At 38.4% G+C, this 121896-nt stretch overlaps 5 protein-coding genes across 6 annotated transcripts; 2 read left to right on the top strand and 3 right to left on the bottom strand.

Moving 5' to 3' along the window:
* Positions 1-24163: 24163 nt before the first annotated feature.
* On the top strand, positions 24164-30557 carry pitx2 (paired-like homeodomain 2). Of its 2 annotated transcripts, none has more exons than XM_053323862.1 (3): positions 24164-24209; positions 28895-29094; positions 30000-30557. In XM_053323862.1, exons 1-3 carry the CDS (start codon positions 24164-24166, stop codon positions 30555-30557), a joined length of 804 nt encoding a protein of 267 aa, XP_053179837.1. The 2 variants fall into 2 exon arrangements, with proteins under 2 accessions (XP_053179837.1, XP_053179836.1); XM_053323861.1 differs by lacking the exon at positions 24164-24209 and adding an exon at positions 28170-28414.
* Positions 30558-54854: 24297 nt separating this feature from the next.
* On the top strand, positions 54855-72685 carry elovl6 (ELOVL fatty acid elongase 6). Its single transcript, XM_053324154.1, has 4 exons — positions 54855-55063; positions 69829-69960; positions 70100-70251; positions 72099-72685. The coding sequence occupies exons 1-4, from the start codon at positions 54981-54983 to the stop codon at positions 72539-72541; spliced, it is 810 nt and encodes a 269-aa protein (XP_053180129.1). The 5' UTR covers positions 54855-54980; the 3' UTR covers positions 72542-72685.
* A 9712-nt stretch (positions 72686-82397) lies between these two features.
* On the bottom strand, positions 82398-98182 carry egf (epidermal growth factor). Its single transcript, XM_053323683.1, has 22 exons — positions 97994-98182; positions 97586-97767; positions 96745-96972; positions 96453-96655; positions 96211-96324; positions 94206-94328; positions 91780-91902; positions 90612-90737; positions 90251-90387; positions 89742-89890; positions 89439-89543; positions 88744-88967; positions 88279-88446; positions 87817-87966; positions 87546-87713; positions 87329-87445; positions 86896-87018; positions 86318-86480; positions 85176-85340; positions 83287-83389; positions 82749-82845; positions 82398-82600 (listed from the first exon to the last, which is right to left on the bottom strand). Exons 1-22 carry the CDS (start codon positions 98144-98146, stop codon positions 82398-82400), a joined length of 3324 nt encoding a protein of 1107 aa, XP_053179658.1. The 5' UTR covers positions 98147-98182.
* A 6597-nt stretch (positions 98183-104779) lies between these two features.
* lrit3a (info leucine-rich repeat, immunoglobulin-like and transmembrane domains 3a) lies at positions 104780-110201 on the bottom strand. Its single transcript, XM_053324216.1, has 4 exons — positions 110086-110201; positions 108138-108601; positions 105979-106284; positions 104780-105810 (listed from the first exon to the last, which is right to left on the bottom strand). The coding sequence occupies exons 1-4, from the start codon at positions 110199-110201 to the stop codon at positions 104780-104782; spliced, it is 1917 nt and encodes a 638-aa protein (XP_053180191.1).
* A 3670-nt stretch (positions 110202-113871) lies between these two features.
* Positions 113872-119159, bottom strand: gpm6aa (glycoprotein M6Aa). The gene is given in 7 exon segments (XM_053323854.1): positions 113872-114024; positions 115191-115256; positions 115829-115905; positions 117013-117166; positions 118446-118602; positions 118989-119116; positions 119118-119159. Coding segments are annotated over 7 exon segments (777 nt in total).
* Positions 119160-121896: the final 2737 nt, after the last annotated feature.

Raw genomic sequence — 121896 nt, forward strand, 5'->3', positions numbered from 1 at the left:
ACTTGAAAACTAGGAGTCACTTGTGGGATTTATAATCGAGCATGACAAGACCCAAAAGAAAAGTTATAGAGGGGCTTTCATGCCCCATTTACATTGAAACAATCACTCACTACTGGGGTTTCAAATTCTCAAGAACCACAGACAGACATTTGAGGGGTTAACCCTCTAACTACAAATCAAACTGGTAGGAAGGCATTTTATATATTTCTTAATGAATTCCAGAGGAGGGGATGGCTCTCAGCTATCACATGTGTGTCTCAAACTCCCATGTCGCCTTTAAAACTTTACAGCCTTACGTAAGGAGAGGGCAAATACAAGACTTTTAAAAAAGATAAGAGGAATCTATTTCTATTCCAGTTTGGTTTCATAAATTCTCCACAATCTGGGTCCAAAAAGGTAGCCCATCCTGCCAAATAGATATATTGTAGAGAGCAGGAGGCTGCAGTGTGTATAAGACACATTCCTTGGTAATGAGGTTAGTTCTGGTCTGATAGGTGAATGAGGATGATATGACTGACTCTGCGGGAATCTGGTAACAGCACCATCAGCTCCAAGATGACTTTTAAAAAGGAGCCAAAACATTTGTAAACATTTAACAAAGTAAATTATGTCCTTACATAACAATTTATGGGGGAAAAAATCATTTTAAAAGGAAAGAAGGTAACATCTGTCCTTTGTTGGAAGGTCTCCAGTTAAGATTTGACAGATCACTTGACAGCTGCACTCGTCTTTAAAATAATGTGTCAGGGTGGAAAAATCATTTACTATCTATAAATCAGAATGGATCAAGAGACTAAAAACCTTAGTGATCACTTTGTAAGAGCTATGCTTCACTCGAATATACCCAAACATCTGTTATAAACAGTTAACACAAACTCAACCATGAGGGTTGGTTTAAAAGTTAGAAAACAACTATGAGATCCTCGTTTTCTGCAACCTGCAATCATTTTATCCAATGAAAACATGTCACAAATGGTCAAAGAGATGGAAAAATAGAAAACTAAATCCCCAGCTTTTCCACTTTAAAGGTGTAGTCAGCAAAACTGGTTTCACTTTGTCTGCAAACAAACATCTCCAAAATACTTTACAATTGCAGCTCGACCTGCTTCAAACTCAGCAAGCAGATGTGTTTATGGGAAATGGGATGCCTAATAAATCTTTGGCATAATGTTATTGAATTAGTAGGGACTTAGGACCAGATACCACATTAAATCCTGTCTTTTCCAGTTCACTGCTTTTGATAGCGAAATATTCGGGTCCCACATGATATACTTGCGTATCTGCCGTCGTTTTTCATCACCTCTAGCGAGGCCTTGGTGAGGGGGTGACGATGAATAATAAATGAGTTTGAATTTTCTGATGGAATTTCCATTTGTGCTGTGAACAATTTTCAGGAAAGAGGATTTACACTTAATACCTCACGGTGCCCCCTCCAACAGTTGCTGTTTGTAGCACAGATTAACGGTGAGATCTCCATCTCTTCCATGGCATGATGTGATATTTGCTGTCATTTAAAAGATACTTATTAGTCTGAGGACTCAGATCTTTGATGTTCAAACTGAATTACAGCTGCTATCCCCGGAATAAATATTGGTAAACCATCAAATACACAAGTTTAATGCACAGCAAATAAACATGTTAGACCCTAATATTATATCTTTACAAATCTAAATCTTAATGTCTTATTTTCAACACATGTGTGTCTGGCTTCAGAAGATCTGCTGTTGACTTAATTTTGCTCATATTAATACCATTGTTATTATAATATTGTAACAACTGATATTAATGACACTATTATCAATGACATGAAAAATGATGAAAATGTCATGCTTTGAGATAAAATGTTCATTTATTGCTACATTTCATTGTTTCTTGCAAATGTTAAAACCACCAGAGTACAAATGGAATTTAATGTTGGTTGTAACATTATTGCTAACTCAATTGGGAATGTTGTTTTCTTATGGGAACAACATTAAAAGTGCAATGTGTAGAATTTAGTGGCAAATAGTGGGACACACTTGGCAGAAATTGTATCTGCCATGTTCTTAGAGGAGTGCTGAATGGTAAAACCACTGTTTCTAGAGGGCCTTTCCGGTTTTTCACAAGCTTTACGGCCACCGCAGGTTCTCCAACATGCTGAGGGGGGTGAGGTTGGGGGAGAGGTTCAGTTGATTGCAATCTGCAAATCTGCAACCCCTCTGCTAGATGCCACTAAATCTTACATCCTGGACCTATAAAGAGTCTTTTTTGTTTTCTATCGTAAACTGAGTTACGATAGTAGGTTCAAGAAGCCATTTCTTAAATAAAATGAAATATTTATATGTGTGAGTGACTTTCTGTTGTGGTGATTTATATGACAGAAAACTATTACACCTCTGTTTGGTCCAACATGTTTTTGCCAACTTTTAGTTGGTAGATCTTTCTAGGGAAATTCCTCAGGAGCACAGGGCTGGGTGCCAAACCTCAACACGTTTTTGAGTCCAACTAAAATGTGTCTGTAGCAAAAGCACTGAAACTCCTGCATTAAATGTCTGATCAGATTCAGAATCTTGGTTACGTTTTCTTTGATCAGACTTTTCCAGATGTACAAGACAATCATGAGACAATTAAGGCATAGCTCTTGTGGAGCTGCTTCTGTGTAGGCATCATTTAACATTTGAAAGAAATCAGCAATTTCTGGGCATTTTTGCTTATAAATGACTAAAATTATTCATTGATTTTCAAAATAGCTGCCAATTAATTTTCAATAGATTGCTGCAGCTCTGCATAAACACATTTAAAACATACCCATCCTGAGTTCAACTATTTTAACAAGCAAGTGACTGAACATTTGAAATAAGAACTTAGACAAAGAAAAAAAGCCCCAAGATTATGTTTTCATGAGCTGGAAACCAAAAGAAAAGACTGGCACAGTGTTTGATGGATGGGCGACTAGAACATGACAGACCACAGTTATGACTGCTTATCAGCGAACATGTCAACTATTATCCCAGACTTCTTCCTGTCATAAACTTATTTCACACATCACCTCCTTTGGTGTGACTTTGACCCGTCCTCTACTTACTTACTAAGTTGCTTGTAATGTTTTCAGTGCAGGAAGTTCATCTCACTGTTCTTCTAGATGAAAGCAGAGGCTAAATACCTTACACATAAATGTAAACAGGTTCACACACCCTCACATGACACATCTTTCCTTTCTTCCCAACATGGCTCGTAATCGGATGCCTCGATGCCCCTTGCCATCCCTCATTACCCGGCATTCCTGAGGGCTACATGCCGAGGGCGCGGCGGAGAGACGGGTGTGAGGTTGGCGCGGGGCCAGGTGACAGTGATTGATCGAAGTATGATTGATGGCTACAGCTGATACACCAGCTCTGTTTTCAATTGTTGTTGGATCTGGCACTTCTCACCTTGTAAAAGTGCTTTAAGGGGAGCTTTGGGATGAATGAGGGTGTAGAGCTGGAAGAAGAGGATTGTAAGTGTCAAATGCGGTTGAGTGGTAGAACTTGAATAGACGGAGGAGACATTTCCTTACTGTAAGTGCCTTTTATAGAGCAAAGACGGTGCCAGTAGATGTTTAACATACGTATATTTTGAATGAGGACACAAACATTCAAAAACACTGCTTTTTTTTTTCTTATAACTACCACTGAAATATTAAGTCAAAAATAAATGCATCAGCTTCTCATGCGCCAGTAACTGATATTGTTCCTATGACAACACTATAAAATATTTTGTTGAATGACTATTAAAGAAAGTTAAAATTAATCTGACCTTTATAGGTTTATTTTGGCATCTAGCAGGCATTGCTAGAGCTTTTAAGAACTTGCCTTTTCCCACACATGTTTACAAAGTTGCTAAGTGCACAATAGTCTGCAACTTGATTCAATTAAAAATGCATGCATCAAGGTCAAAGCACACAGCAGGAAGTTTATCGGTAGATATAAAAGTGACATGTTAAGTTAACACAGTCTTAAAATCCAAACCCATCACCAGAGAAGAACTTTGGACAATTCTCAAAAACAATATCTGCACATGGCAACTATGGTGGGGTTGAGATTAAGGAAAGATCAAGCTCATGGTGAGAATTACAACACTTGGTTCCAGTTGAGGAAAGATTGTGGTGACTTTAGAGAAGCAAACATTAACTGCAGGTCTGTAACAAAACAAAAACTTGAGTCAGACATGTTACATCCCTATCCACAACCCCAAACTACACACTGATACTTCTGGCACTGATTGTTTGTCTAAAATGAACATAATTCAAACATTTAGCGGGTTGAATGATACAAAGTCAATTAATCATTCCTCTCTAGGCAGACATAAATATCACCTACATCTTCTTGTTATTTTTTTGACCTTGTGTAGCCAAAGGTAACCATGACCTGTTAGACTGAGTTATTCCTTACTCAGGGTTACACACATTTAATTTATATTTCATTCTCTACAGTCAAACTTTGAATCAAAAAATGTCACCCTCCATCTTCCAAAATGTCACCTAACAAACCTCAGACATTCAGGTGTCAAAACTGAATTTATAAAAAAAATTGTCACTACACTAGAGCTGCAAAACTTCGTAATTGATTAGTCACTCGACAGAAAGTGATTCTACAACTACTTTGACAATTGATTAAGTGAATCAAAATTCTCTTGGCTCCAGCTTCTTAAATATGAATATGTTCTTGTTTTACAAGTCGTCTATGATAGTAAACTGAATATCTGTAGATCTGTAGACATATCTTATTGCATCTTGGGCTACTATTTTCTGACTATTTATAGACCAAACAATGAATCACTTAATCAAGAAAATACTCAACAGATTAATCAATAGTGAAAATAATCATTAGATGCAGCCCTACACTATACTATGTGGTAATACTTGTGGTAAAAGTCTTTATTATGGTATTTTACTGGAGGTATTCTGTTTTTTGTAATATTTGTCATTTGCTCATATTTACTACCATACATGTACTGCTTTAGAGTGCAGGTTATAGACATTGTTCCTAATGGCTCATGCATGAAAAAATGTGTTTTAAAAGACATAAATCTCAACAAAATGAGTACTTTTAGTTTTAAGCTACTGTTATTGATGGAAATCCCTATTAATTCCCTCCTGTCACTGTGGCTGTTTTGTTCTGAGGACAGTAAAAACCATAATTGTTTCCAGCGTTAAACGGAAATACCCATTCTCTCCTTTCAAGTGCTCTGAGTCGGATGTTAAGCTGAAGCGAACAGGTGGCACCCTCATTCCTACACCCCACTACCCCGGTTCCACGGCTCCACTGTTCCCGCTGGGAGCTGCATAGCTGGCGCCTTCGCTTTCGGAGTTCCTGCTTTGCAGTCCAGGCAGAGTTGCTTTGTGTCCCAGCAGGGAGGCAACCTATCAGGAGATCCCGGGTGCTCCAAAGCATGCCGACAGAGCACACAAGGACACGTCTTATCCGTGACCTTCTGAGACACCAATAGTTATCTGCCCTTTACTGCTACTGGTCCTATATTGCATTAGTGCTGAGGATGAAAGTAGCTCACTGCAGAAATATTTCAACATTTTAATTGTTTCCTAACCCTAACCCTAACCCTAATCCTCCTCTTTCTGCCTTTCCAAACTCTCTGTTTCATAGTATTTCAATAATGCTTTATAATCTACAGCATATACTGTATATAGTAACTTGGTAAAAGAAGCCTGTAATTTTGGTGTTACAAAAATTAGCAGGATTCTGTTGGAAAGATACAATATAGACAGATTTAAAAGACTGGACATCACATAAAGAGCAAAGGGTCAGTGCAAGACATATGAAATATAGCAGATATGTCATAGAAGCATTTTCACAGGCTGGAGTGATGCCGATGATAGCTGCTCAAAGAGTCAGTCTCCCAACCTGACATTTTTACTGAAGCCACTGATATTGGACTTACTGGAGAAATTACTGCTTTTCTCATGTAGTGCACAAGTAGACATTATTGAACTAGAGATGAAGAGTCTGATCTGATTCCAACTCATTCTTTGATTTGGCAGCTCTGGTTCAAAAGCTGAAGGGATCTGCGGTTTGTATGCTGAGGTAATTGGACTGATAGCTAATTAGGTGTCAGGAGAGAAAGGAGCAGGTGGTCATGCTACAAATCTTCATTTGTTTAGAGGGGGAAAGGAGACATATTCTTTCTTTTTTTCACTTTTTCTTGATATCATTTGTGTTATTTCTCTTTGTTTAAAGTACAGGGAGAAACTATCCATCCAACCAAAAATTGCATCCCTTGTCCTAATCTAACGCCAGCTGTTTTTTGAAAATCTCTATTTCATCCCTGGTTCAGTATAATTTTCTTTTTCTTTAGATGACAGGCAAGGTTGAGTGCTGCAGCTGCAAAAGCTTCTTTATAGTGTTTTTCTTCTCTGTGGCCATAGACCAGTTATGGAGTCAGGAGTTGATCGATTTGTTTCCCCTAAAGATCCTCGAAGTTGAGTGGGATTGGTGACAAAGCCTTGGTTCTGTTAATATGGGCCCCCGATGACCTGACGGTATTTGAACTGCCCTTTGGGTCCAGTGATCAGAATGCTCTGTGTTATCACCATGAGCACCATAGAAGGGGTTAAGACTCAGTTGGTCTGCAAGGGGCAAGCCTTCAACATACTAGAGGATCTGCAGTTCTCTTTGCAAGGATCATGAACCTACAACCTGTCAACCTCTGTTGAATTCATGTCTCACTGGACAATGGAACATATCAATCAATCATTACCTGAAGCCCACCATTCAATGGCAGCAAATCCAGTCTGTAAACATTTTATCATCCTGGCAAAATGGACTATCCTGGGGGGAAGAAAGCTGAATTGTTTCTTGTTTTTCCATCAGCCATTTCATAAAAGTGGGCACATACATAATTTATTTTAAAGTGGCTCATTCTCTACACTCCACTTTCCAACACATGTTTACACTTAAATCTAGAAATTGCAGGAAATATTAGTTATTTTTAAAAGGTAGTTAACAACAAAAGTTCCTCATAAAGAGCACTACAAATTTTATTTCCAAGAAATGTAATAATTCAATTTGGTGAAGACAGTAAAAAGTGTTTTTTTTCCACAGCCTGCACTCTTACTACTGCTACTGGTGTCTTAAGTGTCTCTATGGAAATACTTTTTGTTCTTGGGTGCAAATGCAATTCTAATACTTTTATAAATATAATTAACACCTTCTCTATTTTGAAAGAAAGTAAACGTAAGAATGTAAAAATCTGTAAATGCTCTCGAAAATAAAATACAGAAACTGAGTTCATCAAAAACTGAAGAAGCGTTGCAAGAATTAAAATCTGGCAACGTTTGTCCTGTGAAGATAAAAAAGAAAAATGGTCCGCCTTGGAAGACTTTGTGCAGAGTGCGAATGGTGAAAGTGTAGTTTTGACAGCTGTATTGTGTCCAAGGCCATATTCTTCGTAACAGATGTGTATATGATAAACTTGTGATTAACCTGTTGCTGCTTAGACAGTCATGTTGGGACTGAGGGGAAGTAAAGATTATCATACAAGTGAGTGAATATCCAGATTGAAAAGACATGTTACTGATGAAGTATGACACAGCAATACAGTAAATATGACACTTTTAAACTCTAGTTATAAACATGTGCCCAGATTAAATTTACATGTTTGATGAAGTCCAACCTTTCAACTGCTTTATCACAATTCTGAAGTGTTGCTCAAATTTGTCCCTTGATAATATCACTTGTGTCAGTGTAATGAAAATGATAACACTCTCTGAATTATGTGTTGACATTATGCCACAGGACAAGTAGAAGAAAAACAGGTTTTGTTGCTTCACTGTAGAGAAATTTGAGGTGATTTCCATTCAGTCTGCCAACTGGAGCAGAGTTTAAAGAATGTCCTTTTAATTCATCTCTTTCCTAAAAATAGAAAATATCAAGAAGAGCCATGGTATTCAGATAAGGACAGATAATAAAAAAACAACTTCCACTTTTGTTCAGTGTAGAATCTAAGCACGTTAAGTTTCACATAATGATTTTCTACAGAAACCTCGTAGGTCTTATTTATCTGCTAGACGACCGCTCTAAATAATCACGCTTTATTTATTCTTGACTGTGAATTTCAGATAACTCTCAAGTCAAGATACGAGCAGAGTGAAAAGGGTTGTCTGCAGCTGAATCTCACAAAAAAGGAATGCGATCCAATAATACACCGATTCATTTTGATAATCACATTTTGCTTGTGCCATATTTATTAACAGCAACATATGAGAACATGCAGCGAAAGCAATGAGAGAGCCCTGAAATTGCCTGGAATGAATGTCTGTCCCACCAGACATGCAAACTGAAGTCATGTGCACCACTAGGGATGCACAGCGTTTGCATGATCCATCACATCAGGCATTATCAGTCATATAATAAAGGCTTTGGTTCCACTCCCATGCTTTCTTTTCTCTCACACTCCTCAGACATTTTTTTTCTTACAAATAATAAACTATCTCATCCCTTTTTCATTACACAAGTATTCCAACACTGGAGTAGCCTGAAGGTTAGAGAAGCTTTCTTGTGACCGGAAGGTCACTACAGTCTGAATCTGCCAGATTTGCTTTGAAAACGTGGGTGGGGGAGCTGAATGAGCACATCACAACCTCCATCAAAGTGCCCTTGAGCAACACACGGAGCTTTTCGCTGCAGCTGCTCAGGACAGTTTGTAACCCTTTATGACCTGTAGCTACCTCCAAACATCATCTACAATTCATAAATTAACAATTACACATTTGCAGGGGTTTTGCTTTCCAGCATAAATCTGTCATTAAAATAGTGGTTAATCCACATTCTGTAATATCAATGAGTAATATCTGGAACTCTGTATGGTACTTAATATAAAACCTGTAAGATATACATTTGAGAATGGGGTGGGGGGCACAGGGAGAGGGTGCTTGTGTCAAACGATCTGGAACGAGATTTAACACATCTAATTACATCTATCAACAAATGGGGCTTTCACGTCAAAGCCAATGTGTTTCCTGTTAGCTGAACACCGTTCGTGACAGCCCTGCAATTAATTGAAACATTAGAGACAGGGGGGAATGCTCCGGGGCTCATGTGGCCTTGGCTGACGCGTCGCATGCACTGCAGCCCCCAAAAGACACGGAAATCACAATCTATCCAGCGGCAGCTTAGCCTAGCCTCAGTGTCAGCAGGCTAGCTTTCCGCCCAGTCAGGGGGAACCAGATGTAACTTTGTACTCAGCATTAGCACTTGTATCGAGTAGAGGCAGCCGTGGTGGAAATGTCCCTATCGTGACGAGGTTATTGCTCCGCAGTGTATTACTTTGGAGCTGCTATTCAGAAGGTATTAGGCATGAAAGGAAATGAAGGCATCTTGTTTCTGGTGCTCATATGATTTATTGGCTTGTCATATGGAGATATATATAAAGCGGAAAGGGTGTTGTATGGAAAGTGACAACAAAGTAGGGAGAGACAGGGTGGACTTGCAATTATAGAGACCATCTTGTAGCCAAAAGATTACAAGTTTGACCTCGAGTATATGAGCACTTGAGCAAGACACTATCAAGCTCGATCAACACTCAAGTCCTACAAGTGCTAAATTAAGTAAGTTCAAACACCAAACAGTTATTGTTATCTTTCTGTCTATGTAATTATGATTCACATTTACACACTGACAAACTCAGAAATAAAACATTTTCTGTCTTTTCTGTCATATCATTATAAAATTGCTTACAACAAAAAAGTCAAACCTACTCTGGCTCATGCTTCCCTAATGTGAGGATCGACTCTCTTTCACATCCTTGTAAATTGAATATCTGTCAGGTTTAAACTGCTGTTACAAAATATGTCATTTGAAGATGTCACTTTGCGTTTTGGGAACATGTGACTGAGATTTAAATGACTTTAATGAATGTTAAGTGATTAATCAATAATGAGAAATAGTCAACAGATTAATTGATAATAATAACAAAATAATAATTATCATCTGCAGCTCTAATCAGATCCTTAAATCGGCCATAAAGTACATGTTTTTGAACATGACATTTTGGTCTGTTTTATTTTATTTTGTGGATAATTACAGTTGCTTCCTGTTTGCAATAGTCAATTTCAAAACTTGGAGTGGAGTAGATGTAGGTTTGTAGGATGTTGTCACGATCAGCTTAAGTGCTGAGTGTTGGAAACATTTGATATTCTCATATATCTAGCTGAGCACCCCTATAAATCTGTAAAAGTGTAATGGTTTTAACAATGACAAACTGCCACAGTTATGATTTATTAAGACTATTTGTGTTAAATGTTGGAAAGCTCGTTTTAGCACTGAAAGTCGTTGCTTATGTTGTGTGTGTCTGTTCCGTCTGTTCATTACAATGGAAACTGTTGTGTGACATTCACAGCATGCCAGAGGTCACCAGCGACAGCCTGAAAGCAAACTGACGTGTCAGTCAAAAGATGTACTTGGAAACAATCTTAAGCATTATTTATGAGGCTGGCAACTGACATTACAATGAACTATGACATCACATAAGCTTAGCCCATTAAGCATTTATTTGCAGCAATGTGGCACCTCACACATCAAAGCTGTCTGCCTGGTATTCCCTGCACCTCCGACTGCCTGCAGCTAATTACATGATCGGCAAAAGCCTTACACAAGGAAGGTTGTGACTAGATGGTGGCTACCGGGACAGTAAATGTGCTGACTGTCACCCCAATGACAACAGCAGCTGCTATGCCCTTGAGCAAAGTGCTAAACCAACAACCGACCCAGTAGCTGTTCATTGGTCAACGGTGTGTAAAACCAGGCTGCTCCCACATGTTGACCAAACTTTTTGAAATGGAGCATTGCCAAAGGAAAACATTATGGGTTAAAACTGAACATTAGGCATCGGGGCAGCAAATATTTAGTAATGTTAAAAAAACTGATACGATGCTGATGTTGGACTGTACATACATGAAAAAGATATGCTAAGCAAGTTCAGGCGAGCAGTTCTTTTTTTCACCTGACTCACACAAAAAAAAAAAAATTTTATTCAATCCTTAAAAGTTGTCACTATTTTTTCCCATTTTTTGCTGTTTTTCCTTTTACCTTTTCAAACCTATTGTTTCAGACTCTCCTGTTGTCTTATCAGTCTACTGATAAGGCATAAAATGTCCTTCCATATTTCACTTGCTAACCAGAACCACCATGTAAAAGAGCCTTTGATAACCAGGCAGAACATATAGAGAGCTGACATTTTTTACCTTCATTCCACCTCGCTGTTCTGTCTAAAAGGTACAGATACAGATTTGGGGGGGCAGAGACGCTCTGCCAATAAGCCAACCACAGAAGTAGTCACAGACCCGGATCAGTGTCTGTGTAAAAGGGACAGCCGGAATGACAGGACAGGGTGCTGACAGGAAGCTGACACTGTTGTGTTAAACATCTGAAACGTACACACGTGGGCGGGATTATGATGACTTTGTTTGGTTCAGTGTCAAGAAAGAAAAAAAAAAAGCAAAGGCATCTTAAAGACGGATCTTCATTACGACTATAATGCAGATTATATTATTAAATATGAGAGATTCATCATCTCTGATGTTGCTAAAATATGTTTACATCAGTGTTGTTAGTGAGCACAGGACTGATTTTCATCTAAAAGTCAAAGTTTCTGATCAGAATGTGATAATATCTAGAAATGTACACACAAACTTTGCATGGGTTGGCAGTGTTATTAGTTTCTTCAAAGCATTACATAGTTGTGAGAGCAAACTGATTAACTCTTTTAATATCCAATAAAAAACTTTCCGAAGGACAAATTTTGCTCCACAAGCCCTTTATCAGATTCTTCCCCAGTCAGCTAAATAATGACTACAAACACAAATTCACTGCAATCATTTCCCTTTAAGAGCATCAAAAGACTATCAAACACCACACTTTTACTCAATAATCAAATTTGCCCTTTGGGATCAATACAGTTCATCTTTTCTGATTATACTGTCAGTTTGATCTTCAAAATATAAGTGGGCAAAAGCTTTGATAAGTTGTCTTGTTTTGAAATCCCCCGCAAGGTGATCTGACTTTCATGTGGCAGAGGAAGCGTTCCTGGAGCAATGAAACCTTTTTTTTTTTTTTTTTAGGCTGACAAGAACAAACAAGATTTCTATTTAACTGAAACAGGAAGTTCATGAACAGGTGGCTCACAGAAACGTCTCAGGTTATTAATCCTGCCACTGTAGCATTTGAGAAGTCTGGGCTGCTTTTCCATCACTGAAAGCTGCAGTTTTGTGTTTTTGATGATATGAATTACATGATTTACACCAAAGATAATTCCTTGTGCTTTTTAACAACTCACTGAATATTGCACATGGTCTACTGTATCCTAGAGTAATACAGACACAGCATTCACAAAAACTGTTTGATGTGCTACAATGCTCTCAATTTAAATTACATACAGTCTACACATTCATATGATGCCATCACAGGAAAATATTTGATGTCATATAAGTTACACAAAAGCCCCACTGGGAAATATCGCTACCTTGTGAAATTGAATAATTTGAGCAATTTTTCACTTGAAATAAAAGCATAAAAAGGATCAGGGGCTTTTCTAAGGGTTTCAACTGGACATTAGAGGGTAATGAAATCTTTATTGATATCTTGTGACACCTAATCTTTCCCATATTTCAAGATGCTTGTTTGATTTTATTCACATTTTCTCTTCATTAAAGGGAACTCCAACAATTCTGCTCTTTAAAGTCTGTTTCCAGGTCTTAGGGAGTACTACTACATATGTGAGAAAAAGTTGTGAAAGCCTTTTGTGGCTCCAGAGGGACCCACGCAAAACTTGATAAATTGCCTCAAGTGATTTCACTTCTCCAACTTCAGTTGGGACAGAAGACAAGAAAAAATGAAAAAATTCAGGGGGTGTGTGGAGTTAGAAAGAAGTGAGGTTACCAGACCTCTGTAGCCTGCTCGTCTTCTCTTCTTCACCTGACACCTGAATTTCCAATCAAACTGTCTGTGTTCAGTTTGCATTGTGGGTAATGTAGGCAATACGGTTTGACAAGGAAGAACACATCCAATGCATCGATTATGAAGCTTTTTTTATACAGTTATACGCAAGCATATACAAAACTTTAAATTTAGCTATTCAGAATCTAATTTGGACACTCCAGGCATTTCACTGATTCTGAGTGATTTTAGTAAGCTGCAGTTGTTCAGGCTCCAAACCATTTTAAAGGAACACATCTGTATGACAATCAAACTTATTTCTTTTTCATCAAATACCTGAACTATCAACTCATTCAATGCCCCCTAATCAAGGTGGTTGCCATCTTATTTATGTATGTACAATCTGGTATCCAAAACATGACATGACATGACAAAACAAAATGCAATTGGTGGAGGACTGTAAGTTCTTTTTTGTGCTATTCCCATGTTGTTCAAATGCTTGTACATTAAAACAAATAATTTTAGAGAAGAATAAGACCCAACCAACGCAATTACTAGACTATCAGTGAAGCTTTCAGTGGCCATCTGCCTGGGAAACAATACCAGCAAAGATCAAAGCCTCAATCTTTCCTCTTATCATTCTTCCCTTTTATCTTTCTTTGACTTGAATAATTCCGCTATAAACTGGTAGTGCTGAACTCAAAAGGATTACAGTCCTCTTTCTCTGACATCCAGCAGTCAAATGGCAAATTGTCTCTGAGTTATTATTAGCAAAAAGAATTGTTGATTTTATTTATGGTTTTCTGAACGGTATTTGGCATCGTCTGCCAATTAAGTAGTTTAGATATTCCCACTGATAAATGTTGACATGTTTTACCGCTTCCACCGCTATCTTTTAAAACATGAAAAGCTAAGCTAAGCTAAGCAAAATAACTTCTCCCATGTATCCCAAAATATTTTTAAAAAATGACTTACTGTGTTATTTTCTGTGCTTGGGGAATTTCTCCATTTAAAATGATATCACAAACTATACTAACTGTGAAATCCTTATTGAAACTGAAAGAAATGACATCACATTGTGTCGCATCAACTGAGGGATGAAGCATCTGATCTGTATCTGCTTTCCATTCATTACATTGAATTTGTTTTTTACTTAATAGGCAACAATTCTTCTGTATCTGAGACTAGCCAATTAAATAATTAAAAAAACTTTAATTCCATAAATAAAATATATAATTATCCCATATGCGAGGTTATCTACAGTACCATCATTTACGCATCCTCCCTCTTTTTTTGACAATCTGAATCAAATTGGACTCAAACCTGAATCTCAGTCCACATTCACATCATTGGTCTTTAAATTGGGCAGGTACCTCCATTGTGTTGACAGAAATCAAAGCTAGCAGCAGAGACAGAAATAGTGAATATGTATACCTTTAATCCCTCTTATCCTGCTGTTGGGCTAGGGTGTGTCCCCCGGTTTTCCATAATAGTCTGCAATGAGAAGCTTGAGTAAACACAATCAATGGAAGACACTAGCATATGCACCGCCGAGACTTCCGAAGTCTCTCCCCCCTTTTATTCACCCCTCCACATATTCGATTAACCACCCCTACCTTTGTGGATTCTCAGCAAATTACAACCAGAGACAATGGTATTGATGCAATATTACATGTGGGTAGCAATAATTGCCAATGTTATCACCATCACAAGATTGTCTTGAGGGAAGAAAAAAAAACTAATTCTACCAGAGGGTTGCCCTTTCTCCCTGTCTCTCCTTCTCTGTGTACGGTGCTCTTGCATGCTCTCTTACTCCTGGATTACAATCTCTTCATCCATTATTAATGAAGTTAAACTACTAGTGGCATGCTGAATGTGCTGCATGGGAGATTTGTAGCTAATCCAGCGCAAAACAGCCCCAGTCACATAATGAAGGGAAAAAAAGCACAAATGTCAACAGTTTCACACTGGGACTGGATTAGACACCCCCACCTCACCCTCCTCATTCACACATGGCCCTCGCTCTCTCTTTCTTCCTCTCTTCCATGACACTTGCACAGAAACCCCTACATATACACATATACACACACACACACACACACACACACACAGACACAGACTGAGTCACACAGCAAATCTTGCATCCAGCGTGAACATTATGAATACACACACACACACACGCACGCACATCCACCTCCCTCCCTCACCTCTTCTGTGATGTTTCCCCGCTAACGGATTAGTGAATCTGAAGTACAGAATTGAAGGAAAAGGCCAAAAGGCTGTTGAGGTCTATATGTGAAAAAAAGATTAATAGCTGTAATGCTGTTCCTTAACATCAACCTCCGTTCCACTCTATGCTGCTTTTATACGGGATGTGACACAGAGATGTACAACACATGCTTACAGATGGGCGCAGTGTGAGTGGATGTTGACCCCTGCGTCATCTTTACGGTTCTGGCGTGTCACTCGTAGTCTAGTGACTGCATGGGGTTGGTCGTTCTGTTGTGGTGAAGCACTGCACACTCGTGTACAGTGCAGCCAGGCGCTGTGGCTCCATGAAAAGCAGAGACGAGCGGCGTGAAACACTGGAACTAATCAGAACACATGACATGGGACTAGCATCCTGATTTCAGATTAGCTATGTTATATCCGCCCCTCCCTCCCCTTCTCTCTCTCTCTCTCTCTCTCTCTCTCTCTCTTTCTCACTCTCTCTGTCTTCATGTTTTATCTTTGTCTACCTTTTGAAGGTGATGTTTGCTCTATTTTAAATCTGTATTTGGATCAGCTTCCTCCATTTTCTCATATCCATATATATATATTTTTTTTACATCTGTTGCTTTTACTCTCACCCATTTCAAATTCTGTTTATGTATCAAAACTACTCTTTTAACATTAGTCCTTCCACATTGTTTTTTTTTTTTTTTTTTTTTTAAGTTTGCAGTCCATACTGAAACTTAAGGAAAACTCTTGTGGGTTTCTGGAAAATGTCATTTTGTTTCCACTTCATTGTGTTGTCAGTGTTAGTTGTTTAATGTTTGGAAGAAGGCCTATTTAGTTAGCTCAAACCAATCAGTATCTGTCTAGTCTATAATAATCTTAACACTCGCGTCAATTTCATCCACGCTCGTCACCATTTTTATTAGAATTTCTCCATCACTATTTTATTGACATCTTCATTCTTGCTCAGCTGTTCCCCCAACCAGTAAACAGGTGTTATTAAGCCTCACACTGGATGTAGGCTGAGCCAAAAATCACTCACTATTTACTATATAGTGCATTACATTTAATCTCCCATTTTATTTGAATGCCTAGTGTGTATGTTCACTATATAGTGCCCTCAAAAATGCCACAGTAAAACAGAACGTAGTGTGCTTGGCATGTGCTAACAATCCCACAATGCTCCAAATTTTATAGATGTGGAAATGACCATTGCACGACTCCACAGTTGACGGTGATGACGCAAAACGATGATGATGTGCAGTGAACATCCAAAATCTCAGTTTGCTACTCACTATTGAGCAAACGCTTAAGTGTCTACTAGTGATTTTGGCAAAAACCCGACTTTATTTGATATTAGCAAGGATTCAGAGGTCTGGACCCAGGCTGTAGCTTTACACCAATGTGTTGACCTTCTTCTTAAGTAGCCTCCCATCATTTTCAGTATATTGTTTGAGATCACATTTACCAACATTTTTAAAGAACTCAGTGACTTTTTCCATTTTCCAAGTGTAATTATTTTGGAGATTTTTTTTTTTAATTCAAAAAGAAAACACTAAACTCAAAAACTACTTATGCTACAACAGTCTGGGGCTTAATTGGCAGATGGAATTTGCTCAAGTTGTCATGCTCATATATGTGGAGGGGATTAGCTAAGTCATCCCCGTGACAAGATGTGAGATGTGGTTGAAAGCCAACCAGAAAGAGCAAGTATTGTTGTTAATTGAACTGCTGGTGAGTGTTGATTGTGTCAAAATTGAAAAACAGGACAAGCAAAACCTTCTGAATTAATTATTTCCCTCCCTATAAATATTCTTCCAAAATATGACTTTGTTTATTATTTTATGTTTTACACATTTTTAAAAAGGGTTCTATTTTACACCTTTCCATGCTGTCTGAATCTGCTTCCATACCTCTTCAGCTCCCTCCCCTCTCCTCTCTTCATGCCCTCTCTCGCTGCCACAGTAGACCAATTAGGACTAAGCTGATTCCAGTTGTGACCTTTGGGTCCACCTCAGGTCTGCTGACAGGAGAGTTAGCATGTAGCTGAACTGTTTTACATGTTATCGACGGGGTGGGAGGCATCATAGTCATTTTATCACACCAATTTCATTCTTGGCCGATTTCCCCTTAGGCAGGTTAGTGGCAGCTTCCCATTGATTTTTCATGCAATTGATCAGAGACCTGCTTTAGCAATTTATTGGCCCGCTCACACCTGTGATTAAGGCCGAGGCCGCATGCGTTTATGCATGCACCCACTATTACTTTCCCCGAGATCATCCGAGCTGCTGTGTTGTCTGTCTGTGGCTGTCAGCGTAATGAATGCCGTCCTAGTCTCAGGGACACTTTTAATCATGCTTGACCAGAGTCATGTCATGTCCAAAGTCAAGAGGAATGGAGACTGGCTCGTCTGACTGACCAGCAATGACAGGAGTTAATGTGTTCACATAAAAACATGGACCAGAGTTTAATTCAAAGTAATCCTTATTCATTCTGAAGCCGCTTCATGCATGGGATTAATATTAGAGCAGTCGGGGGGCCAAAACCACAATGACATCAGCTAAGCATTTTCTTTGGAAGCCGAGGATCGGATAATTACAGAAGAAGACAAAGACGAAGAGCTGAGTACTTTTTAAATATACACCATGTTAGCTGGGCATGTCGGGAGAAGTGAGGGTAGCCTATCATGTAAGTCATTTACTGGCCTTGCGTATTACGTTCTAAACCACAAGCCATGTTGCTGAGTTGGAGTGCTTAGCGTTAGTGTAGCTCGTCTCCCTTTGGTACTGTGACAGAGCTGGAATAGTAAAGGATCAGGCATAAAGCCGCTCAACAAGCTCAAGAGCTATCAAAGAGCCACCCTTTTAATTTGGTTAATTTACAGGCAGCTTTTTCGCTAATAACGTTCTTGGAGTGATACTTGACAAACGGAAATACACACAGGATATTTCTGTCTCAGAGGAGAAAGTCTCATCTCATGTTTTTGTCTCATTTCCTCTCTCCTTCTCTTCACTCTTCTTCATCAACCTCCCTCTCCTCTCTCCTTATATTCGTCCTCCACTCAATCGTAGAGAAGTCACACCCCGCAATAAAACTAAATTCCCAGGCATTACTTGATTTCTAACATATTAGCAGTACATAAACTGATTTGTTTTAAGATTTGTGGTTTTGGAAACACAGATTTGACTCCAAATTTTATTACATGGCCGCAGAGCGCTGGCCAGACAGAACACTAGGCGACAATCGCATGTGGTTTGAGGCTAAAACTGTAAGAAAAGAAGAAAAAAAAAGAAGAAGAAAATCATCAGGCTGGTTTCTCAGGCAAAGAGTACCCCTGAATAATGAAACCACTTCACATCTGCTATACTCCAGCTTCCCGGTGCATCAGCAGGATGACAGTGTTCAACACAAAGTATATTTCACTGAACAGTGTGGGTAAAAAAAAAAGAAAAGGTTTAGATTCAGTTTTAATGGCAGGTTATAAATTAATTGGAAAGTCATGGTGTGGCGTGAGAGGAGAAATCAGAGACGAGCTCCTTTAAGCAGTTTTTTCTTGTTTCTTTCTGATTTGACTGTAATTTAATTGATTCCTCATGGCATGAGCAGGATGCAAAGGCTGCAGAGACGGGCGAAAAGGCATTTGTCACACAAAACCATTTATTCTATATGTCTGAGGAAATTAAGTGGGGATTATTTTCACGATAAGACTGATAAGTTTGTACGGAGGAGCAATCTGGCACAGAATAGAGCCCATATAACAGGTATTACAATGTTTCAGCATTGCCTTTATTCATGGAAATACCGGGCCATATTCTGCAGAGTGTGCAGAAGACTATCAGGGTATAATGGTTTTATATATCTGCATCACTTCTGTCAGGCCTTATAGAAAATATGCTGTGTTATATGCATTATCTTATGTGCACAACCTGTTCTTATGTGTGAATCTTACTAGATGTAATCATTAAGTAAAAATGGTCTGCAAAAAAAATAATAATACAACCAATTCATTCAAAATATATTTTAAAAAGGAACCAAATATGACAAGTTAAGTTTTAGATTTTGTGTGTGCATGTGGTGTGGTTGAAGTGCTGGGCAGTCTATCATCTCTTCTCTTTTAAGTGGAGGCTTGGATGCGTGCTGATAGGCTCTATATGAAAGCCGGATAGAGTGTTTTAAAGTCCTCTCCAGTATGCAGGAGGAGGAAAAAGTTGAAATGTCCAACTGTACTGACTGGCGGGTTGATGTGCTCGTTAAGAATCAGGAGAGAGCATCAGCAGAGCAGGTCACCCTGTTTCTCACATCACAGCCCCATCAGAAATTCTTTCAAGTGTCCTTCTGCGTCGCCAAAGATGACAACGGCGAATCGATAAGCGCTTGAAATGAAAAGAAGCCGCCAGTTTGCCCCCGAGGCGAAAGATTTCATACCCGCCAGCCTTCTCTGAACTTCAGGCATTCCTCTGCACCTTTCTGCGTGAGAAAGAGGAGGCTCTTGACTGATTTTTTTTTTTCTTTGTATAAGAAGGTAAGAGGAGAATAGCGGAGCATCATGCCTCTCCCGGCGCGCTGCTCACCCTCTTTTTCTCTGCGTGCAGGCGGGGCGTGATTTGAGGATGTGCATGATGCGGGGTTGATGTTTTCTGCACGCGCTTTGGGGTCGTTTACTTGCAATTGAAGTGTGAATGTGTGTGAGTGTGTGTGTGCGCGCGCGTGGGGGTTTGTGTGTTTTTAGGCACGTGTGCTTTTTTCCCCACAACATCTACTATCAAAACGCACGGGTCAAATTTTAAGGAACTGTGTTGGCACATACTCTGATTTTATTTATTTTCCTATATTGGTTTGTATTTGACCCAACGAACTGCGTCTACACTACTTTACGCTTATGGAAAATTCATAAAAATCTGGCCTTTCTGGGCCTTTATAGAGGACTAAAATCTATTTATCTATGCTTTAAAAAAATATTGGATAATTAAATGTGTCGAGCTAAAATAAACCAGCCAGATCTAATCAACTGTTAAATTACATTACTCTATTTATAAAGGTTACATAAGGATGCAGTAAGCTTTTTATTATATTACATGTGTTATTGGGATAACTGATTCACCAAAATTTGGGTCTGGGTCTGGGGGTGGGGAGGGGGTTGATGATGCGCATGTTTTGCTTCAGTGTCCCCCTTTTTTTGCCCAGAAATTCCCGTGTGGATGTGCGCATTAATTACTGGTTTGATGGGAGTATGACTAAAAATGTAAAAGACGGATTAGGAGCGGGGAGTGCAGGCCCTACGTCCGGTCTGCTCGCCTCACTTAAGATGCGAATGGAAAATCAGTCCAGTCTGTATCTAACGAAACGGATCTATAAAGAACATTTGCATCCGTGCCAGCTGTTCACTTCATCTGCACATAAATCCGCAACACGATAGCGCTCTGTCTGGCCCTGAACCAGCCTAATACACCCATTTAAATATTTTTCCCTGTCTTCCACCCACCTCTGGATATTCCTGATACTGTCTTTTATAAATATGTGAAATTATGTGTACAATCACCAAACAGATAGCTTAATTACACATTAATTAGGCTCCAAGTTTGCTGGTTACAAAAAACAGACTGGAATTAGAGTATGTATCCGTCATTTGAAAAACAGTACTTCTTTCAATGAAGTGTCAGTGAGTGGATTTGGTCATGAATCTGTGGTTATGACATTTGTTTATTTAGCGCACACTTTAAATACTAAGCAGTTGAGGCTCTGGTTGTAAATTGCAGGTTGAGTTTAGGCAAATTGAGCCATTATATGTTTTGCATGCTTGCACCTCCACCAGTGCACCGTTATAGTGAACGCGCCGGGGCGGGCCAACAGGAATATCAGTGGGCTTTTTTTTTTTCCTTTTTTTTTTTTTAAATATGCGTGTGCTTTTCAAAGCTGCCATTCCGAATTTTTGATTGTTGTTGAAAGTTGAGAGGCTCCAAGTTTGCCCTCTGCTAGACTACAGAGGCACAGACGCATTGATAGGCTACACAAACACACCCCTTTAAAAAGCACACACACACACACACGCACACGCTCTCACACACACATATACACACACGCGGGGTCCCTCTCTGAGCTCAAAAGAAGGAGGAAAAATGCGCCACTCTTGGAGCGTCTTTCAAGGGGGAAAAAGTTGAGGGAGACAGAAGGGGACGAACCAAGGGGAGACTCGGATGAAAACGCCTCCTTCGCTGCTTCTCCTCGCACTGTAAACAGATGGTTATTTATGCGCATTAATGAAACAATCCTAAAGGTAGCGCTGCGTCTCTGATTTTTTTTTTTTTTTTTTGGATATCATAGCGGGGGAGCCATCCATGAACGCACGCACACATTTCCGGACAGAAACTTAAAGACCCCGGCGTCATTGGACATTAAAGTTGCCTGAATTCGCGCTATTAACACAACTACTGGTGTCTGAGTGTGTTTGGACGGTGGGATTTATCTCTTCACTGTAGAATAAAACGCCGACGGCTGGGAAGATCAAACCCCACCGGTGTCTTCAACTGGTAAGTGCAGTAGAGGAGTATAGAGGCACACTTTTTTTTTTTTTTTTTTTTTGGAAGCGGAGATGTGAGTTAATGCAAGTGAAGGAATTTGTTCCACCTCGGGGTTTTTTTAGGCTGTTCTGTGTGTTTCTGATGTGAATTTCAAAGCCGTGGTCGTAACTTAAAGGAGCATGAAGTGGTGTGAGGGCAGGGTTCGTCTTACAGGTCGGTGGATGATAATGATGTATCGTTAGCGGTGATGGAGTGTGCATCATTGGGAAATTAAATTTTTAAAAAGTGAAGGGTAAATCAAACTGTATCATCCTCTTATCTAGTGTTAATCGTAAGAAAGGCATTACAGATGATACAAGATGGCTTTAAGCATCAGGAATAGAGAGTTTTGTTCGTTTTAGTGTCAGATCCACGAGCGTATTGCTACTACACTTTGGGTTGTCTGAGGTTCAAAATCAACCCAAACTCAAATCAATTTATGAGTCAAACAAATTAACAAAAGTTATAAACTCTAAAGAAAAAATATAAACAACAGCCAATAAAAAATAAGTAGGCCTTAAGTGAGTTCAGATGTGTTTTACCCTCCTCTGCATCCGTTTGCAATATAGGGTGAAAAAAATAAATTGGGGTAAAAAAGAGGCGGCGTTCACGCTCTCAAGCCCTTAATTAATACCGGACCATATGGTGGAGGTTAGTCGATTCATCTCCCGGTAAAGGCTGCAGTCTCATGCTCCACTGTGTTAATTTCAGAAGTAAAGCCAGTGTGAGGCAATGCCAGCTTTCTGTCTGCACTGGGCCTGATGCCATGTGAGTCACTGACTCATATCAACTGTTGGTGGTGGTGAGAGCACAGAGAGTCCGCGGAGTGAGAATGAATGGAGGGAGATTAATACCTCCAATCATAATTTTAACACAGTTATATTTATAAACTGCTCCTATTGGATCTAAACTGTGGGATATTGCTAGGAACAAATAACATATCTGCACATATAGGAGGCATTCTTTTTCAATTTACACTGAACCACACTAATATGATAATTAACATTATTATTTTTATAATGATTACTGTGCCTACGAATATACTGAGACATGTATTATGCTGTGAACTACTTATATAGTTTGTCCACATTCAGGTTTTCCTATTAGCGCAATAATATGGATATTCTTTTACTGAAACGTTCATTAATCACGTAGGTTATACAATTTATTTATTTATGTTAAATACGTATTTTAGCCTTTTAAGGGAAACAAATGCTTTTAAAAAACAGATTAAACTGTAGATCAAAACATTCCCTTTAATGTTGAAATAGTTTATAGTAACATCACACACAGTAAATACATACATAACTCAAACCGGATGTGATTTCAGAGGCCGCAGATGAAATATTGGTGGGACCCCTCATTAAATCTCACTGATTAGATAACACGGAGCCGCATGCTTCAACCTTCCACCTTACAGCCTGACCCACACTATTTCATTTTGCAGTAGGGATAAAGAGGAGAGATGAGAAGAAAGGTTGTGCAGGTACACGCCGATAAAACTTAACCTCCAATATCTGCATCTTTTGAATTAAATAATCAAGAAAAAAAGAAAAGAAAAAAAAAGCCCACAGATGATGTAGAGCAGGTGAAGTGAAGAAGTGAGGAAAATGGTTAACAGCATGACTGCATGCAAATTCCCCCCGACTTGAATTATCATAAGCAAACAGTGTGAGCCTGGACTAATAAAACCCCATCTGTGTAACTTCATATCGAGGTAGTATGAGGGCTGCGATAATGAATTTTGTAATATCCCACCGACAGACATCTCAATCAGACTCTAATCCCGTGATTTTACTACGGAATCACTCCACTTCCAACTGCTGCAGGCTGCAACAAGATCCAGCTCATGCAGAACACGCTGCTTTTTAGATTTCAGAGTCAGACTGCACGAAAATAAGTCTGACGTTAGTAAAAAGAAATCTATATAAATATATATATAACACATATTGAGTGATAATGCTGCGCTTTAGAGGCTGATTTGTACAAAATTAAGAATAGTCATTTAGATATTATTCGTTTTTCTCCACATTAAATCATTTTGTTTCCATCTGTGTTCAATTAAATTGAATTTTTCTTAAAATATTATTTATATTTGGTGAAATGTGAGTAGAGTGTTACGAATTTCTTGCAGAAATTTAAAGACACATTTTTACATCCGGCGTCATTAAAGCGCGCTCAACTTTATCTTATATTAAATATATGCATTTACTTTTATTACAAAATCAACATTTAACCTGCTCTCTTATTAAGAAATTAATAATTTCTCTACAAGACCACCAACATTTTTTTCCTTCTTGCAATCTCATATTTATCATTAAAGTACACAACTGCTCTTCATGTTCCCTGCAGAGTCACTGGCTGCAGAGGTGGAGTTGTGTGACTGTGATTCATGCACGCAGGGGGTTGTTTACCAATCTTAAAGGCTAATTATGGCTTCTTTGTCTGTTTTTTTTACAGAAGCGGTTTCCACAAATTGCTATAATGGACTCCCACTGCCGCAAACTGGCCACCACCTGCGCGCAAATAGGTGAGTATCTCATCCATGGAAGTCATTGTGGCGCGTTTCTCACAGTTCACAGGGATAGTAATTAAAAAAATAAATATATATATATACTTTTGGAGATACAACATTTCAATATATATGAATACATATTTAAAATGTGCATACAATGCCCCTCTTGGAAGGCTAATTGATACAGGCTACAAACATGACATTTACTATCAGCCTGGAACCCATTCGTCATTTTCACATTAGTCTATTTCACACCGTGGACGCACAGCTGTCTACAAAAATCAGACTGCAAAAAATAAGAAAAAATAAAATCCTAGTGGACAGATTCTGGCTAAAGGGAGTTTTTTTGAATTGACTGCTTTGACAGCGTGGTATTTTCCAATTTCTTGTAATGTGAGGTTTCTTAAAAAAGGCTCATCATATTTATAAATAAACGCAAAATGGTCAGATTTAAAATAGGATAGGAAGCAGTTTCAATGGGATTCTCACCAAGTGACAAGTGGTTTCTTTAAAAACTCTTTAAGATATTTCTTTCTTTTTTTTCTTTGGTGTTAAAAAGTTGCTTCATGTGTCAATTCTGTAGCGTTATTTCAAATCAGAAATGTTGGGTAGTCACAGATCTTGAGCCTGCTTTACTTGTCAGTTAGAAGTTGGTGGTGGTGAATGCAGGTCGTTCACTGTCTTAGAGGGACACCTGGTGGTCGCATGTGGATCTGCAGCTTCAGTGAGCAACATCCAAGCATTTGGGGGTAACAGCTCTGCACAGTTCTGGCCTTTATAAATGTGATGTAGCTCAAAGATTACCATATGAGCAATTAATTATACATCTCATAGTGGCTCATAATTCTCCATATTTGCAGAGCATAGCAACTAAACCCTTTTTTTTCTCCTCATGCATCCTTTCCTCCTAATACTTCCTGTGCCATTATCTAATCTATTCACAATAAATGGCAGCATGCTTCCGAAAATCAAATCCCCGAATAACATCCAACAAGAGACTGAACACAAGCTGGAAGGCCTGGGATTTATTAATTATTTGCCAGTGTAGCGGGGAAATGACATCAGGTCTTGTTAGGGCCTTAAACGAATAACCGATAACTCTCATTTGGTCCCATTTAGCCGCCATTGATGTGACAAAGCGCAGCCTCTTCATAGCTTCATAGCTTCATAGCTGCGCATGGAGAAGTAGCATTGATTAAAAATAATCATATAAAGAGAGAACCAAAATAAACGGCGGAATTTTATGCGGATGAGTGAGAGTGATGCTTGCAAATATAGACACACACACACCAGCGGCTGTGGCCTAATATATGCAGCGCATGTTGGATTGACTCCGGGGAAAACTAAATGTATAATGAAAGCTCATTCGTGAGGAGGAATATACTAATGGAGGAATCTGATGTCTCCTTAATCCTATGTAAAAAGCCTTGTCGTCTCCCTACCCTATATTGACTGAATTGCTAATTAATGGCCCTCTATGACGGAGGCCTATTGCACGCAGTAATCCGCAGAAGAGAGATAAAGCATTCAGAAGGTAGAAATGAAGAGGAAACCGATAATCCACTTCAAATTTAGTATTACAATCCTGCTGGAGGAAAAAGGGAGCAACAGACTGTTCACTGTATAGGCGTCAGATAAGTCTTGTTTTTATTGTTACGTTCTGTAGTAAGAAAAGTGCTCTAAAATGAGTGTTATAGGCTATTTATGTATATCATGCTTTACCTCCAAAATACACATCGTCAATAATATTATTACACTTTGATATATAGATTATTTAATTGACTGTCATTCTAAATCTTAATCTAAGAGCATGATTGTATTGCTCACACCCACAATAAGACCTGAATGATAGTGAATCAATGACTGTTACATTATACATGCATGGTTATGACTTTAAAAACATGCATCATCTTAATTGAATTACTGTGAGATCATCCAAACAAGGTTTTATTGCTTTGTGTGAGAGAGGATTGGCTCTCTACTTTTTGATCAAGTGTCTTTCGCCCTCCTCTATGTGTATGTGTGTGTGTGTGTGTGTGTGTGCATAAAGTCTATGGTCTGCTGGTATTTATATATCAGGGGCTTTCACGGGATTAGCCCAGTAACTTCTTAACAGCGCCAAATCCAAATGGGCGTTAGACTGGCCACGTGGATGATGATGATGGTGATGATGAAGATGGTGATGTAATAAGAAAAAGGACACGCAGATTATCATTTCAATTGAACTGGTTTATTTTTTTCTAAGTATTTTTCACGCACACTTGAATGAATCGCACTAAATTGGCCTGAATGTTTCCTGCTCTCAACACAACCGGTCCATCACTTCCATCACCTGCTAACATTTCTTAACTCTCGATCTTCCACCTTGAAAATTAAAGGCGCATTCGTTTGATTAGACATATTTACTTTGCCTTAACGCGTCACAATCTTGGGGGAATTGGATGAAGAAGAAAAAAAAGAATTGCTGGCATATCAGCTCAAACTCATTAAAAGTCCTCCTTCAGAAATTCTTAGGCAAATGAGGGTCTTATCAGATTATATGAAGAAAAAAAAACACACTACAGGAGTGCTCACGGAGTATGACTGAGGTGTCCAAACGCAAAGTGAGGAGAGAGATCCAGTTAAGCACCCAGATAAAGTAATCCGTCGTCAACAAACGGAGTCTGCACGGTTAACAGTGGCTCCGCTGGGGTTGATTTAATGGATATTTAAAACCTTAACTCTGAAGAGGTCAAGAGGATCGCTTTGTTGTACAACTAGTACTGCCGAGGCTTTTCCTCTGGATATTGGCTATACATACAGGGAAGTGGTCACCTTTTATGGTCACGCACATTAGATCCTTACTATCCAATTTAAGTAAGTTGAATATGAGGTCAAAACACCAAAAGTGGACTCAATATATGAACTTTATTGGAACCTGTTTGCTGCTCTAATCGCTGTTTTATTCCCTGGTACTGGCTGACTCTGAATGAGGACATGATATCTCAAAATCTGCATCCCAATGTAACACGCCTGTGAGCTGCACCAGCTGCACATGTGCTGCTCCTCACATGCATGTCTGGCAGTTAGCGTCAGTTGACAAGTGCGCACAGACAGTTTTGGAGCAGGCTGGCACATCCCTCCTTTTCAAATTGCAGTTGTTTGGCTTTCTTTTTGTTTTCCAGTGGGGGGTTTTATCATGAGTTCTTTCACAGAATCATTGTACTGCAGAAGCTTCTTATGTTTGATATGCAGTGTGCATCTTTTTTTTCACGGCTTTCAATACAATCCACCCAGTGGCTTGCTTTATCCACATTGAGTCCCTGAGTAAACTGCAGTGGCAGAGTCTGCGAGCATGCAGCTCAGCTTGGGTATCAATAGAACTGCATCGTTTTACTGGGCCACTGGACCCATCTCATAAAATGAGACCAAACTGTGTTATTTTCATTTTTATTTGGTCTTGGGCTGCTGCGCAACGCCACCTCGGAGCGCCGTGGGTACACCGTGCGTCCCATCTCTCTTTACATGCTTTTATTTGGAAGAGAAAAATAAGCGCCAGCCCGCATAAACACATTGGCAGACATATCTCGTTTCTGCAAGCTCCGGTTGGTTGGGCACACCGTCGTGTCCACATGGATGTGCCTGTCAGAGAGAATATGGGCGGGCGCAACATGGTGACGTGGAGGTCTGGAGAGGGGCGCAGTTGGATAGGCAGCACACAGGCAACAGCTGAAATGAACAGAGAGCGGTGTGGCGTGTGTATGCCTCTGGATCTAATATCACCTACCTGTCCTTGTCACTCTAATAGTCAGCCGAGGTAGCCGCTGTTATCCCCGATGCTAGTATGGCTGCACTCCATGGCCTATTTTAAACCATTTTCCAGCTTATACCAAAAAAAAGAGTTTCATCTCAACCGCAAGAGGAGCCGCGCTGCTGTGTGTTTTTTGGGGAAGCTGAACACATTCCCCAGACGGACGACTTTCCACCTATCCTGCGTGTACTAAAGAGGACTTAATCTGCTTTTGACAGCCAGTTGTGCGATCTTTTACCGATGAACTCTATGAGGGATCCATTAAACATAGACCACCACCACCACCACCTAACAGGGAATAAACTTGCCTCCACACACCACACGGCTCTGGCGATGGCCTCTAGTTTACAGCCACTGCAGCGGTCTGTGGACTCGAAACATCGGTTAGAGGTGCATACGGTGTCGGACACGTCCAGTCCGGAGTCAGTCGGTAAGAACCGCGCGGACTGCAGATGCTCTCAGCGAGGCACAGCAGATGTCTCTTGATATCAAACCAAAGATGGCTCCCATTAATCAATGTTAAAGGGAGTTTTCACGCAGGCAAACAGGCGATTATAGCTGTCATTTTAAGCTGTCATATAATTACTTTTGACACCGGCGTGTGTGTGAAAAGTTTCTGTGTTATGTAAATGGAGGAGCGCTTGTCTCATGTCAACTAAAATTAGGGAAACGCTTCCTTAAATTCTTTATGTCAAGATTAAATCAAAATATTAACTAAAAATCTTACAAAATTAACAAAATTTAAAACTTGAAAAAAGTAAATGTGTCTTTTATGGATCAAAACATTTCTTCATCAGTGCATTCAGATTGTAAATACTTAATAATTAATGCCCCAGCAGTCACTGATTTTTTGTCCACATAGGCCTAACCAGCTTGACCCTGACTGAATTAACTCCTGTCCTTTCTACAGAGAAAGAGAAGATCCAAAATAAAAACGACGACTCCTCAGATGACCCCTCGAAAAAGAAGCGGCAGCGACGGCAGAGGACTCACTTCACCAGCCAGCAGCTGCAGGAATTGGAGGCCACTTTCCAGCGGAATCGCTATCCGGACATGAGCACAAGGGAGGAGATAGCCGTGTGGACCAACCTCACAGAGGCCCGGGTCAGGGTGAGTACTCCCTTGGGTGTAAACAAAAACAATTAGCCCTTATAATGTTGCGTGACTTGTTCCAATTGTCCTATCCATATCCCTTATCTTAATATTATTACGCACGGACTCCAAACTTTACGCACGGCTGAAAGTTCCTTGAAAATAATGTAATAATGTGTTATACACAGTATTTAGCTGGAAAACAAATAACCTGACTCTTGTTTAAATATACTTCTGCTTGAAACCCAATTTAATTAGACTGTATATGTTTATCTATCGGGCTAATTATAATTACAAACATCTGAACACTATGCAAAATAATTTCAACACAAATTAACGCGTACATTCATCTTTTCAGTCATTTAAAAAACAAAAAACAGGAGAAAACTACCTGTTTCTTATTTGTGATGTTTAATTACACATTTATACGATTGTGAACAGTCGAGGCTATTGACATGAGTCGGTGACAGATACCAGTCGTGTTCTCTTGCTCGTGTGAAAGAGGTGCAAAGCTTGTATTTTGCGATTGTCGCCCTGGCGTTGTGTGATTAAGGTCAGCGTGTTTGTGGACGCCTGCAGAGGAATACACATCCTCTCCACTTTAACATGCTGTGGTGACACCCCACAATGTGTATTCAGCTCAGATAAAGGCGGATTCAAAGCGGAATTGTCTGCATACAAAAGCAAAGATTTATAAACAGTGTTTGTTTGGATTTATAGGCGTTGAACTTTTTGGGAAAACATACTCAGAATTCCATTTATAATATAATTTTACTGTAAAATGCACATCATTAATTAGGTTTTTTGCTTATATTAAAAGTAAAACTCAAAACAGTCGTTGTAAAGCATATTATAGGAGCAATAAATGGTTAGATTATCCTCAAAGTCAATCTCTAACCTTTTGTCATGTTCTTTGGGTTTAGGTTTGGTTCAAGAACCGGCGAGCCAAGTGGAGGAAACGGGAAAGAAACCAACAAGCCGAGCTTTGCAAAAACGGCTTCGGCCCGCAGTTCAATGGACTCATGCAGCCCTACGACGACATGTACCCCAGCTACACATACAACAATTGGGCCGCCAAGGGCCTCACGTCGGCCTCCTTATCCACTAAAAGCTTCCCCTTCTTCAACTCCATGAATGTCAACCCCTTATCCTCGCAGACCATGTTCTCACCGCCCAACTCCATATCCTCCATGACTTCCAGCATGGTGCCATCGGCGGTCACCGGGGTGCCGGGCTCCAGTCTCAACAGCCTCAATAACTTGAACAACCTCAGTAACCCGTCTCTCAACACTGGGGTGCCCACGACGGCCTGCCCTTACGCGCCTCCGACCCCTCCTTATGTGTACAGGGACACTTGCAACTCCAGCCTGGCCAGCCTGAGACTGAAAGCCAAGCAGCACTCGAGTTTTGGATATGCCAGTGTGCAGAATCCGGCCACTAATCTGAGCGCTTGCCAATACGCCGTGGACAGACCCGTCTAATATCTACCTGCACTGCAAAAAATAACCACCTTGAGCAAGCTATAGAGGCTGGTAGTGACGCTTGAAACGTTATCTTTCTCTCAAGGGAGCAAGAAAATCTGGCGGTGAAATCATTTTACTTTTTGTAATGTGTTTCAGGAAATGTATTAATCAGCTGGCATTCTCTTGATATAGGCTAGTTGGGGTGTGATGTACATTATTCTGACTTTTTTTTTTCCTGAAGATATCGCCATTTTATCCTTGGAAACTCCAAAACATATCAAGAAACGTGTGAAACCGCACCTTGTTGGTACATTCATTTTTATTTTATTTTTTAATTTAGAAAATCACGCGATTTTTGAGAGTTATTACGAGACTAAATGGCTTGTTATGGTGGTCATTTTTTGCAGTGTGTGTGTGGGGTAATCACAAACAGCCGGCCACAGGAACAAGAGACTACTAGCCTACAACTACTTTTTTCATTTTTCAAAAAAAAAAAGAAAAAAAAAGGGCACTAGAAGACTGAACCACTGAAACAAGCTCAACTCCACACCGGAGTCCAACTGAAACGGGAGTTTTTAGGTTTCTTCCCCCTTTTAACGAGTACCGGCCTGTTTCACACTGCGGCACAGTTAAAAAGCTAAAAGGCCCGTTTCATTTTTCATAGTTCGTCATGAGAGAGAGGGGAGGGGGGTCTCTCTGGTGGAATTTTTGGACGTTAATTGTTGACTGAAAGGTTGTATATATATTTGAATTTATCATCTCCTGTTTGTCGAGGCGAATGCGCTATAACCCCTCCAAATCCTCTCCAGGTTCAATTTATCAACGCATGTGGAAAAAAATAAAAAAAACCCTAAAAAGGAATCATGTTTTGCTTGCAAACAAAAAGGGAATGTAAATACTAAAACGCACCGGTTGTGTGTTTCTAACATATTATAAATTTATTATTAATGTCTGTGTGAATATCGATTTAGAATAGCAATTCTGGATTTAAAAAAAAAAAAAAAAAAGAAGCATCAAAAATGTTCCTGCGACAAATTATTTGGTTTTTGCTCTGTGTATACTATTTGGTACGGAATTATGTTCTTTTTTTTCCAACATCCAAAAAAAAACTATTGTGTTTTATTTAATGGAAGTAAATATATTGTTCAAAAACATTCTTCTGAGAGACTTTTATTGAATCTTTGTGTTGGTAGTCTGTTAGTGGAGTGTAAAGCAATGACAGTCTGTCTATAGCCTTTCGATTATGTGAGATGCTTGTGCGGCTAATCTATAGAGGAAAACAATGGGCCGATCCAATACACATAGCAGCGAGATGCTCCGCCAGATTAACTGCTGAATACATGTCTGCCTGCTCAGCCGAGGGTCCCGGCTGGGCACTGGAGCTTGAAATAACACGGGAATCAACAAACAGCACTTGGACCACACAACAATGACAACAGTCAATTAAGGTTTGAGGGTTTTTTCTCTGTTTGAACTCAGGAGATGTTGAGGTTCACTAAAGTGGATGATTAGAAAAGGTGCAGCACAATTTAAAACCCCCCATTAGATTAGGGTTATGCTTTAATAAGAATTAGGCATAAAGCTTGTTTTTTTTTAAATCTATACTTTAGGGATTAATTTTTGAACATAATCTACTAAATGCAACAGTGTGATAAATTGATCTTGGATATTTTTTATAAAGCTGCAATTTAGTTCCAGTAACCTACATTTAGCGTGCAGCCTCACTGTCTCACACATGTATCAAGTTTGCTTTTGCATTGTAGTTTCCTATTGCAGCTCTGCACCTTTTTCTTTTCTTTTTCTTTTTTTAAGTCATGCTTGATAGTGCGCAAGTGCGGGAAAGCAAAACAAAGACACGGTCTAGGGGAAACTGATTCACAAGCTTGAGCAAACAAGCACACACAGAGCGGTATGCGAGGCCGCTGATGACTGCGGAGGCGGGGGATGACTTGCACCTTCATGGCCGCAGGCAGAGCGGAGGAACCGGGGAGGAAGCACCGCAACACTCCCCTGTAGAAAGAGTCAAATAAAATAGTCCCGAGTCGTTCAGCCTCAAAGTGTCGATCATGATGGGAGTTTATTTGTATATATTATATTTTAAAGCCTCTATATAAAAACTGTTATCGATATTAAAATTAATCAGAATGATCTGTTAAAAAGAAGGGGAAAAAAGGAAAATGTGTCACCTTGGTGAATGAGCTGATTTAGGATCTGATGTCATGCTAGAAGAGGCCTTTAGGGTCACCTCTCAAGGGGTTGGAGATTATTATGATGAGAAATAAATCACAGTTAGTTCAAATGTTTTTACAAAAAAAAAAGAGAAAAAAAAGAACTGACAAATAACAAAAACAAGAGAAGCATTCTTCTCTTTTCACAAATATGTGAATGTATCCGAGCTGCAGTGCGCATCCGTCGGCCTGAACTCTTAGCAACCTCCAGAATTAGATTTTCCTCTTAAAGCTGCGGGTCCTTTTTGTTGCACAAGTGTCACCTTTTGATGGAGTCGGTAACGCGGAGCAATAATCAGCTGACAGGGATAAGCCTCGGCTGCTGTCGGGGGGCGAATACGCAAGTCTGCAGCCACAATACACATCCAACACAATCAACATGTGATGGCAGGATGACCCGGAGAGAGGAGGCTTCAGGAGGGGAAATGTTCATTTGGCCGGGACGACGCTCAGGACTGCAGACCTCTTACCTCTCTCCTCTCTTCTCCAACCTACTCAAGGTAAGAGCTTATTAAAGTTATAATGAAAAACAAACCAGTAGCCGTTTAGCTCCTGTGGCTGCATGCTCACTCACGTTTGATTACGGATTTTTTTTTTTAGAGAAATTTCACAAAATAGGCTTCTGCTTGCACCGTACATACTTAAATTCTTCTCACGTTGAAGTTAATTATTATTCTAAATTCAGACACAGCAGAGTCATTTACTCACACAAACCAAACTCCTTTAAAATGAGAAAAAACTACATGCGTAACAGGCATTAAATACGCACAACAACAAGAAGCTACCTAAGAAATATAAACCATAAACTTAATAAATTCCTACAAAGATTGTCAATCTCTGTTTAAGGCAAATTTGTATTTCCCCCTACCTCATTTTTTTTCCGGACACCTAAAACCCACCAGCACATCTTGATGTGAGATTTGTTCCGCCAGCTGATTAAAAAAAAAATCCAATGTGAGGTAACACACCGAGCCGACAGCTTCCACCACCTCCCCTTCCTCTGGGAATTCAAATAAAAAGCGAGGAAGTGCAAATATCCAAACATGTATCGTTACACCTCCAATCTAATTAATTAACAAGCTCTCAATATTCATGCAGCGGCGGGTTGAGATGAGAGATGAGCTGACTTGGTAACAGTCTCCATGCGATATTATCAGAGAGCATGTTTTCTAATTACACGCAAATGAGGCCTGGATTTCAACTACTGCATTTTTCTGAATCACACTGGGGTTTTTGCACAAATTGCCTGGAATATATATATATATATATATATGATGTATCTGAAAAACACAGATATTGCTGCATGAATTTAACTTTAAAAAAACTAGTACAGGATTACAGTTTTAGTGATAATTTTAATGCAAGCATTGCTGTAAATTAGATGCAAGTGAAAGATTTAACAATAATTTAAGCTTCTACGTTGAATATATTTTAGAAATTATGACTAACTTCTAGTGTTGGTTATTTGTTATTTGTATGAAACATTTCAAACTTATTTTCTTTTGCACATGTGCCTTTAGACATGATGTTAATGGAGTAATGTGTTTCTCTCTCTTTTAAAACAAACACACAGTCAGTTTAATATTTAGTGAGGCTTTTGTTTTCATTTGAGACATAGCAGGAAGAGAGGAGGGAGCTGTTAGTTATGGGTTAAGGAAATGCGCTCAGATTACTGATGTTTTAGAGCATGCAGATTCTGACCAAGAGTTTATTTTCGAAGTAGGCAGTGATGCAAGAGGCCCAAATTAAATTACAGCAGGACTCTTGGCTAACACCAAGTAGCTTTCCACACTGAATGACTTTTTGAATTCAGTAAAATCCAGTTTGTCTTGATATGTCCTTTGAATGAAATGCAGGACAATGGCTGCACACATGATAGACAGGCTACCTACAAACACACAACTAGTCACAGCACTTAGCCCAGAAGTGCAGCGGTCAGGCAGTAGAGAGGACTGCTGTGTGTCTGGGGGAGGTGGTCGAGGGTTTGGGGGGTTTGGCTCTGGACCAATGGCAGCCCAGCGGCTTCAGCTAAAGGTCACATGGTGTGACCTCACACATTCTCACCCTCACCTAAAGCCAGAGGAGAAGTTCTCCATAACAAGATGCACAACCGTCCATCTCTGAAAAGCCACAAAAAGAAGCTTCGAATGCATCTGACCCGGCCGGCTTTTTCAGCAATATAATGCAATATCGTTCAAGAGATTTACTTTCACTGCAGCAACATTCACATTTGGTTGCATGTTACAAAATTAAAAAAATATTTTTGTTCTTGCCTCGAGGCTTTAATTAAAAGGTATGTGCTTCATGTGAAAATATTGGTTTTGCTGGCTTTCATTTAAGGCAACAATATGCAAACTTGTTACGTGCGTTGGGTGTGTGTGTGTGTGTGTGTGTGTGTGTATCTTATGGACGAATCTACATGTTTGTGTATGAATGTGTGTATCGTGCTTGTGCATCAACCCTTCTCACAGTGGGGGCTCGGTGCCGTTTGGGGGCAGGCGGCTGGCCAGAGCGTGTGAAAGCAGATAACCAGGGCGAATTTCATGACGCACACACTTCCTGCTCTGTGAAGTTCTATTAAAGAGGGATGAAAACAAAACACACATCTCAGATGTTTTCTCTCCAAATCAATTTCTACACATTAAGCATGCTGAAAAGATCAGTAGCACGGCTCTCATGGACCTTGAAATAGTGAGGGGAAATGATCCATCAGGAGAGAACCATGAATTTATTTGATAGGAGAGACGCCCTGTGCTGGTTAAAAATGTGTTAGAATATGTTTACCTGTGGTTGTATAATTCACTTTGTTTAAGCAGCAATTTTGTTAGGAGCCTGTACAGTGAATCTCGATATGTTCTTGAAACTGAACTGTTAAAATCAATGTCATAGGTCACACTGATTTGGAGTACCAGCTGATGAGCTAAAATGCTAAATGTAAAAGTTGGAGGTGTCTCTAAGCCGTTCTTTTTCTCTGAGGAACTAAATAAACACATTTAAAAGAAGAGAAGTAGTACAAAGGTGATCAACTCTCTTCACCTAAAGCTGCTGCTGGAGACTCATCAGAAAGTCTGTGTGTGTGTGAAACGGGCTACTGCAGAGGAAAAGCTTGCATACTCAAACTCTGGATAAAAATGCCATTCAAGTGGCATTATTTAGCATTACGGCTAACTGTAGTCGACCTACCAAGCTGCAAGAAATACCAGTAAGCCTGAATCACGCTCATTGTTAGCCACGTGAAATGTCTCCTGTATTTACTTTGTGATTTCGTACAAAATCAGTGCATTTTCTGAAATACAACTATCAAATAGACGAAATGTAAAAACTATCAAATTTAAATTAGGCAGCCAGCAGCAAGACCAGCTACCTAAAGTCTTCCTCATTCCTCTTCATGTTAACCTGACAAGTCTAAAGCTGCTAACATTTTAGCCTCATCTGAAGCATCATGTTCAGACACCTTCAGTTTGCACAGTCTGCCCCAGATGGCATCTCTCAGCACTGTTTTCTTTAGGCCTGTCATCTACTGTAACGTCTTAATTGACGTTTACCTCTGCTCGCTGCTGTCAGCCACCCGGAGTCTGTGTCTGATGAGCAGCCTGGCAGGATAGTTTCCCAGGCTCCAACTTCACACAGAAAATTACACCTGAGCGCTTTTGTTTGTTTTTCTTCTTTTTTTCATTTCATGTCATACAATTCTCCCTTCACACGTAGGATGAATTAGAAAATGCTGTGGAAATTGTCAAACTGTCTGTAGCCTCATGCGTTTATTGGTTCGTGGAGTTTAGTGACCTCATTGAAACCCCGGCTCTTATCTTATCGTTGGACTCAAAGATCAGATAACAGTCTACTTTGTCCTCACAGAAGCAAACTGTGAATAGGATTTTAAATCTCAATTACATACACAACTTCTTTTATGGCAATATTCCTAAATTGCTTTCTTTGGTAAAATCAGATATTAGTATTAGTTTTCTGATGGGCCTCTGTGTCATTTCATGCCATTCAAATCATAATGTGTAGATTTAATGTGTAGATGCTTCAAGCAAGAGTTTTTCAGACTGTGGAAATAAAAGCCCAAACACTGTCAGAGTTAATGTCACTCTCTGGCTCTCCAGCTGTACAATGATGGCATCTTTGGGCATATCATGCACACTGTTATGGAGACGACCACTTAGGTAGAGGATTTACATCATTTATTCACCCTGATGTCACATTCAGTTCAAAGATGAAAGTCAGAAAAGTGTTTCCTGAATAAAACCTCTGTGCCTTCATGTGGTCCAGTTGTGGGACAGAAAAAGGAAGAAATACGGACATCCACAAGATTTATTTTATACAAAGTAAAACAGTGTCGCCGGAGGTTAACGTTACATCCAAAATATTTGGTGACTAAATTTACCTGCTGGCAAGTTGCCACATTCAACAGTTGACCACTCTGTGTTTTCCATAAATATGAGTTTGTGAAAGGCTACACGATGAACTAAAATGTCTTTTAAGGATTATAGAAATGTTAAAATAATCTTGTTTAATGTTCAGTACAGTGTAGACTGTCACTGCAGGTACAGTAAAGGGCTACTGCACTGCACTTTTACTGAAAGGAAAAAGTGTTACTGGCCAATAAAAACTCAGCTTTAACTGCAGTTAAGTGATGACAATTTAAAAATTAAAAACTCTATTATATCCATATTCATTTCCTGTACTAGAGTTGGGCTACAACTTATGGTTTAAAATTTTTACATTATCGATTCATTTGCTGATTATTTTCTCAATTTCAGAAAATAGTGAAAAATACCGTAGAGCCAAAGGTGACAACTTAAATGCGTTTTCTCCAATCAAAAGTTTAAAATCCAAAGATATTACTAAAAGCTTCAAATCATTTGAGATCACTTCTGATGTGCTTTGGTAATATATGAATGAAATTGACTTGACACAGAGGCTGCAAGTAGAAAATCTTCAGATTTGTCCTTAAAAAAGTTCAAATGAGTTGGCATTTAACTTTCTGTTGAACCATTCATTGAGATAAGTTGACTTAGCGTTTCAGCAATATAGAGCCAGATTCTGTAGAAACTGTTACATTTGCAGTATGTTAAAAGTTATAATTTCACATATGGCTATTGTCAAACTACTTTAACGCCCTTTTTCTTAAGAGCTCGCTGGTTTCCACAAATGCTACGACTCAGCAAAGTGTATGCAAATTTAAAAGTTTCTGCTTGCATGTGAGTCTTTCTTATGTGATTCTTTTTGTCATCCTTCCCCATGTGCCTTATTGTGTTACATTTTGGGGGACAAGTGGGAGAAACAGATTTTTTTTTTTTTACTATCTTTACATGAAATCTCTATTAAACCAAAAACTACACATCATCACTGAAAGACACTGGAGCAATACAATATTTTGAGTTTTGATAAATTAAGATTACACAAATGTGTGTCACAAGGACGAAACTAATATGACTTTTCTTTCAGAGAGCACGATTAATCTCATCTGGAACATGTTCTGTTAAAGCCATTACTGACTGGAAATCCAATTTTGGCTGACAGCGATTCAAATCTGTAAATCACTGACTGAACTTTATTGGACTTTTGCATACACACAGACACACACACACACATACACACACACATTTGCTGCTGTAGACTTCAGACAAAACATGCTCAAATAATATGGTACAACATTAGTAACATTCATGTTTAAAATTAGCATCACACTGAGCTGAGTGACATCTTGCAGCGTCAAGACAAGGCTGCGTCTAGGAGAGAGAAAGCAAAAAATTCTCTACTTTTTCATTGCCTAAAAAAAAATGGCTATTTCAAAAATCCGTAAGCAAATTGTGCAATTTACTGCTTTCCTTGTTATGTTGCGAACGGCCCAAGATCAACATTTTTTCTGTCCACTGCTTCCAGGACTACAGGATCCTGCAGTTTGTCTCCATCCTGCCAGCAGCCAGCAGCAGCAGCTTGTGGTCACCATCCTATAACTCAGAGTAACCAATGTCTCCATCGACAGGCTGTCATTGAGCAAAAGATAGAAGTTCTGCCTGCTCAGTCACAGTAAGTCACTCTGGTGTTGGCTAAAGTGTAAAATGTTTACTCCTTGTAAAAATATTTCTTTGGCTTGCTCTCTTATTAAAGCCAGATGTTGCAAGTTCCATTTTTCCCTGGTGTACATTTAGTTTTGGGTTTTTTTTTAAAGTCTGGCATTCATTTTTCCATCTCAACACAAACTCAATGGTCAACAGTTCTGCACAGGTTTATTCTTGTGTTGATGAGCAGCTGTTTGAGATGAGCAACTTTTATACACAGATTAATATTAACTACACAAAAGTGAGCTGTCTGTATTCTCATTGTTTAAGGCAATGACATAAATATTGACTGATTTCTTTGTGGCCTCAAGTGTTACCAGTTGATTCATTCTCTTCTGTGTACATTTACTTTCTTCTTTTCCATTTTCTAAGTTGAAATGTGAAATCATGTTATTGTTTTTTTATGGAAATGCCACTCATGGAGTTGGAATAAAAATGTTTTAATAATTCATTGTCATGTGCGTTTTGGTCAAACTTTCTATACTTAAACTAAAGTCTCAAATGAATTCAGTCATTCAGGGAATAATTACAAAAAACTTAATTAGAGCACTTTAGAGGCTGACTTTGTTTCCTTGCCAGGCTACTGTAGCCATTTCCCCCTCTTCACCATCTATGTGCTCCTTTTTGGTCTACTGTGATTACTGTACAGATATGAGAGTGGAGTCAGGAAGCAGTTTCACAATGCATATTAATGCTCACACCATAACAACGTGTTACAGTAATTATCTGGCTTTTGGCTTCTAAGTTTATGATCAAACTGCCCTCCAGTCAGTAACTATCTACAATGAATGCTACTTATTCACACTGATCATTAAGGTTCACTTAGGAAAGTTTACAGCTTGTTTTTATTCACATTTACTCATATTTAGCTCTTTTTAAATATTTACTTTATGTCCATCTCCTATTTTGTGGCACACATTTCAGTGCTGCAAATTTGATTTGACTAAAACAATAATTTAGCAATTAATGACAGCAAAAGACAACAAGCTAATCCTAATGTTAATTACCTGTAGTTAAAACCATTAACATTAAATAGGGAACACGCATAGACAGACAGAAGCTGTGATAGATGATATATGATATGATATATAGACCTGCATATTTGATATGTTCATGTTTGATCTCACCTCATGTTTGCATATGCGTCAAATCAGATAACAAAAGGCCTCCGTAAATTAATCTAACCTAATGAAAAAATGAGCTGCAGCAAACAGTGGAGAGAAGAGCAGGCGAGTGAAACAAAGTGAACGCTCCACCTGGTGTACCTGGCGGCTCCACTCATTCACCTCTCCGAGCCTATAGCATTTTCAACCCAACAAGAACAGACGGTGTGGAAGGCGACTTATTGGATTGGATCCCACCCAGCAGTGACTTATACGCTCAACCTATATGTCACAGATGGTAGGATTTCAGTGTGGTTGATATAGGAAATCCACTAAGGAGTATTGATCTTTCTAAGATCAGCTCTCTCTGCCTGATCTCCACAGGATCTGAACGTCCGCAGAGACCCGGAGGGGAGAGGAGCCGCTGGAATATCAGTCTACCTTTAACGGTGCTGTGATTAGGTTAAACTTAATGATATATAGTGTCTCATGCATAGATGTCAGCAGGCATAGATGTCTTTCCACAACTACCAATTGCTGTATGGATGGGCAGGTTGATGAAAGTTCATACAGTATTTCTGCAGGGGAAATCCAGCAGGAGTGGAGAAAGTGGTGCATGTTAAGTTTTTCAAACTATTTGGACAAAATTCAACAGAACTGGGAAGCTTGCATGACTATCAATATGCACCATGGCTGAACTGACATGAACGGCACCTACAACAACTCCAACTGTAGCCACAGAAAATTTGCTGTCTTGTATTTTTTGGACAGCGGTCTCCGTCTGAAAATCCTTCACTTTGAGGTTTGATCTTCACAGAGCAGAACAATGTTTGTGTTTGACACTTGAAGGCTGTTCACCACATCTGGGGGAGGGGGGACGTCTCTCAGTAGCTACTCTTCTTAAATCTGAGTTTAAGGCATGCACAAAAAAGAATGATTTTGTGACATTGCAGTTAGTTTAAGTAGTAGTGAAGCCAATCATGGTCCCATGTGAATTTACATGGAAACTCAAAAACTACCAGCATGCAAATACTGAGAATGGAACTTTACAGTGAAATAGGAGGCACCTTGTGTCAAGTAAACTTTTTAAATTGACAATAATATTTACAGATTCTGGATATTTCTCACAAGAAACGCTTTCCTCATCCTGAGTGTTGGGTATCTTCTGGGGAACAAAGTTCAAAGTGGACATAAAAGGCCTCAATATCAACTATACTCAGTTTTTGTCAATCAGATTCAAATATAAACGTTATCTTCTGTACTGATGCTTGTCTATCATTATTGATTATGATTAAAAATAACTAATTTAATGTAACAAAATTATTCTTGAGCATGCAAACAGCATTTTGACTCAAGGTCAATTTACTAAGTATGTTTCACAGAGGGAGCTTGCTCCAGTTGTCACAGACTAAAACTGAAAACATTTAACCCAAACAAGCAATTCAGTTTCACCTAAGCCGTCTGTACTGACAACTGAATGACTTCAAAAGGAAGAGCACAAGGTGTAGTTGAAATCATAGTTTAAAGCTAGTAAGTTGACCTTAAACTTAATTCCTGCTTTTACCGGTGTATGCTCTGAATATCTCTAAAACCTCTCGACTGATTTCCATACAATTTGCTTAACAGACAGGACTTGAAACACCTGTTCACATTTTGGCAGTGATCCACATATTTATTGCCAGGGCTATGAAGCTGACTTGATTTCAAATCCTGAGGATACTTTTGTTTTGCTGGATCATCCACTGAAGACTATTTCACTACTTAGTTCTAGGTGCTGGTTTGTCCTCTCATTGAAACACAGTACAGAAGTGACACTGGAAAAAACAACATATTTCATCATAGTTTTCTTTGCTTTCTTGGGCTGTTAGCCAGTGATCTGCTGTTAAACTGCACGAACAGGTTCAAAAGAACAAGTGCATAAAGCCAACTAGCCTCCTCTCTCCATCTCGGTCTCTCTCAGACAGTTTTAATCTCTGGTAAGACAGTCACGTCCACATTTGTCGTCTGCCATGTAAACTCTGGTGGAAAGCGACCTGCTGCCTGCGCCTCCAGTTTCCACGCCTCTCCTTCATTACTGCGCGCTGTGGGAGAGCCAGAGCCCACGGTGTGGTAATCCCTGCTGGAAGGCGTCACCATATACTGTCATTAATAAAACGGAAGCCACACACGTGTAACCTACACACACACACACACACACACACACACACACACACACACACACACACACACACACACACACACACACACACACACACACACACACACACACACACACACACACACACACACACACACACACACACACATCCGCAACCAGGATTGACTGAGAGATGAATCGTTGCAACAACAGAGTCTTGTAGACTACAGCTAAAGGTTTATATCTCACTGCAGGAGATGTTATGATGGCTCCAGTTTATCCTCAGCAGTCAGTTAAAGACATGGACTGCTCTTATTTGTTGTTGATGTCATTATATACAGTATCTGATGTACTGCTGTGAGGTTTAATGTGGTTTTCTTTGTTCTGAGTAATGCCATCATCTGCAAAAAATAATGTTCCTACAAAATTACAAGGATTTCAGTAGTGACATTCACCTTTGCATAATATATTATTGCCTCCTACTACAATCTATGTTTGTACATTTTATTACATTACACTGTTGTATAAGAGGATAAGAGGATTATATATTAATGATGGGATCACAGACTCATGCAAGAGATCTGTATGTCATACATTACTCCCTAACAGGACTATATGAGGCAGATTAGTACACAAATGTACAGCTTCACACATGTGCATGTTATTGTTTATGATGCTACAGATGATTTGCCAGAAAATGGACTGATTTATGTGATGTCTATGTATGCTATTTTGTATAATTTAGTAATTTAAAAATATTATAGCTTGTATACTATAGCCTCATGTAAGATTGTTGTAAGATTGCTCCAAGTGCTGATGAATAAAGTATTAACTTCTATCACTTCAAGTCTTTGTTTTATGCATTTATGTTTCAAAGTCAGTGCTCCATCAACATCTCATTTATTCAGTTTATTTGGGTGATCCCATGAACCCACCAGCAGAGGGTGCCAAATGTTATTAAATCTATTAAAAACCGCATCAGGCATTCTCTCTTTAATTAATATAATTCAACCTCTGCTTTGACTTGAAGATACGCTTCATGCATTTAATTTCAGTAGACAGTATACTGTTCCTGATATCCCTGCAGTGCACCTATTTCATTTCTGGCTTTATACAAAGTATACATTCAGCTAAATTATGTCTTTTTTAAATCCTTTTCTGGGATGATTGCAGTTTATTAAATCAACCTTCTTCCCTTTGTTCTTTCACAGTGGTTTAGATCATTTATGTTTTAAATAACTCACTCTGGTTACCGTAAGTTTCATTTTGGTCATTTATTGTGATTTATGCATTTTTGTATGACTTTATAATTTGATTATTTCTTCAGTGATCTTGCGTATCAGTATAATTATTTAACTTGATTTATTGATACATTTTCAATATATTCCTTTGCATTGTTGGGTTATTACATATGTTTTATTACATCTGGCTTGAAGATGTAATCTAACTGCTGGTGTGGAGCAAGTATTTATTCAATGAAACACACACCTTATTTATAATTTTTGGGGGGCTTAACAAGATGTGGGTGTGTTTTGTCTGCCTTGTTTAATCCTCCATAATTAAATATTTAATGACAACTTGATCTTAATGTTTTCTCATTTCATATAATTACACTATTTGAATTCATTCAATCGTCAGTTAGTAAATAATAACATTTTGGAGACATCTTACAGGCCAACATGGTCACGAAACACACTCAATAAGGATAAAGTCGTCCATACAGTCTGACTTTCACATCAAAATGAGAAAGAAAGAAATGGAGAGAAAAAAACTGCAGGTCTCTACTTGCTTCTGACATGACACCAGCACTGTATTCTCCTCAATTTATAAGGTATCATAAAAGGTAATGAAGCGGAAAGGTCAGGGGGAATGTGTTTTTATCCGCTCTAAACCAATAGGTCATATTTCCACTTTCCACGCCACAACTCTAAGACTGCAGCTGGTGCCCTTTTGGTTAAAACAATACATTCACCTTGGCCACTCATACGTCATATCACCAATTCTCCATCTTATTGGCAATGTCACACAGAGGGTCGCAAGATATTACAGAATAGATTTACTTCAGGCGTTTGTCTACAGCCCCAGATATGATATAAACAGTGTGTAATGTAAGCCATACATTATGAATCCAATTTGTTTGGGAGAGATCAGGTATTTTGAGTGCAAAATGGATCTATGGGGGGTGAAAGGCCTGCTGAGGCCACTAGATGGCAGTATGCTAGTAAATATGGAGCTGATTAGGCCACAGAGATGAGATCCAATGTATTTTTGCCAGACAGAAATACCAGATTTATATTAAAAGTACAATGAGTAACTATGACAACTCAAACATCAAATTAATAGTGGTTTAAACCACAAATGAAGGGTTATTCTTCTGTACAGCAACCTTTATTCTTAAAAGATCACAGCAAACATATCACCAGAATAACATAACAGTACTACGAGACTATGGCACTTGTGTACAGAATTATGCTTTTACCAGGGTGCAACATCAGGGTGAAATACCCCTAGACATTACACAACTGCAAGTGAATCCATTATAGTGTGAGCAGTACAGCGCATCCAGATGGCTCATGAAATATGTTAAGCAAACTTTTGTTTCAGGACGGATGTGTTTTTGCCTCAAGGACGTGGTGTATTTAGAGCACACGAAGCCAAACAGTGGGAACAAGGTGTTATGTAGTTAGGAACTGCTGAATCTTCAAAAAGCACAGGTTGGGGATATGAGGCAGGAGCATGTGTCATATTGATGTATGATACTACATGGGTGGTGGTCATGGGAAAACAGTCCTCTCCCCTTAAAGACAGAAAAAAACACATTAGACTAGATAACACAACGGTAAAAAAAAATCCATGCCTCCAACCACATATCAACAGATAAAAATCAGCAATTTGCAGCACAATACACCACAAACCACATTCAAGAGGTCATTTCATGGTCATGAGATTACTGCGACTGATAGCGCAGCTCTTCTGTTATGATCTTAAGTGTCAGCTACCAACAAAGGCTTTCATTTTGTGATTCTGTGGCACTGAGGAACAAATAGGAACACTTAACTGCTGAAATATACCGTGGTTTCAAATACTATTGCACTCATTAAGTCCTTGGTAGATAGAACAAAACACTGTGATAAACAAAGTAAATGGTCTCCTCACGAAATAAGTAAAATAACAGTTGTGGGCTTTGGGTCAGTTAGAGGACACTTGTATATAAAAGCTCACTCAGTTTCTCAAGTTTGTTAAGTTGAAGGGTGTTTGTAGTTCAATGCTTTGGACCACCATCATGCTTTTGGTGTCTTATTTTATTTTCATACTATTATGATGTTTTGTTATATTAAAGATGGTCAAACTTCTAAAATGCTCCTTGAAATGCTCAAAAGACTCTCAACGCCTTGTTTGCAAATGTTACCTCAAATTCCTCTTTTTATTGAGATCAGAGATTGTTCACACATGTCCACAAATGGCCGCCCATTCTGTAGCCTTTGATGGTAAGGTTGCACCGTGGGTTGTTCATGCTGTGTACTCGCATATTTTGGATCAGATACAGGCTACAAATGTACAAATCTACATGTACATGTATTTGACACGCACAAATGTGCACAAAAGTGAAGTCCAACTACAACTGTTTGCCTGAAACTGATAACTAAACAGAACGGAACAAGCTCATCGAGAGGGTTTTACTTTGGGCTTAAACATTGGGCCAATGTAATGTTTTTAAAATAGTTTCTTCTTTAAGTTAATGTTTTTTGGGGTATTTTTGTTAAAGGGACAAATATACATATTTTACATGTTGTTTGTGAGAACCGATATTTAAACTAGTATTCATTCTGTAAAAGCAAACTTCTTATATCGTCTGAAACACACTGATTATTTTATAGTGACATGAATTTTTAAAAAAACGAGACAAGAGAAAATAAACAAATGCTCACATTGGAGAAACTTGAGGCAGAGAAGAACGCTGCAGTTTTTACTTGATAAATGATTCAAAATAGATAATAAATTATTAAAACTCAAGACATTCTTGTCAGTTGACTAATTGACTTCAGCACTACAAAATATTATAAATTTTGTTATTTAAGACATGAACCAAAATACATAATTCAATACAGAAATTTATTATCTAATCATTCAGTCATTTTAATAAATGTAAGTCATTTACATACAATCCACTTCGTACTTTCTCTTCTTGAAATCAAAAAGTACCAGTTCTGATGATAACCTCAGATGTCCCCATGAATATACACACACTGTCTGTCTGTCTCTCTCTCTCTCACACACACACACACTCACATTCCTCTTCTCCCATATTCACATGAGTGACTTCCCCGACAACAAAAGGACACAACTCATCACTACATGAACTCTCTGTTGTCCAGCTCCACTGAGCTATGCTCCAGATGCCTGAGATGCTTGCCAAACTTCTCCCCCGAGGTCAGACTCACTACACAGGTGCACACACACACACACACACACACACACACACACACACACACACACACACACACACAAACACACACACATGCAGCACAATAGACATGCAGGTAAGCGCATACACAGACACAAATACAAGCGCACAGCCCTAATGCACTTCCCCAACAACAGTTGAGATTTATTTGATGTGTAGAGAATGAACTGGGATGATGAAATCCCAGCTGATGGTGTAGTACACCTGGCCTCAGCGGCAGATGCTCCACTGGGAGACTTTAAGATGATATGTTTAGACAGACAGGTGAGAGGTCACACCTTCCAGTCCTACAGCAGAATTACACCCAGGGGACTCGTGGGAAACTAATGGTGCAATGACGAAATCTAAAAGCTGGATATTTCGGGAAGCGTAATTAGGTAACAAGGGAGAAAAAGAGCAAGAGTGAAAAGGTGCAGGAACATTAGCAAAGTTCAGTGAGGCAACTCAACTGGAGCAGATTTATTTATGGAAATACAGAGTTGATATTTGCTATCCGGGATTTAACCTCAGCACTCCCCCACAAGTATATATTCATGCAGCTCTGCACAGAAGAAACCGGGAAGTACAAAAATAAACTACTGCTGCAGCTAACAATTATGTTTGCTCTAGATTTACTTGACAATTATTTTCTCAATTCATTGATTAATATTTTGGTCATAAAATGTAAAAAGTGGACAAATGCCATCCCAATTTCCCCAAACCTGAGTTAACACATTCAAATGTGTAATTTACTAAAACAAACATCCAAAACCCAAAATAATATGTTCATATATGACAAACAAAAGCATCAAATGGACAGACTTGATTACTATTATATTATTATCGATTATCAAAATAGTTACTAATTACTTTTCTGATGATCAATTAATTTACAGATCAAATAATTGTTTCAGCCCTGTAATAAATTTCCCTCCCCAAACCACACCATACAGAATCTGGTGCCAGTCATTATGTTGAATGATTATGTATAAGCCATTGTCACCTTTTGCGATGTGGCCTTTCACAATAAAACGTCTCCAACCATCACAGGGAATGTATTATCATTGAAAACAGAGATAAATAGATCAAAACGCAGCAATCCACATAAAATACAGCCGCAGGTCAAGGCATGGCAGCCATGCAGCGGATAATTATTCACTTATACATATTAAAATCACAGACATTCATGATTGTAATGTTGCATTGATAATCTGCAGAGCACCATCAGTACATGGATAAGCTGAAAGCTGGCAGCAGTAATACAAAACAAGAGCTGAACAGTGGACCTTTGTCATGAAAGACCTGTGTGTGTGTCACAAATCAGCATAGCAGTTAATGCACTTAATGATAGCTGGTTGTGGTTTCAGGGTCCTATTATTGTGCATACTGGCTCACTGTTATTGTGGTTGACTGCTGCACTTACCACGCTATCATTAATGATCGTAACACCTGTGCAGTGTCCTGCTATGGCAAGCCACAATGCCCTCTGTTTATTATGAGCATCCATGATAATAATAATAATGAGAGCAGTAAAATAAGCTGAAACCTTAGCCTAAGACGTGTGTGAAAAACCTTTTGTGTACTACATGTGCATATCATCTTCTACAGCGGCCCAAGTTTGCAGTAGCCAAGTGTAACCCCCCCAAAAAAACTAACAAACAAACCAGCAACAATAAATCAGCATTAAACATCAAACAAACAACAAATAAAATAAAAAATTGGCTCAGTCAATGCCCTTAAAAATAATTATGTATTCTGGTATCAGTAAATTGCTGAAAGGTGCAGGAACATTAGCAAAGTTCAGTGAGACAACTCAACTGGAGCAGATTTATTCATGGAAATACAGAGTTGATATTTGCTATCTGGGCTTTAACCTCAGCACTCCCCCACAAGTATACATCAGTAAATTGCTTGTTTGAGATGTTCTTTTTGTTCTCTCTCTGAAGTGAATAATCTGTCCATCAGTTATCGGTAGCACAATTTCATCATGTTTGAATCAAGTGACTTTTGGACACGATCGCATGTGAGATCAGGGAGTCCAAGTCAAGCTATGATATCATCAGCTCACCTGCCAAATCTGCCAAAGGGCACAGTCTGCATATCAGTGAGCTGATACGCAGGCGACAATTAAATCTGTAGGAAGTGTCATTGTATTGTGTGTGTGTGTGTGTGTGTGTGTGTGTGTGTGTGTGTGTGTGTGTGTGTGTGTGTGTGTGTGTACATGAGTGCGTGTGTCTGCATTTGCCTGCTCTTGTATTCAATATCTAGGTAAAAGTTCAATTAGGCGGTGCCACAAGTGCTCTCTCCATCTGTTTACCCTTTTCTCAGATGAAAAAAAACATGAATATTCATTTTGACCAATATGTAAATCAGCAACAAAAAAACAGCATTATGCATCCACCAAACAACAAATGAAGTAGGCTACAGATTTGGCTCATTGGTACAACAAGAAAGCAGTTGACCATTAATGCCAATACTAAATCTAAAAAGATGCACTTAGGAAGACAGAGGAAAGTAACATCTACACAAGAGAACACTGACCACAACCAGAAACACGCACTTGCAACAGCAACTGCTAGCTTAACAATATAAGCTGACGAACACCTGCTAACAACAACACACAGAGTATGACATGATTTCATAAACAGCGACAACTTACTTGATGAAGTGAAGTATCTCAGGAAAGAGTTGCACAGGCCAAACGTCACCCACAGGCGTCAGGAAATCCGGAAGCAATGCCTAATAAATGTGTTTCCTCTGACAAGTCTTTGTAACATTTTTTGTTAACAGGCGAACTTCTTCGTAAAATACTCCATGAGTTGCAACAAATGTTGGCTGCAATGTTTCAACTGCAGACTTAAAAAACGACAGTGGGCCATTTAAACCGCCATTTTTTGCCGCCATAAGATATGGTGTCATGGTGGACAGGCAACGTCATGTGAGAAGCAGCACTGATCCTCCTCAAGTAAACTTCGCTACTATTAAAGGGCAATTCAGCATAACAACTGTATACATTGTCAACAAAACGCAACATTATCTAGCGGTAGAGCAGGCCTACAGTATAGCACTGAAGGAAGATGATTTGACACAGCAATGTAAAAATACTCCATTATGCCTCACTAAGGACATTTTTTATTTTCTTATTCGTTTGGGGTTGGGGCTGTGTTCATGCTTATGGCATCAACCCCCCCCCCCCCCCCAAAAAAAAAAAAAAAAAAAAAAACTTGTTTTACTTGTTTTTGTTTTTCACCAGAAAACATCACTTAACTCTATTTTGCTCATGGGAGAAAACAATACAGTGTTCCTCAGTCCTGCTCATCCTGTATTATGAAACACGGCAGACCAGTGAACAATGTAGTTGCGTCCACACACACACACACACACACACACACACACACAACCACTCTCTCTCTCTCTCTCTCTCTCTCTCTCTCTCTCTCTCTCTCTCTCTCTCTCTCTCTCTCACACACACACACACACACACACACACACACACACACACACACACCTGGGTGTGTTGGTGTCAGAGTGTAGTGTGTATGTGTGTATTGAAAAAATAATGTGTGTGTGAGAGAGAGAGAGAGTGTGTGTGTGTGTGTGTGTGTGTGTGTGTGTGTGTGTGTGTGTGTGTGTGTGTACATAAATGTGTGTATGTGCAGATACATATAGATTATAGATAATTTGTATAGTCTTACAGGTCTTCATTTATAGCATTAAGACTAAATCTCTCTCTCTCTCACACACACACACACACACACACACACAAACACACACACACACACACACATACACACACACAACCACTTTCTCTCTCTCTCTCTCTCTCTCTCTCACACACACACACACACACACACACACACACGAAAGAGAGAGAGAAATTTAGACAACATGCTACAAATGGATACCTGCAAGTCAATATAAAGTCTCAATTTGTATCTGCACATACACACATTTACGTACACACACTCAGGAAAGTTCTGCTTCACAAATCTCACATTTCAGTTTTGGGATTTTTTCTCTAATCTTTAATTTTGATACTATTTGGTGGAGCTGTTCACATCATAGACATTTCAAATGTGACTCACACTGCTCTTTGTAAGATTTCAAAAGCCAGAAAGGTTGGAAACCACTGGTTTCATCTTTAGCAATGTGTTGTATTTTAAAGATATGTTATATTGTGTACAATTGTCATCTAAGTACCAAGTATCTGAAGTTAAAATAAATAAATATTCCTAGGTTGTCTTCAAAATGTTCAGATTACTAAAATTCATGTCTCTGTGTTCTCCAAAACATTCAAGAGCAAAATTGCAGCTCTGTAAAATATTCTTCCACACACAGAAAACTCATAAGTTGTTATGTAGAGGTGTCAGAAAACTGCTTATTAATGATTTTTCTTCCCCAGATGGACATGTAGGGAAACATCTCTGAGGACAAAAATTACACAATAAAACTCTATCTGTCACTTTTCTGTCTAACACTATTTGTTCATGTTTGAATAAAGTGATTTTTGGCAACGTTTGCGTACAAGATCAGGGAGTCCAACTCAAGCTGCAATATCATCAGCCCACCTGTCAAAGCTGCCAGAGGGCACAGCCTGCATATCAGTGAGCTGATATGCACGTAACAACCAATTCTAAAGAAAGTGTCATTGTGTAGTGAGTAGTGTGCGCAGTAATGTACATGTCTGTGTTCTAGGTGAAAGTTCAATCATTCAATCAGGCTGTGCCAAAAGTGCTCCCTCCACCCAGATCCAGAAGTATTGAAGTGATTGTGCAACAAATAAGTAGCACATAATGCCCTATGTTATTGATTGATTTAATTATCCATACCTTACACCACTATTCAGTTTGATGTATTTTATTGCTATTTCAGATACCATGCACTCACTCACATCTTTACATACACTAGAATATAATCTATTGGAGTAGTCATGTCCTTGACCATCTGTGGTGACGATTAAAGATATTGAACTTTATCTTGAGAATGTCCATCTATTTGAGATATCATGTACTCACTCACATCCATGCATAAACTTGATACAACATATTGGAGTAATCATGTCCTTGACCCTCTTTGCTGGTGATTAAAGAGACTGAACATTATCTTGAGAGTGTCCATCTATATCAGATACCATGTACTTGCTCATATTCATACATAAACATGGATATATCAATGTATCAGAGTATTCATGTCCTTGACCATCTGTGATGTTAAATGGACTGAATTTTATCTTGAAAGTGTCTGTCTATTCCTTCTGACAGTGGGGGATTCATTTGATGTACCCATAACTGGCATCAAAAGCACACATTACTCAACCATTATGCTCCAAACTAGTAATACTAGAATGACTGGGTAATATATACATCTCCCCTTTAGTAGGCAGGGCAAGCAAAGACAAGTTTATTGATTTAGGCAATTCAAGGTCCTTTACATTCCTAGACATTACAACCATGGAGACAAAGTTAAAAAAGAAATATACATTAGAACATTTAAATACAGTTAAAACATTAATCAAAACGCTGAAAGTAGACAACAAAATTAAGCTAAAATAGAATTAGACAAGTAAAAATAAGGTATACAAAGATAAACGTTACGGTGCAGTGTGAGAAATGTATGATCATTTGATCCATTAAAAGGCAGCAGTAAACATTTTCAGCTGTGAGTTGCAACATACCTTGTTTGTTAAAGATATGTGGTGCATAGCAACTGAACACTGCTTCTCCATGTTTAGTTTTGACAGTAGGAACAGAAAGTGGGCCTGTCCTAGATGATCTGAGAGATCTGGATGGTTTACAACATAGCAGCAGACCAGAAATGTATTTTGGACCGAAACCATTCAGTGCTTCATAAAACCAGTTGTTTGACTGACAGGAAGCCAGTTTAAAGACTTCAAAACTAAAGTGATATGATCCACTTTCTTGATCTAAGTGAGGACTCAAGCAGCAGTGTTCTGAATCAACTGCAGCTGGATGATCAGTTTCTTAGGGGAACCAGTAAAGACACCATAGCATTAATCAAGTCTAATGAAGATAAATGCATGGTCAAGTTCTCCAAAATCCTGCTGTTATATTTGTAAGGTGATAGTAGGCTGACTTTGTAATTGTCTTAATGTGGCTTTTGAAATGAATGTCTGCGTTCATGACTACACAGATATTTCTGGCTTAGTTTGTGGTTTTTAACATTATTGATTGAATCTGGGTGCTGATTTTGAATCATTCTTCCTTGGCTCCAAAAACAATTACTTCACTTGTATCTTTGTTTAATTGAAGAAGATTCTGGCACATCCAATCCTTGAGTTGTTCAGTGCACTTACTCAGTGTTTGTATTGGACCCCCTGATGAAATGTAAACTTGTGTGTCATCTGCATTATCATGGTAACATATTTAGTTGTTTTCCATAATCTGAGCCAGTGTGAGCATGTAGATGTTGAACACAAGAGGGCCCAGAATAGAGCCTTGGGGGACTCTGCATTTCATTTTTGTCTGCTCAGATATGTAGACACAAAGTAGGCCAACAACCAAACCAGTTTAGTACTATGCCAGGAGGTCCCACCACATTTTGCAGTCAGCCTAGAGGTGGAATGTGTACAATGCAGCACTGAGATCCAGTAATACTAAGACTGCAATTTTGCCATTGTCTTCGTTTAAGTGGCTGTCATTGAAAGCCTTAACAAGAACAGTGTCAGTGCTGTGGTGTGGTGTGGTCAAAAATCCTGACTGGAAGTGGAAGACTTCAAAACAGTTGTTTGACCATTATGTTGTCTAGCTGATAAAAAAACAGCTTTTTTCAATGATTTCACTGAAAACAGGAGGTTTGACATGATGTATAATTGTTTATTTGTGAAGTATCTAGATTGTTCTTTTCAAATCCTATCCAAAACCTTCTGCTAGAACAGTTTCAGACTGGCAGCAGACAGCTCAGCATTGTGAAACAAGGACCATTAATCAAGTATTTGTAATAAGGCTAGGAAGAGGAAGGGCTAGACATCAGTATCATCTGCTTTCCCTCTTATAATAAACAGTACACAAGTACACAAAACCTTTGTGGTTGTTACTCCCAGCTGCCTACTCAACCTGGATTAGAGTAACACATACTGGAAAGTCCCACTCAGATATTCACAACCAGCAGAAAGTATTACACCATGAACTCTTGTGATAGTTTAAGAGTAGAGCATTATTCTGGACTTGGCATTGCTGATGACTTATGATCTGCCAACCCAAAATCATCAATAACCATTCTGGAAATAACACTAGCAGTTTCTGTATGCAAAAAAGGCAAGTAAGGGGAAAACATCCTGAACTTCACATATTGCTGTTGTCAACCCTTTCCTGTTATTTCAGGAGCGTTAGCATCACGCTGCAACTGGGACCTGAGAATCAAAGTGCCAAGTCTGGGTGCTGTCGGTACACTTCAGAGCAAGAGTAGCTTGATGACAGCAGTTTTCAGAGCCTCAGTAGTTGGTTGAAAATTGCATTTGATTTTATGTATTGTGTTTGTGTTTTAATAGAAGCTTTTCAAATCCTATCCAAAACCTTCTGCTAGAACAGTTTCAGACTAACATATTTTTTTTCGCAAATAATAAATCACAATAGCCACTAAAAGAAAGCTACGATACAGGCATTAGCTACTTAGCTGTCAAAGGTAAGGCTTTCATATTTTTATACTCTGTATACTGATTGTTCACTGTGTAGCTTTTTTTTTTAAACAGGGAAGTGTGAATGTTAGATTAGGATTTGGTTCATGCAAATGTTAATTAATTCATTAAGTTTAGGAGGACCCCAACCATTTAAATAACTGATATACTTCAGCACTTTGTTTCAGAACATTCATAAAAATCAACTGATTCAAAGTTCAATGTTCTGGATTGATGTGAAGTGTTTATAATGCAGAGTGAAATTAACTTATCATTTATATGAGAAAAACTGCACACCCAACTGATCTGACATGGACAAAGCAAGTAATCCTTTCCTTGTTTTGAATTGTTATTAATATAATAATGATGGCTCACGTTGCACAGTCACCATTAGGGAGAGGACTCAAATGTAATCCCATTATATGTATATGTTTATATTATACTTCCTTTATATGAATTAATATATTTTTTTAACATTTTCCTTGTCTAATGTGAAGCTTGGGCTGGTTTGCATTTTTCTTAGCCTCCACAGGCCACTGAGACATATTGCTCCACACAAAATAACATACACCCTTATTACAGACAAGAGCCAATCCGACGGCGTTAGGACCCGGGGCGCACCCTCCTGAGGAAGAGGGCGTAGGCTCGCTTAGAGGAGGAAGGTGCCGACTGCCAAGCTGCTCGCGCACAACCGCGAGGTCCTGACAGCAGCACGAGCGATGCGAGTCGAGGGCTGCGAGGAAACAGACTAAAAAAAAACACAAACACCTCGGCCGAGTCTCGTTTTGTTTTCAGCGGAGTGAAAAGCAACACAGCGCAGCGAGCATGTCGGTGCTAGCTCTGCAAGAGTACGAATTCGAGAGACAGTTCAATGAGGACGAAGCCATACGATGGATGCAGGAGAACTGGTAAGGACGGCTACGGCTGCCATGTAATGTCAGCGCCCCGTTTTTCTAACAAATTCAACACTAAACCATTTTCAGTACAGATTCAACGCCGTGTGTGTGTGTGTGTGTGTTTGTTTGTATATATATGTGTGTGTGTGTGTAACGTTACGCGCTCAATTGGAGGCTGTAACTTAACGGCGCACATGCATCAGCCTCGTTCATCGGGATTAAAACCTCGCCGTGTCCTGTTATATCAGCCTCTCTGTCATCATCCGCCAATTGCTGCTTGTGCTTCATAAAATGAACACATTTCACGCAAGGCCTTGATTGAGCCGCGTGCGTATGCTATGCCCCCCTTGTCACACTTCAGCCTGTCTGAACTAATTGAACACTAACCGCACTCTCACTGCTGCATTATCCGTCTTTGACTCTGATAGGATTTGTCCTCGATTTCCCTGCGATTTATTCACTCGGCATCAGTTACCGCGATACTGTGTTATAAAGGTCATCCATGGCTCCAGCTGCCTCATCCATGTAGACAGCCACTGGCCCAATAGCTTATTGAACCGAGCCTGGCCTCAGACTGACACACTATACCCCCCCCCTCCCACCCACCAGCCATCTCATAGCCTATCTCACAGCTAATTCAGTAAGAGTAAACCACTGTAATTGGCATCTGGAGCACTTTAGTATGCATTATATTGAAAAATGTACTTAATATTTTGCCTCCCCATTAACATACGCCCACTACAACCTCAATAATAGACATGAAGTACAAGTATCACCTTTCTATGTCAACAAAAACAACTTATATGCTTAGAAAAGTAGAATTTATGGCAGAGCTTTTATGTTGTGTGTTGTGTCACATCAAATAGAATACACATTCCTGATTAAGCTCTGTGTGTGTATAGTACCATAAAATCCTAAGAATGTTGCAGTATTCATGCTGTATTAGTTACCACGAGGTTGTAGTATTTTGTACCATTCGTGTGTCTCTTCATAGGAAGTGAGAAGAGAAGGAAGTGAATCTGTTGATGATTTAATAACCTGTGATTACCTCTGACGTTTTAGGTTGAACTGCATTTCATAAAGCATACTTGAAATGACTGTCACCCATGATTTAAGACATTCACCTGTCATTGTTTGCCCAGGGCTGTGTCTCACAAGCGGCAACAGTAACCAAGACTGACTCACAGACTCAGTGTTGTTACTAAGGTTAAAAAAAACATTGTTTCATGTATGTGTGCATTCATCCATTTCATATGTAGGTCATGTGTAGTGCCATCCCACTATCTGTTTTTTTTTTTTTTTTTTTTGCTTGCATGAACTCCCTGAAGAGTCATTTTATGGCCAGGTTCCTGCCAGCAAGAAATGGTTCCGAGCAAAACCAAATGAGTCATGTGTAAGTTTAGCATGGGCTTCATTAAGCATTCAGTGGTGCTGGGTTTGTAAAAAAAAAAACACTACACAGTGAGCAAGAGGCATTCATCTGGTTTCATCTGTTTGAACTGCCTTGTATAAACGCATTTAGAAACATATTTTTAACACAATTTTGGGTTGCAGAGAACACACACAGCAGAGGCAGTCTCTAAATAGTTTGGTTCTCATTCATTGAAATGAAACTGTGTGTGTGTGTGTGTGAGGGGGAGAGAGAGAGAGAAAGAGAGAGTGTGCATGGGAGCAATGTGTAGGAGCTGTCCATACCCTGGTACTGACAACCGACCAATAACGTTCATCATCTGATGTCTGCTGACAGAGTATTGGCCAATCCCGTTGCAGCTGATCTGTGCTGACTTCTCTTCGCTGCTCCTGTAGTGGAACATGTCAGACTGGGCCAGTGCACATGGCTGATAAGGGCAACAACTGCAGAAAATAGGATTGGATAGGTTGTTTATTGCAGATATGTTGTACAGTGAGCATTTGACTGAGTGTGATGTGTTTTTATGACTTGAGGGTGAGATGGAGAAAGAAAATACACAAGCAAACTGGTTTGAATGTATATGTTATGTAAGATAGACAGTATACAATATAATATACAAAATAAATCTGTTGTTTATTTGTCAGTTCAGTAGGACACTTAAAAATCATCGGCAATATTTATTTATTTTTACCATGCAGTGGCTTTATTCACAGACTTGTACAGCACAGTTTTATTCATTTATGCCATCTGGGGTAAGGCATGTAGTAAATCTACTAGATGTTGAAATCAACTTAGCCAAGTGTAAATGTGCGTTAAAGTAGTTTTTCGATAACAAAGGGTAGCGTAGGACTGGCGTTAGGTGTTAAGATATAATATGTTGTTATTCTGTTTATACATTTCAGTGTTAGTTCAGTTTATGGCATTATTTTAATAAGAAAGGAAACCGAATATTTCTAAAGCAACATACAACTTAATTTACTACCAACTTATGCTGCCACAAACTTATCTTATCATTCTTGGCACTGTGTTGTGTGGATCATTTGTTTGAATGGTGAAGAACAATCTAGTTGAATTTATTTTTCCCTGAGCTGTATGTACTGATATTTGCTGATTCGATGAGATGAAATACTGTGTCATGTTAAATTGGAGTTGCTTTTGCACAGTGATTGTGTTTTACTATATTGCCACTGTCTTTATTAAATATAGACATACTTCTTAAAGCGAGTAGTCTATCGTGTTGTAAACAACACATGCTTCGATGTAGGCCATGTCCGACCTTTGCTTTCAGGAACATCGCTCAGCAGGTTTAAACATTTTAAGCATGATGCTGAAACCACCCCACTTGGTCATGTCACTGCAGGTGTTTTACCTCACTGATGAGAAATGTGTGGTAAGAATGGCATGCTCGACAGTCCCAGCCATTGTCAGGTGTTTTTTCACCTGAACACACCCATGGGTGACAAAATAATTTCCAAGTTGACGCAACAATGCAGTTTGCAGCAGGTTTTACTGGTAATTTAACCACCAGAGAGTAAGATTCCTGACAGAAACTGTCAATCACGAATTTTCAAGCTGAAACTATGCGGTTGGCAGCAGGTTTTACCTGTAATTTAATGACCAGGGATTAAGATTCCTGTTGTTAGCAACGGCCCATCAGGAAATCTGTTCAAGCCCTAAATGTAAGATGCATTTCTAGTATATTTAAATGAAGACATTTCCATCTTATTTGTACGAAGTCTAACTTGTGAGTCCATTTGGTCATGGAAGGTCTTAAAGTGGGAGGTATCTGTTGATTTGAATTCAGAAATTGCATTGTGAAATCTCATCTTTCAGTTTCTAGGTGAATAATGTGACTGTAGATTTGTAATTTTTAGCAAGGGTCAAATGATTTTATTGGGTCATTGCTGAAATCTGTTTAATCTTGTCAAAGTCTTTTCAAATGGAGGAGAAAAACTTCATATTTCAGGGAGCAAGATTAGTTAGGTATTGGTATTTTGGAAATATGTTTTTGACCAGTTTTGAATCATAGCCAAAGCAGTCCATGCTTTTCTAAATGGATACTGTGACAATGTACACTGTGACTACATGTCATTGTTTTGCAGAGATGAATGGAGACTGGTACACAGATCTGATCCCTTGAGACTGGCAGCAGACAGCTCAGCATTGTGAAACAAGGACCATTAATCAAGTATTTGTAATAAGGCTAGGAAGAGGAAGGGCTAGACATCAGTATCATCTGCTTTCCCTCTTATAATAAACAGTACACAGGCACCAAAACATTTGTTGTTGTTACTCCCAGCTGCCTACTCAACCTGGATTAGAGTAACACATACTGGAAAGTCCCACTCAGATATTCACAACCAGCAGAAAGTATTACACCATGAACTCTTGTGATAGTTTAAGAGTAGAGTATTATTCTGGACTTGGCATTGCTGATGACTTATGATCTGCCAACCCAAAATCATCAATAACCATTCTGGAAATAACACTAGCAGTTTCTGTATGCAAAAAAGGCAAGTAAGGGGAAAACATCCTGAACTTCACATATTGCTGTTGTCAACCCTTTCCTGTTATTTCAGGAGCGTTAGCATCACGCTGAAACTGGGACCTGAGAATCAAAGTGCCAAGTCTGGGTGCTGTCGGTACATTTCAGAGCAAAAGTGGCACGTCAGCTTGGGGATATTAATACCAATGACTCTTTTCTGTCACACTCTCTAAAACCCTCAGCACTCTTGTCCAAGTTGATCTGTTCAACATGTCCCTGAACTGTAGCACTGATCAAAGAAAGACTGGCAGATCAGATAGAGTAGGGAATAGGACTAAAATAGCTTGCTTGGATATTTAGCATCACAGTTTTAGTATGACAGTGAACAACTTAAGGATGTGCACTGATGTTTTGGTTCGATTCTTGTGCTTGTGTATCACTATACACCATAGTGCGTTTTAATTAGTAAGATATTGATTTCTGAACTGATGAGTTTGTTTAACATATGTGTCCTAACCACTTTTCTAAATAAATATTTTATTTTATATTAGATCAAATGCCATGTGTGAATTTCAGTGTGTGCACATTGAATCTAGACTGTATTTTATTTCAAATCAACGCAAACGCAACGAGAAATCACAACAGAACTCATAGCATATAATTGAACAGACAGATTGCTCCATCTGATGTGATGCAAAGTAATCAAATGAAAATAATCTAATACCAGGTCATTGTGTAATATACAGTTGAGGATTATGTATGTCATTCAGAGTCAGTATTGACATTGTGTAGGTGTGTTTGTTTATTTCCTCCATAGTAATGAATTTGATTTGATTCTGTGCTATTTTAAGATTGCTGTGTTTTGCAGCGTGGTCTTACTATCCAAAAGAAAGCTGTCACCCTCTTTCATACACACATTTTCAATGTGCTGACTCACTCTGTACTCCCACAGACGTCATCATTCCTCATTACCATGCAGGTTGCTTGGAATCTGTGTTTTCTGTTTTTGAAAAGCCTCTGGGGTAGATCGCATCCCCGCAGGTCTTTGTACTTTTGATGGATCTCTGGTGGTTTTGCCCCGGACTGATAACAAGGACGGTTAGAGCCCTTGAACACCGGAGTGAGACTGAACAATGTGTTCTTTGTTGTGGCCTGTTTTGTTTTTGTTAATTCCTACTAATTATATAAATCGCATGCTCTTCTCTTTTTACCATTGGAAATATGATTATAGGGTAAAATAATGCTATAAGTAATTTATTGTCTTTGTAGATTTTATGAGAGGTTCAATAATGTTGCTTTGTTCTAAATATAGTGTTGTTGTTGCTTTCAACACACAAAGCTAATGATTAGCTTTTTGATCTAGAAGTTGGGCTCATTTACTATTCTTCAAGGTCAGGTTCCTGTGTGATTTGATCAGTTTGGAGATCAGTCTCTTCCTTCCAAGACTCATGTTACTAATTCAGTCCACGAGCACTCCAGCCAGTTGTCTCGCTATTAGGTGGATAAGAACCTAAAGAGACACCTGTCTTCAATTTAGTACACTTGGTATCATGGTCATTAGATTTTTCTCACTTAAGGAATCAAGCTGTTGTGAAAGTGAAACAAAGCCACAATGCAGAAGGTACAGGAAAGGTTATAGATTCAGAGCAGGCATTTTAAAATGTTTATTGAAGAATTGAGTTTGCAATTCTCAAACTGGGGTACTTAGGATACAGCTATATTTTAAAACCATGGTAGCTACCCTCTGTTTGTATTTTATAGTATTTCATGTGACCTGAACTTAATACACGGCCTACCATACCAGTTACTGAAAAGATATTTAGTTGTGGGCTAAATCAAATGTGACAAGAAAGCCAACCCATTTACTAGTTAATTTGAAGAAAATAAATGATTTCCTGGTTTAATTCAATCCAGAAAATGTGTTTCCTCTTGATGGTCATACAGTTAAATCTACAAAGTCGTGGTTGTGAATGCTACTGCCAGCAAATGGTGATACTAATCAGTCCTGACTATGTTAACCTAGAGTCCACCCCAGGCTTAATGTTTTGTTAGGCTGTTCTGCTCATGACTGGTCAGGGCAGAGATGAAGATGTGGGCTGGCTCTTTAGGAATTAAGGTCTGCCTGGGGTATTGCTGCACTTTGGTGTCACTTTCAGATCTCATCAATCTGTGAGGAAAGAACACAGATGCGGGCAATGTAAAGAGCAGTTCATTGTGCAGTTATTTCTTTTGAATTAAGTTATGGTGCATGTCAGTGAAAAGACATGCATACAGTAAATCTGTTGTCCCTTTCAACAGTTTGGTAACAACCTTTTTCATACAGGAGACATACATTTGACAGCATGGATCCTGATAAAATCTAGACATGGATTTGACCCACCCTGTGTTAGTCTTCATGGATTATCCTTGACCACGCCTAGCCACTAAATCATTTGAATGACTTTGATATTAACATTATACTGGCCGGCAAACTGTCTGTGTACCTGCAGGCTTTAACAGTATATCCACTAGTGGCAGATAGGGGTTAAATTGTCCATGGCCGATACTGGAATACCTTGAAACTAACTTTGTTTACACTCGTCAGCAGTCTTTTTCTTCTCCTGTTTAATGGCAGCTTTTCTTAGCACATTATTTCAATCCACATCTAGTCATATACAGCCAGTACAGTGCCAAAATGTGTTCTTCCACAATGTCAAAATCAGACAAATGATGTCACATTGCATTTGAGTTTCATGGTTCCCATTCAACAAAAGATGTACATCCTTCCAAATTTCCTCAGCATCACACTGATGTTGTGTTGGTTGGACAGAAAGAAGGCAACAGTTTGATCCAAAGCCTTTAGGTATGGACACACATTTTCTGTGACAGGATTGTCTGAAAGGAAGCCTGTCGTTACTGCCTTTCTGTAAGCTGTAGTGAAAATAGGTTTTTAGTAAAATGAATATGTAGTCTACTAGAGCATGATACAGGTGTAAGAATTTGGTAAAATGTGTGTGCCATTGTGCTTATAGTGGCTTATAGTGATTTGGTTCTATGCAATACAAGCTTCCTCCAAGCCATTTGTCTTGCTGCTTAAAATAAGCATGACTCAATATGTTCTTAAGTACTTAACAGGCTGAAATGATTACCACTCAGCAAAAGTCCTCTTCTATTTCATTAATCAATAAATAGTTCTTTCTTGTGGGTCATCAGATGGAGAACAACATACACCAGCGAGTAACAGTGTCTTACAGGCCTGGTCATTTTAAATATCCTTTTGTAACTAGGACTGGTGGGTCCGTTACTAACTGGATTATATCTGAGATCTTCCTGGATGACAGATTATTTTTCAATAGCCAGGTCTTTGGCAGTATCTCTTGGTCTTAATGGTTTGTTGCTCATCCTACGTGTTGGTGCACTCATTGCCTCTCGACTGTCTCAGATACAGATAAACAGTGCTAGGGTTACATACCCTGAACAAAACGATGTGTGTGTGTGTGTACTTAAACATACACATATATTAGTTATGTATAGTTGTATTTGGTCAGACAGTTAGACACCAGCTCTCTGACACAGGCGTGCAGACTCATCCTCAGACTGCAAACTCAGGATTACGTAACGGTTGAAATCTCCTGGACCAGCTAATACAGATCCAAGTTCCACAGCAGGTTATCCAGCAGCTTTGTACAACACTGTCAGTGGGGTGGGGGAAAGGGGAGGGGCTATGGGATCAGGATCCTTATTATATTTTGTACTGTACTGTACTATATAGGGTACATGCAAGCACGTGGACCACTTAATACCTCAAGCATAAAGTGCACACCTCTGTAGTGATTTACAGTCCTTAAAGCTAAAGTCTATACCTGTTTCAGTCTGCTGAACAAATGTCTATAGGTTTTGTGCCTTTTCTCAGCTGGCCTGTTTAAAGTTAGAATAAGCAGACCTTTTTCTAGCTTAACAACATGTGAAGGGCAATCCTCATATTGATATATTGGGCTATAATAATGATACAGAACACCACCAGAGTTTTGGTTGGTTGACTTTTTAATTTAACATTCTTCACTTTTTTTTTGGATATCTCAGATGTTCAGTATAATTTGGCAATGCTTAAACTGGGCCACCACCCAGCGTCTCACCCAGTGATAACAAGCCCACATGTGAGAGCGAGATGCCAGAGATACCATACCTGCCTCACTGAGCAGCTCTTGTGGTACATGGATTTTATTTGCAAATCATCTCAATAATGGTCTTTTGAGTTCATAGTTTCATTTTGAACAAATCTTTTACTTGACACCTTTTCAACATAGGCCTGCTTGATTTATGTAGTGTTCCTGAATTCTCTGTGCAGATATAAAATTGTACTTTTATTTCAGTTGGCCAAACAAATTCAGGTGCATAACACATGTACTTTTAAGTGAGGCAGTGAATTAAGCTACTGCTGCTTGTTGTTACTTGGAGGAACATCCCAGCTGGATAAAAGCAGCTAGTTTCAAACGATGTAGCAAGCAAGAAATCTGTGCTGGTTTTGTTAGTGCTCCATCCTGATCCTCCCCAAAGGAGCTCTGACGTTGTAGATTTTTCATTTGTGCTGTCTTGGCCCGCACTGGCAAACGGCAGAGTCGAGCCTCCACACTGCTTTACCACACCCTTCTAATATATTATCCTGCCAATGTGTGTTTTCCCTGTTTCTAGTTTAGTTTTTTCATTTGTATTGAAATATTTTTTTTGTTTGAAGATTTAACTGACTTATTCTTTCTGTTCTGTTTGTTCTGTCTCTTAACATTTCAACAGATCAATTCACTGTTTGATCTCTTGCCTCTAGATTTTTGTTATTATTTGTTAAATAACTCTTAAATAGCCACTGTAAACCATAACTACAGCCATAGGTAATGGCCCTTTCAGTTCATCTTTCTCTATACTTATATAAAATGATGTTACTCATATGAGTCTGAGAGACAGGGTTAGGGTTCAAAGCATTTAAAGTGACATTTAATAATCTTTGTCTTTCCTCAACTTCTATAACTCCACAGATGAGAATGTAATACCAATTATAGAAGTGATCTTCTACTTAATCTCCAGTACACTAACAATCCTATCTTATGTGACTTTCTTATATGGTTGTCTAGTTTGGGAAATGGTTTGGCATTGTCTTGAAATTCCAGTAGGTGGAGAGTTTATAAATTCTAATCCAAAGATAGAAAGTTAGTTTTAAAGGGCAGAATATAAAGCATATTTTTTAAATTATGCCACTTACATATTAGCTATTATTCTGTCAGACATATAACTTTTAATAAACTACATATCTTCTATATAATTTTTGGAGTGAATGTGTGTACTCAGGTTGAGTAGCAGAGCTGTAGAGGCACCAGGGACATGAGGGGATGATGTGAATTCACACTGATGTCTCAAATAGATTCTTGTGACTGAAGACATAGCTTGGCTGCAGCTGGCACTTCACAGCCTTTGCAAAGACAACAGCGGTCGCACCTCCCCCACCACCTCAACCAAGTTGTCAGCTTTGACCATGCCCTTGGGTTTCTTTATCCTTTTTTCAGTGTAATCTATCTTCTAAATATACGGCACTAGGCCATGCGCATCTTAACCTTTTGGCTTAGTGTACTTGCGCATGATAACGATAAAACAGTGACGGACATTCTTCCATTACTTTGTGCTAGAACTGAAGCATCGTACATTGCAAAAGTCATTGGGGTAGTTGTTTATTTCAACTAGTTGAGATTGTTCTTTTAAATCGCACAGACATTTCTAAACCAAAACAGTGTTACTTGATTAGTGTGTGTTTTGATAAAAACTTCGAGTTCATATCAGTTGAGTGTTCATACTCCCTGTACAAGTGGTCATTGTTCATAAAGACATCTGCATGACCTAGACAGTCAAGAAGTACATAGATAGGCTTGACGAGTAACAGATTTCTGGAACATCAGTACGTAATTAGGATATAAAAAAAGGTAAGTGTATCCCTGGAAAAAATGTAATCAGAATAACAATACATTTAGTAAAAAATGGGGATTATCAGCAGGTTTAAAACATATTTTAAAATAAAGGATGATAACCTACAAAAAAAGTGAAGTGAAGTAATAATCCACATAGTCAGGGAATATTATCATATATGTGGCCAATCTGGGAATAAATTCCTTACCAAACAATTTCTTCACTAATGTGTTTGTAAAGGTGTCTAGTAAGCTACTCTGATGATAGTACATTCCAGCAATATATTATTATAATAATAATGATGATAATAATAATAATAATAATAATAATAATAATAACAACGATACCAACCAAAAAAAAAAAGGTTTGCGATGACCGGGAAAAGTGGGTGTGGCCGTTTTCCACTAAGGGGTGGTTAGTGCAAAACAAATGATTGCAATCAATTCAGGATCCTGAAAACCCCCTAGTTTGACCCCTAACAAGCTACTTAAGGCAGAGATAAACCCAACTTTCAGGAGCTGTCATGGATTTTGCCACAGGAGTTGAATTTAAATCTTTTAATATGTGTTACTAGACACCACAAACACATTGGTGAAGAAATTGTTTGGTAAATTTATTTCCAGAATTTCATAATATTCCATGTCTAATGCTACCCACAAAGCAGAAGACTTTGAAAAGATTTAGAAAAGACTCTAAAAGACTATCAGCTCACATCTAAAGACTAGTGTTTAGAGTTTTTAGTCCCAGACTAGTCTCAGACTAGATTTTACAAAGACTGTGAATCTTATAGGGTCACTATTTACAAGACTACAACTAGATTATTTTAGGTTTTTTTTTCCCACCATGCAATTTTTTCCCATCATGCACAGCAGACATTTTACAAAAATGGAGGAGAATCAGCTTTTAGCTACAGCTGCTCTTGTCTGTGCAGAGGTTTATATCAAAGAGGCATGGCTGCTCAGCCCACAGCTCCACCATTTCTTCCTCCTTTTTTAAATTGACAATGCAAAAAAGTGCTCAAACATGTTACTGCTGGGAAGTAACTGAGTTTTTAAAGTAATATTAAATTATAAATAATAATTTAAACAAAACAACTACTGTAAATGTTAATGTCTGATAGCTTTAACAAAATAACACACATGTATGCTACACAAAATTAGGTATTTTCTGTAAATAAAATAAATAATAATAATGGTTCATTTTTGTAGTCAGTTTTACTTTTTCCATCATTAGGCTACCATACAAAAGATTCCCCTGCTGCTCTCCTCATCTCCTACTGCTGACTGTGAGATCTGACCAGGTAGAAGCGGTGCGCCGCTGCTGAATGTACATGGAAGAAACACTGTATATATATCTAATCTATTGGTTGATCGTGTTACGTCACTGCGACTTGCGATAATGTCGAACACGTTTGATATAATCACAAGCCCAAGACTAGGGAAAGACTGGTATGAAACGCAGTCGCAGACTTACCAAAGACTGTAAGTCTTTAGTCTGGGACTGTGAAAAACGTTTGGTGTAAGCCCAGCATAACAGTGGTCTGAATAGAGGATGACACCATATGGCGCGTGGAGGCATGCACACACTTAACACACAGTGAACTTAATTTGGGAGAGTAGGCATGGACAGTTACACACTGGCAGTCCCAAAGATTTGTCATTGCACACACAATCTCTCCTCTGAAATGACTGTGTCAGAGTGTCACTGGTTACTGAGCAAGTTTCCTATTGAATGAGTCAGACATATCACGCAGATAGAACCAAGTAAAAGAAAACGGTGAAGTTCATGATGCCGTTGCACATATGTCTGCTACTTTCATTCCTCTGAGAAGAGCTGTGAAGGAGGGCAAAGCTCTGGTAGAGTGGGCACAAATTCCTGGTGGGGGTCTTCCCCTGCTGCAACATATTATGTATGATAGCTTCACACAGCCAGTGTGCCAAGCACTTTTTCATCAGAGGCTTTCCCTGAGAATGTTCTCTATAATGTACATGTATATGTTGTGCACTTTATTTGTAGATCCATAGGCTGCCTGAATGTGCTTACTGAAAAGCAAGTTTTCCCTTAAAAATACACTGAGCAGAGGACACGTGTTTGATGCTAAAATCTTGGTTTCCCCATGTTGCCTTCTAAATTGAGGTATTGAGGTGATCCAGAAGTAGCAAAGTAATCACGTTACGCTACTTTTATGATATTTTTTTAAATAAGTAAGTCATAATGTCTCAGTCCCACTTCCAACCATAGATACAAGGTACTGTTTTATAAGTAAGTGAGAAACAAAGAAATAAAGAAGGCACGTTTTCTTCTAAAACATCAGTCTAGATTTGTTTAGTCAGCACATTTCATGAGCAGGTATTGTTCAATCAGTTGAGAGGTTTAGTGAAGACAAAAGGTCTCCTGTATGTAAAGGTTTCAGACATCCTATTGCTTACTTTGTCTGAGCAATGGTCCAAATATTTCATGTGAAACGTGGCCAAGTAAGCACATATTTAGAGTGTGGAAAGCTGCATGAGTGGAGGTTTGCTAGTTTTACTTGATTAATGACTTCTGCATTTAATCACTTGTTATTGATAAGCTATCTAGTTATTGAATCATACACAGTCTGTAGCAGTGTAAGTGAATGCCATATATCATATCTGTGTGGGATGTCATTAGAATTAAAAGGTATATTACATGCTGCTAAGCTTAGCTTAGGCTGTATATCATTGTTACCTTTGACCTGTAGCTCGACACAGAAGGGGGAATGCTGAGATTGTTGCTCCTCTGCAATCCTCCCTGCCAACTATGTGGACTACTGTGTTTTGTGTGTTGTTCTGTTCGCCCCTCCTTCGTGTTGTGTTGAGAAACAGTGATGTCATTCTGCAGTCCAACCCTGTTGTCATTCTGTGAAAGCAGCTCCTTTTGACTTTCACTGGACTGCTTTGTCCTTTGTTCACTGGAGGTGGCCTAAATCAGTTTGTGGGCCTCCTGCAAGAACAGAGAGATGGCATCCATCGTCCTCGGCATATGGACGCACACAATGAAGTCCACTGTTGAAAACAATTGACAATGTTTCTGCAAAGAGGGACACATCTTCATGAACTTGTCTGTCAGGTTACTGTTTGATCAGAACAGTTTCAGCTTCACATCCTGACAGCGTTTTCTTTGCAATAAGAAAATATGGTGGAAAAACAAAAATAAATAGGCAGCATCAACATTAATATTTCAGTCTATGACCTCAAACATTTCCATCAGATAGAAGAAATGTTTGTGTGACATAGTTTAAAAATCTAAATATTGTCTGTGTAATATACTAAAATGTATCACACAGCAATGTTTCTTTTGCCTATTTTTCACACCTGATCAGCAAAAAAAGTGCTGTTGTTGCTGTCCTGAGGCTGCAAAGCAGAGCAGGATGTATTGCTGCGTACAGGTCCAGTATGTGACAGTTCTGTGAGAAATGTTTGTTTCTAGTGTGTGTTATGCTTATATTTTGACCAGAATAGTGTGTTGGTATACACATGGCATTGAGAATATGATTGTGTCCTTGGTAATTACAATGAAAGTCAAAATAAAAAAACATGTAGAAAAAAAAATGTTTTTAATAGAATAGTTCATTCCAGTCAGTTCCACTAATTAATTCAAATTTAGCCTTTATTTCAACATCATTTTGTTCTTTCTCTATAACCTCTAAACATCAGCACTAAAACAACATCATGAACTGCAACATGACTCTTGGGGCTAGTTTTGTACACAACTCACCCAGGTCTACGAGACCCGCAGGTCCCAGAATGCCTCATTCCTGGCCCCTCTGTAGTGTCCTCACAGAGCAAACCTGATTCACTTATTTATTTAATTACTGAGGGCAGTACTGACTATGCATTGTTTCTTAATCACCACCATACAGTACAGTTATAGACATCTCTAGTTTTGGCCACTTAGCAGCCCTATTGTGTTGCTTATTGAGTCTGCAGTTGTAATGAGTTCAGTTTTTCCTAACTTTTTGGGCTAGTGCCGCCATAAACAATTACTCTGCTCTCTGTTCAATAGACCAAACAGTGATTTGAACAAAGCTGCACTAGTTCTAGGCAGCGTGCCCCAATCTTCTGTTGGTCCTACTCAGCATCCAGTCTGTCAAGTCAGACCACCTGTGTTTTTTAATTGTGCTGAGTACTGGGAAATACTGGTCTTCAGATCCAGTTGGGCCAGGTGGTGCTTCGGCACGAGTCCTCCATTTAATGTGGCACGGCAGTGATCTCTGATAAGTCATTTAAGGTAAAGAGGCGGCAATGAATGGTGGGAGTTGCGACTCAGTTGAACCAACAACTGTAAACTGAAAGCTAAGCATTAAGCGACAGTTGGAGCTGGACTCAAGTCATTAAATCATAAATTCTGGCACCAACTACGAAGTCGGTACAGAAATTTATGCTTTGTAAATTGTACAAAAAATGGAAAGGAGCAGGTAGAGAAATGTACATTTTTGTTTAAAATGACACTACGTATATATGCTGTTATGAACACGGAAGCCTGCAAATGCTTACTTCATTGTGGAGGAGACTGAGTTGCCAGTTACATCTATTTCATCTGCCTTTCATTAACTTTGTAAGATTTCTAAGTCCCTTAGTAACTACTGTGAAAAGGTTATTGAGGAAAGTACATGAAGGAAAAGTCTACCTTTTTTGGATACTGATAGGTAACAGCATCAGTTTGTGATGTGCATTCAATGTGTGGTTGTGTGGGCCCAGAAGTGCGGTTTACATGCTGCCTCTAGTTATATGGTGGATTTAGAACTTAATCTTTTTGAAGATATTTTTTTCTGTGCACAAGCCTTGCCCTATTTTTGTCATATTTATGCTGTTATTCGGTTGAAAATCAGTTTTAGCAGCTCACAACAAGCTTCCCAGTGTTGTAGTATGTGTGATTGTGTGAATATTAACCAACCAACCAATCAATCTCTTTCCTTTTGTTGTCTAACAGGAAGAAGTCCTTTCTCTTTTCTGCACTCTACGCTGCCTGTATCCTCGGTGGCCGCCATGTCATGAAACAGAGGGAGAAGTTTGAGCTGAGGAAACCGCTGGTGCTATGGTCGCTCACACTTGCTGTATTCAGGTAAAAAAAGAAGAGTAGATACAGTTATTATTTAACTAATTAAATGCATACTGCTAGCCTAATTAAATGCATACTGCTAGCAACACATTTCCCACTACAATGATTTATGTCATGTCTGCACTGTTTTTTGTCCATGCAGTATATTTGGTGCCATCCGTACTGGGAGTTACATGATGTACATCCTGATGACGAAAGGGCTTAAACAGTCAGTTTGTGACCAGAGCTTTTACAACGGGCCTGTCAGCAAGTTCTGGGCATATGCCTTTGTACTTAGTAAAGCACCAGAACTGGGTAAGTCTTGACCTTTCTATTGCATGTCTCCTATGGTTATGTTTAATTGGTGTGTCTCATAAAGCACTTTGTTCAAATAAATGATGTTTCGGCCAACAAAAAGTGTATTTCATTTCAGCATTTTAGTGAAGATAGAGACAGCATTTAACACACAAACACAAAATACTATTCTAATGTAGGGAAATGCTAACAATGTAAATCTATCATCTATAACATTAGATTTTCTAGACATTTACAGTGCTATTTTAGACATTTTCTCACTTAATCTACCACTGAAGAATCTCATAATTGTCCGTCCTAACTTAAGTGTTCCCTGACCTTGGAGGTTTTTATATCCAGTTTTTCTGCCTTTATAGTCCCTTTTGTTGCTTGAGCATAACCTCCAGGCTTAAACCCAGAGCAGTTGTTCTGCTCAGTTGGAATGGAAGATGGCAGATGCTTCTTGCCCTCGTTTTCTCTGTCTGGTTGTAGTCCAGACCAGCAGGATCGAGACTGAGTAGGCGGGAAACCAGATACTGGACTGTCACTTTGTACTCACAAGGCTCAGAATCACAAATTAATTGTGATTGCTGACTAAGCACATAGTCATAAAGCAGGAACACATACATAAAGGCCTTTGGTATGTCTCTGTATTTAGGCGTAAGGTCACAAATGACACACAGTGCATTAAGGAGTTGAATTACTGGTATTGCAAGGAAAACAAGTTCACAGACAGCAGCAACTCTGACACAATAATTATGGTTATTTAGATTTTAAAGTACTTTTCACATATTTTACCTGACAGCCACTGAGTATAAGATCACTGATAATGCATTCTTATAGGTTGACAGTCTGTCTTCATCCATAATAGCTGTATTGGCTTAATGTTGAACACTGCTCAATATTATCATTATAATGGGTAATAAATGGGGACCGTAAATATAGCTTTTGCTGCCACTAAAGATTGTGCAGAAATGCTGCAGTATTGATTTTTTTTCCCTTGCTGCACAAATTAGTGAAGCCGTTCAAACCGTCATGCTAATCACCAAAAAAATAGTTTAGATTTCAGATGTTTTAAAAAAGAATTGGTTCCAAAAAAATATAATGCAACCCTGATTATAAGTTACATACTCTACACACTCTCCTACCAGGATTTTGGAAGTGGTCAAAAATAATTTTATCTGGCAGTTAGCTTAAGACCCACTGTTTGTCTTTTTGAACTCTTATTTTTATTTTTTATCTGTGACGGTGGTAATTGGCAAATTTACATATTCCGTTTCTGCAGTAGAGATGTTTTGAAGACCCTTTGGACTAATTTCCAGCTTCATTCATTTATTTCCTCCGTGGCAGAAAAACATGTTACTCGAGCCGAACTGTTTTAGGGCTGAACTATAAACAGACTTTAAGACACTTGCTAGCCTAGAACAGCCTCAAACTGAATATCTAGATTACCTCACTTTTCAGGTATTTCTAGGGGAAAATGTTCTTTTTTTACTTTTTTCAAATGCATTTATTTCTGTAGTAGTCTATTCTTTATAGCCTTTATGGTCTAAATGTCTATCTTTATTCTAGTATTGTCATTTAGAGGCTGATTTTGCAGCAGGAATATTGGTTGGCATTCAGCAGATGCATCATTCTTTATGTCAAGCCTGAGAGAATGACTAATGTCCCATCACTTGAGTCGCTCACTCAGCGGTGAAATGGTGATCAGTTTGACTCTGCTAATGGGGTAACAGTGCCAAGAGCTTTGTGGTTATACATTGTTTATTTAGCCAACATTTTTAAGCTTAATTGAGAGCGACTTGAATCATAGCCAGCCATTTTTAATGATAACTGATTTTCCTTTTCTCCTGTTCCTGTTTCTCCAGGTGACACTCTGTTCATCGTCCTGAGGAAACAGAAGCTCATCTTCCTTCACTGGTATCACCACATCACCGTGTTGCTCTACTCTTGGTACTCCTATAAAGACATGGTGGCCGGTGGCGGATGGTTCATGACCATGAACTATTTGGTCCACGCCGTCATGTACTCTTATTACGCCTTGCGGGCGGCTGGCTTCAAGGTGTCGCGCAATTTCGCCATGTTCATCACACTCACCCAGATCACCCAGATGCTGATGGGTTGTGTGGTTAACTACCTGGTGTACTCATGGATGCAGCAGGGCCAGGAGTGTCCATCCCACATGCAGAACATTGTGTGGTCCTCTCTCATGTACCTCAGCTACTTTGTGCTCTTTGTCCAGTTCTTCATCGAGGCCTACTTCAGCAAGTCCAAATCATCGGCTGCGGCTGTCACCAAGAAGAGCGAGTAAAAAACAAAAATGCCATTAGTATGGGAAGAAGGGAGAGATTATAAAGAAAAGGGAGGTGGGGATGGAGAGCAGGTTCCAGTGACTTGAGAGAATCTGTTAGGGTTGGGTAAGGGTTGTTGGAATGAAAGATGGATGATGGAGAGGGTCTGTAGAGGCCAGGGGGAGTGGGGGTGGGGTGGGGGGAGGGTCATGAAGATGGCTGGTGTTTGTGCTTGAGCATTACTAATAATGTGCAGATCTAAAATGCCCCAATGGAGTTTACGTCTCCATTAAGGGAAGCAGCGCCGCCATGATCAGAAGCCATCACGAGTTGTCCACCTGAAGTTTAAAAGCCCCTTTTTGAATTCACTATGAATAGTTTTTAAAACCTAAAAGATAACAAAAGGACAAAATCGCCAGATTAAAAAAAAAATTACATCTGCCATGTGCATATGTTTACTTGATATTAAAAAAGATATTAATTGGTACATATGAAGATGGATGGAGTCAGCGTTAACTTGAGCCATCTGAGTATGTTTTTGTCTGTCTGTCATCAGTGTTTGTTGTTTTGTTTTGATCTGTTAAAGAAGAGGTTAAAGACACTGGTGAGTGTGTGAAGCTGCTGAGTGTTGGTGGTTGACATGAACTGATGGGGTGAACGGCACTGTATCTTCTGTGACTTACATTGCAAAATGCGATATTTTCTCAGGTCTTAGGTTATCTCTTTCTTAATATAATATGCATATCAAGACAAGGTAGACATGTTTAACATCACCGGTTTACAGTATGGCTGAAATTCATCTAGACTGGGCGTATAGTTGAAAAAAAGTATGATTGATTAGAGGAACATGACTCAAATGATCACACTGCTCCTGGGCATGATGGGAAACAGATGCTGACAGTGCCCTGCTTCACCACTCGTCATGACCTTGCAGAAGTTGCCGACCACACTTGGAAAATGACTTGCCATTGGTTTCCAAACACTACTCTGTGTTAAAGGGTCCCTACCAGTGAGGAGAACCAGTTTGTTGGACACTGAAAGATCAAATGGAGGACAAACATGTATGTTTAGCAAAAGAAAAAAAAAATCAAACATGCAAATTGTCAAAAATCTGCTGTATTGACTTTAAAAAATAGTATGTATCCTTAATGGTGTCTGTTGTGCTATTGTGCATTTGCACTGTATCAATGTCAAAAATTGTGTTGCTGAAAAACTTAACGTATGAACAAAGAGTGCAAAAAATGTGACATTCTGCCTGTGGTGTGTTTATTTGGTCGTCGCTACTGCAACATCTTAGCATTGCACACATACTTTTTTTGGTGTTGAACCTGAAAAGCCATTTTAGTGGTTACTCAGCAGAATTTTTGTTTACAGGGAACAATATGTATATCTGTTTAAACCTTTAACTGAGTAATTAATTAATCGATTCAGTGGCTCTTAGTAGATAAGTGGATAAGTGCTTTATGAGCTGTACGGTGTATGAAGGATCTCACTCTATTTAATTGAGTCACTAAAGCCAATGTGTCACCAATAGAGAAGGTTGGCTGGTAGCAATCTTCAGCAGCATACATTACTTGAGTAATTGAGGTAACTGACTTAATCAGTTAACTACTTCATAATTGCACCTGGACTTGTATTCAAAAAAGTGCAATTGTGCAAGCGTTATTGAAACAAATTACATTTGTGCAAATAAATGTTAAATGGCTAGATCCATCTGAGGACAATTGATAGTTTAAGAGAAGGTGCAGTGCTCTCTTCTATGTTAATAATATGCATTGTTTGATCTCATTGCTAAATGAAATAAAGCATGGTTTTTTACCTGTAAATTTACATTTATGGATATTGAATTTGCCAATTATAATAATTGATTGATTAACTTCCAAAGTAAAATAAAACTTTAATAAATATTTTCATTTTTTTTTTTTTTTTTTGCCAGAATACCTTCGCAAATGGGAAATACCAAAATTCGTTTTAAAAAACTACAACTCACACCAATGTCTCTTTTAAATCTCGTTTTAAGAAACAGAAAACATGGTAGCCGGAAGTGACGTGAACCTTGGCCATTTTGTGGGACTACTACTAAAATCTCGCGAGTTTCATTTATCCATAACCGCCGCCATCGGTCTTTTAGTACAAAAATTGTATGAGTATATGTTTATCTTATGGAGGAGGTGAGAGTTGGATAGAAGAGTCTGGGAATGTCTTCAAAACGGTGGTGAGTGCTAGTCGACCTGCTACATATATTTAAGTTTTAATTGTTAATGAATTTGAGAAGCACTGAAAGTTTGATAGCTTTACATTAGCCTGACTGGCGGGATGGAGTGAAGAGACGTGGCTAAGCTGTTTCTGTGAACACCTAAAATGATAAAATAAAAAATAAATGTTATTAGATAGCTGCAAAAGAGCTTACTGGGGCTAACAAAACTTATACAACTAGAGTAAAAGTTTGCAAATGGGTTAACACAGTACATGACTTAAATACGTCCATTAGTATTAGTATAATGAAAGCAAATGTCCCGCTAAAATTCATATTATGCTAGTTTTTTTATTATTATATTTTCCCTTTTTAGTTGTTCGAAGCTAATGCTAATACTCTTGTCTTCTTGGCCAGTAGCGATAATATAAATTACACTCAGAAAATACCTCGACTCAAGTATATAATACTTCAATATCATGTTGATAAGTATGAGAAACATCCATATAATTTCAGAGCTGACCATTAATGTATTATAAGGACATGAGTCGAGGTTACACAGTGCATCCATGGGGCGGACATTATTTGGAAAATACACAGGTGTACCAAATAACATTAATGATGGTTCTGTCCAGTGTCTGTCCCAAATGCATTACAGCTATTATTAATTATGAGCTGCACCTGTGCTTTGGCCTGTTAAAAGACTTCCATGAAAATGAGAAGGTCTCTGTGTGCAACACTATTGTGGATTTTTAATATTGCAATCAGATATATATCTTCTCAAAAACTATATACATTTTATAACTACAACAGGGGAATGTAAATGCATCCATCACTTTTTGTCATGTATCAATGTGACCGAAAATACACAAAAGCACCGGGTTTAGATGGATTCAAGTTGACTTCACAAATAAAGCGGTTTGAATTTAAGTTGATTTACATGTAATTAGTTTTCCCCCTTGCGCAAACAGCTAAAATAAGGGTCTTATGTATGCCAAAAAAGAGTTAAAGCCCAGGTAATCCCACCCAGTATAGGCAGCTGTAGTTTATTTTTTTTCTGTTGACATACATTTGCAGTAGTTCTAAAGGGTGCTTTATTTTACACTGTTCTCCATTTTAACTACTTAAATACCACTGATTGATCTAATACAGTAATGACTGTTTAAATTAGGCTACGTGCAATAAGTGAGACGTGGCAAATTTAAACTGAAAAGGTCACAGCAGGGGCCTGTCTTTTAATGAGTTGACTAAGCAATGATTTTGATGGATTGCTGCAGGTACTGTTTCTGCTCATGATGATGCAGCTACTGTATAACAATTTCTCAAGGTCGACCCCACTCACAAAGTGTGATGGTACCATTTTCTTAATACTCTGTCGCCATCTGCTGGCAAAACGAATGTTCACCCTCAGAATTAGAAATTAAATGTTTTATCTTGAGGTAAGCAGTCCTGAATAAATTAAGTTGATCCTTTTTAGATAATGTTCACTGTATAATTGTTGACTTTTATTTATCTTAGTGTGTGTTTTACCTGACTGGAAGAATGTCTCAAAGGTTGACATAAATGGAGAGAACAGCTTGATTTATGAGGCTTTTCTTATATTAGCCAGTCGATGAGGCACACCACTCATATACTTGATGGCACCATAACTCTGTGGTGTCTCTTTAGTCATTGCCATGTATGCGTTAATTAAATATCTGCAGTATATCTATGATTTTACCATATAGTGAAGTATGAAAGCAGCTGCCCTGATAAAAAGGCACAAATCCACTCAAAAGATAGATAGAAATATTTTTATTTTTTTTGCCTGAGAGTTTACTGTCCAATGGTGGCCCTAATAGTCCTAAAGTGAGTTTGCATGAGTTGTCAACTTTAATTATATGCTATACTTAATCTGCAGTTTCAGTGCCAAAAGATGACTTCATAACAGATATGTTATTAGTTCAATCATTTTTTTATTTGTATTTGAATTTTATGAAATGTCTTGCAGTAATGGTGACATTGGCTACCACTGAATAGAAATCAGGTTTCAGGCTCAATTGTGTGTCCACATGTTTCCTCCAACTGCTCATCAGGATACAAAAACTACCAAGGGAGCCTCCAGGTTTGGGACTTTCCCCTCCTCCGTGGTGCACCCATAGATTCCGGCTCAAGTATCTATGTCCAATACATGCATTAGACCCCCTCCCCATGTCATTTTAAATCTGCCTAAATCCTGGCAAACTAGTGTTACTCTGTTCTGCTCAAGACCTGGAGGAACCAAATACTGACCTGGAGGATCAGAGCAAAGCCTTTGAGTGGGTAGCTAATTCCCTCATCAGCTGTCCGCTGTGCTGGGATGGAGTCAGGAGCGATAAAGCAAAGTGAGCTCCATCTGGCAGAAAAAACCCCACAAAATTAGCTAATGTAGTTGGAATGAGAATAACATAGTTACACATGATCAATCAATCAGTCTTTATTTATATAGTGACTAATCACAACAAAAGTTACATAGAGCAGATCTAAACCATTTACAATCCCAAATGTGTTACTTTTTTATTCTTAAAAACTTTAACATAATCTTTTTTGTCTCTTGTTTCTTACTGTTTCTCTGGGATAATCCAATGACACACTCCGCACATCTGTTGACACACAGCCCGTCACCTGAACATTTTCAATTGATTTCTACAGTAGGCCTTTTCAATATTTCAAGTGAAAACTGACATAAAGTAGGAAGTAAACACTGTTTAATCGAAAGTGGCATGAAGAAAATGGTTATGACACTCCAGTTGCCACCTTTTCTTCTCGTCTTGAGTGTTTTACATTCTTGTGTCTCACTGTTGCACTGTATATCTTTCAAATGATACTCTATCATCATCGTGGCATTATTTGAAGTCTCCAGCTCATGATAATTATTTGTTGATATTTTTCTAAACTTTGGTGGAGGTAGATGTGGTTAAACTATCTGCTGAGTTGGATGGTGATGTAATAACTTAGCTTTCATTGGCAAATTAGTAATCGTCTACAACACCGGATCCATTAGTACAAATGTGATACTTTACTTTACTGGATAGTTAGTAGCTTGTGCAGGTGTTATGAAACTGTTGAGCTTGAACAGGTTGTGTTTCATAGACAAGTAGGCGTAAAGCAACCAGAATATCCTAGCAGTGTCCTAGCACTAGCTGTAGTCGGCATGGGGCGATATGAAAATTTCACAGTGTCACTGTTATCTAGGCCAAATAATTTTGGTTAATGATATTATCCAGATAATGATCACAATGTGCTTGAAAGTTTTTAAAATTGAACTAAAACATACTGGAATTATTTTACACACGAAACAAATGTTGCATCATATGATGCAACGTCTTTTTTAAATGAAGAACAAGGACAGATTCAAACTCCTGCAAACACCCAGCAGCTCATCACAAAAATCAATAAAGATAATTCAGCCATCAACCTACTATCCAAGCATCACACTCACAGCCTTCAACTATGGCGATGAATGACTAGAAAGATGCTAGTGCTCCCCTGTGGCAAATTACAATCCAAAATAAATCAGGAGTTCAACAGGAATGTACATTAGTGAGCCAGAAGTGTTTCACATCACTCGTTCATAATGACTGATAATAGAGATTCACCATGATTTAATTATCTTGACTGTTTTTCTGATGTAAGATCCTCCCATCCCTAATCTATATCCATACAGTATTTAGCTAAATTATCTCGCTGTTTATATATTGCAGTCAGCCTTTGTTTTCTCTTTATTATAAACAAAAGATTTGAATCCCAACAACCATGTTGCAGTGTTTCATAAAATTAGTTTTAATTTGAAAGACCAACTTGTGGAACAACGTTATGGTAATACTTCACACAGAGGAAAGGACACACTAGTAATCTACGGTACATATATTTATAATATAATAAACCTATAGCTAATATTTAAACCTATCATATCTCCTAAAATGATACAGAATTGAGAGCCCTTGAGGTTCCCCCCATACTTACAGTTACTGTGTCAGTGACTCTATTGCCCCCTGTTGCACCAATTGAGGAGTAATACAAGATAAATTGACACAGGGCCAGGGGCACCAGCCAGATTAATTTCAGAAGTGCAGGGGCCGTGTCTGTGTGTCTGTGTCTGTGTGTGTGTGTGTGTGTGTGTGTGAGTGTGTGTGTGTGTGTGTGTGTGTGTGTGTGTGTGTGTGTGTGTGTGTGGGTGGGGGCAGGGGGCAGTAGATAGACCAAAGACCCACTGAACTTGTGCAGAGTAACTGTAGCTTGCTTGCTTGCACCGCAGGTAGGCTGACAGTATAATTCAAAACACTGAGCCTAACACTTCTGCAGCTGAGTAACAGCAAGCACGCGATTGTAGGAATGTTAACATTGTCCTCTTGTTGTAAACAGCATCGCCCTAAATATGTGGGTTCAGAATAGGCCCAAATATGTTGCAGAACGGTATCACGGTATCATGATTGCAGTTATCTCTTTTTTGTGTATGAAAAAAGTTAAGGACTCAATTGCATGTGTGAATCCCAAGTTTGCAGGTCAAATGTGAGACAAAAGTACTTTCACTCATAGATTTAATATGAACTCGTATAATTGATTTATAGCTGTAAACTTGGGATTCACATATACAGTTGAGTTCTGTGTGAACCCACAAACGGACAGATGTGTAAATGCAAACCTTTGTGCAAATCTTTTTCATCTGTTCAAAAAATATCGTGCACAGCTGCAGATCTCCTTATAGATTCAAACAATACATTTATTTGTTCAGAATTTTATTTATTTATTTTGAAAAATTCACATATCTGAATGTATCCATGCAAACTGTTTTCATACGTTCAGTTATGGTGATTCACAGCTACGATACTTATGACCCTTTTCTATTTCCATAAAAAAAATCCATATTTAACAATAAAACGGAAAAAGCTAGTTCCCTGCATGTGGCATGTAGGTTTTTATCATTTACAGGGATACAGTGATTTGCAACTTACAAATGGTGTTTGAGTGGGGGTAGAGGGGTTTAAAGTGGTTTGGGCTGTGACCTCTTAAACCCCCTACTTCCGGCACCCTTGCGTTGGGCCCAATTTCATCTTTTTGTGAAGGCTGATCTGCGGCTGTTTAGACTGGTGCCCTAGTCTATCTGTTAGCCCTAATGGAGACCAATATATAGATAAGTGTGTCTTGCCAGGAAAATCAATATCGATGTGGCCCCTGATGGTCTTTGAGTTAAAGTGCTTTGTTTTCTACCATTGCCTCGAAACAAAGAGGCTATGGGCCCTTCTATTAACAATTCTCAGTCAACCTTGAGACAGAGTCGCAGACAGACAGGAATAGAAATAGAAATAGACAGATGGGGCAGTGGTGATGGAGGAGGGTGGCAGCATCGGTACCAACACCACTAGAGCGTTAGATTTGGTTGAGGATAGAAAAGCATCATCAATGGAGCACACACAAGAGCCCTGAAGGAGAGTGTGATGGGGTGTAACGAGAGAGAGATGGACTATGAATGGCCAAAATAATCTTTCAATCATAAGAAAATAATGTTATTGGAAAACTGCAAAGAAAATTTGATGAGAAAGAAAAAGAGCAACAGTTGAGTAATGGTTATAGTTTTTGTGTATCCAGTGAAATTGATGCAGAATATTTAGCAGTTACTAACACAACACCTTTTTTGTGAATATAGTTTTATTGATGGAAATAAAACAAGCTTCATCTTGCAATTTTGAAATTGCAGTTATAGTCGATAGCGGTTGAAAAGGATATGTATAATCTAAGTCATATACAGTAAGAGTAAGAATAGTGGAAGTGGGTTGTGTCTTCTAAATAAATACTGTTTTAAATTGGAGGAAAAAAAATCCAACTCATACTACAAAGAAATGAAACACAAAGTAATAGCAAGGAATCGGTACCTTCCCTTGACAAGACAAAGAATCCAAACCAATCAGTCAGTTATCCATCTTATTTCTAAAAGTACAGATGTAAGTGGAGCTCTGACACAGGGAAACATAGATAGATCTTTGTATAAAAATAAATATAGTATAACTTTGCAAACTATATCATCACAGTTATCAGGTGAGTTTTGTAATGCACTGTTGTGCATCAGCTAAATATTACCATGGCGGTATGTACTATAGTGTGTCTTCTATGTTCATGCTGTTAATTAAGAGATTTCATTAATTAGAGCTGATTGGCAAGATGAGCAACAGACCGTTTCCTTAGCTTTATACACAGTTGGAAGCTGATACTGAATAATATTGTTTTGCTCAAATATTTAAAAAAAAAGGTCTATCACACAAAGCTCTTTCTTAACGGTCAAATGACAGTAATCTGTAATAAACCTCAGCCATACAAATACTCCATTAGTGTACACGCATCTAGAAAACATGGAGTGATTTCTTTGCAACTAAACAAAATCAGCAACAAAGCAATAATGCATCATTTTATGTTCTACTGCATCAAATGAATCAATGCAAGTTGTAACAGTTGCCCCAAAGTTAACTCAACAGAAGAATGTGAAGACGTATTGGTTCTCTAGTTAGAAATATTTAATGTTTTGATGAAAATGCTGCACCAACAGCATTTACACCATTTGATGTGAGGAATTACATCCTTTTAGGGATGGTGGCCAATCTCAATTATTCGGTGGCTGGTTGAAATACATATAGATATTCCAAAACACCCTGGACATCCTAAACAAAGACTAAAACATGCAAAACGCTGATAAATGTGAATTACATTATGCTAAATTGATGGGGTTAAAATACAAACAAATTGGTCTAAGATGGCCCATGACTGATTAATTACAAGCACAACATATTTTCCAGTTTCTTTTCAAAAGCAGGCAGTGTAAACACTTTTTCATTCCATATTGTGAGCACATTCTATTGTCTGTGGTGTGTTCGTATGTTAGTATGTGTGTATAAATCATCATAATGTAGATCTACTTTAGAGCTTTATAATAAAGACATCCTGTACATATGTTTATCGCATTACATAAAATATATATGCAAGTATTGGCTACAGTAATGCAAGAAAGAGTTTCATTCCAAATGTTAAATGGATTACAAAACATTTTGTATTAGATTCAGAGCTTTCCCCAAAGAATGGAGCATTAATGCTGCATTGCACCCTTATTATACTGTCTTACCACTTCCAAAATACACATTTCTGAAACTGATGGCTCCATCTTGCTCTATAATTGGAAGGGAGGAGACTCATAGTGATAATCTACAACGCTTTTGTTTCACTTTAATTTTGGTTCAACATGTTCTTTGCTTTATTTATGTACTTCAGTCTCCTTGACAGCCTGGCTTACTTTTGGTGCAATTTGACTTTGTGGTGTCGGCATCCTTTTCATTGTGTGTTCAGCTATGTGGTCATCCCAACTAGCTCTGTCTTGTAATATAAATAACTTCCAATCCACCAAATTGTCTTGAGATAACGTTTGTTGTGATTGGACACTATATATAAATAAAATTGAACAAAAATGGTGTGAAATTTACATTTGGGAGGCACAATCCTGACTTTGTATATTTATAAAAATGTCACAAATTACTTTTAGGAAGGTGATGGCTTCAGTAATATTTCTTCCATTTGTGAAACTTTGGAATGAAACTCTTAATTTGCAGTTTGTAATTCATCCAGATGTTACATCATGTGCGTGTTTAAACTGTACAGCTGTGTCGGGTCTGTTAGGCGAACTAGGACGCAGGAGACTCTGCTCTGGGAGTCTGAGGAAGTGGTGCTGGCTTGAAGGTCGTACACAAATACGGGCTTGACAGTTGATTTGTGTGATGGACGCTGTGTTGTGTGCTCTCCATGGCAACAGCTGACACCATGGAACACTCATACCCATGGTTGTGTTTCGATAATGTATCTGTCTCTTCCATCATCGAGTTGTCACCTGACAAAAAAACACCATCATTTAGCAGCTGGTTGAAAAATCTAAAAGCATTTGAGTATACTTGCAGCTTTGTATTAGTTTAAGGTAGAACAAGAGGATAAAGTCAAGTATGTGTGCAAAGATGGATGTTTGTGTTAGCTTAAGGTACCTGTCTCTGAAGAGCAGGATGGACAGACAGCTCTTCTGGGACAGCCCATTGCAGGAAGGACTTTTTCTTCCACACCATTTTCTACCACCATGTAGAACTGCAGATTTACACAATAATTCAAACATTTTATTAGCTCTTCCACATGTTTATGCCTTCCTGTCCTTTAGAATTCAATTCAATTCAATTCAAGGTTTATTCATTTGCATATTTGCACATGAAACAAAATTTGTACTCAGGTCCAGCAGCATACAGTACAATGAGTAAGTCTAAAATAAAAGTAAATCACATAATCAGGCTAAAATATATAAATAAAACAACAATAATATGTATAATTAATAACTAAGTGCAGTAGATTAAAGAATAGCTAAATTTAGTTGGATTTAACCTCTCTGACGTTGTACTGACATGTACAGTGTGGTTCACAGACCACAGGGTGCTACACTGTGATTCAAAGTGGTGACTAGTTAGTTTCCATCATACATGGATCTTTAAGACAGGAAGTAATCCAGCGTACCACAGCATGGTAATGATGGCTTACCCGAGGCACGCTGGTTGTGGTGGTCTCTGACATGCTCTCATCTGTCACACTGGTCTCACTCATATTATCCACTGAAGGCTGCTGGCGGAAGAGTCCTCTAGTTCTGCCAAAAAGGGAAAAAAAAGTAAACCGACACACAGATTATTTGAATTATGCTATAAATCCCAAGGGTCCTTAGTCTCACTCACAGTACCAAATTTAATGTGTAAATATTCAAGAACCCACATGGCATTTACACAGTTACCAAGTAACAGAGGTGGTGCCCTCAAATAGTAAAATTATATGTTCAAATTCAACATTGATGGGGAACGTGAAAATTACATTTGTTTGATATGACCTTTTGACAGTGTAACCCTGCACCTCTCCCTGCACACACGCAGGGTAAAAGCACATTCAACAACAAAAAACCTTGTATACTGTGTTCTGACCATTACAGACGTGATACACTGTGTTTATTCAACTATTAAAATCTAAACTGTTTCCAGTCTTAGCTTTCAGTATGCCTAGCCCAAAGGCTGTATGTATGTGCATGTGTACTTTTACTGTATTTGCTTGCTTATTTGAGCCTAAAAAGTCAGAGCGTGTGTGTGTGTGTGTGTGTGTGTGTGTGTGTGTGTGTGTGTGTGTGTGTGTGTGTGTGTGTGTGTGTGTGTGTGTGTGTGTGTGTGTGTGTGTGTGTGTGTGTGTGTGTGTGTGTGTGTGTGTGTTGCAGAGAAAACTGAACCACCAGATTCAAAACAAAAACAAACAAATAACCCCCCCCCAAAAAAACCCCCAAAACTGCACAAGTTCACTCGCACTGAAGTGCAGAAGGCAATTTGAGACAGAGCTATTGGCGACCATGTAGCGTTTCCACTGGGGTCATACCTCACTGGCTCCATTTTGTAGCTGAGAATTGACCTATTTTTATGTGTAATTGCTGTAGAACAAGCTAAACCAAGCATGTAATTGAAAGCGTGCCACTTCCACAGGGGAACCAAGACTGCTGTGCAAACGTTGGGATGTAGCAGGCTGACGGGCGGGTGTGCTTTGTGAGTCAAAAGAGTAGAGAATACCAACAGCCTTGTCCATAAGCCAGCAAAACAACCGTAAAACAAATCAGCTACTTAGAGACAGCTCAGGTGGAAATAAAAAGGGAGGGGGGGGGTTCCAGTATGTAGTGTATGTATGCTCCTCACTCAGCTAACCAGGGTTGCATGCTGCCATTCGTTCCACATGTGATCTGCTCACCAGCTCCCTGCTGTCATGCTGAGACACCTACATTACACGGCTCATGCCACCCTGGGTTTGATAGACACCTCTAAATGCTGTCAGCTCACTCATTGTTGGAGCAGCCCCTCTCTGACTATTTGTGCTGCCCCCATGCTCCCAATGTTCAGAAGATTAAACAGAGCTCTGCTTTATGTCATTACTACAATACACACATGAGCACACACATATGGAAATGCATGGCGATATATATAACAGAGAGTCATCTACTTTTTTTTTTTTCCCAACCATGCAATAGGGTGGAAAAGCTTTTGGAAACCCTCTTGGACCATAATTGTTACTAACGTTTTTTATAAATATTAACAGGTACTATTTAGTTATGAGTCAATATTTTAGCCTATTTCATTAATGTTCCTAAATGTAGATTATAAATTTACACTTGCAAAGTAAATGTAACTTTACCCTTCACTGAAAATGGAAGATGATATCATTTTTGTTGTTCATGTATAAATATTTTTCTTTCTTTCTTGGCTGCTAGCTTACTTACTCCAAGTCTTCTGTCTTGTCTTTTCCCCCTTCCTTCCCTTTTCTCTTCATCATCCCTTTCCTTCATTGTACCATTGCAGCTTTATATGCATGGGGCCTCATTTACCCTTCCCTCTCTTTTTCCCCTCTCTCACCCATAGCAGTACGTGACACAGGCGGCAATGGAGAGCAGGGAGATGAGGACCACCATGCAGGCCGCGATGACCACGTTTCTCCTCTTCTCCTCCTCAGCCTGCTGAAGCTCCCACCACTCCAGGTCACTGAACTGACAACGCTCTCCCACGTAGCCTGATACACAGCTGCAACAGAACATGATAAAATAACATGTTTTATTTATTAAACACAATCAAATCTATGGAAATATGTTTTTGTCATATGAGCTAAAGTAAGCTTAACTGTGATGATATAGTTTAACCTGATAATCATTTAATTGAAATAGTTTACGGTACTTTCATTTTGTGCCATTTTTTAAAATGCCTTTCATATTTTCCTCTGTAGGCACGCATGGTGGAAAGAAAACAGTGCAATTACTTCATGATCAGTTTCTGTTGTTGACCAAGTAAGTGCGCACTGGACATCTTAGTAATACACTGCATTAAATATAACACAACAACACATTTAGAATAATTAATGATAAATAATACCTTTTTAATGCATTTTAAACAGGGATTTAAAACAGTGGTGCTGTTAGAAGCTGTTTAATTGCACTGATCAGAGTTTATGAATAATGATTCATGAGCAAACAGACAAAAAATACAATAAATGTGCTAGAATGATTGACTATAAAATGGCTTTAAATGTGATTACAAAACCATTACGAAGTTGGGTATAATGATATTGTTCAAGATTACATTAACAAAATGTAACTGTTCACATGATTTTTAAATATAGGCTTTTTATTTTTAAATAGTGTCAGTTTGCATTTCTACTAAAATATGGAAAGCTCCATTGTTCAGTGTCTACAGTTCATTTAGTTATGTTATCTTTGGCTAAACCTGACTTGGACATCCAAGTTTTAATCCTTTTCCTATTGTCACTTTTTCATAAGGGAAAGGTTTTCGTGGAACATTAGTGACACCTACTGTTTGAAAACTGTCATAAACTAAATGAAGGATAAAATAAATGAAGCAGCAGCCATGGAAAATGCTATACTGTACACAGTGTTGGGTTAAAGCCTGCAAGCATTTTTTATTTGCAACTCCCTTGAACACAAGATATCAGTAAACTGTTACGGTTGGAGGTCACAGCTCAAATTAGAGGTTAAACGATTATTTACTTGCAGGCGTAGGACTCCATTTCAGGAAAGTAGAAGCAGATGCCCTCGTACAAACAGTAAGACTCATGGGAGGAGGGGCAACTCTGCACTGAATTACTGTTTCGGTGCCCGTTGACATCAGCTGGCCTACTGGTTGTTATCCAAGATGGTGTCGTCTCCAGCTCTTGAAAGAAAATATTAGGAATATAATTGCATTAAAATGGACAAATATAGGGTGGGGCACTCTTTATTTGTAGTCTGCTATTTGGAACACTACTCTTGTAAACATGAGTTGCACCATTACTACTACTACTACTGGCTGCTGCATCTTAAATGCTGCAGCTCCTACTAAGTGGTTGGGTAATCCTGCAAACAGATTCATGTACTATACAATAAAAGGGATTATTTTATGTCCGTGTTATAAGATGATATATATGGGGATGTAATAGTGTTCACTAGGACCCTGCACTTCTATGACGTCCAATAGTAGCAAGTGAAAATACAGTTAAGCTGGTTTCTCTGTCAAAGTGTTTGTAATATTATAATTGTTATAACTACGGTAGCGAAAAGTGAGTTAGCTATAAATAATCTAGACACACCTTGACATGTCTGTCCGTTGCCTTGGTATCCAACTTGGCACTTACAGATATACTTCCCCTCTGTGTTTTGGCATTCTGCTTTTTTGTCGCAGTTGTGTGTTCCCAATTTACATTCATCAATATCTAAAACAAAAGGAAAAGAAAATGTCATGTTACAATGTTAAAATATTACATAACATATTTTTTTATTTTTTATGTATAAACCTTGTGTTCCCAATAAAGTGACTCAAATAAAGGTAAAACCAGGCCTGTACTTCTCTGGTACATTAAGGAAACTATGATTTTATCCATCATCTTAGTTTATATACCATGTTGTGTTTGTCTGTATAGTAGCAGTCACAACTGAACACATAAACTGGGCGGGAACCAAACATAATAAAAAATCAATACCCAGGTTTTTATTACTTAATAGTAGAGGAGTATAAATACTCACCAACACACAACTGTCCATCCCCTCTGAAACCCTCTAGACATAAACAGGTTTGGCTTCCAGCAGTCAGGTGACACTGCGCATTTTTGTCACAGCGGAGTGAGTAACACTCATTCTGGTCTGACAGATAAGTAGATATATGGAAACATAACATTTAGTTAGATTAAGGTCTGGAGTGGGAAGAACCACCAATCACTTGCTTTTAAGGGTACACTGTTACCTGAAATCATCTTGTCTGTGAAGAGTGTCCGGTCACTGTCTACATCAGAGTCAAAATCAGTTCCCCTTTTATCAGCTGATAGCGTGGTTGTGGTCAGGGGTGTGCTCTCATCATTGAATGTTTTGCTTTTGAGAGATGTTAAATCGACAGACTCAGTGTCTCCAGATTCTAGAGAATAAACACAGTGGAGCGTTTGTCAGTTGTACTGCTTTAAAAGTTTTAAAGCTTGAGTGCAGAGTGTTTGCATCAGAAAGACGGCATAAAAAATAACCTGCTGTTCCATCTGAGGCATTGGCTGGAGAGCAACCTTTTCTGTCAGCTGACAAGATGAAAGGTGACAGGCAGGAACAGTGGGCAAATCCCAGCCTGCTTTCACACACCTGGGCACAACCTCCATTTTGATTAAGGCAAACGTCCGCCCCTGAAAATCAGATAATGACAAGGAGCTCATCAATATTTAGGTTTTAAGGCATTTGTATTGGCCTTCTAAGATTAATGCAAATTGTTGACAGTAGTTTTGACACACTGACACATTATTGTAGAGAAACTACACACAACTTTCACAGCACATCTTTCAACTATACATTTTCTGTTCTTTTATATTATTGTTTGTGCCAGATGTAACACTTACACTGTAGCATTTGTAATTTTGCTGTTTCCTGTCACAAAAAGCATGACAAATTACAAAACAAACCTCAACAAAAAGATGTATACACATAATCTCTGTCATAACCTGGTTTAGCAAGGGGATGGACCACCACAATGGATGATGGATGGACCAGGTTGCCATGGATACGTTGCAGTTTTTTCCCAGTCCTCTTGTGTACGCTCCTCAGCTGTTGGTGCTCCCTGTCAGAGATCCATAGCCTGTCCTCAAATACAGCAAGGTCAAAAGGTCGGCCTGGACCAATCAGAACAGAGGATAGAGGGAAAGGAGCCCAGAGTTGACTTTGTGATACTTTACCAGGTAAGAGCTATATCTGTTCGTTCAGCTGTTAACTTGGTGACTACTGTGAAGGCAGGAACACTGGTTAATTAGCTTAGTCAGAGAGTGTCCATTCATTGAGCCAAAGTGCATGTGGCTCATGAGATTAATGCTCACATAAATTATCTAGGATTATGATACTATAATGGGATTTTTTGGACCGTACAGTGCACCTATACATGTTTGCATGTGTATGCTCCATACAAGCCTCACCTACTTGGTTCTCTAATAGGGCCCGTCGGTCTGAGCCATCCAGGGCTGCAGTCTCTACCAGGCCCCTCCTCTGGTCGCACCAGAACAGACGATCCTCTGTGAAATCGATGGTCAGGCCACTGGGTGACACAAGGTTGGTCTTTGCAATGACAAAACGGTATTTGCCTTCCAAAGAGGCACTTTCCACTACAGGCTGGGCACCTATATCGGTCCAAAACAACTTCCTCAAGAAGTTAAAAAAGAGGGGGGAAAAGGTTTTGAGTAAATTAACCTATAGACATTAGTCTTATGAATCCCACAGAGTGCAAATACGCACATTATCACAAATACATCAATTCAGCAACTATTTCGAACTTTAGTTTGTTTGAAATCATAGTGAATCCAACATACCAAATATTCCATGCTAACATATGTACAACATGCCCTGGATTTATTATATTTGACAATTGTGTGAAGTCTGAGTAAATGTAAATATAAGGGTGATGTTGTATTGTGAAAACTGCACAACATAAGACAATACATACAGCCTAAATCACGAAGGAAATATTTTTGGTAATTAAATAATTTCTGCTGCCCAGCTTAGATATTAGATATCGGTGTACTGCATACATGTTACTGATGTCATATTAAATATTTTCTGGGTTGTGAAATTTACATCTCAACAACTAAACAAACAGCCATATTGCCATACTCACTTTGCAAGAGGATGAACTGCGACCCCGGTTGGTTTTTCAAGCCCTTTGCTTACAATCGTTTGTCTGCTCAGTCCATCCAAAGTGCTGCAATCAACAGTTGACTGCCTGATAGACAAAATTATACTGAGGTGTTAAAAAGCAAAAAATGTAACCATAAAAATGTATTTTTTATACGTGGCTTAAATGTTCAACGTAACTTATTTACAGGTTAGAAAAAAAGACTAAATACTTTTAAAACCTTTTTTTCCCTTTCTAAATTGTGTTGTATAAGAACTTGTTTTGTAACTTAAACTGCATGCACACCTTTTATCAGTCCAGTACATCTTGCGGTGAATCCAGTCAATCGCCAGTCCCTCCGGAGAGCCCAGCCCCTCAGAGACAACAACATTTCTGGATCCACCATTCAAGTCAACCCGTTCAATTGTCTTTTGGGTTGTACAAGCAAAGTACACCTTGAACATGTGAACAAAAATACATGAAGAAGCACATTAATTGCATAAAATGGACAATTAGTAAAATGTTAAGATAAATATCTGAGAAAGAGAAACTATTATATACTTACATAAGATTGTCTTATTTTTCTCATAAAACATTAGTGAATCTATAGGGTATCAGTTACAGTGTATGTCCACTAGGTGTCACTGGATATCTGTACCACAACCTGAATCTGGGCTGTTTGAATCCAGTTACTCCATAGGAGTCACAAGACCTTAAGTGAAGTGCTGTGCATCAGTACATACTACTACCCTCCTACTACTGATTCAGTCCAAAAATCAGTGTTAAAATTCCAGGACAATATTTTATTTTCTTACATTGTTCTGGATAGGATCGTAGTCCAAAGCTATGATTGCTCCTCTGGGCTCTTCCACAAGGGTTTGGTCCCCAGTGCCATTGGGGTTTATCCTTCGTACATCCACTAGATTGGCAATAAGAAGATACGGTGGTGGTCCTGGAAAAATAAAATATAGTTTTTAATGAATAAATGTACTCCTGTAAATGTACAGTAAACCACCCTTAATTTGCATGTCATTTTGTATTTTTTTAAACTTTGTAATTTACAGGATGTCTTTGTGGCAACATAATACAGACTGTGAGATTTAGAGAGATAAGAAGAGTGTTTATCTGTGTGGGCTTATCCACCCGGGCTGTCTGCTTTGCCATAGTATGACTCACCAGCAGCAGTGCAGTGCTTGCCATCTTGGTGAAGCTGGTAGCCAGGTAGACAACTACACTGCCACCTACTAGGGGTGACTGTAGTACAGAGCTGACTGCAACCACCTTTGTCTGCAGACAAGCAGCCTGCAACAACCAAAAATGCACGAATAAGAACTTTAAAAAATAGGCTCCATTTTTTTACCTACACTCTACTCCATACAGTATAATGGAAACATATTTTAAGCATGCAGCATTTTAAATAATCCAAATCCTCAAATTAAAATGTAAAATAAACCAGTCAGTCTTGATAGATGATTACACTAAAATTCTCCATCAGTTTTTTATGATCGGATATCTGCTGAGTAACAATGCAAAGCCACCTGGTTAGTACACTGCTGTGCTGACGGCGTTTGGTCTGTCTGACCCCAGTTTGACCACTTTAATCCAACTCTTACTTACAAGATACTTAAGGCCCAAACACACTGAAAGTGATAAGTGACATGCCTCATTTGACTTATGTCATTAATGCTCCCTGCAGGCATCATATTTGAATTTCCAACACCACAGAACCAGTACCTATAGTTCTTTGTATTTATTGCTGCATTAGTTGGATGTAGTGAATGAAGGAAAAGGAGAAATGCAGAGGAGGACAATTAAACTAAGAGCTTCTCTTTTCACAGTGAACCATCTGTTGAGTGTTTGATGGTCATTTACTTGTGCTTTTGATGTAACCAGTCAGAAAATAATGTTTTATTTCTCTCTCTCTCTTATTTTTCTCTCTTTCCCAAGCTGTCAAAGCAGTTTGACACACCTTATACTGCTTTTGGTGTGCGTTTGTCCAATAAAAAACAATAGTTGTAGTTCAAAGCATACATGTCAGGTGCTGTCAGTGTGTTTGGCTTTTAAATAACAATAGGAATATATCACTAGCCAGCTACTGTATCAGCTGTCCACAACTACTTAACATCTGACACAGCTCATGATGTTGCAGTAAATCAGCCTGTCATCATTCAGTTGCTTCTATTATTATATTATATCCATATTTCTTGAATTGTAGCATATAAGAAAATTAAATACTTGTATATGGGGAGATAACAATGTGCTGCACATGAAACCTATGCAGGAAATAATACTTTCTACACAGGTGTACACTATTGTTTTAGTGTAGAGGGATGATAGAACATACCAGAACAGGTTTGTCCATCTTCCTTTAGCACAGAGCCCTCAGGACAAACACAGACAGCACTCTCGCCTATCGCCAGGCATCCATAGCCACATTTGGTAGTATTGCCTTCACATGGTATGATCTCTAAGGGTGGAAAGAAAATTGTAACTGTAATTTTGCATAGAAGGATGATGATTAATTCTGATAAATTAAAACTAAGTTTATGGCAAAGAAATGAATGTTAAATAATGTGTTATTATTCGGTCATTAATTATGTGCCATATGAACAAGATCAAATTGATGTTACACATTCAATAATTTTCCATGTTATTTTTGGGCCCAGCAGGTTGTAGATTTTAGCAAAACCAGATGGGCAACACACCACTGAGGCTTTGCTCTGGTAAAATTCCTTTATGATGTCCGCTCTGACTCTATCAAAGCAGGTGAAGGTGTGATGGCAATGCAGTCAAAGACCCACACAGTAAGGGTGATGTAATGTTAGCTCACAGGGGAATGGTATGTCCTGTACCAGTGATTATGGGCTGGGTATACTGACGCAGGCCATACAGATATTAATCTGATGTGAAATAGCTACAGTACCTGTTGCTTTACCTTTTGACTGTTAACTTCTTCCTAGCGGTTGATGGTAAAAATAGTACTTCAGGGATTTAGAACGCTTTTTGCACAGCTGACTGTACTACAGTAATTAAAGAGTACAGTGTGTGCTTGACTATATAGTACAAACTGTACTATGTATGATTTAAAATGATGAAAGACAATATGAAAAATAAACATAATACCTAGATGAATCGTGGATAAAAATGTTTTTTTTTTTTTTTTTTAAATGCATTTTTATTCTTTGTTGATGCCTTTTTATTGGAATGAAAACAAATGATGCAATTTGCCACACCATATACTCCTCCACATCAGTCTCTATGGTGTGTCTATTGTCTAGTCTGCTGCTTGGCTGCATGTTTGTTTCCTTCTGGACCTTGGCAAAGGTTGTCTGCTAAACAGCTTAGACAGACAAAGCTGCTGACCAGATATGTTCCCTATTCCAAATGTCACCTCGACATCTAATCTCATTGTGTCTGTGAAGCTTTACTATTCTCTGGGCCTCATAGCTGTGAGATTAGAAGAGAAGAGATTAGGATGTGTCCATAATGTGTTTAATGTGTTATGAAGTCAACCATTGTGTAGACATTACACTAGGTGTCAAAGGCAAAAATAATAACTATAAATAAATTACAAAAAAAAAAAAAAAAAAAAAATCCTTGAAAAAGTAAATTGTTGTTACAAATTTGTTTAACAAGAGCAATGTTTTCCATACATTTCCTCATAACTGCAATGTGTATTGTGCCAAAATATTAGATTGTCTCGGGTGTCTGTCGAATAAAAAGAATCTGTTGTTGTACTGGCAGACAACAGACTTGCATTGTGACAGACAGGAATGACCATAGACAGCCTGAAGTAGAAAAACTATAAGAGACTGGATAAGAAAAAATATCAAACAACAACAAACATCATATGTTTTATTATAACTACTGATGGTCAGTATTTAGAACTGATACTGAACTTTAGAACTGATGAAAATCTCTAATTTCACTTTTTTTTTTGCTTCAATGGTTATATTGATGCATGTTGACTGGCCACTGTCTGATTTTCATTGGAGATTAGCAACCCAATATATCGGTCTAATCCTTAAAAGGCAAAGATGGCTAAAATCCCCATTTCATTAACATTAATATGACTTGTTTTCCATCTATCTCCAGTCTCAGTACTCCTAGACCTTTAGGAACGTAACAAAGTGACAGTGTTTTGACCGAAGTAACCTAACACACAATTGGCAGCCCATATAATGTGTAGTCTGTCTAGTCGTCTGTGACCCAGCCTTTTTATTGACTCTGTAGGGTCAAAGTAGTGTCTGGCATTACAAATGCCACCTTTCATAGCACAACAAAAAGAGGAGCGGATCCAAAACCAGAGCTACAATGTACTGACTAAAACAAAGTACAAGTGTTTTGAATCAAATGTGACATGTTCTTTCATGTGCAACTCACAACTTTACTGGCCAAGGTTTGTGCATAGCTGAGACAAGGATGTATCAGAAAATACTCTGGCTACTCTGTTAAAAGTGTATTACTTTTTTTTCTAAGTTTATTATGTAGTCCTGCTTTACACTGCACTTATCACAGTTCCACATAAATAATTAATCTGCCACACATGAATTTACATTAATTTCTACTTTTCTGATTAATAAAGAAGGCTGCACCACGTGGTTTTTGCAATCTTTAGAACAGCTGAAGATGTGTAAAATATTTGATTTGTCACAAGTCATAATAAGCTTCTGGCGTTAATTTACTCTATTGATAGCAAGGTTAATCTGCACCTTATTCTCTCTTTGCCATGCATTGGAAATGTGTACATAGACACTAAAAATATTCTACCTTGGCAAGTCTTCCTGTCTGGTAGGAGGGCATATCCTTTAGGGCAGGTACAGAAATATGAGCCTGGGATGTTTTCACAGCCAAGAGAGCAGCCGTGGTTCCAGTGGGCACACTCATTCACATCTATGACATACAGAAACAAACACATTGTAATAGTCTCATTATTTCCTTTTAGTAGATGCTTTCATTTAAATGCCATTCCCTGACACGGCTCAATCAAAAACAAAGGTAGAAAAACGTAATGAAGTACAACAAGTAATCACAGTAATCTAAGCCATGAATGCTAATATCAAGGCAAGGCAAGGCAGTTTTATTTGTATAGCGCATTTCATACACAATGGCAACTCAATGTGCTTTACATAAAACAGAAAAACATGTAATTTGAGAAACTTAAAACATACAATTAACCCCCACCCCCACCCCCCATAATAAAAACAAAGCACAGAAAAATAGCAAGACATAAATAAAATGATTGCAGCATAAAATAATAAATTAGCTTTAAAATCATTAAAAGGACATAGAGTGCAAATGAAAGATTAAAATGTGAAGTGCTTTAGAAGAGCTCAATCATAAGCACAGGAGAAGAGAAATGTTTTTAACCTGGATTTAAAAGTGTTCACAGTTGGGGCTGATTTCAGTTCTGCTGGTAGTTTGTTCCAGTTGTGTGCAGCATAACAGCTAAAAACTGCTTCACCATGTTTAGTTTTAACTCTGGGCTCAACTATCTGACCTGAGTCAGTAGATCTCAGAGCTCTACTGGGTTTATATTCTACTAACATGTCATTCATGTATTCTGGACCTAAACCATTCAGTGATTTGTAGATCAGTAGCAGAACTTTAAAATCTATTCTATAGCTGACTGGGAGCCAGTGTAAAGACTTTAGAACTGGAGTAATGTGCTCTGATCTCTTTGTTCTGGTTAAAACTCGAGCTGCAGCGTTCTGAATGAGCTGCAGCTGTTTAATGCTTTTTTGTGGGAGTCCAGTCAGAAGACCGTTACAGTAGTCGAGTCTACTTGAGATGAATCAACTTCTCCTGGTCTGTTTGAGACATAAAACCCTTTACTCTGGATATGTTCTTAAGCTGATAGAAGGCTGTTTTGGTGACTGATTTGATGTGACTGCTGAAAGTCAAATCTGAGTCTATCAGCACGCCAAGGTTTCGGACTTGGTCCCTAGTTTTTAGAGAGAGTGACTCGAGATGTTTACTGACAGCAATCCTCTTCTCTTTATTGCCAAAAACAATGACCTCAGTTTTGTCCTGATTTAATTGAAGGAAATTTTGGTTCATCCAATTAGTTACTTGCTCTAAACAGTGACACAGTGACTGTATTGGACTGTAGTCATCTGGGGACAGTGTTAGGTATATCTGTGTGTCATCTGCATAACTGTGATAGTCTACATTAGAGTTCTGCAGAATTTGACCCAAGGGCAGCATAGATAGGCTGAACAGAAGGGGTCCAAGAACTGACCCCTGAGGAACTCCACATGTCATAGCCACTCGATCAGATTCATAACTTCCAATGGTCACAAAATAACTCCGCTCTTCCAAGTAGGACCTGAACCAGTCTAGGACTGTTCCGCTGAGTCCTGCCCAAGTTTCCAACCTGTTCAACAGTATACTGTGATCCACAGTGTCAAACGCAGCACTGAGATCCAACAGGACCAGAACTGACACCTTGCCTGAGTCAGTGTTATCAGTCATATTAAAAGACAATGCAGGTGTGAATAGATATTTGTCCAGTGTCATTTATTTAGGGCAGTCATGGCTGAGAGGATGAAGGACATTATTATTAGTGATATAGAAATCTGTTACTTATGCCAACTTTGGTAATGAGCAATTAAAACTGTGTTGCCTGTGTTGCACTCCTAGAGATCACATCACATCAGTAATGCAGTCAATATTGTGAAGTTTTTTGTCAGTTCATTTTAAACAAACTGAATTGATAATAGTTTCCTGCAAATATAAATGTTTATTGCACTGGTTTGTTGGCATAGGTACTAACCTTCACAATGAGTGCCTTGCTTATTGAGAGCAAAGCCTTCACTGCACTGGCAAACCCCTTGTTCAGCTAGACTCGAACACACATTGACACATTTGCCACTCTGTTTGTCACAACCTGTTTGAAAAGGTTATCAATAGTAAATCAGTTATTACATAAAATATATACAATAAATGTAAATACAAGTAATACATTGTCAAAGAACTACAGAGAAATGTAAATGTTAAATTAAGTTTAGCTCTAACCTGTGAATGGTGATAGTGAGTCTGCCATTGGCTGGTTGAGAGGATGTACCACCTTGACATCAATTGGGGGTTTTGCCATTCGTTTTGTGTTGACATTGAGTGGCTCTCCCCCAGTGTACTTGTTTATTTGTTTTATTGCATTAGATGCAACATCAGTGTAAAATACGTGCTCCATAAAAACTGATATTCCCAGTGAATAAGACCTGAAAAAATAGGCAAAAATAAATAATGACATAATGTTGGCAGCTTTGACACTCTGAAAGATTTAATAACTTATCATAATAGAACTTACCGAAGTGGCTGATCTATGATGTGTATGAGGCTCCCATTGTAATCACAAGAGGCAATGGCACTTTCTTCTTGCAGACCTAACTGAATCCAGAAGAGTCTTTTGTCCTCCCGGTCAATCGACAGCGCTTTCAGTTGCTCTACCATCTTTATTAGTGTAGTTTTCATCTGTCCTGTCATGTCAAACCGCTGGATACTTGGAGTCATCCCACCACATAGCCAAAACAGCAACCTGCAAAATATTTGTTTTGAACCAGGATCTCTGTATGTTTTCTAAAATGATTTGATTGCTTTGTGTATTTGTCTACAAAACTGTACCATTTAAATTAAATGCCCCTATTGATATCACAGTTGCAACACTTTCCCATGTGAATTCTAACAGGGCCTCTCCTTGTGTCATATATATGGTCTTGGGACTTTATTATCATGGAATAAATATTCCAAAATGTTAGTGTAAATCCTTTACAGCCACTTGTCACATTTACATATCCACTTGTCAGTTCACTGGATGGAAATATAATAAAACAGCAGGCAATACATAGCCTGGTAAAACAACTAGCTCTGTCTTTGACCTGAGAGACTGGTGGTATGTGAAAGTCTGTCTGTCATTTGGCACCTCTGTGCCAGCCATGCTTGATGGAGTGAGATGAAGCATCTATATCGTAACACACAAACAGCTTGCCCTGATTCTGAACAGTTTTAGGAGCTGTATGGGAATCATTTTCTCTGTTTTGGCTCATCTGTTCATTTATCAAATGCAACATCATTTGATCACTATCTTCCCTAACCCCTCTATACAAAATAAAGCAGCACCATTGGAAACACAAGTAAGAATAATTGATCACCTTTCACTGGGGTCAATCGCTATAGAACTTGGTTGAGACAAGTGTCTTAAAAGTGTCCTTTCATTTTTTCCATTTGTATCCATTCTCTTGATTTTTCCCTTTTCTCTGCTTGTCCAATATACACTGTTCCAGATCCAATCCACTGCAAGGCCTGATATATGTTTGTCAGATGAGTACAGTTTCTGGAAAATAAATGAAAATTGTGTTAAATAAAAGCATAGACTAAAATATATGACCATTGCAGTTATGCAAGTCTAAAGAAGTATAAACTAATAAGTCAATATCTTTTTTGGAAGGATCTTGGAGAATCCTGTGAATTTGTTTATGCTGTTCCTCATCTATAATAAGATGCTTCAGTAAAAACTCCAAAAAAATCTCTAATTTGGAGCAGTTACATACAGTAATCACCTGTCTGTGCACTCTTCTCACTGATGCTTTGTAGATGATCCCAGTATTTTTGTCAGCCCAGTAAACTCTCTCCTCTCTGAAATGAAAATCAAGCAGGATAGAACTTCCCACCCCAGCCACAAGCCTTTTCTGGTTCTTCCCATCAAGGTCCATCCGATGAATGGCTTTACCATGGCCGAATATCAGGAAGGGCTGTGAAACTTCACAAAATAAAAACCCATGTCACATGTATTTATTTAAAGCTCTAAAACATGCATTACAAAGTCCTAATATGTGTATCAGAATCAGAACCAAATCATCTTCAACAATATTAGAATATAGTGGGATTCGGGTTTAAAATGGCAATAAGGCCTTCACAGTTTTTCATTAAGTTTAAAAGAATGTGCTCCTTTTTAAAGATATCCATAACTGTGTGCTGGTTTATGATCTCTACAGCTAGTGTTTCTATCTCTTATACAGATTCAACATAACTATTCGCTGTGACTGCGTTACAGTGCTTGAATAGACCCTCACTCCAGGTGTAGTTGACCAAGATTTGTCAAGAGATCACATGCAAGATCAGTCAGTATTAGTAAAACTCATTGGATCTAATATGTATTGTATTAGCATTTTTTCAACAATAGATTTACTTACTGCCTTACAAGGGCATTATTTATTTATTTAGATATTAATTTGAATCATGTAGCAGTGCTGAGCCTCAGAAAGCTGATGCTTTCTGATGCATGTTGCTCTCCTATATGCATGTTGTTAGTTTAATTAAATGAATCCCAGACATGTAACTATGGCAACATTTAACATTTCCATAGCTTTGTCTCCCCTCTTTGTGTCACTCTCTAGTGGCCATTAGCCATTTGTCAAATTATCTGATAAAAAGACTATTTACGGCTGTAATTGGGTGAAGTTCAATGCAGCCACAGCTACTTCTGGATAAGGGATCATCCCTTAGCAACAAATGGCTCACAACATTTGACTCTGAAAATACTTGCTCTGAATAAAGTTTATGTTGTTTTTTTTTTCTCCCTTACTTTTTTCTGCCTTTCCAAAAAGTAGGTATACTATTGTTTGGAATATGAGGAGCAGAACTATGGAAATAATTTGATATCATGAGTGTATGTTTATTCCAATGCACCTGTTGTTGAAAACATATAATTTAGTTTTTCAATAAATGTAGTTTGCACTAGGAATCAGTGAACTTGGACAAACTGGGCAATGATGTCAAAACAAATCTGTGTTTACTCTCTAAATTTGTATTGAAAAAGGGTGCTTGGTCTGCCATGGTAATGTGTCATGTGCAACCATGGATACTCTGCTAAACTGTGTGGAATGAAGAAAACAATGAGCAACACCAAGACAAACAACATAATGAAATGCCTGGCCTGAGATCCCCAAGATGGCCATTGGCGAGTTCACAGGGTGGTCAACATGACCATGACCTGGACGTTATTGGGAAAATAAGTTTTGTCAAAACAACATTTCTTATTTGACACTGTGGAAAACTGTGTGGGCAGTTTGACCATTTTGAATGCAATCCTATTGCCCATCAAAACAACCAACTGCTTGAGTATTTGAGTTGGATGAATTGTTTAGCTCTCAACATGCAACAATGCATATTGATGGTTAAGGTTGAGTGATATAAATCATATAAGTCATATACATTTTTTCAGTAAGAAATTAAGGTTTGTTTATACCAAGATTGCATATACCTTTATTCCTTTACAGTTTTGATATATATGGTCATAAATGGCTGTTGTATTGTTGTAAATTATACAGTACAGTATAAGGCCATTGATTTGTTATCTCATCCTTGGTGTATTTGTCAATGTAGATGACCTTGACCTTTAATCTCTCTGAGGAAGACACAGAATAAGCTAATCTCTCCATAGGTGTTGGAAAGAAATCACATTATTTCAATTCATCATATGAAGTATGAGACAAAAGCCAATTCTACAAGGGAGATAACCTGTTGGACATGAGAGATCACCATCTGTAAGCTTCAAATGGTGCCACTGTGGCAACCCGCAAAAAACTTGGGCTCAGCCTGAGATACACCCACTCAAGCACAGTCCACTTTTCTGTATCTTTGGTAAAGTCCATGGCATTCTCTGCTTAGGTCTAGTTTAATTTGAAACAAATTGAATGACTTACTACTACTTGATTACAGTTTTTTTTTTCTGAATGCATAGTTGCAGCAGTAGTTATAATAATGTCTGTTAGAGTATATCCACATACTGATGGAAAGGTAGAAGGTTTGTGCAAAATGGTACCAACTGAGCAAATGACTGATTTTAAAAATAGTGTTAATATGTTGCCATGTTAACAGTATGACATTGAAATTAAAACACATACAAACTAGGTTCTCAAGTTTAGATAACATCATGCATTATTTATCGCACTTTTATCGCATTTTTTTTTTTACAAATGTTCATAAAATAGCATGTTACTTTAAGCAGACACTTTTTGATATATAGTAAGTATTTGAAGATTTAGTACTGCATGTGTGTTACTATCTGTGGTCTGATGTCTTGATTACTGTGCAGTGAAGACATCTGCAACTGAATCTACATTTCATCATTTGTAGGTTATTTTATTAAAATGGCTGTTGCCCTGTGAATATGTCATATTACTTTACAATATCATCAGAAATGCAAACTACACCCAGAATACCTCCTATATGTTCATAACCCTTTCCTATTTGATTATATTAGGATTGGCATCCAAACCACTTTTATTGGCCAAGCCCAATTAATGTACAAGGAATTTAAATTGTCTGTGTGACTTGACACATATGACACAAATGACAAATAGTTTTTTTTTTTCCTCTTATACACCAGTAGTCTGCAGTACTTACAACATGACTTCTGTCAGTACTTGATCTTGACATGATGGGTGTTATTATCAACTCACCGGCACAGGTGCTGTTTCTCCCTGCTCGAGATAGGCGTTCATCCCAGCATGCTGCACTGAGGGCCAAGGCTCCACAGTTTTGCACCGTAAAATAGATCAGTGCTGCTGTAATCGTTGCAACCAACATAATCCTGTGCTCCGTCCTTTCCGTGGGAGCTGCACTTGCTCACTTTTTCTCACGCATTCCCACTAACAGTGCTGGCATACAAGAATTCCTTCAAAGTAAATAAGATATACTTATGAACTGTTGGCATCTTTGTCCAAGACTCAAGCCTAGAAAGACAATGGAGCTTTACATACTAGAAGATATCACGGCTGAGAAAGATGCAAAAACCCAATGTTAAGATGGAGAACTCAGAATGAAGAGGGCAATACTACCAGACCAGTGTCCAACCTAAAAAAAGAAAAGAAAAAAAAAATACTGTGTGTGGGATCCTGCTCACTCCCTACTTTGGCCCCGAGGCTGCCAGTCTGTTTTGGAAGCAAAGATTGAAATTCCTGACACCCCCTTGGTAAATTTTGCACATGCTAGTCCAGCATTGGAGCAGAATCTTCTTTAAGATGCAGTCAGTGTCTCAAGCAGAATGTGGAATATGCAAGAAATGGGGCTGGTCTGAAGAAAGGTCCCACACAATAACAACATCTTACCCTCACTCCACCCCCTGACCCATGCCCTTTCTCGATGTGGATGGATCTGTGTGTTTTTAAAAGAGAGATTTTGTGTCTGAGAGAGATGGGGGAATGGACATTGTGTTTAAAGCTATTACGCCACACAAAACTAATCAAACATTTATTATTTTTAAATTTCTACCTAAATTGACCTTTACAACCTTTGGTACTTTTTTTTTTTTTTTTTTCCTACTAAAACACCATTCATAAATAAAATGCACATACAGTACAAGTATAATTTACACATGCCACACACACAATAGGCACTCTGTTTTGTTTCCTGTGTGTGTGAATGAGAAGCCATTGTGTCACACTGTCTCCTGTAGAAGTTAATCTGGCTCCCTGAGGGAATCAGTAGAATGAGTAATTTATAGAGAACGGAGGAGTAGTGCAGCAGATTATCCCTAAACAGTTTGTCCTCTTTTTACCCCAGAGAACAACTAACAAATGGCAGGAACCAAAACCTCTATTCATACCCTCCATGACTAGGATATTGTCAGCAACAGCATCATCAGTAACCTTGTAGAGGAGCAGTAGAAGATTTACATGGCTGAGAAAGTTGCCTTGTCTCCAGACTAGTCTGAGGGACACTGACCTTTTCCCACGATTTTCCCTCTGGCAGATAACAATGAAAATGGTAATGTCTATAATTTCTTCAGGTGACTAGCTCACTGAATGACAGTCACACATGGGTTTGAATCATTGCATATCTAGGATATATGTGGAAGCGCCAGTCATGTTAAATGCTAAGTCACGTCATTGCTTTTGCAAGACTCCAGCTCTTAATTCCAGCTGGGTGACTCACTTCAGATAATTAGAATTAAACGTATTTGTGTAACTCTTGATCATCACTCATGAAAAAATTGTCACTCATACTAACATTGCATATATAAATATATACTTTTTTTTCATTACTTGCTCCCTAAAATCTGTAATGTATTTATTACAGTACATCAATGTAAAGTGTGACAAAACACTTAACACTTGATAGAACTTGAAATATACTCACCAAGTTTTTCAAGTCACGTGGAAAGTATTTACTGTACTGACTAATCAAGTTACTTTGATTTTGTGCTTGGCCTTTGTCTGAAAGGGCTATATATAACTATTATTTCACACTAACCATTAGTTAGAAATAAATCCACTTTGTTAGGATTTTATTATGATTATAGCACAATATTCTGTTATATCATCTGTGGTTCCACAACAACATTACAACACTCTTTGGCGGATATCTTTTTCTAGCCTTGTTTCAGTCACTGCTTGCATGTGGCCAATTTTCCACTGGGCTGCCATAATGGCACCAATAATAGTTGCCAAGAGACTTGTGATGCAACTGCAAAGCCTCTAGAGAAGAGAAGTATGTTACTTCCAGTTGTTATGTCAGGATTTGCTCTCATGGACCACATCCTAGTAGCGTAATTGAAGACAGTATCTGCTTATGTCATTGTTTGGTCTGTTTTCCTTTTTCCTCTCTTTCCTCTGGCCCACTTGCCTCAGTGAGCTATACACCTTATCTCTCAGTCCATCCATATTTCTCTCGGTCTATCCATTCATAGTTTATCTATCATTAACAGCCCACCCCGTCCTTGTCTACCATCCATTCAGTCTGTTTGTTAAAACAACCTGGCTGTTGCCATGATAACAGCACAGCTGGCATTAGAGATTACTTAGTGTGGCAGACTCATACAGCTGGTGGCTCGGAAGTATCCATGGGAACTGTTTCCACACATCATCTTATCCAGATTTACAGCAATGCCTGTTCAGATGTTTAGAATGCATGGTAATTGTGAACCATTGATTGTCAGGATGAACATGACTGTTTCCTGAGTGAGCACACCTGATATGTATATGTACATTTCACTTCTCCCCTATATTTATAAATGACACTAATCATACTTGTACCATTGAGATCATCTGTAGTTTGCTCCTACGCTGTCCTGTTTGATTCATAATAGATGGCTTGCTCATTTTTTAAATAATTTTCTCGCCTCATACAAGAACCAGCATCACACGCGCGGACATACACTCCAAGACAGTATATGATGAGGATAGCATGATGATGAAGTACACTGGGCATTGGAATACAAGGATGTAGATTTAGTGTCGCCAGCCGAAGCCTATAAAGGACACATGAACTGTTACTAATAGAAAACTCTGAGAAATTATTTATATGATGTAAGACAAAATTCAAAACAACATGGATTATTTATATAGAATTTTACTGTGCCAGAGAGGGGGGTGTTTCCTCTAAGTCAATTTCTGGCATTGAAATGGGTATTTATTTATGGCATTTATTTATGTAATATGATTGCTGGTCCATAGTTGCAGCAGAACAGTGAAATGGGTTGTATTGGCAATCTATTAAATATACAAATTAAAGCACCTAAAACAATTACACAGGTATACTTGTTTACAGTGTTGAAAAGTTGTATTTTTAAGACCGTTTTACTATATACTTGGCACAACACAAGTACACATAACAAATATAATTCAACAGTTCAGTTTAATACAAAGAAATGTATGTATAACAATTTCATTTATAGACAAATATATACATATAATCATAGAAACTGGCAATATTTCAGAAGAGTCACATATTCTATCAAACACATTGACAGTACTTTCTGGTCCGGTAAGGCAACAATCAGCTTGATGCTTGAAGCAACAATGATGTTGTTTATGTGATGGAAAGTGGTAATCGGTCTTCTTTTTGCTCCACCACATGGTATTCATATCTGACATTTAAACTTTGGCATTGAATATAACATAAAACACCACACACAGTTAACTGACAGGCTTTTTGTATTGTACTATTTATGAATATGAGTATGTAGTAACACGCATTCAAAGGTCTTTATCAAATATAAGGCTCCAAAATAAATAAGGTCATGAATAAAAATATTGCAGTCATTGACATATTTGTTCTTTTGAACACCCAAACAACCCATGGGAATGTTTTGTGTTAACTATGATTTCCTAAATCATTGTATGAATCTTTATAAAATGTTGATGGAAATGGATAATGGGTGTGTTAAACCATTACATCACAGCAAATCATTGCATTTTACGTGTGAGAATTGAGAATGTATTCATAAAGATTTATAAATGATTTCATAATTAGTAGTTTATGAGTGTCATAAAAAGGCATAACAAGAGTATTTCATATAAAGGGCTACTAGCATGGTGATTGGTCACCATGGACTCCAGGCATCAGCAGAGATACTCAGAACGGCAACTGTTATCACTCTTAAAGGTCATCTGGGAGTCAATACTTGACCTGGAGCACAAGAGCATTCGCTCTGAGTCATGGGTTGGTCTCCTGGCCCAAAGCTCAGTTGGGTGAGAGTTCAAGGTCCTTTGTTTCATTGAAATTGTCTCAAACTTGACGTAGCTCTCTTTTTCAAGCTCCTCTTCATCCAAAGCTGTGCTGCGCCCCTTGCAGTAGAGAGCGAGAATCTTATAAATCAACAGGGCAATAAGAGGCAAAATCAAAGCACAGGCAATGGCACTTATGATCATGAAAAGCTGGTTCTGCCCACCATCCTCAACATTATCCAGTGTGTAGAAGTCAGTGCAAGGATCTTTACCTGCTGTACTACCCTTAGCTATGAGGCAAACTGAGTACCTCATCCCAGACGATAGTCCCTCTAGCAACATTTTTCCACTACCAGCATTAGTCTCCACTGTCATTTTGCTGTCATCCTCATCATAAGGGGAATATACAACTGTGAGTGGAGATTCATTTGGTACCCCATCTGCTGTCCAGAGCAACACTGCAGTGTCAGCTGTTTCTTCTACAATCTTTAGGTCTTTGACAGACTTTGAGACATCAGTTTTCTTGCTTTTTTCATCTGCTGCAAGCTTTCTCCCATTACCTCCTTGTTGGCTCTTTGAAGGTTTCAAGGAACCTCTCTGTAGACCGTTGCTGGGAGTAGTTTTCGGCGTCTTAGGGGCAGAAGATAGTGTTGTTGATGTTCTTGGAAGGACCGTGGTTGTGACAGGCATGCTGGAAATGTCTGTTAGGGGAGTAGATGTAGTGCCTTGGCTGGTTTGTCCAGTTCCAGTGGTAGGCTTCAGTGGTGGGATGGTGGTCATGCCACCAGCAATCATGAGGGAAATGGTTGCTTCTGCACTGCCAGCATCATTCTTAGCTTTGCAACTGTAGTTCCCAGAGTCCTTGTACAATATTCCATGCAAACTCATGATGGACCATCTGATGCCATCCCCAGGCGACTCCTGGACTAGAGAGTGAAACAAGAAAACAAAAGTACATATGGATCAAGTCTCACAAACTTCCTTTGCACGTTTTCAAATGGAATATGATCCTGTGACACCATCACCAAAATGATTCCTACATATCAGGCAATACAAATCTACAAATTTCCTTGAACACTCAAAAGTCTGCATACCTGTGTTGTTGACAGGTGAGCCATCTGTCTTAGCCCAGTAGAGATTTGGTGTTGGGTATCCTGTGGTATCACATCGCAGGAGAACATTACTGCCCAAAGGAGATGTGATCTTGGTTGCAGAAGTCATAACTGTCGGCTTTACACAATTCTCAAGTTCAGCACGCTGAAAAGGGACACCGGCCAAATTCTCAGGTCCACTGCAGGTCAGGAATAGGTCCATCAAAACCACTGGTGTGTTAGTCATTTTGGATATCTCTATCAGTTTAGAGATTTTACAGTCACAGAACCAGGGATTATCTTGGATGCCTGTGGATGAAAAAATGAGACTTGAGAATTACGATTTATTGCTATCTATTTAAATGTTTTGCTCATAATGGGTTGGCTGTGAGTTTTAGCCACAGTAGCAATGGCAGTGTGGCAGTGAAGACATAACAAAGCTCAGAGGGTAGAATGGAAAGCAAATATGTACAATATGCAGTGTAACTTTTTGAACATAATTGTTTACTCTTAAATAGGTTAATCCCCATTACAAATAATAGGTCACATTATTTTGCATGGGAGTTCAGAAGATCTTTCGACCTATTTTGAATTTTCAACTTCAACTTCAACTTCAACTTTATTTATATAGCACTTTAAAACAACCATAGCTGAAACAAAGTGCTGTACATAAATAGATAAAACAACACAGGAACATAAAACAATTAACAGGAAATAAATACTAAAATATTTAATTATGTTTTAATTTGTTTTAAAAAACAATAAAACAATAACTAAAAAAAATACACTTAATTTTAGATGCAATGACAATGAAATTCAAAGGCTGTGGGTGTGAAACTATAATATACTCCCTTACAATTAGCTGTAAACACTGGCTGCACACAATAGGTAAGCACATGTACCTGTGCATTTTAAAGCCCTCTAACCAGATTAGTTTGTCTTAACAGTGGCAAAGCACTTAAGCTGGCTCTGGCCTTCTTCCTACTTGAGGCAACACAGTATTTTCCACTAGCTTTTATGTTAGTATTTAACATTAAAATATCTCTAACAACTTTAGAACATTATCAGGATGATCACTGCAGTGTCACATACTTATAGGGAGTATATGTGGGGGAAAAAAGGCTGATTACAAACTAAAAGTAAAGTTGCTACTTAAATTCTGTTAAATGTTTTGAAATGCATACAACATGCATGTATTTGTAACTTTTTTTATATGTACTGTAGTTTATGACTACATTTGACATAGACATTTTGACCACAAGACATATGAGCTGGAAACTATTTAACTTTAGTATAGTTATTTAAATATATAAAAGAGTGAAAGTGACTGTACTTATTGCATAAAATTGACATGAAATGTTTTAGGATGCACTGAAGAAGCTGTTGACTGTTTGTGAATGTGCTATTTTTTTCCTACAGTTTAATCCTGTTTCTCCTTCAGGTGAAGCAGAGCACACTGCCAGCTGCTTTCAACACGGATAAGCTAGCTTGTGCTCATACAGCCTATTAATAATATCCCTCCCACTGTCCATTCAAATCATATACAGTGAGCACATGTTAAATTACATGTAAGTGAAAAATACATGCAGCAATACATATTACTGTAATAAAAATGTAACAGGAAAGAAGGACATGTTTTTAAAATACTAAACATAAAGATTTAATTAGAACATTTTAACTGTTTTCATGTTGAGAGTATTATGAAATAGGCTATAAGTAATTGACTGCTGCGTACAGTATTTATTATTTCTGACATCTAACATGTTTTTCAGAAGTACCATGAATAAGACAAGTAAAGCTGTAATGCTGGTATTGCTGGAAATATGCTGAATCTTAGTTATGGGTTTTGTAAAATGTAAATGAAACAGCCAACAATAGGGGTATTAAAAGACCCTGCTTTATATTGCCAAATAGCAGTGTATTAAATATTTGTCAATCAATTACAGTAAATTAACCAAGTTCAGTGAACTTCAACTCTGCCTACTTAGAATAAGCTAATTTGACTGGCTCCTGGCAGTCACCGCCAAGGCAGGTTTTGGCTAGATTAATGGGTGGAATGATGTAATTCTAGTTCTTGATGTAATTATGAACAACCTCAAATGTGTCTTAGGCTGGTCCTAATATCCTGTAAAACAGAGACCGACTCAATACTTTCTTCTTACCTAGTACAACTTTGGAGTCATTTGTAGTGATTGGTGCTCCATTGAATGGGGGCCATATATCCATGAGATCAGAGGGCAGGGTGGCTAATTTGTTGCTGGATAGATCCAAATAGGTGATGTTGAAAAGGTACTGGATAGCCTCGTTGGGAACATTGGTGAGTCTGTTGTTGTGTAGATCCAACGTCCTTAGCATGGGCGTCTCTTTTAGAGACTCCCATGGGAACATGGAGATCATATTTCCATCCAACCTCAACTCATGGAGCACTTTGAGATTGTAGAAACCTGCAGAATCCACTGATGATATGGAATTGTAAGTAATCCACAAGTATCGTAGCTCCGCCAAGTAGTAAAAGGCTTCTGTTGGGATTCGCCGTACAACAGTTTTCTCAATACGAAGTTTTACTGTGTCCACAGGGACGTTGACAGGAACATCAGACATGTCTGGGTCATTGCAGAGTACAGATCTGGGGATGAAATATAAAGTTTTATGGCCATATCAACACTGTTTACAAAGGGTAACTGTAACTCTTCAAGCCATTTTCCAATGAGATAGATTTTCTTCCATTCCATTATATATCATTTTAAAGAATACGTTTAAATTATAGCATATATCAATCAATTCACTTAATAAATCACTATCAGTCCATCCTTCCATCCCTCCATCCCTCCCTCCCTCCCTCTCTCCATCCATCCATCCATCCATCCATCCATCCATCCATCCAAGTCTGTTATGAAGTGGGATGCTTTTTCTGACATGCCAGTAGTCTATCTGGATGGCACTACCTAGATGGCAAGGTCAAAGCTAATCACTATCACCATCATTATAAATAGTGAGTAATCATGTGGATCAATTTCTCCTTCTGGTAGTTGAATATTTGGAGTCACTTAGTCATGAATGAAGATTATATAGAAGAGAACCCTTTAAATGAAATGCTTCCAATACAGTTTTAATTACCATTATTTGATTATAAGACCTTAAGCCATGACTTTTAGCTTGTTCCAATGGTAACAATACTCCTATATTTGAACATGTATTCCTATGCCTAGTATATAATCTTGAAAAGTACCATTACTCGGGTAACTTTTACCCGAGATTTCAGATCACAAATCAAGCTTCTTCCTCTTTTTTAACATGATTGTGACACTCTCCAATACAAACTTATCTAGCCAAGGGAATTTGAATATATTTGTTTAAATGCTGCTGTTTAGTGTCTGCTGCTGTTTTAGCGTTTGACTTGAAAACATGGTGGACCCATTATCATTTCTCTCTCTTTAAAACGTGACTACATACAGCTAGAGATTACATAGAACAGTACTCACGCTTATTATGCAGATTGCAATTAGGTCTTTCTCAGGGATTACCAGATTGGTACTGTGCCAGGGAACATACATTATGTCTATACAGGTCAGTAAAACCTGTGTAACTGGCACTGTGGTGGATTGTTATAAATTTCCGCTTATTTTCAATGCACTTGTGAATTATGGAGACACAAAATTGAATCTTTTGTTTGACCTGATATTAATCATTCTTTCCTCCCCATATCTGCATTTAACAACATGTATGCCAATTTTTGTTCATCCAAATTGGGTTGTACTCAAGTTTTTTACACACGCTGATGCAGGTCAGATGGATGGAAAATGTTTTGAACTTTATTTAAACATAATTTAAGTGCAACACCTTTCCCTTGAATGAACACGGATCACACGCCAGTGCTGTGGTAACACTCATTGTAGTGCTCATTTAGGTAAATAAGTCTCTGAAAATATGCGCAGCTTGTCTAAAAACAAACAAACAGAAAAAAGCGAGAATATGTGCTTCTATGTTTTTATCATTATACCGTAAGTCCTCATAAATGTCATGAAACTGCCTTCCATTTTCATTTACCACATTGACAAAAGATGTCAAGAGTGTGTGTGAATAAGTGAGTGCAATAAAAGTACAATTTACCTGCTTCCCGCGCCATCGGTACGTCCATGGAAGACACAGGTGCATTGGGATGGACAGAAGGGATGAGCCATACTTAGGCAACATAGTAATACATGCACATAGAGAAGTAGATGCATGATTTCACGGAACACACCCAAAGTTCTCACATGGAGGAGAGATCAGGATAAAAGACATCCGGAATCATTGAGCGCTTGAAGAATTCTTCCCAAAAACAAATGGAGAATAAGGAAAAGAGCCTCAAAGTCCATAAGAGGCAACAGTGTGCAGGCTGAGGATCTAATTACAGTACAGATGACCTGTGAGATTGACAGTGTGGGGGAGGGGGGGTGGGGGATTAGCAGAGGATTTCTTTAGTTTGACAGGGTCACGCAAGCTAGGCAACAGGAAAGGACCAGCCATTTGGACCTAGTGTTAATCGGCTAACTCTCGAGAGGTTTCCCCTCACGTGATAAAGCCACACCTTTGTTAATCCATTCACTTGTCAACCTCACAGATGCTTTTTTTTTTACTACAAAGTTTCGCTAAAAGCCCATGTTATTATTTATCTGTTAAACACATTGGAAAACTATTTTTTTGTCACTTTATGTACTCCTATGAAGAGCACTGTGTAGTAGCATTCCATCACATTTCCATTGTAGTCCTAGTCACTGTGGTTTAGCCTCTAAAATGTGTAGAGTAAAAATGTTAGTTTTTTGTTGTACTGTACCTGCATCTTGAGGCAAGTCTCTCACTGTCTTGAAATCCCTTAAATTATATGTATTACTGAACAAGAGGCCATATGTTAGATGTGTAAGCGAGGTCTGCCTGGCACCAAGTTGCAAAGTGTGATTTATTATGGACTGTGCGGCCTAGTGGTTCACGGTGGGGGACCAAATGCCACCTGCTTAAAGCTGACCGTTCCACAGTTGTTTCCCTTTCATATATCCCATCCTTGTTGATTTATTACAGATTTTACTCCTTGCTCATTTTTAAAGTAATGACTTGAGTTTGTTGGCACATGTTCTAAAATATCATTATAATATAGAAATATACATGTTGTACTCATCACAGCACAAGCTGCTCACAGATTAAACATTAAATGCACGTGTAAATTAAAAGGTATTCAGAGAGTGAAAGTTTCCATAAGTTTAGGAAAATCCAACTTTACATAAGTCCTGTCATTTAAATTTTAATTGAAAGGGACTTTTGTTTTCTTAGGTTATGGCTACAAAATGGTAGAAATTATTTGAGTCACCACTAAAATCTAATCAATTGTGGTGTAATATTAATGGAGGTAAAAATGCAAAATAATTACTAATTTATAATTAAGATAAATGTTAATATACTCCTTGGATGATCTTATTTTACTTATGTTAATCCTTGTGATTTTATTGACTTTTTGACCACATGATCTGGTCTCAAAAGTATATTATGACAGCTCAGTTGTAAATAGTAACACTTATTGTGTATAGATTTTAATAATAGTCTAGAATAATCTTACTCTTAATAATCTTATACATGTAGTTATGCCCCCATAAATGAGTAAGTACTCTTCGCTGTGAAGTATATTCATTTATTTTTGCACAATTTTGGGTTATCAACACTATCCTATTTGGAATGGCTTGGAAGGAAAGGGAGACATCTAGTGGTAGTAATTTGTTAATGTGTGTCCTGATAAACATTGATTTCCTTTCTTCTTTTAAAATCAAAATTGATCTCTCTACAGTCTAGCCCAGTGTGACAAGTCATAATCATAAAAACTAAAAATTGTATATGGCTCATTGGCTCATACAGTAGTTACTATTACCCATTCTACAGTATAATATATACTACCAGCAGCACTATGGTATAACCTAATTCGAAGAACAAAATTGACACAAGAGACATCACCATATTTATTAACAAGTACACAAGTGAATTTTATTTATGCAAGCAAATTTGATCATACAGGTCAAATAAGCCACTTCAAGCTGTTGGCACATGAATGTACAAAACAGATTCAATTTAAAGCCTGCTACTAAGCATTCGTAGTGAAAGTACAAAAGACTAATACAAGGAGAAAGCTGAAAGCATATTTTCAGATCATTACAGAGTAAGCAATGTTGGTACAAGTATTAGTTTTAAGACATGGTTGAGAGCTCATCACAAACTAAATAGACACAACTCAAAGACTAGTCTCTAATATCAGTAGCATAATGCGGTAAGCGTGGAAGGTTTATTACTGCACATATAAACAAAGGGTTGATCCAGCAAGACAGTCAAAAGTGTAAAAATAAAGTAGTGAAATAAAGTAATTTTTTGAGTCAATAAGACTATATTAATGCATGTCCATGCCACGAAAAACATCTAAATTCACAGTCTTTACTAACAGTACAGTTATCCAACTTTGAGTTGAACACCAATGCGCTTACATCTAGAGAGCACAGAAATGGTCAAATAAGTGCATGAAACTAGCTTTTAGAAATACTGACAAAACAAATTTTGCCAGGCAATGAACATACATGTCAGCGTGTTGTCCTATGACATCATGATGTGTAAGCCATACAGTTACAGTCATGAACAAAATTAGTATGACGTATACTTTTCTCACATCTGATCATTTCACCAGAGTGCATTACACCAGCAACATTGTATTGTCAGAGTTTCTTACCAATTGAGACGGATAGATGCAGAGTGGACTGACCCACAGTGATCTATTTTTTTCTCACATGAATTGTCCTTAAATTGCAGTGTCTAACATATATGTATGCTTTGATATATCAGTATATACAGTGCAGAGTTCTGCAAAAACAGGAGTTTAGTATTTATAAAGTTCCATTTTTAAGAAATTAAAAAAAGAGGTTATGAAAGGATGTGCTTTTGTGGTTTGTGATTAAAAGACGATGGAATCATTCACTGTCCTAAAATACATTTAAATGGCAAGATTCCCCCGTTTATCATAAAATAACCCATAATTTATCTTTAATTGACTAATCACATCTTTGATATATATATATATATCGAAGTCATTGTTTTCCTGTGTAACAGGCTTGGCACATCTAGCAAATATTTGATTAACTTTAATGATTTGGTGTTTATTGTGTTGTTTTGCTATTGTATAGCTTCGAATAGAAAAAGGGAAAAAAAACAGATTGAACTACTTTCCTGTGAAAGTGGGTTTAATCCCTGGGAATACTGGTATGACAAAGGCTTACTATGCTTCATAGTTGTGTTGTGAGATTTAAAATATTTTAAAAACTAACCACCCGTTCACATACAGTACATAGTTCTTGAACATGAAATCTCCACACGACATGAGAAATGTGCTTGAAAACCCTTTTAAGCCCCTGTTGACCCTCTCAAACATCAGCAAAAAATAAATTATGCATGAGCAAAATGACACGTAGCATCAAATAAAGATGTAAGAAAAATAAAACAATTATACGCAAGTTATTTAAAATAAAAATAAAAAAGCTGAGATACTACTGCTACTTTGGATTCTACAAACTACACTAAAACTACTATCAGCACTAAACAACTCTTATTCAAGAATATAACTGTCATAATAATAATCATAACACCATCCATGAGAGAGGTAAAGGGGCTTTTTTTTCATCTGAAATGCTGTTTGCGACTGAGGAGGTTTGTATGACGTTCCCCCCCCAGACCACATTGTCATATGATGCACCAGTGACATCAGCAGTGGTGAGGGCCCTAGGCGCCATCCGCCCCCCCTCAGGAGGGGATGGTAGAGAGAGACAGATAGAAAGACAGAGGAGAGAGAGAGGGAGAGAGGCCGGAGTCGCAGGGCCAGGCCTCAGCTGGTCTTTATGTGTAGGCATTGAGACGCTCCTTGGAGCGAGTGGAGTGGATGTCGTGAAGCTCCTGCTCCTCCTTCGACTTGATGTCCTCATATTTCTGCATCCGGCAGGCGTCCTTCACATAGGCCCAGTTGGCCGACAGCACCATCAAGTAATGGATCTGCAATTTAAGGAAAATATTACAAGTGTACATCGATAAAGAACTGATTAGCTTTAGATAAATTATCCTACTGTATATATACAGAAAAAACTGGCAATGCTTGTTTGTGTAGACTAACCCTTTAACTTTTTTAGAGGAGCTTTCCAACTGTCCAGCAGGTGGCAGCACAATACTATATGTAGCTACTCTAACATTTGCGTTACCATATAGTTATAATGAATGTATTTTGGTGTAATAACTGAGGTTATAAAACAAAATCTCAACTTAATAACAGTTTCATAGATGCACTGCTCTTTATTTCTGATATGTAGAAATAATAAATTAGGAGATTTGAACTAACCCTCATAACTGTTGGGTTGGGCATGTATTTATTTAGTTTGTAGTTCAGATTTTTTTCCTCAGGCTCACATGAAGCGTGTGATGTTTTATATCCTAGCATATTTTAGGACTGATTGTTTCTCTAGCTGTATCTGTTGTGATTAATGTCCCCTGCCATCATCTGTAAAAATGAAATATGTGCAGAACTGAGTTCTGCCACAATTTGCACCATCATCTCTAACTAGTAAACACTTTCTGTTTCTCAGAAAATGGCTCCTCAGAAATTACTGAGTGATGTTTGCAACAATCTCTGAGCCTTTCTTCTCCCTGTTTCCATGACAACGCCATGACATGCCTGGTGCCTCCGAAAGAGGGGAGGGAGACAGACCCTGTCTTTTCACTGCGCCAAAATGCCTTCTCTCCCATCTACAGCTATACTCTCACAGGCAAACACAACACAGGCAAGCCATGGAGCAGCCACAACAAAACATAGCTATTTGATAGATACAACATTCCCAGAGTTACCATTTATTCTCAAACATGTTCAAATCCTACACCTGCAAAATGGTACTGACTGAGCAATTGAGTAAACTTGTCTCCTATGAATATGAGTGAACATCTTAGCATTTAAAATACATCCTGGCTAAAGGTTCTTTTGCTTTGTGCTTGATTTAAAAGATGTCATAAGATACATTTGAAAATGATAAAATCATTGAAAAGAAAATTGTATGGATACCAGGGAGATAGTTTTCTAAATTGCAGCAAATAAGACTTCTTGGATATATGTTTTGTCTTTTATGTTATGATTGTCACATCCCTTGAGAGAGAGGTACAAGTTGGTGACTCACCATAGCAATAACAGCAGCTCCTGCTCCAGCGAGGGCACAGATGAACAGGTGGAATGTCATGTCCAGCTGTAGAAAAAACAAATCACCATACATATTAGCGTTTGAGGCTTTGTGGGCAATTCTGAGCCTGCCAGTCCAAGCTCCTACCTGGAAATATGTGTTGGGACAGTTAAACTTATTGATGTTTATTTTCGCAGTCCTTGTAGGTTTTGTTTACATGATGGTAATATCAGATTATACAGTTTATTCACATGAGTAATGCGTGTGTATGTTACTATAAGGAGCCACGCTGGGTTTCCACACACTCTAAACAAACAGGTTGCTCATAAAGCAACCAGTGCTTCAACACTCCTCTGCTGTTTTAGCCACTCCTTCACATCAGCTAATGAAGTCCTATACACAAAGGCACCTAGGGAGTGTTTCTATGGTTGAAGTAGAGCACACGTGTGGTGGCTGGTGGTGTGTGGACTGAGCTATTTTAAACAAGTGCTACTTTTTCAACCTTCTCAGCTGTTATTGGCATTCAAACTAGTAAACTTTTGTTTGATGTTATAAACCCATCTACTTCTAAAACCTTACAGTTATCAACTCATATCATCAACAGTAAAATCGTACAATAAAATGTCATTTTGCTTTACCTCATTGGAGTCACACATCCTGTAGAACTTCTCTGATCCAGCACACACAGTTTTTGCCTCAGCAATTGGCACAATACCTGAAATATAATAGTTTATTAAATATGTGCAAAAAATGTTTACTTCTGTAAAACAAAATGCAGATAATGAAGAAACAGCAACAGTGACAGCAAGTTTTTTTTTTTTTTTTACCAGTACACCATTATAGTGCAGACTTCCTGTACGCACAATCAAACACAGGCGACATATAGGGCTCTTATGTTATGGTGGCAGCACAAATGGTTGTTGACACAGCGGCAGTATAAGTGAAGCTGGTGGCTAATGTACTGTAAGAGGTAGCATTAATTAAAAATAATGAGCCAGTAGCTTATTTAACAAATTAATGTCCTTTATATGGGAGGAGGAGGAGGAGGGGGGCGGGGTTGTAAAATGACATTGTAAAAGTACATTATTGTATTTTTCTGCTGCAGGAGAGGTTTTCATTTTATGACATGGCTGCATACATTTGACTAGGGTAACTAGGAGTTACAATTAAGCCTTTATAATGTCATTATCCATCCAGAATATAAAGAAAAGTAAAAAAAAACAAAAAAACAAAAACATTAGAGGCTACACATGATTAATAACTGTTACAGTCTGCTAGTGAGTTTGCGTGTAACAATTAATATTATTGTCATATAACTGTTAACATATTTTGCAATGTGTAGTGACTTCACAGTAGTCATTAGAGCTGCTTCGGTTAGTTGATTAGTGCATTGACACAAAATTAATCACACCTGTTTTGATGATTGAATTTCATACTGATTTCAATACTTTCAGCATGATATTTGTTATTTATTTGTCTATATTTTCCAAAATCAAACTAGAGGCCACAAATGTAATATAACAGTGTACAAGTCTTAGATGGAGACTAGTTTACATTTGCTTTTAGAGGTATTACAAACTGATAGCAGGTAAACCAATAAATGGCTGCACCTTTATCACCAACCTCTCAGCTTGGTCTATGGGGGACAGTAACTAAGAAAAAACATTTCCAAGATGTTTGGATAAAAGCTGTAGTTAGACAGCACAACACAGATGTGAGAAGTGTTCAGCAGTGCATGACTCCATATGTCCTGCAGACACCACAGAAATTGAGATCTGAGCAGTCCGGGGTAGAGCAATGGAGACACAATATCCATTCTTACCATACTGGCGTGGGTCCAAGCAGAGTGTGGTCCCCTCCAGCACAGTAGCGTTTTGGCAAATATTCCAGATGTTGAAATATATAAAGACTGGGAGAGAGGTGAAAGCTGTGACTCCAAGCCAAGCCAGCATGAAGATGTATGTCAGCATGATGAACTGAAACAGCAAAAGAGGACAATAGATCATGTTTGCGTACAGTATTAATTCATTTTATCCTGTGAACCACCTCATTTTTTTTGTTAAACAAGGATGATGATTTACACTCAGCTTATCAACAGGTCATCTTTCAGTTGTTGGTTGCTAAAGGAAAGCATAATCTGGTTGAAATAGACTCTTTTAAAAATTGTAATTATCTTCAGTTGTTACTTCATTGATGTAATTACAAGGGATTAAAAATGCCTACTATCAGAATGAGTGATTCACAGGTTTGCATGTGAAAACAGTCTACATACGGTGTGTGAAAACAAGTCAGGCTATTTTAATAGCTGATGTTTTTCCTAATTAGTTTAGATAAATGTGAAGTTACTGTACACCCACCACAATATAGATTTAATGTTTTGTTCTAGGGCATTATGGGGAGAAACATGGGTACTGAGATACACAAACTAGCTGTTGTGAATCTGTAATGCTAGACATTTCCATGGGCACAAGATTAGCACACACTAACTTAATGAACCCAGTGACCACAAATACCACAGTATAGCTCATTTTCTTTTCCTCCCTGTGGATTGCCAGATTTGCTAAGCAATTATATCCCAGAGATAATCTTGTTAGGGTTGCTGCAGGCTCTGTGAAATGCTGCTAGTGTTGAATTGTTGTTTTGGCAGTATAATAAAATTATGTTGACTGATGTTTTAATGAAATTATAGAGCATTCAGTCGCAACATAAAATTAGGAACACATTTTTTAAGTAATCTGCACATACACAAGTAAATTGACAAATAATTTAGTGCACAAAAATGGTGTGTTTTGCTGCCTGGTTAGGGTTAGGGTTAGGTTTGTCACACTTGCTTAGTTCCTAAATGTCCTACATAATAAGATGACTTGTACAAAATTTGTAATAATAATTGATCTCTTTAACAAATACAAATTCAACCTCTAATCAGTTAATAAAATCTGTTACAGGGTTATCTACCTTCAGTTGAAAATGTCCATTGCTAGATTAACAGCAACAGTGATTTGTTAGATTGAATCATAAGAGGAGCGGGTTGTGGATTTGGAGTAGTGATTGCTATCACAGCTAAGCACCTAGAGAACCAGCCACTCAAGGGAAATGTCCAGTAAAATCACCTCGTATTTAGACTGAGATTTCTGAAAGCTGCAGTCCCAAATTACAGCAGTAATGGTAGTTTATAGGTATAATGAATAGACAGTAGAACTAATTAAATAAAAAAAACTATAACTTAAGTAGCTGGTTATTATGTACAAATTGTACCCAAGCGCTGACACAACGTCCACAGGTGGTGATCTTGAAGTCTCCATACAGGTCTTTAATGGCTCCACTGGTGAAAAAGCCCTCCACCATCAGCAGGATCCCATAGACGAAGAAAGCCGAAGCAATGCCGTAGATCACATACTTGATAATGTCAATTCTGCAAATGAATAGAGAGCCACTGAAAATGTGCACACCAAATACATGTTTTATGTTTTATTCTTAAAAGTGTGTTGGGTTGTGTCGTGAAGTTGCAGCACAATGATACCTAGAATAGACGATGATTTAATTATGGATGAAGTAATGTTATTCTTTACTTTTGATTTTGTGCCTTATAAAAAAAACAGATGCAATGTTAGCCAATTAAGTTACATATTTAGAGATGGAGATTTAGTTCAGTTTGGGAAATTTAGGCTAGGTTTTTTTTTGTCCCTGTTGTTATGCAAATTTTCTATTTATACAATTTTATTTTCTTTTGAGGATCATGTATAATGTTTTCTTCAGCTAAGTTACCATTACAGCCCGTCTTATCCTTTTTCTACTCACATGGTGAAGATGTCCAGTGCGTCCACAGGGCTCCGCACCACCTCAAAGTAGTTCTGGAGGATGGTGACGGTGCCAGACAGTGCCTCATGTCCACAGCCGCAGAACAGAGCCACACCCGCGTAGAGCAAGATGGTGGCTATGAGGGATGGGTATGGGATCCCACCCAGGCATTTGATGCAGCATTCAAGGCATCCTAAACATACACAGAGAGAAAAAAGTCAGTTTTTAGTCAACAGACCCTAAAAATAACGCTTTAATGTCTAAAAGAAAACCCAGGCTGGGTAGAATATGTCTTTGGCCCACTGTGACACAAAGTCGGACAAGATTCTTACTAGTATGTTGCTGAGCTCTAAATTATTCAGCAAAACATTGCTAATGGGTGAATGCATTTGCATGTTGAACACTGTACTGTCATTTACTTTTTGAGAATCTCCAACATCCAAACCTCAGCTGGAAGGCAGCCCTGCATGTGCACAATGGAAAATACAACAACTTGACCAAGTATCTGAACCACAGTACATATTTAAGGCCGTAAAATGAAATGAGATGCTCAATGGCCATTTCCATTTGACTTTATCTATGGTGTCTATCTGTGGTAACATTTTTCCTGTGTTCTGGGTTTCTGCGCTATATTTGTTCTGTCAGTTGTTCTGCCCTACAGGATGCTGACATTTTATTCAGCCCCAAAAAACCCTGAGATTTACATAGTGCTCCTGACCTTTAACCTCATTCTTCTTTGCTCAGCTTTCTTTCCCTGGGGGCCCTTAAGGTGACTAATAACTGCTTGGCTCCAACTTCAATCTCCTGTTGCAGATTGCTCACAGAGAAGCTGCGAGTCTGTAAATAGTTGTGCACGCAGGTTTATGCTTTGATTGCTTAGATTAAATTGCTTGGATTTATGATTTTCCTTCTCATGTATGTGTATTAGTAAGTGTGTGTGCGAGTCAGTCATTTCTCAGTAATAACAACAGTTTATTTTCTGTCGAAACATGGAACACAGCCTTACTTTATAGGATCTTGTAGTGCATTGCATTATATGAACCACACAGACACTATCGTTTATATAGCCAAGCTCATCCTGAGTCAGTTTGTAACACCATCTCGGTGGCTATTTCTTATATATCCACAGCTTGTCTGGAATCCAAATCGGTATATGCATATGAAATGAACAAATGTTATTCCATGTTAATACAAACAGAAATTTTCTCTTGGATCTGTTACATCACGATCATGGCCCATGATTAAATTTGCCTGCATTTACACTGCTGTCCTCATTCAGAAAAGAGAGTAGACTGTTTGACTGCACAGTCAGTTTTCATTGTCAGTTTGGGAGATGATAAAAGATTCCAGGATCGTTCATCAAGTATGTTTTCAGCAGCATCTCTTTTATGATTATCTGGCTGTCTTCACCTGTGTTACAAAGCAGGAACCAAAGCAATATCCCCCCTCCTTCTCCTCCCCAACTCTCTGCTTGTGGCTCTGATTTAAACCTGACTGGAATACCAAGTAGCTGGTCCGCCTGCTGGGCTCTGCTGAGTACTCAGACGCTTGGTGCAGCCCCGACCCTCGCCTAGGCTTGCCTAGATTATCTGCATCCTCACTGATGTAATCCAGTGCTGAACTGTGCTGCCCGTAGAATCTCTATTTGGCCTTCTTACTGTATTTTTTGTCCAAGAAAGGTTCCTGAGAAAGATTACTGTTCTGTCTCTAAACCATTTCTGCTTTCACACTTTTTGGGGATATACCCCTAAAGCAAAAAAATAAAAAATGACCTGCTTAATTGAAACACTGTTGAGTTAGGTTATTAATGCCTTTTAGATGTGCTTTTGTTCTCTGTTTTCAGCCTGTGTTTGTCTTTGTTTTCTTGGCGTGGTGATGCAAAGTTTGAATTATGCCCAGTTCAAACTCAAGTCAAGTGTGAGCTGGTTTTATCTGTTTCAATTTCAAGCATGCCCCCCCTCTCAGGGAGATTAATATATGTCACAATATATCAAGCTGTAGAATCCCTCTGGAAGCAGCGTATGGGGGACTGTGTCTTCATTGAATTGGTATTTCTCCAACACAACTCCTGGCCAAGCTCAGGGGAGTGGGACATCACTTGGGAAGGGACATTAAACATTCAAGAAACACCTCACCGTTGATACCTTTTAGGCTCTCAGGTTCTCACAGTGCCTTCTGACATTCACTCTCAGGTGGTTTCACAAAAAGTCACACCTTAATTTGTATGGCTATGACTACCTGTAGTGGGTTTAGATGACTGGGAGCTGCCTTTTCGATGAGTGGTGATACAACTTTATTACCATTACAATTTACCCAAGTGTTTTAAAAGTCATGAATGAGAAGGAAGAACATTCATAAACAATCAAGTGAAACAATCGGTTCCTAAAAATAGTTTGTAATCAAGTATTTTAATTTTTTTTAATTGTCTCCCAGAGTACCTTTGGATAGCCCCCATAGAAGTGGTTTTGGAGTTGTGACATTGTGGTTATTTCCCAACAGGTGTGATCATTCAGCTGTGGTTAAGGAGTATCACTGATCTTTCCTCTTACTTACTGTATTGCTTGTAAATATTCAGATGGAAAAATAACAATCTGGATGACTGAGAATCTTCAAACATCTCTCGAAAAATCATTGCATTCTGCTTTGTTGAGGCTACAGTTGGTGGGAAAATGTTTACTTAAACTTACTTACTAAATTTAAATTAAAAAAAAAACAAAAAACCGTTATTACGATTACAACGTCCACAAGACCATCTGACTGACTATATTTGGCCACTAACAGAAATTCTAGATGTTTCATTAAAGAACTGTATATATGTATATGTTTAAGAATTGATATTTCATTAGGTGCCTTGCTCAAAGACACCTTTACAGTACATCCACTGTTCATGGAAGCTAGACAGGGCTTT

The sequence above is a fragment of the Scomber japonicus genome, chromosome 8 (genome assembly GCF_027409825.1).
Source record: "Scomber japonicus isolate fScoJap1 chromosome 8, fScoJap1.pri, whole genome shotgun sequence".
Classification (NCBI taxonomy): Eukaryota; Metazoa; Chordata; class Actinopteri; order Scombriformes; family Scombridae; genus Scomber; species Scomber japonicus.

What these genes read in the sequence shown, in the direction of transcription:
- pitx2 (XM_053323861.1), top strand. Translation starts at nt 28,225, where the DNA reads ATGAACTCTATGAGGGATCCATTAAACATAGACCACCACCACCACCAC. An exon ending in GTCCAGTCCGGAGTCAGTCG is followed by an intron (nt 28,415 to 28,894) that starts GTAAGAACCGCG and finishes TCCTTTCTACAG; the next exon opens with AGAAAGAGAAGATCCAAAAT. An exon ending in TCACAGAGGCCCGGGTCAGG is followed by an intron (nt 29,095 to 29,999) that starts GTGAGTACTCCC and finishes CTTTGGGTTTAG; the next exon opens with GTTTGGTTCAAGAACCGGCG.
- elovl6 (XM_053324154.1), top strand. Translation starts at nt 54,981, where the DNA reads ATGTCGGTGCTAGCTCTGCAAGAGTACGAATTCGAGAGACAGTTCAAT. An exon ending in CGATGGATGCAGGAGAACTG is followed by an intron (nt 55,064 to 69,828) that starts GTAAGGACGGCT and finishes GTTGTCTAACAG; the next exon opens with GAAGAAGTCCTTTCTCTTTT. An exon ending in TAGTAAAGCACCAGAACTGG is followed by an intron (nt 70,252 to 72,098) that starts GTAAGTCTTGAC and finishes CTGTTTCTCCAG; the next exon opens with GTGACACTCTGTTCATCGTC.
- egf (XM_053323683.1), bottom strand. Translation starts at nt 98,146, where the DNA reads ATGGACCTTGATGGGAAGAACCAGAAAAGGCTTGTGGCTGGGGTGGGA. An exon ending in CAAGCACTGCACTGCTGCTG is followed by an intron (nt 90,388 to 90,611) that starts GTGAGTCATACT and finishes TTATTTTTCCAG; the next exon opens with GACCACCACCGTATCTTCTT. An exon ending in ATGGAGTCCTACGCCTGCAA is followed by an intron (nt 85,341 to 86,317) that starts GTAAATAATCGT and finishes GTTCTGTTGCAG; the next exon opens with CTGTGTATCAGGCTACGTGG.
- lrit3a (XM_053324216.1), bottom strand. Translation starts at nt 110,201, where the DNA reads ATGCATCTACTTCTCTATGTGCATGTATTACTATGTTGCCTAAGTATG. An exon ending in ACCGATGGCGCGGGAAGCAG is followed by an intron (nt 108,602 to 110,085) that starts GTAAATTGTACT and finishes TTTCATCCCCAG; the next exon opens with ATCTGTACTCTGCAATGACC. An exon ending in TGACTCCAAAGTTGTACTAG is followed by an intron (nt 106,285 to 108,137) that starts GTAAGAAGAAAG and finishes TTTCATCCACAG; the next exon opens with GCATCCAAGATAATCCCTGG.